Source organism: Prionailurus bengalensis, chromosome D3, assembly GCF_016509475.1.
Source record: "Prionailurus bengalensis isolate Pbe53 chromosome D3, Fcat_Pben_1.1_paternal_pri, whole genome shotgun sequence".
Classification (NCBI taxonomy): domain Eukaryota; kingdom Metazoa; phylum Chordata; class Mammalia; order Carnivora; family Felidae; genus Prionailurus; species Prionailurus bengalensis.
In genome coordinates, this window is record NC_057356.1 from 77,151,026 (window position 1) to 77,272,058 (window position 121,033).

At 45.3% G+C, this 121,033-nt stretch overlaps 1 protein-coding gene, 1 non-coding gene and 1 pseudogene across 2 annotated transcripts; 1 reads left to right on the forward strand and 2 right to left on the reverse strand.

The window, feature by feature from the left end:
- Positions 1-18,618: 18,618 nt before the first annotated feature.
- LOC122471054 lies at positions 18,619-18,725 on the reverse strand. The gene has a single exon (XR_006294079.1). It is a non-coding gene; the product is annotated as a U6 spliceosomal RNA (small nuclear RNA).
- A 4,267-nt stretch (positions 18,726-22,992) lies between these two features.
- Positions 22,993-87,887, forward strand: MALT1 (MALT1 paracaspase). Its single transcript, XM_043558989.1, is given in 18 exon segments — positions 22,993-23,411; positions 23,413-23,429; positions 33,191-33,357; positions 44,152-44,273; positions 51,633-51,792; positions 54,078-54,256; positions 55,161-55,257; positions 55,779-55,808; positions 58,814-58,840; positions 60,686-60,718; positions 65,913-66,116; positions 74,539-74,716; positions 76,228-76,302; positions 76,642-76,769; positions 79,074-79,223; positions 81,549-81,706; positions 82,789-82,914; positions 83,974-87,887. Coding segments are annotated over 18 exon segments (2,547 nt in total). The 5' UTR covers positions 22,993-23,156; the 3' UTR covers positions 84,415-87,887.
- Positions 46,909-47,381, reverse strand: LOC122470806 (annotated as a pseudogene).
- Positions 87,888-121,033: the final 33,146 nt, after the last annotated feature.

The window sequence follows — 121,033 nt, forward strand, 5'->3', positions numbered from 1 at the left end:
CATTAACAATGAAATAATTTTATTTTCTGTAAATTATACTTCAGTAAAGCTGCTTAAAAAAATGGAACAAAACAGGGGCGTTTGGGTGGCATTTGGGTGGCACAGTCGGTTAAATGTCCGACTTCGGCTTAGGTCATGATCTCTTGGTTCCTGAGTTCGAGCCCCATGTCAGGCTCTGTGCTGACAGCTCGGAGCCTGGAGCCTGTTTCAGATTCTGTGTCTCCTTCTCTCTGCTCCTCTTCCACTCGTTCTCTCTCTTTCTCTCTCAAAATAAATAAACTTTTCAAAATCTTTTAAAAATAGAATAAAACTGTTAATGGATCCCTTACTTATCCTTTTGAAACAATTTTTATTTGTACTTTATTATTTTTATTTTTTCTCCAGCTTTATTGTGGTATAATTTACATATAGCTTGCAAATATTTTCTTTTCTACATAGTACCAGCTGTCTTTTCTCTCTGTTGATTATCTCCCTGGTTGAACAGAAGCTTATTTTGATGTAGTCTCACTAGTGTCTTTTTGCTTTGGTTGCCTGTGCTTTTGGTGTCACATCCACAAAATCATTGCCAAGGTCAATGTCAAGAAGTTTTTCCTCTATGTTTTCCTCTAGGAGTTCGGTTTCATATCTTACATTCAAATCTTTAATCCATTTTTTGCTACTTTTTGTGTATGGTGAAAGATAAGCAGCCAATTTCATTCGTTTGCATGTAGAGATCGTTTTCCCAACACTGTCCTTTCTCCATTGTATGTTCTGGTCAAATATTAGTTGGCTATACATGCATGGGTTTCTTTCTGGGCTTTCTATTCTGTTCCATCGGTCTGTGTGTCTGTTTTCATGCCAATACCATACTGTTTTGATTACTATAGCTTTGTAATATAGTTTGAAATCAAGACATGTGATGCCTCCAGCTTTATTCTTCTTTCTCAAAATTGCTTTGGCTATGTAGGGTCTTTTGTGGTTCCATGTGAGTTTTAGAATTATTTTATGTTTCTGTAAAAAAAAAAAAGTATCCTTGCGACTGTTATAAAGATTGCATTGAGAGGTGCCTGGCTGGCTCAGTCAGAAGGGCATGTGACTCTGTGGGGCACCTGGGTGGCTCAGTCAGTTGAGTGCCAAACTCTTGATCTTAGCTCAGGTCATGATCCCAGCCAGGGTTGTGGGATCAAGCCTGGGATATATTCCCTCTCTCTCTCTCTCTCTCTCTCTCTCTCTCTCTCTCTCTCTCAACTAAAAAAAAAGGAGAAGAAGAGCATATGACTCTTGATCTCAGAGTCGTGAGTTTGAGCCCCACATTGGATGCAGAGGTAACTTAAAAATAAAATCTTTATTAAAAAAGATTGCATTGAACCTATTCAATGCATTTTGACATTTTGACAATACTCATTCTTCTAATCTGTGAACACGAAGTGTCTTTCCATTTGTTTATGTCTGCTTTAGTTGCTTCCTCAGTGTTTCATAGTTTTAAGTGCAGAAGTCTTTCACCTCCTTGATGAAATTTACTCATTAAGTGTTTTATTCTCTTCGGTGCTATTGTAAATGGAGTTGTTTCTTAATTTCCTTTTCAGATAGTTTGTTATTGGCATATAGACATTCACTGATATTTGTCTGTTGATTTTGAATCCTGCAGCTTTACAGAATTCGTTTATTAGTTCTAACAGTTGTGGTGGTTTTTTTTTTTTTTTTGAGGTATCTAGGGTTTTCTACACGTAAGATTACATTATCTGCAAACAGAGATAATTTTACTTCCTCTTTTCCAGTTTGGATGCCTTTTACCTGACCTTTATTCTTGAGTCATGTCAAAAAGCATAGGACCTACTGGATAAACCTGTGACTTTGAACGATTATTTCAGATCTCAATTCCTATGAGCCCAAGAAACAGATACCTCGTGAATAAATCCTCCTGAACATGATAGCCCTCGTGACAGATACCCAGAGAGCCAGAAGTCTAACACAAGAATTATCACCAGCCACCTCGTGTGACACTTGCTCCTTTGACAGTGTCGTTATGCTACCCTCTTATGTAACAAGGCAGCACATGAGCCTGCCCTCCTGCAACGTCAAGGTAGCCAGGGAAATGCTGGGCTCTAAGGAGCTCAGCAAAGCTCAGGAGAAAGAGCTCCTGTGCTAGGCAGGTAGCTTGAAGACCTCAACGCCCAAGATTCTGCATTAGTAACAATAATTTTAAAAGCACAGTGAAAGTCATGTGATCTTAAACCTGGGTTTTTGGCAAACTATTATGTTTCCTGTTCCTACCGATAGTTTTGTGGTCAGTGAAGGGACCAATCAATTCTACCGAATTGATAAATGAGCAGGAAAAGTGGAAGTTCCTTACCTGGAGCAAATTTCACAAAGGCGGTTCCCTCCAAATCATGGCTTTCTGAAGCGTTGTCCTCTCTCCCTTTCTTGAACTCCGGAGTCCTGTCCAAGCTTCACGCACTGAGGTCCTGTCCTTTGTGTGAAAGATTCACGTGGCTCTGTTCGGGGCTCAGTTTTGCCAGACCAGCAAAGTCCTGCCTTTGCTGCCCCCATCAGAGGGATTGTGACCACAGCCCTGAAAACATGGCCCTTCTTTTCCGTTTCACAGATACTTTTCTCCTAAGTTGCCCAAACGTGTCTTCCCAAGGACAGAAAGAGAAGCTTATTCTGGGGTGAAAAACTGGCACCTCTGTCCTGCAAATTGCGACTGCCTGTGACAGTAATGAGGTACCAGCCGGTTACCATCTGGGTGTGTTACACAAGCACTTCTCCATATGCATTTATTTATAAGGGTTAGTTTGAGACCATCTTTTTCCCCTAACTCCCACCCCCACCCCTAAGTGATGGGACCATAGCAGTAGCCCACCAACCTCCTCTATCCAACTCTACTGCTGTCACCACCACAGACAGCCATCAGACCAGTCTTCTAGAAACGCTCTGGTTGTTTCTCATATTTTTCCCTTGCTGATTAATCTTCAATGATTCCCCATTGTTAATGGAGTGAGGCCAAATATCTCGACCCAACACTCCCAAGTCCTCCATTGTCCTGGGATGAGAGCTGACCCGGAAGTAAACTCTGAGGGAACTTCAGGTCATGCTTCTGGAGGACTCTGCTCTTCTACAGGGAGGGTGCAGGCCTTGTCTTCAAACATTCACCCTTCCCTGGGTTCCTCGGCTTTCTTCTCCATGTCAGCCATACCCTCACCCCAGTCGATGGGGAACGATCAGAGCCTCATCAGTGACACAGACTATCAGCGGCACATGTCACTGGCACCTCAGAGACTTCTCAAAGAGGATTTTATCTCACGCTAGCATTAAGCTGGACTATCGCGGACCGTAATACCTTGACCAGTGGGTAGAAATGCTTTCACTGAACTCTGCTGCCCCCGGTAGGTGCTCTGCCCCCACCAGGCCCTTCTCTTCATCCCCCCACCCCAGCCCTGAACACCCCATGTAAATCTCACCTGTGGTATCTTTGCTGACCGGTCCCTCCACCTCCTTCATGGCTCAACCTAAGGGGCACCCTCCCGCCGGCAAGCCCCTAATCCAACATTCCTGCACCTCCCTTCTCTGAGCTGATGTGTTGCGGCACTTTGAGTTCCTTGGATTCTTCAAAACCAGTGTGGTGATGGCAGGCGGGAAGACTGTGCGTGGGTGTGCTCACCTCCTCCCTGGAGATTTTCTCTGGCCAAGAGGCGGAGGAGGAAGCAGCCTCTGACTACTTGCTCTGTGCAATTTTCTCAATGACCTTGTAAAGTCCTGGAGGCCCGAGGCCGTGGTTTCCTGTCTTTGGGATTCCTGTCCAGGATAGCATGACAGATACCATGCCTGTAATGGGCTGTGCCGTGGCTGTGTCTGACGTAGGTGCATCTGTCCAGACTTAGCTGCGACACGTCTGATACTTATTTCCTGGTCCATTTCCATTTCCAGTCTAAAGAAGGTGGAGGATCCCGCTTTTCTAGAAGAGCAAAAGCAACTGCAAAGGCCTTCATGATGACCTAATCCAGCTTCCTCATTTGACCCCAATTACAGATTCTGACAAGGAAAGATTCAGACATAGTCAAAGACTGGGGAGGGGCGTGGAGTGGAGAATAACTCTGCTATCTTCTGACAACGGTGCCATTAAGATAAATCAATTCCAGGGGCGCCTGGGCAGCTCAGTCAGTTAAGCGTCCAACTTCAGCTCAGGTCATGATCTCACAGTCCGTGGGTTCAAGCCCCACATCAGGCTCTGAGCTGTCAGCTCAGCCTGCTTCAGATGCTGTGCCTCCCTCTCTCTCTGCCCCTCTCCCACTCACACTCTGTCTCTCTCTCTCAAAAATAAATAAAAACATTAGAAAAAGTTTTTTAAACAAATCAGTTCCTGATGACGAGCAAATCATTTGTATTGCTGATGAAATAATCCTTACTTGTGCCACAATGCCGGACTGCCCATTGTTCGGCCAGCCCTTTCACTGCAAATAAAATGTCTCAAACCCTAAAAGCGTTAGGGATTCCCTCATTTTAATGTTCCCCCAGACGGGAAAGCTGAAACATTATAACAAAACAAAACAGCTCTACATTTTTTGCATTAACGTAACAACTTACTCCTTTACTTCACTCAAGTTTTGAAAACAAATATCAGTATCAACCCCTTAGTTTCCTCATGGGCTAACTCGCTCTCCAACCAGTCTGTAAGGTGTATGAGAAACACACGCTCACCCGACGCCTCCAGTAGGGAGCACGGCGCCCAGCTGGCAATGGCTCAAACCAATGTCTTTGAACGAATGGGCGAGTGGTAGATGTTACCGTCTTCTCATGTGTGTTGCTCATGCTCTTTCAAAGGACTAACTTACCCAAAGGCGTGTAAAATACACTGCAGTCTATTCTGAGAAGGCGTAGCAGGTGCAACACCAGCCCCAGGAAAGATTGAAAGTTTTGAGATGTCATTCCCTAGAGCTGTTCTTTCAATTCCATTTTCTCCCCCATTTGGGTATTCCCTCTGCCCTTACCACACAGTGTTGTGGGATTTTTCCCCATAATTTTCATACCAATATAGAAGTAGTGATGAGAACAAAACATACAGTGCAGGAGAGTTTCAGCTCATTCTATCCGGAGTTTACACTGACCTTTTTTTTAAAAAAAATTTTTTTTTCAACGTTTATTTATTTTTGGGACAGAGAGAGACAGAGCATGAACGGGGGAGGGGCAGAGAGAGAGGGAGACACAGAATCGGAAACAGGCTCCAGGCTCTGAGCCGTCAGCCCAGAGCCCGACGCGGGGCTCGAACTCACGGACCGCGAGATCGTGACCTGGCTGAAGTCGGACGCTTAACCGACTGTGCCACCCAGGTGCCCCTACACTGACCTTTAAAGCAGTTGGTTTCGTTTTGTTTTTCTTTCTTTTCTTTTTCTTTCTTTCTTTCTTTCTTTCTTTCTTTCTTTCTTTCTCTTTCTTTCTTTCTTTTTCTTTCTTTTTTTTTTTTTTTTGATTCTTTATTTATTTGGAGAGAGAGAGAGGAGAGACAGAATCCCAAGCAGGCTCTGCACTAATGGCATAGAGCACGGCTTGGGGCTCGAACTCATGAACTGTGAGATCGTGACCTGAGCCGAGATCAAGAATTGGATGCTTAACCAACTGAGCCATGCAGGTGCCCCTAAAGCAGTTAGTTTTGAATTTCACCATGCATCTGAATCTCCTGGGGCTCTGTTCAAATGCAGGATTTAGGGACCCATTCCCAGAGATTCGGACTAAGTGGGTCTGAGTTCAAGGCCATATAACTTCATTTTTAACGACAACCCCCTACCCTCACCCCATGCAAGTAGCCAGTGAACCACATGACAAAAATCACGAAGACACCGAAGGACAATCAGCCACCTGTTCACCATGTCATGTAATTAGATTTAGCCCCATATTTCTCTATTCTAGTTCAGACTGGAGTAGAAAAGTCTGTGATAAATATACTCATTATAGTTAGGAACTGCATGACTTAACTTTGGAGAATATTTGCATTTTAAAGAGAATGCAAAGAGCGGCAAGTGCTTACATAAAAGGCATGAAACTCCATTTTGAGACATCACCATCGTTGACGAAAATTAGCAGTAAGAGGACATCCCCTTTAATATTCAAGGTGCTCTTGTACTTTGTAAGTAAGGGATGACTGGTTACCTGATTAGAGAGTCTCTATTTCCTTAGGTTTGTTTATTCAGAGCTATTTCAAGTGTGGGCTTCCCAATCTATTGTGATGGCTTAGGCCACTGGTAAGAATTACTTATGCACTAACTTGTGAAACTCCACCCACTTTCATTAGCATATCCGCCCTAAATGTATGGCCCTGGACACATTTTATCTCTCTGAAACTCCTTGGGTAAATGAGAATAATTATAGCTCCTTTCTTGGGTTGATGTGGGGGTGAGTTACTCATGGACAAGGAAATATGGGTAATTTTTGGAGGGTAATTCGTGTAAAAATTAACGTTGGTCCCAGAAGAAATCTTGAGTATATCTCTCTCCAGCCTTAGAACTCAGCAAGCAATAGTTTTTGCTGTAGATAAATCTTTTCAACCATCCATATGTACACACATGTACCGTATCAGACATTGGCTGATGGTGGAGAATTTCTTCTATCTTGGCTAAGAAAGTGTCAGATGTTTTACTCTTCCACTGATGACTCCTTCCTGAAAGTCTTTTGTGTACCCTCCCCTGTCAGAAGAAATAACTTGTTCTAGAATGTTCTCATGGCATCCGTGTGAGTCTCGTATTTTTCAGATAAATTTCTAGAAATGGAATTGTTAGATCAAACAGTAAGTGCGTTTTTCATTTTGGTAGATACTGTAAAATTGTCCTTCAAATAATTATGCAAATTTATATTCTTCCCAGCAATATATGAGATACCAGATTTTTTTTTTATTATATGAAATTTATTGTCAAATTAGTTTCCATTCAACCCCCAGTGCTCATCCCAAAAGATGCCCTCTTCAATGCCCATCACCTACCCTCCCCTCCCTCCCACCCCCCATCAACCCTCAGTTTGTTCTCAGTTTTTAAGAGTCTCTTATGCTTTGGCTCTCTCTCCCACTCTAACTTCTTTTTTTTTTTTTCTTTTTTTTCCTTCCCCTCCCCCATGGGTTTCTGTTAAGTTTCTCAGGATCCACATAAGAGTGAAAACATATGGCCAGATTTGAAACACAATATAGTAGCAGAATTTTTTATTTGCTAATCTAATAGTTGGATTAGTATTAATCTATTATTTAAGTGCATTTCTGTCATTTAAAAAGAAGTGTCCCATTTCAATGATTTTTGTCTGTGAATTATCCATATTCTTTGCCCATCTTTCTGTTGATAATTCATCTTTTTAAATTATGAGTACTTTATATGTGAATAGTACCCCTTGTCCTAATATACTTACCAGTTTGTCACTTGCATCTTGCACCATGCTATTTCTCCGCGAACAAAATCTTCATTTGTGTGTACATAAATTCACCAATCTTTTCTTTCAAATCTTCTGAGATTTTTCATATTCAGAAGGCCCTTTCTACTCTCAATGTAAAGACATTCTCCTGAATTCTTTTCCTATATTTTTATGGTTTCACTTTTTAAAATATTCTCAGGGCTCTGGGGTGGCTCAGTCGGTTGAGCATCATCTCTTGATTTCAGCTCAGGCCGGGCTCGCAGGGTTGGTGGGATCAGGTCCCGCATTGCCGGGCTCTGTGCTACCAGCACGGAGCCTATTTGGAATTCCCTCTCTGCCCCTCCCCCGCTCACGCACACGCTCACACATACACACGTGAGCACACTCTCTCCTCAAAATAAAAATAAGCTTTAAAACAATACATAAAAATAAAATAAAATAGTATCTAAAATTTTGATACAGTTGGAACTTCCTTTAGTGTGATGCACGACTTAAGGAAATAATTTTTTTTTTCCCATTTGTCTCAACACCCAACTAGTCAAAATCAAATTTCTCCCACTGATTCAAAATGCCATCTTCATTATAATTTAAGTTCTCGTCTATTTTGGGTTTCTCTTACAGTCCTGTATTCTGTTCCATTGACCTGCTTACCCATGTGTGATGTGAAACCACATGAGTACTTACGGCTTCTTAAATCTGTTTTGATATTTGAAAAGGGCTGGTCTCTTCTCATTACTCTTGTTTTTCAAAAACGTCCTGGTTGTTTCCTATTTACTTCTCCACATGAACTTTATAATCATCCTGTCTCGTCCCCTCTGCCAAAACCCTGCTGGTGATATGATCAGATCAGAACTTCAGCAAGATCATTCTGGCTACAGTGCAAAGAAGCATGCACGGGGGACGACCAGCATGATGCTGTCATAGGAGTTCACGAGAGAGATGAGGGTACCTTGGCCCGGGATGGTGGCAGCAGAGACAGAAACGAAAGAGGATCGAGTGCCATGGAGGAATAAAAAGTGGTTGGTGATGAATATGTTTAGGAAGAGGGGCGTGGTTTCCCAGCCTTGCCTGAAGCAACCCTGAGATTTGGTCCGGTTCTATGTAGGCCCCAATCTGGATCAATCCAAGGATGCAGGGTTAGTTTGAGAGTTGTCCTGAAAATCAGGGTTCTCTCGGGAAAAGACACAGATAGAGCTCCTCATAAGGAGATATCGTGGGTTCAGACAGGACACCCCAAAGTGAACTGCCTCCCCCTATCGTCAGGAATTAGGCACCAGGAATACCAGACCGGCTTCTAGAGCATCCCACAGGCCGTGGGGTGCACCCAAGTGGCATTAGTGTAATCTTAGACATTCTGTCATATCACATTTGAGGCCTGCAGATCCAACTTGTGGTTAGTGAAGAAAAAAAAGATGATGGTTCAAAAGTTTTCCTTTCTTCAGCTCTCAAAAAGTTAAACATAATTACTCCTAGGTAAATACCCACAAGAGTCGGAAGTTGGGACTCAACGAGATCCTTGTACAATAAGGTTCACAGCAAAACTGCTCCCCATATCCAAAAGATGGAAACAGCCCAAGTATCCACCATCAGATGCATAAACAAAATGTGGCATATACATACAATGGAGTATCGTTCAGCTTTCAAAAAGTAGAACGTTCTGAAAATGCTACAACATGGATGAACCTAGAAAGTGTCATGTTAAGTTACACAAGCCAGAAATAAACAGACAGATATTGTATGATTCAACTTACATCAGGAATCTAGAATAGGCAAATTCATAGAAACAGGAAGCTGCAAGGAGGTCACCAGGGATAGGGGGAAAGGGAGAAATGGGAAGTTACTCTGTAGCAGATACAGAGCTTCTGTTTGGGATGATGCGAAAGTTCTGGGAATAGATTGTGGCTACGGTCGCCCAAAACCGAGAACTTAATGCCACCGAATTGTACACTTACAAATGGTCACAATGGTAAATTTTTGTATTATGTATATTTTACCAAATTTGAAAAGAATGTGTTTTTTTAAAGCTTTCTTTTCTGATGAAAGAACGTGTCACCACCAAGGCACATTACACTCATATAATTATGGTTATATATATATTTTTTAATTTTTTTTGTTTATTTTTTTAAACGTTTATTTATTTTTGAGACAGAGAGAGACAGAGCATGAACGGGGGAGGGGCAGAGAGAGAGGGAGACACAGAATCAGAAGCAGGCTCCAGGCTCTGGGCCATCAGCCCAGAGCCCCACGTGGGGCTCGAACCCACGGACCGCGAGATCATGACCCGAGCCGAAGTCGGACGCTCAACCGACTGAGCCACCCAGGCGCCCCTAATGTTTATTTATTTTTGAGACAGAGACAGAGCGTGAGCAGGGGAGGGGCAGAGAGAGAGGGAGACACAGAATCCGAAGCAGGATCCAGGCTCTGAGCCATCAGCACAGAGCCCGACGCAGGGCTCAAACCCACGAACTGTGAGATCGTGACCTGAGCTGAAGTCGGATGCCCAACCGACGGAGCCACCCAGGCGCCCCTATGGTTATATATTGTATTAGCTGTCTGAGATCTAGGTACTATAGTGTAGGCCATACACCTTCTCACCCCAAACAATGCAAAATATTTTGGGAAACAAACTACATAGCCCACATCTCCGGAAATCCCCTCCCAAGCAGCTAACCACAAAGGGAGGAAACATAACAGGGTGAAACCAAAAGTTTGCAGTCAAAACTCAGAGTCCATGTTATTTCATTCGCTGCTAGATAGACGCAATGCAACTGGGCACTCAGGAATGATACGATTCGAGCCTTTAAGCTTTCTCTGCCTCGATCTTTCTTTACTCCATATTTTAGGGATACGCCTGTTCCCAAATATCTTGTGAAGCAAGTAGGTCTAAAGCATTCAATTAAACAGAAGATGTTTAAAACTCACTTGACCAATGACCTAAACATTAAGTCACCAGAGTTAGGAGCATCCACTGCTGAGTTCTGAAGACCACTGCGGATGAAGCTGAGTTACGGTTGGTCCAACTGATGTTACAAATGACCTCGGGCTCAAGGCTGTAGAGCTGCCAATACTATTTCCAGGCAGAAACAAAAAACAAAACAATTTCTTCCAGAGACACCCTTAATGGAATATGTCATAAAACGGCAGAACATCTAAATGGAATAATGAGCAACCCATAGAGTGAATAGTAACATGCTATCCAGAAAAAGAACACTGGTTAATATTGGTTAATATTGTACAAATAAGTGGATATGAGTTACTTACAGTGATAAAATCCTCTGGCAAAAAATTTCTAGAAGCAAAGTCCATCGTTGTCAAAACTTAGAAGCAACCAAGCTGTCCTTCCATAGGTGGGTGGAAAAATAAACTGTGGTACATCCAGACAGTGGAATATTATTCAGCACTAAAACGAAATCAGCTATCAAACCATGAAAAGGCATGGAAGGGCCTTAAATTCATATTATCAAGTGAAAGCCAACGTGAAAAGGCTACATACTGTATGATTCCAATGATATGACATTCTGGAAAGGGCAAAACCATGGAGACAATAAAAAAAAAAAAATCAGTAGTGGGGCACCTGGGTGACTCAGTCGGCTGAGCGTCCAACTTCGGCTCAGGTCATGATCTCGCGGTCCGTGAGTTCGAGCCCCGCGTCGGGCTCTGGGCTGACAGCTCAGAGCCTGGAGCCTCCTTCAGATTCTGTGTCTCCCTCTCTCTCTTACCCTCCCCTGTTCATGCTCTGTCTCTCTCTGTCTCAAAAATAAATAAACGTTAAAAAATTTTTTTTTAAAAATCAGTAGTTGCCAAAGATGAATAGGAACACGGATTTTTTAGGGCAGTGAAAATACTCTGTATTATAATGCTGGGTATATGTCATTATACATTTGTCTAAACCCATGGAATATACAACACCAAGCGTGAATTTTAAAGTAAACTATGGAATTTTTTTAATGCTTATTTATTTATTTTGAGAGAGAGAGCAAAGGAGGGAAAGAGAGAGAGTTAGAAAGAGAATCCCAAGCAGGCTCCTTGCTGCCAGCTCAGAGCCTGAGGCAGGGCTCGATCTCACCAACCATGAGATCATGACCTGATCTGAGCTGAAATCAAGAGTAGGACGCTCAACCGACTGAGCCACTCAAGCACCCCTAAACTATGCACTTTTGGTGCTTATGATACAACACAGTAGATTCATCAGTTCTAACAAATGCATCATTCTGGTGAGTGATGTTGATAATGGGGAAGCTATATAGGTGTGGGGACAAGGGGTATGCAGGAAATCTCTGTATCTGCCTCTGTTTTGTTGTAAACCTAAAACTGCTCTTTAACAAATGAAGTTAAGGGGCACCTGGATGGCTTAGTCGGTTACGCATCTGACTTCGGCCCAGGTCATGAACTCATGGTTCATGAGTTCGAGCCCCACATCAGGCCCTCTGCTGTCAGCTTGAAGCCTACTTTAGGTCTTCTGTTTCCCTCTCTCTGCCCTTCCCCCGCTTGTGCTCTCTATCTCTCTCTCAAATAAATAAACTTAAAAAAAAAAAAATACACCACACCAAAATACGCCACTTGGGCATAATGATTATTTTAAGCTGAAGACATTTGAGACTCAGCAGATGCTCTAAGAACTTCCCCTATCAGACTAAAAGCAGGAACTTCTGGGAAGTAAGGATGCCATAAATTCCTCTTCAGGGCCCATCTACTCCCAGAAGGGAGAACATGAATTAAACTTCCTCCAAATCCCTTCTCCAGGACAGTTCTATGACCCTGAAGATGGAAAGACCACTCATACCTATACAGACACACTTTATCACACACTTCTTTTCCTCATCTTGTTTCCTAAAACCCGTCTGCCTTTCCTAAAGAAACCTATTTGCAAAGTTACAAATCTTTTCTAAGAGTGACTTACTTACCATTTTTGACGCTACCTTTTTCTCCCATTTTCATAATGTTTCTACTGTAAATTTCAAAAGGGATCTTAAGGGTGGGTGGCTTAGTTGGCTAAGCACCAGACTCGATCTAGGCTCAGGTCACGATCTCACGGTTTGTGAGATCGAGTCCCAAGACAGGTTCTGCACTGATTAACTCAGAACCTGCTTGGGATACTCTGTCTCTCCCTCTCTCCCTGCCCCTTCCTCCCTCACATACTCTCCTCTCCCTCTCTTTCTCTCTTTCTCAAAATAGATAAATACTTAAAAAAAAAAAAAAAGGATCCTAAAAAAAAAAGAAAACCTATTTGTTCTTCCCATAAGAAGCCTTTTCTCCCCCCCTCCCTTTCTTCTACTAAGTTCAGTATATGAATCCTTTAACCATTTAATAAACCAGCTCCTTTCTTTGATGGTTCTCCTGTGCATGCAAAATAAACCTTTTCTACTGTTCATTTGTCTTTCGTCGGTGTCGTTTGCTGGCCCCAAGTACTGAACCTAGGAGGGTAGAAGACAGTTTCCTCCCTCCCCTACTGCAAAAAAGGGAATTTGTTGGCTCAGCCGACTGAGCTGCAGGAAAGGCAGATGTGAGCCGGGCTCAGGCACCACAGTCAGAGACTGGGGCACCAGTGATCCTTTCTTCTCAGTGTACCAGTCACTTTTTTCCACCTGCCACATTACTGCCTGCTTCCACGCAGCTGTTGGGGACACGGCCACCAAACAGCTCAGATTTACACCTCACAGCATTGCCACATGACACAGCCTGGAACCCTCTTCATCTGGTCGAAGGTCAGAAACTCCAGGGACTGGCCAAGTTTGGGGAAGATGCCTTTCCAGACAATCACTGAGTTAAAGAAACAGATGGGTAAGAGTCTGGGGGGCTCCCACTGAACCACACATTGAGAAGCAGTATTTCTGAGACAGGAGTTCTATTCCAGGCAGACGGAACAATGGCCTTCCAGACAGCGTTGCGAAGACCTCAGAAACAGTGGCCTCACGTGGCTCCCTTGGCATAGGAATCCCCCATTTCTTGGGCATCTTGAATCCCTGGATTTCTCTGCTAACTGAGTTGGCAGGCGTGGGTGGGGAGCAGCGGAATCAAGCCATGAATCACAGCCAGTCCACATGGAGTCTTTTTTTTTTTTAGCTTGTCAACAACGCTCAACTCCCAGAGGGTTGGACCCTTCTCGATTCTGTCTTGCTTTTACTCAATTTCTGGAGCAACGTCGGCTGGTATTCTAGGCTCCCATCTTCTCTACTATGTATGTCCTAAGTTTCCGCCCCCCGCCTCCGTACTCCCTCGGTTCCGTGTTATTTGTCTTAGAAACTCAGACCCCAAACTAAACTGTGCTGTGCTCCTCCTCTCCGGAGTGGCTCTTGGATTACCAAATTATCAAATTAACGGGAACGAGGACGGAGGGAAGATCAGTCCTCATTCCCCCACACCGTGCCCACTGCCAGCTGCCTTCATCTCGTCTCTCGGCTGGCTCGCTTCCCCTTCTGCTGAGACCCATCCTGCACTGTTACCCATAAAAGAACGTAAGAGAAGTGTCTCTACGTTGTGAAGACTGTGTGACACGCCCTTCAAAGCTTTAGGGAGATAAATTTAGACATAAAACAGGAAGTAATTCTCTGTGTGGCTGAGAGTGATCTAAGGGAAGTTATTGCCCCAAGATATTTTAAAGCCAAGGTGTGGGGGAGTAGTTCTTAAAGACTCAGGTGGATCGGAATCACCTGGGAGGCTGTTAAACTGCACATTGTTGGTCCCATCCCAGAGTTTCTAGTCTGTAGGTTTGGAGTGGGGCCTGAGAATTTGCATTTCTAAAAAACCGACGCTGTTGGTCCAAGGACCACAGACCGAGAACTACTATGTAGAGGTTCAAGAGGGGCAGGAAACCTCTCTAGGCCACAGGGCTCTCCTCTGAAACTGAAGGTGTTGGGCTAGGTCACCCAAAGTTCTCTTTAGCGCTGACATTCCACGCGTACAGCGTTAAGCGGGAGACGACGTGTGTACTTGCGTGAAGCTATTCTCATTAGCACGAAATAACCATTGATTACCTATATCATAAAGATATCATAAAAATTTCCAGGAGAGGGGAGCCTGGGTGGCTCAGTCAGTTAAGCGGCCGACTCTTGGTTTCGGCTCAGGTGACGATCTTCCGATTTCATGAGTTCGAGCCCCGAGTCTAGCGCTGTGCTGGCAGCGTGGAACCAGCTTGGGATTCCCTTTCTCTCCCTCTCTCTCTCTGCCCCTCCCCGAGCCGTGCTGTCTCTGTCTCTCTTAAAATAAATAAATAAATAAATAAATAAATAAATAAATAAATAAACTTTACACAATTTCCAGGAGCTTAAGAGTTCTGCTCTACATACAGCAAAACCCCACGAAATAAAATTCATTACGGTCACCGGTGACAAATTTAAATTATAGAGTATTTTAAATAAATGCCCTTATTCATATCCATATTCATAATTCACTGTGAATTATTCATAGTGCCAACTAGCCTCCTACAAAAATGTTTCAAAGAAAAGTTTTCACCGACAAGGCTTTACAGAACAAATGAATAATGAGCATACAAGGCTTAGCATGTAACTAATGTTTTAAAGGCCTTAAATATGATTTAAGCTATTGGTCAACTAAACAGGTACTTCTTCTCACCTTTCCTCTAACAAATAAATATTACTCGCATTTTAATTTAATACTATGTCCATTCAGCTGAAATAGCCATGCTTGTTCCCAAAATCTAATTTTAGCAAATAACAAATATGGTACAACTTGCTCTGTCAGTCATTTAAACCTTGCTCCTCTGCCTCACACTAATGAATTGCATTTACATGTTAATTGGCTTAACTTGATCCTGGAGCAGCTGCAGTTACCCTCCCTGGCTGGTCTTTGATCACATGTTCTTCTCCCTCTAGCACCTAGTGCCTTTCTACTCAAAACCTCAGGATGGAAGGGGACTTAGCGTCTAGTCCCCTCCCCCAGTCCGACCCACCAAATATGTGTTCAGGATACTATCCCAAGGAATTCCCAAACTCAAAGCCATCAGGAACTTTGAATCCATCACTCATCTTTGGGAAAGTCTGCTAAGGTCCTCCATCAGTCACCCCAGAAGACAGAACAGGTCACCTCTGGAGGCAAATGCAGTTAACCTCCTTTCTACCTAAGTGGGTTCACATGCAGGGGTTAATGTCATTAACTAGGTAGGTGTGGTCGTGGCTGCCACATTTTTTTTTTTAATTTTTTTTTTTCAACGTTTATTTATTTTTGGGACAGAGAGAGACAGAGCATGAACGGGGGAGGGGCAGAGAGAGAGGGAGACACAGAATCGGAAACAGGCTCCAGGCTCTGAGCCATCAGTCCAGAGCCTGACGCGGGGCTCGAACTCCCGGACCGCGAGATCGTGACCTGGCTGAAGTCGGACGCTTAACCGACTGCGCCACCCAGGCGCCCCTGCTGCCACATTTTTTAAAATGTATCAATTATACCATTGGTATCCAGGAAATAATCATGCCTCCATTGCTCAGATTCGTTTAACTTTCTGGGCCCACCATTCCTAATCCTAGTTTATTTCTCTTTCTTCCTGGCCCATCTCTAGGTCTTTGATAAGTCCCTGGAAAACTATTTAGCTGTAATACGCTGACAATAGAGAAATCCTAAGATCCAAAACCTTTCTTTGAGGACACCTGGGTGGCTCAGTCAGTTGAGCGTCCAACACTTGACTTCAGCTCAGGTCATGATCCCAGGGTCATGGGAACAAGCCCTGCATTGGGCTCTGCACTGAGCCTGGAGCTTGCTTGGGATTCTCTTTCTCCTTTTCTCTCTCTGCCCCTCTCCCCCACTCATGCCCGCTCTCTCTCTCTCTCTCTCTCTCTCTCTCTCTCTCTCTCTCTCCCTCTCTCAGAAACAAAAACTTTGCCTTGCTACTTTCTCGTGTTTATATAATTTATCTTTCCAACAAGACCGTAAGTTCCTAGGAAACACAGATTCTGTTTTATATTTTGTTTCCCTTGACAGCTGTGTCTGAAGGGATAGCCAGGATCTGAAACTCCAGGTCCCCTTGCCAGTCAATGTCTGGTTGGTTCCCAAGGGCCACATAAATGGAAGAGGGGAATGTTATACATGGGACATTAAAGGCCCTTACCACCACTGAGTGAGGGACGCCAAAATCCTTATGGCGGGAATCTATGTTGATGAAATGACACAGACTAATAGGGAACCACTACTTTGCAGTGAGGCCTAGAGCAGATTGGCCCCGTCTGTTCTCTCCATACTTCCTGTCTTTAGATGCCCCCCTCATCCCACATTGCCTTTCAGCTTCATGACTAAATCCCCATCCCCCCCCCTGGTCTAGTTGGCCTTGGTTCCAAGGACCAAGGGTCGGAGTCAGGCATTCGCAAACAAAATAGCAGGATACAACAGGACCTAATAAGCAGAGTGAGCCAGCATTTGTATAGAACAGAAATACAAATAGTAAGGAAGAGAAAAGTGACAAAAGATTGGCTGAGGGTTAAGTCAGGATCACTCAGAGGATAGTGTGTGCCTACCATCTCGATGTTCTTTTAAGGTAAGCTGGCCAATTTTTCCTGCACCAGCAGTATGGTCCCTTGATTGAGGTACTCTCAACGGCCCTGGTTCTTTGGGACCCTGGCTGAGCAGGTCAGCTCTGAGCCCCTCCTGGGGAGGAAGGGGAACTCAAAGGCGGACTGGGGACAGGGCAGGGAGCACTGTCCATGGTAGGAGCCAGACGCCTACAGGAAGAATAAAGAGCCTTTCTCTTGTAAGAGTGAGCCTACTGGATGGACCCCTTTCTCCTGGGCCCTCTACTGGTCTTTGCTTCTCCCACTTTTAATATTCTGACTCTGTGGAAGTAGAGAGAAGGAATCCAAGTGGCCTTTGGCCCCTTGTCTGTCATCAGAAGTCCATCTTGCACTATGCCCTTGATTGCATCATTCTCATACAGAAATACTTGTTCTCTAAAGGTGGAATGAAAGGCAGAGATTGTGGGGTGTGCCCAGAGCAAAGATTCTCACCTTAGCTTGCATATTAGAATCAGAAGCAGAATTCAGAAAGAATCTCAGGGACCAGGCAGCATCCCCAAGCCAATTAAATAAGAATCCTGGGTGTTAACACCCAGACATCAGAGTACTGTAAAACTCCCCAAATAGTTCTAATGTGTAGTCAAGGCTGAGCCTCACTGCCCTGGAGATTAAGCCTCCCTTCTTAAGCCTGACTGTACATTAAAATAACTTGAGGGAGGGGCGCCTGGGTGGCGCAGTCGGTTAAGCGTCCGACTTCAGCCAGGTCACGATCTCGCGGTCCGGGAGTTCGAGCCCCGCGTCGGGCTCTGGGCTGATGGCTCAGAGCCTGGAGCCTGTTTCCGATTCTGTGTCTCCCTCTCTCTCTGCCCCTCCCCCGTTCATGTTCTGTCTCTCTCTCTGTCCCAAAAATGAATAAACTTTGAAAAAAAAAATTTAAAAAAAAAATAAAATAATAAAATAAAATAAAAAATAAAATAACTTGAGGGATATGAAAACCTACTGCTGCCCCACCTGAGACCAATTAAAATTAGAGTCTCTGAGGACTATAGCCGGGTGTCAGCATGTCTCTAAGGTTCCTCGGGTGACTCTTTTTGTGTGTACGTAGTAAACCATGTACAACGTAAGATTTACCATTTTCGCCATTTTTTAAGCATACAACTCAGCGGCATTAAGTCCTTTGACAATGTTGCGCAACTGTTGTCATTGTCTATTTCCAGAACTTTCTCATTGCCCCAAACAAAAAAGTGTATCCATCAAACAATGACTCCCCATTCCCTTCTCCCCCGCAAGCCCTAGTAACCTCTATTCTACCCTCTGTCTCTGTGAATTTGTCTCTTTTAGGTACCTCGTATAGTTAGAATCATGCAGTATTTATCCTTTTGTGACTGGTTTATTTCGCTTACGCGTCATGCTTTCTAACTTCATCCGTGTTGTAACATGTGTCAGTATTTCCTACCTTTTCAAGGCTGAATAATATTGTACTGCCTGTATATACCACATTTTGTTTATCAATGCATTTGTTAATGGACATTTGGACCGTCCGCCTCTTGGCTACTGTGAATAATGAGGCTATGAATCTGTTTGAGTCCTGCTTTCCATTTTTTTGGCTAGAGACCCAGAAGTGGGTGTGCTGGATCATGAGGTAACGGTAGGTCTAACTTTTTTCCGATTTCATTTTGATATAATTGATGCACCGCACTGTAGAAGTTTAGGGTGTACAGCATGATGATCTGACATATATCGAATGATTAGCACAAGAAGTTTAGTCAACATCCATCATCACACACAGATGCAAAAGAAAAATACAAAACGCTTCACAAATCTGCGGCAATCCTTGCTCAGGGGCCATGTTCATTTTCTCTGTATTGGCCCAATTTTAGTGTAGGTTTATGCTTTTTGATGAACTGCCATGCCCTCGTGTGATTCTTAAGTCTAGCCAAAGCTGAGAAACACCAGTGTTCCTCCCACATCCTAGGAGAGCACTGATTGGCAGTTGGTAAATATTATTGAATGACTTCCTTCATAAATTGCATTGTAGCCCCATGCAGTTGTTTTTGTCACAAAGTCAAAAGACTATTGGGTGGATTAATGGTACTCTTTTTGAAAACCCCAACCCCGACAGTCTCATGGCCATGAGACCTAGCACCTCAACTGCTGTTCCCACCTTCAGCTGAACTGCGTCCCCCACAATTTGTTGGTAATGACCATTTGAATACAAGAGTTTCTGAATGATTGCTTTGAAGGTCATGAATTAGAACTGCTTCAAGACTTTTCATATCACAATGCCACATCTATTATGACACGTGAAATTATTTCTATCATAATACCAGTGCTCAGATACGTTTTCTCGAATAGAAAGGAAAGGTGGTGATATCAGCATGACATGTATTCATAAAGCACTGCTAAACTATCTGTTGATAGCTGAACTCATCGGAGTCCAAGAGCAGCGGGATGAATGAATGGGGCACAGAGGATTTTTAGGGCAGTGAGAACACTCTGTATGACACCATAATGGCGGATACATGTTACTATACGTTTGTCTAAACCCACAGAATGTACCACACCAAGAGTGAACTCTGATTTAAACTATGGACTAAGGGTGATTATGTGTCAGTGAAGGTCCGTCAGTTGTAACAAATGTACCACTCTGCTGCAGGATGATGACAAGGGGGGAGGTTGTGCATGTGTGGGAGCAGAGCGTATATGGGAAATCTCTTTTCCTTCCCCTCAGTTTTGCTGTGAATCTGAAACTGCCCCCTTCCCCTCCCCCCCAAAACAAGCCTTAATAAATACTACCCTTTAACAGTATTTGGCACAGAGCCTGGCACAAGGTAGGCATCCAGTAAATATTCGTTAATGATTGAACGAATGAATGGATGAATCAAACAATCAATCAATCAATTCAGGCAAGTAAATGTTGTCTTTACCGTGGATGATTCATCATGATGGAAAGGTACGGAATACTATTACAACCACCTAGTCACTATTTCAAAGTTGACATCAGAACGGGAAAATTCCCCTAACCCTTTGGGAGATGGCAACAAGAAGGGTCTGCGGTGGATGTAGAGAGCCTTATGTCTGACGGTGCACCGGGTGGGCTCAACGCAGAGCTGAGTCGGAGGTCATGAGGGTTGCTGGTATGGAATAAGGGCGAAAGAGAAGGGATGCCATTTAAGTCACAAGACTCCTGTTTCCTTCCCCTCTGCTGTATACCGATCCCAACACCTGCAGGGCTTCTCCCACCCTGGGCCCTTGAAAACCTGTCCAGGTATGAAATAATGTGTTGTTCCGGCATTTTTTTAAAGTACCATCTAGACTCAAATTGTGTAAAGGAAAGGAAACCTGTGAGTCAGTTTCCAGATTTGTATTTGCAAGATTACATCAATGAATTTCCATAGAAAGAAACCACAAGTTTCTTGCAGATTGTCTGGATTCACAAAGATGTACGTCACTTTCAACAAATGAGGAAGAACTCTTAAGTAGATCCTCTGAAGATGTGCATGAACTTTTAAGGTGCGTCTAAAAGCCAGATCTCCACTCTCAATTTTTCTCTTAACCTGTGTAAGATTGTGATGGCTGGTCTAGGAAAAGAAGCTAAATTGCTCTTCGTTATTTTGTTCCCAAAATTAATGTGGCAATTTTGAGAGTACTGATACACCCTGCATCTACTTCTCCCAGACACTCCTTGTATGTATACATCAGCATCTCTAATTTAATTCTCGTAACATCATTTGAAGCAGGTGCTATTATCTGCCGCTCCTTACAGAGGTAGAAACTGAAGCTGAAAGGTTAAGGAACTTGCCTAAAGTCACGTCACCAAGTGGCAGCATCAAGATTCAAATTCGGGGTTAATTCTGGGGCGCCTGGGTGGCTCAGTCGGTTGCGCGTCCGACTTCGGCTCAGGTCACGATCTCACGGTCCGTGAGTTCGAGCCCCGCGTCGGGCTCTGGGCTGACGGCTCAGAGCCTGGAGCCTGCTTCCGATTCTGTGTCTCCCTCTCTCTCTGCCCCTCCCCCGTTCATGCTCTGTCTCTCTCTGTCCCAAAAATAAATAAACGTTGAAAAAAAAATTAAAAAAAAAATTGGGGTTAATTCTAAAGGCTCTGTTTTTCCTATTAGACCACTATGTTCCTTAAGAGAACCCCAGGGGGTGAAATTACACAATAAAAATATTAATGTTTGATCAGGAGGAGAAAAAGACCAATCATAAAATGTAACGTCAGTTCAAAGTAGAGGCTGAAGGGTGGCGGCTGGAATGACTGAATAGGTTATACAACTGCAAGGCAGGAGGCCCCCTGGCTGGCTTAGTCCATACAGCACACAATTCCTGATCTCAGGATCAAGAGTTCAAGCCCCACATTGGGGGTGGGGCCTACTTTTTTTTTTTTTTATTTTTTTTTTTCAACGTTTATTTATTTTTGGGACAGAGAGAGACAGAGCATGAACGGGGGAGCGGCAGAGAGAGAGGGAGACACAGAATCGGAAACAGGCTCCAAGCTCCGAGCCATCAGCCCAGAGCCTGACGCGGGGCTCGAACTCCCGGACCGCGAGATCGTGACCTGGCTGAAGTCGGACGCTTAACCGACTGCGCCACCCAGGCGCCCCTAAGAAAATAAAGTTTCCACATGTGAAACAGGACCCAGTCTGGAGTGACATGAGGTAGGCAGTCCTCCTGGCGGGAGACGAGAAACTGAGGAAGAGACGGGAGGGACTGACACCAGTCAGTATCTAGCTGAGCTGTATTGGATGAAGAAGCACCTGACCAAACTGGGAAGGAGCCTCACTGGGTAAATAAGATAGATGTGCGTTTCACCCCTACGCACCTATGAGAAGCTGCATAAGCCACATCTTGCACACAGCAGACTTAGAAACAAGAAGTCTGTTGAGTCTCAACTAATAAAGGCTAGACAGATAAAACCTCAAAGACTTGATTTCCCTAATTGGCACATGCAGCTAGTAGACGCTCATAAGATACACGTTCAGTGTCTAAAAACAAAACAGGACAGCACTAGAAGTGATTGGGAAGGATTGACCAAGTCAAACTGAATGTGAAACAAGCTTTTGCATTTGTAAGGATAATAGCTAGCATTTATGATCTACTCTGTGACAAGCCGAGTTAAATGCTTTACATAATCAACTCCTTGACTCTGGTAACAACTCCATATATACCACGACATTTTCAGTCCCATTTTAACAGATGAGGCAGAGAATTATTAAGATGACGCAGAGAATTAAGTAACTTGTTCACGGTCATAGAAACTAGAATCGAGCAGATCTTTCTGGATCTAAAAAGGTCGTGCACTTAGCCATTATACTGCATTCTGAACTCCGAATTTACATCGGATGAAAAAGTATAGTGACTGCTTGTGCTCAAATGTGATGGAGACTGTATGGAACAACTACGTAGCCAGAAGAAAGGGAGAATTTGGGTGCCCAAATTGCTATAAAACATCCTGGTGTCCTGTGTGATGAAAACATTAATGGCACCAGAAATCGGGCCAGGAAGCCTTGTGTACCTGGCGGGTTTCATAAGTAGTTTGCCTGTTTTTGCCCCAAACTATCCCGTAGTTGTCTGTGGGTGGCAGTCCGACTCGGAGGAAACCAGGCAATTCCTGCTAAAAACAATCAATCATCTCCAAGATCTGCAGCCCAGTTTACAAAAAAAAAAAAGTCTGGGCACAGATTTCGAGCAAATTTCCTTTAGGTATCTGGACGTCTAGGAACCACTGCCCTTAGCCACGCCGTACACATCAAAGCCTAAAACGAGGTCGCCAAGCGCGGGTGCCGGTAGCGCCGCCGGACACAACGCAAGTCACCGAGTCAGCTGAGCGCGACCGGGGGTGGGGGGATGGGGGGCCGGCGATGGAGAGCCGCGTGCTTCCCTCTCCGGCGTGAGGCAATCCTCCTCCCACGGTCTCGGGAAGCCCCGACGTAGCACGCTTCCTCGCCGGAGCGCAGCCGCCCGAGCGTAGCTCCTCCACCGCTTCCTCCCCCGGCTGCAACCACCCGACCCTCCCGGCTCAGCCCCGACTCCACCTCTCCGGCCTCGGTGCGCGCGCCGCCGCGAGCGGGCGGAGGCGGCCAAGGCAAAGGAGACGCGCGGGCGCGCGTACGCGCGCAGGGGGGCGGCCCCGCCCGAAGCCCCGCCCCCTCGGCACGGCCGGCGCGCCCCGCCGGCCCGGCTCCCCGAGGCAAACCTGTCTCGGCCGGGCGGGGAGCAGAGCTTCCTCCTCTGAGCGCGGTGCGTCGTCGCCCGATTAGTCCTTCCGCCCCTGCCTCCGCGGCGCCGGGGCCGGCGAGGGAGCGAGCGGAAGGTGCGCTGGAGCCGAGGCCCGCGATGCGGCCGGCGGGAGCCGCGGCCGTCGCGGGGTCGTCGGCGCGGGACGCGTCGCTGTGCGGGGAGCTGCTGCAGGCCCCGCCGCCCCCGGCCTCGCAGCCGCCTCCGGCCGCGCCCTCGGGCCCGCCGCTCCCCGCTCCGAGCGCGACCCTCAACCGTCTTCCGGAGCCGCTGCTGCGGAGGCTCAGCGGGAGCCTGGACCGAGCGCCCGAGGGCCGGGGCTGGAGGAGGCTGGCCGAGGTGGCGGGGAGTCGGGGGGCGCCTCCGGCTCAGGTGAGGGACGAGGGCGCGGGGGGCGTGGGGGCAGGGGCGGGGTCACGCGGGGCGGGCTGGGGCCGGGGGCGCGCGGGGGAGCGAGCGGGCACGCGAGTTGGGGGGGTGGGGACCGCCGCTCCGGGCGCTGGGGTGCGGCAGGGGTCGCCCGCGTGGAGGGGGCGCAGAGGGGAGATCTCTCGTCGGGAAAGTCGTGGGAATGCCAGAGACTGGAGGTTGGACCCTCCTCCCCTTGAGCTGAAAGGGAGAAGTGGAGATCGACCCGGGGGGGGGGGGGGAGGGTTGGAGAGGAGGAAATCTGTCTGGAAACCACTAGGATAGGGCAGTCATTCCAGAGGACTTAACAGACAAAAGAACGGGATACGTACGGGCACAGACCTGGAAGACCTAAGGAAGGTTAGGAAGGAGAAGTGCAGGTCAAGAGATAATGAGAGCGAAGGGCTCGGGTGCAGGATTTGGAAGTTTTTATAATAGGGAGAGAATGATGGTGGGGAAGACTGAAACTAAACTCCCCACCTTCCTCCAAACCAACTTAACCGGGTTCTCTTCTTCACTTCGCCGTGAACACTGAGCTAGAAGTAAAACTATTTTCCTCTCACCAGGCTTGAAACTGCGAACTCTTGGTCTCAGGACTTCTTTGCACGCTCAAGAATGATTGAGGACCCCAGGGAGTTTTTAATGTGGGTTCTATGCATTATGTACATGTACTGTGCACTGATATTTACCGTATCAAAAAGTAAAAGTAAGAAACGTTAAAGATATTTGAACTTACTTGAAAAGGATAGCCCATTCTACATGTTAGCAGAAATTACACGTTTCTGGGGGCGCCTGGGTGGCTCTTAATATCGGCTCAGGTCGTGATCTCACCTGGGATCGAGCCCCCCACCCCCGCCCCGTTGGGCACTGTGCTGATAGTGCAGAGCCTGCTTGGGCTTCTCTCTCTCTCTCCCTCTCTATCTCCAAAATTAATAAATAAGCATTTTTTTAATTACATGTTTTTGTGAAAAAACAGTTTTCAAAACCAAAAAAAATTAGAAAAGTGGCATTGTTTTACATTTTGAAGATCTGTGCCTTTACTGCAGAGAACTGGCTTTTCTGGGCTTCTGCATTGGGTCTGTTGCACTGTCGCAGGTCACGTTTACACCGGGTACTCCAATGTACGTTTTCTCAGAGAGTGAGCGAAAATGCTAAGTCTCATCTTGGTGTCACTGCGAAAAACCGTTTTGATCCTGTGGACCCTGTGACTGCACTAGGAACTACACTAGGGATGCCCAGACCACACTTAAAACCACCCCTCTCTACCTTCGTTAGGATTTTGGTCTCCCTTTGAGCCCCTTAGAAGTTTTGTTTTGTTTTGTTTTTACCTTCTCGTATAACTGAACTTTGTCTGGTATGGTTATTTGCACAATTTCTTATGAACTCCTTGAGAACAGGAGGCATCACTTAAGATTCTGTGTGTTATGCATAGAACCTGTCTTAGACACGACAAATGCTTTTGCATTGAGAGGGGAATCATTCATTCAGAATTATGCTTATCGAGTGCCTATTATTTGCTGGAAGTTCCAGAAGATAAAAAGATGGCAAATATTTAGTTCCTATTCACAAAGACGTTTATAGCAGTGGACTGTTATCCTGGGACATTCACAAATAACACGTTAAGTGCTGTGTTGGGTGTGGATAATAATAACACTGGGCTTTTACCATTTATTGATCACTTAGTGTGTACCAATGCACGAAGTATTTACATACATTATCTACTTTAACTCTCACAACGACCTCGATTTTCAGAGTTTGGGGTTAAACCAGAGTCATGGGGGTTTAGGATTCTTTGGCCACAGAGTGGAGTAATGATGTGAGGTTGGAATTAAGAAGTGGTAAACTTGTGGGGCACCTGGTGGCTCAGTCAGTTAAGCATCCAGCTTCAGGTCAGGTCACGATCTCGCAGTTCACGAGTTCGAGCCCCGCATCAGGCTCTGTGTTGAAAGTTCAGAGCCTGGAGCCTGCTTCGGGTTCTGTGTCTCCCTCTCTCTCTCTCTGCCCCTCCCCTGCTCATTCTCCCTCTCTCTCCCTCTCCCTCTCTCTCTTCTCTCTCTCTCTCTCTCTCTCAAAAATAAACATTGAAAATTAAAAAAAAAAAAAGTGGTCAACTTGCAAAATTGAGACAGAGGGCACAATTTTTTTTCTGTTCTAGGGAGAAAGCAAACATGCTTCTTTTAGGGAGAGGGGACTGTGCAAAGAAAATCCAAAATACTGTTATGCTAGGTCCATAGGTTTCTGAATTTCTAGACTTAACAATGCAAAAAGTTGTCTTCCTTGGGGGTCAGATCATCAGATCTGTGATTGGTTAGTTTGTGATTAGTACTCTTGTTAGGGAAGGCTCTGGGTTTTCTTGAGGACCTGGGAGTGAGGACTCCTAATTTGGCAGTGGAGGAAAGAAAAGGAAGGAAGAAGGCCCTGCCACCACCGAGGAAGTGTGGATGCCCGACTTCAGGTGCCCAGTGTACCCCCCCCCCCCACCCAGAGCCCCAAGCCTTCAGTCAGGTTTTGCTTTGCTGATGACTCCAGAGTGGTTTGCTTGACAAAGTAACAGGAAAGTTTGAGGCCACATCTCTGGTGAGGGTGGTGTAGACAGAAGGGCCGTAGCCTCACAAGATGTGACAAGCAACAAAGGGCGTGCGTTCGTGGAATCTGACGGTTCTGGGGTGCGAAGTCTGAAACGAAATTGGTGGGGTTTCACCAGCCTTCCTGGAGGGTAAAGATTAGCTCAGAGTAGGTGAGTGGTGGTCGGAAGTGGGGGTGGCCCTGCAGGTTAGAAAACTGGGGAACATTGGGGCCCCCTGGGTGGCTCAGTTGGGTAAGCATCCGACTGCCGCTCAGGTCATGATGTCACAGCTCGTGAGCTCGAGCCCTGCCCCAGGCTGGCTGAGGTCAGCGCAGGGCCCGCTTCAGATTCTCTGCCCCCCTCTCTCTCTGCCCCTTCCCTGCTCATGCTCTCTCTATCAAAAATAAATGAATATTAAAAAAAAGAAAGAGGGGCGCCTGGGTGGCGCAGTCGGTTGAGCGTCCGACTTCAGCCAGGTCACGATCTCGCGGTCCGTGAGTTCGAGCCCTGCGTCAGGCTCTGGGCTGATGGCTCGGAGCCTGGAGCTTGTTTCCGATTCTGTGTCTCCCTCTCTCTCTGCCCCTCCCCCGTTCATGCTCTGTCTCTCTCTGTCTCAAAAATACATTAAAAAAAAAACATTGAAAAAAAAAGAAAGAAAGAAAGAAAACTGGGGAACATTAACATCATATACCTACTAAAATTTGAACCACATTGACATAACAGAAAGTTAGCACTGGGAGCTTCGGGGGCTGGAGAGGGGCAGAGGAGGGGGCCAGGTAAGCTGGTAATGTTTACTCTGTGTAAGACAAGTTATTTCAGAGTAATTTCATACTGTTGATCGAAGAGCACCTCGATCGCACAAAGTCCCCGAGGTATTTTCCTCCAGTGTCAGAGGGAGGAATTGAAGTGTGAGGGTGCAAGTGGCCAACAGTTCCCGTGAGGATGTGGGCCTTTCCCTAGAATCTTCAAAGGCCGCCTGTTGTTTGTTTTCACTTTTTTCTCACTCTATACGTGTCTCCTCAAACCAGATGAGAATTTAATAAGTAAACCACAAGAGTGCATTCTGAACTGTCCATCAGGGATCAGGAATCATTGTAAGTGTTTTCATTTGATTGTGGGTGACCCAGAATCAGTCTTGGCCTATAATTCAGTTCCCCACAACCGTGTGCGTATGGGAATCCCCTAAACACAAACCCGGCCCTAATTCCCTTCCAAACCCACCCGATACTGGACAGCCTTTGCTGTCGGCGGAGACAGGTGCAGGTTCTGAGTGTCTAGCCCAGGCTACATAAATTCTGTGGTGGCCTGGAACATCGAGGCGCCAGAGGTGACACAGCTCCCAGGAGGCTCCAACGCTGCCCGCGTGCTGTGCAGGAGGGAGCTTAGGACGGGGGTGGTGGGACGGGGACCAAGGAAAACCAACACAGAAGGCGCTCCTTAGCCCCAGACCTCTGTCCTCACTCAGTTCACGAGAGGCCTGAGAACACGTGTGAGAAGCCGAAACCAGAGATCTCCTCCCGTTTCTGTCTCTTCGGCCTGTCTCTTCGGTGTCTGAAATTCGGAGTGCTTTAGGAGTCAGGCTTCGTATCTCTTTACCTACAGCCAGTCCCCTTCTTGGTTTGTCCTTAAGTCTCATGACGATACAGATATAAGTGGATGACTCTTCGTTCGTATCTTCAGTCCATGTCTTTGCTTTGAACCCCCCGGATTCCTACGTGTAGGTGCCTATTTTCCATCTCCTCTTGAATGCCTAACAGATATCTTATCTGAAACGTAACATGTCCAGAACTCAGCGTGTCTTCCCCAGCAAAACTCTCTCTCGTGCAGGTTTCTTCATCTCAGTAAATGGCAGCCACAGCCCTCCCATTACTCAGGCCCCATACTTCACAGGTATTCTTTTTTTTTTTTTTTTTAGATGTCTATTTTTAAGAGCGAGAGAGAGCGTATGTAAGGGAGGGGCAGAGAGAGAGGGAGACACAGAATCTGAAGCAGGCTCCAGGCTCTGAGCTGTCAGCACAGAGTCCAACGTGGGGCTTGAACCCACAGACCGTGAGATCATGACCTGAGCCGAAGTCAGCTCACCCGATGGAGCCACCCAGGCACCCCACATCACGGTTATTCTTGACTCCACTTTCACACCACATCCATTTTAGCAGCAGCCCTCAGCCAGTGCACCTTCAGTGTGCATCTAGAATCCAGCCTCCGCGGCTCCGGCGCTGGGCCAAGCCACCGTCATCTCTCCGCCGGTTCATTCCAATAGCTGCCTAACTTCCACTCTGCCCCCACCCCCGGGTGATTCTCAGCATAGCAGTAAGAATTATTCTTTTAAGACATTCGGTCGGGTCTTACCCTTCCTCTGCTCAAAACCCTTCCATTGCTTTTCTGGTTCAGTGTAAAAACACCATTAGTTTACCAGTTAGCTCTTAGACCTTGTTATCTTCCTCCCTTTCTCCACTGTCGGTGCACCTGCTTTCTTGCTTTTTGCTTGAACGCAGTAGGATCTTTGCACTTGCTCTTTACTCAGCATGAGATGGTCTCCACGGGTGAAATGTATGACTTGCTCTTTACCTCTTCACGTGTTTGCTTACGAGTTACCTCCTTCAGTGAGGTCTTCTCTGATCACGTTATTTAAAATTACCCTGTGCATCTGCTCCAGCATTACTGGTCCCCCTGCTTTGCTTTGTTTTTCTCCAGAGCACCTATGACCTTTGGATGGACACACACACACACACACACACACACACACACACACACCGTTTGTCTGCCTGTGCGGGTATACATATATATCTCCTCCTGTAGAAAAACCCAAGACGTTAAGGGAATTTTGTCTTGTTTGCCAGCATATCCTCAATACCTAGGAAAAATGGTTGGCCTATTTTAGGTGATTAGTGAGTAGTTGTTGAATTAATGAATAAAGATTCCAAACAGTAAATGTTCCAAGAAGAGAAGCAAAAGAACATAAAAGCAATGCACGGTTCGTACCCTAAGGGATGTAAAATGTGTTTTGTTTGACTATACATTTTTTGAAGTGAAGGTAAATATAAATACTTTTAAAAGCAAAACCCATTTGTTTCAGTAATAGTCTTTTTTAAAAAAATATTTATTTATTTTGCAAGGGAGAGTGCGAGCCCGCTGTCGATGCGGAGCCTAACATGGGCTCGAACTCATGAACTGAAATGAACTGAGCCGAAATCAAGAGTCACCACGCTTAACTGACTGAACCACCCAGGCGCCCCTAAAAACAGCCTATTTGTTTCAGTAATAGTCTTTTAACTTAAATGAAAAATTCCAAATTAGGGTTGGTAGAAACCACTACAAAGCACAGTCTTTACGGGAATGTAACTAAAAAAGGAAAGACATAAAGGCTGGATATGTGTAAGCATCCTCTCTGCTGAAAGCCAGTGCCCATGCAGAAAATCAGTAAAAAAGGAAAGGAGATACAGAATCTTGTTTTTCTCCTGTGCCTCTTGTATTGGAAATTTTTGTCTACTTCAGTTTTACCTTTCTTCATTTGGAAGGAAGAAGTCAAACTGTTTCTCATTTTTTTCTATATCAGCATAAATATTAAAGCATCACTTGGTTACATTTGGTGAGATATACCAGATTCTGATAACCTCTCTGTATCATAAAAAAAAAAAAAATTATGTTTAGCTTGCAGCATTCTTGTTTTTATAAATCTCATATTCTAATTATCTCAAAAAAAATTGGTGATCCTTAAGCTATCTCTAATACTGGTTCCCCGACTTGGACATTACAGGGACTAACAAAAGAAAATTTCATAAAATGGAGGACCAGTGGGTATCTGCAGCTTTTGTTGTTTCTATTGTTATAGTCACCATTCTTCCATAAAAGAAAAGACACTTGAACACTGAAAAATAGGAAAGACCATCGTAAAGACAAAAAGACAGTCTTAGTGTCCTTTTTTCTTTTAATTTTTTTTTGATTTTTTTTTTTAACGTTTATTTATTTTTGAGACAGAGCAAGACAGAGCATGAACGGGGGAGGCTCAGAGAGAGGGAGACACAGAATCCAAAACAGGCTCCAGGCTCCGAGCTGTCAGCACAGAGCCCGACGCGGGGCTTGAACTCACGGACCGCGAGAGCATGACCTGAGCCGAAGTCGGCCGCTTAACCGACTGAGCCACCCAGGCGCCCCTTAGCGTCCTTATTTTTATCATTTTACCATGGACTTCAGATTGTGCTGCCACTGGTCTACGGTCCCGAATTTGGGAACAGTTAACTTATATTATGATGAGTCACATTTAACAAAAATCGATATTGAATATATTCATTTAACTGAGACACTTGGAAAGAATGGTAAGTATAGAGACAGGAGGCCTTGAAGGACATGATCAGGTTACCAAACTAGGAACTACTCAAAAACATTTTTTTTTAATTTCTCTTAATGTTTATTTCTTTTTGAGACAGAGACAGAGCATGAACGAGGGAGGGTCAGAGAGAGGGGGAGACACAGAATCCGAAGGAGGCTCCAGGCTCTGAGCTGTCAGCACAGAGTCTGACATGGCCTCGAACTCACAAACCGTGAGATCGTGACCTGAGCCGAAGTCGAACACTTAACTGACTGAGCCACCCAGGCACCCCTCGAAAACATTTTTAAGGAAAAGCTAAAACAGTTTCAGAAATTAGCATGATTAGGAAATTGATATTCTTTTAATATCCCCATATTTTTATTGCATAAGAAAAGCTCACTTTTATTGCGTTATTATTTGCCACACACTAAGCTCTTGGGGCATGGATTATCTAATTCTAACAATCCTATGAGGTGGATGATACTGCCAGTGAAATTATTTTGGTTGGATACATTTTTTTTTCTAAATTTGTGAGATTACCAACTTCACTACAGAATTATAAATCTTGAGTGACCATTGTATAAATGCTCTGGTGACCTTTTAATAAAAGTGATCAAAATGAATATGGAATAAGGTTATTCCAAGTCATATGAAAACTTGCGGACCTTGCACCTGCCACAGCTTTAATACTGTTACCCCTTCCGTCCCTCTAGCTTCCAGCCTTTTTAGCTACGATTCAAATTCACTCAGTAATCATTCAGTTATGAGTGACTAATACGGGCACGACAGATTTTAGGTATCGAGGGGTTAAAAATATAGGGTTTCTGTTTTCAAGGAGTTCGGTGACCCAATTAGGTACAGAAGACATGGATATGAAAGAAAAGCTCGTGGTTTTAAGGCAAAATGGTGCCAACTGAGACGTACAGAATTGGGGTCTGCATACAATGACCCGAGAGCCAGATTTGCACCACTACCGGCTTATGAGCTAAGAATGGTTTTTATATTTGAAAAATCGCAAAGCAAAAGACAAGGAAGAAGAACACGCAGTGGACCGTATGGCCCATAAAGCCTAAAATATTTACTCTGTGCCACGTGACACAAGTTTGCGAACCTTTGGTATACGAGAAGAGTACCCACAGGAGACCGTGTCTAAAGTGTATTTGGAGGACTTGTGTGGTCTGGGCAAACCTCACAGAGAAGTGAGAGGTATTAGACTTTCATTTAAACTGGTAGGGAAGGGAAAGGTCTCTCTGAAGGTGTGTGAAGCACGAATTCTACAGACTATCGTGGAGATGACCCAAAGGCTCTGGTTGGCCTTTGTTGTCGGTCACGTCTCTTTGGGAAGATTATTGGGGTTTTTTTGTTGTTTTTGTTTGGTTTTACTTTATTGTTTTTCTTCTCTTGCATGTTTCATACTTGTGCTTTCCCTTCCTATGAAATGGTTGAAGTCCGTACTCCTTGTCCCATTATTTCTGGCCTTGTACAGTCTGGTCTTAACCTTTCTAACCTTGTATACACCTACTGAATACAATGACATTGAAAAAGAAATGGTGTGTGTACGTTAAATGGTGATACTAAAAAGAAATCGTTTTAACAAAAGGACGAGACCTAAAGATTCTTTAGAGTAGAGGTCAGCAAACTTTTTGTATAAGGAGCTAAATATAAATAGCACATGTGTTCAGCTTTGCAGACCAACTACTTACGTCTGCTGTTGTAACAGGAAAGCAGCCATCCACGTTTGTAAAGGTACGTGTGAGGGAGCCTAACTGTATTCCAACAAAACTGTTTACAAAATCAAGTGGCTGGGTGGGTTTGGCCCTTAGACCAGAGTTTGTCTTCCTCCTGTGATAGGGTATTTCTAGGTGCTTAGAAGTACTGTACCTTGAACGTCAGTAGCACTGATAGTCTTTTAAAAATTGTTGATAAAATGAGCACACATAGTAAAAATTCGACAATACAAAAGGTTTACAGTGAAAAGTGAATCGTCCAGCTTTGAGCTCTGCTGCACTGGCTCCCCTCTGTAGGACAGTCCCAACTACTAGTTTCTTGCCCATCTTTTCAAAGTTAACTCTACACATAAGAAAAACACATATTAATAAAAATGGTATCATGCAGAACATACATTGTTCTGTATCTTTATTCGCATGATCACACACACAAGGACACTACTTTGCTAATATAAAATACCATATGTTAAGTTTTTTCCATTTTTCAAGATGTCTCAAGATCTGTGCCTCTTTCTTGGGTCATATTACACTTTATAAAAAGTGCAAGAAAGAGTAGAGAAATGCATCTGATCTTTTTATTCCCTGTTCCCAAATTAAAGTTTTCGTCAGTATCAAAGCTAATTTCTCTCGCTTCCTGTTTAAAGAGTTCTCTCATCTTTTTTTTTTTGTTTTTTTAAATTTTGTTTGAATGTTTATTTATTTTTGAGAGAGAGAGAGAGACAGAGCATGAGCAGGGGAGGGGCAGAGAGAGAGGGAGACACAGAATCCGAAGCAGGCTCCAGGCTCCAAGCTGTCAGCACAGAGCCTGACGCGGGGCTCAAACCCACAGATCGTGAGATCATGACGTGAGCCAAAGTCGGACGCTCAACCGACTGAGCCACCCAGGCGCCCCTGATCTTCTGATTTAGTAGTCTGGGAGCTGATCTGGAGAAGAGCATAAAGAGGAATCCCCTATGAAGGCAGAAGGAGGAGGAAAGGACAGTAGCATTCATAATGTAAATAACTTTTCACTACTCAGCGACTCACAGCTTATTCCCTATAACACCTGCAATCATGCCAAACATATAGCAGGCATATCACGTTGGAGAAAGTTGTTGACTTGAATTAAATCTGTCGTTTGCAGCTGTCTGGACTTGGAGCAGTGTTCTCTTAAGGTCTTGGAGCCTGAAGGAAGCCCAAGCCTATGTTTACTGAAGCTAATGGGTGAGAAAGGTTGTACGGTCACAGAACTGAGTGACTTCCTGCAGGCTATGGAGCACACCGAAGTTCTTCTGCTTCTCAGCCCCCCAGGTAGGTTCTTCTCCTAGCGTATTCTCCAGGAGTTTGTGGAGGCAGACTTAGAGGAAAATATCTCATTTGACAATGAATTGTGTTAAATGATTTTGGAAAATGTAAACGTTTGGAGCCTCGTTTTCTCCCCCACGTTGAGACTAAAGAGCACACAAAAAGCAAATATAACACAGAAACATCGATTTGATTGTGGTTCAAAAACATCAACTAGATAGAAGACATTTTGGGGACAAGTAAAACAATTTGGATTTAACATGCATGTTAGATATTAGGGAATCATGTGATAATGGTGGTGTAGTTCTGTAGAAGAATGTCTCTATTCCAAGGAGATGCATGCTAACGTATTTAGAGGATGGGGCGCCTGGCTGGCTTAGTTGGTAGAGATGAGACTCTTGATCTCAGGGTTCAAGCCCCACATTGGGCGTGGAGCCTACTTAAAAAAAATTGTGACGTATTTAGGGGTAAGATTTCTGTAATTTGTGTTGAAATAGTGCAGCCAAGGCTTAGTCCGTAGAGGCCGTGACTCTTGATTTTGGAATCACGAGTTCAAGCCCCACATTGGAGGTAGAGATTATTTAAAAACAAACAAACAAAAAAAAAAAAACAAGAAAGAGATAATGCAGCCAAAAAAATAAATAAATACGTATTTATTGATATGTGTGTATGTATATGAGGGAGATAAAGCAAATATGACAGATGTTTAGTGTTTAAGTATTTTGCTAACATGATGCGTTTGAATTGTTGATTGACTCATCCGTGTTTTTTTTTTTCTGAATATACCAATATTGAGTGAGACTTCTTCCTTCCAGGGTCAGGTGTGAGGAACAGGAAAAGCCGCCCCCCCGCCAACCACCACCACCACCACAACTACACATGCAGTCAGTCCTGGGCAGGCAAGTCAGGCAGGAAAGACCACGTGATCTAAGTCACCTGATGGCAGCGGCCCCGCAGACCTTCCTTCCCAGGGGTCCAGTTTGCCATTACGGGTCCCACTAGAAGCAGAGAAACCGGTAGAAGATTAGGAGGGCCATGGGTTAAGGACTTGTGCTCTCTGTTTACGTGGTCTTGATGTATGCAGTTTTTACTACGTAGCCAGGTTACTTGTGAAAATATTTTTAACTTAACACGAGAAACCCAAAATTACAATTCGGATCTTACTGTTTACTTAGTTCTGAGGTTCGGGAATTAGGGACACACAGTAGTGGTAGTTCTGTTTACCAGAAACCCCAACTCAGCTCGGCGTAATAAAGGGAATAAATTCTCACTGAAAAGTCTTGAAGCAGGTTGGGCTTCAAGAGAGGCCAGAGACAGTGTTTTCAAGGAATCAGTTTTTCATCTTTGCCCTTCCTTTTTTGTTATTGGCTTCCTTCCAAGAGTGACTTTCTGCATAGTTGCAGGGTACCTACTGATTGTTCCTTGCACTCATCTGTGTCCCGGCAGCAATCACAAGGTTGATTCTAGTTAACTCCTTTTGATGACATGCCTGTTCCTCCCAGGAGGGACGGGGCGGAAATAACCCCTGCTAATGCATTGTCTGTCACCAGTTGGTGAACTTCTTCGTGGGGTGACATTTGTTAACTTTTATATCCCCTGTGCCTTGACTAGGACTCAGAAGTTGTGACGATTGAAATCCGCCAGTCTGGGGCACTCAGTTAGCTTCTAAGTTCTCGTACTTGATAGAATACCATAGCGGGGCCTCCGAAAACGCAAGAAACCTCTCCAGGAAGTAAATACAACTTTTAGATCTCGTTATCTTTTTCAATAATCACACTTAATTTCTGTGACTCTTGGTTGCCAAGTCTATAAAATGCGAGTAAGTGTTCTCTCCGTGGCGGACCTGCAAGAGTGGTGTGGAATAATGCTGCCTCGAGCTGCCTCCCCACCACCGCAGAGGCCTCCCATCTCGTGACTTCTGCTGGATCACTGGCCTGAGATCTCAGGTTTCCGAGTTTTTGAAGTTTCCCATGTGTGAAGCTGGGCTTTACTGAACTTCAGTCACATATTTATTTATGTGTAATGATCTGCCCGAAATTTTTGACAATATTTTAGATTTTGACTTTTGACAACCCAGCAGGGAATGCAGAGCCGACCTAACAAGCATCAGTTGTCTCCCCTGCTTTTGACAGGTCCGTTTCTGCTCTCTGTGTTTTTCTCCAAATGGTAGGATTAGCACATTACTGGGAGTGTTCCTCTGTGCAGATCATTCTGATATTTGGCCTGCAAGCTTTTTTTTTTTTTTTAATTTTTTTTCAACGTTTATTTATTTTTGGGACAGAGAGAGACAGACCATGAACGGGGGAGGGGCAAAGAGAGAGGGAGACACAGAATCGGAAACAGGCTCCAGGCTCCGAGCCATCAGCCCAGAGCCTGACGCGGGGCTCGAACTCCCGGACCGCGAGATCGTGACCTGGCTGAAGTCGGACGCTTAACCGACTGCGCCACCCAGGCGCCCCGGCCTGCAAGCTTTTTGAGAGTTATCCCCTGGGACTTTCTTGCATTTGAGGGGAGAACAGGCAAAGGAAAGCAGTTTCTATGTTAACATTTTTATGTTAACACTTATGCACTGTTTCTGTGAAGTTTTATGTCATATTAGCTGTATAGTATCCTTTGGGAATCAGCTGTTACTTGAATATTAAGTATTGATTTAAGAGGACATATTTTAGGATCTGAATAATGCTCAGTAATTTCAGGAATAAATAATTTATTGTTAGCTTTCTATGTACATTTTACGTGAATAATCTAAAACTATATTTGCAGGGGTGCCTGGGTGGCTCAGTCGGTTGAGTGTCGGACTTCGGCGCAGGTCATGATCTCACAGCTCGTGAGTTCGAGCCCCGTGTCGGGCTGTGCTGACAGCTCGGAGCCTGTAGCCTGCTTCCGATTCTGTGCCTCCCTGTCTCTCTGCCCCAATGCACTCGCATTCTGTCTTTGTCTCTCTCAAAAATAAATAAACGTTAAAAAAAAATTTTTTTTTAATAAATAAATAAAAAATAAAACTATATTTGCAGACACCAGAATAAAGAAATGTAAGAATTACAGAGAGGGGCGCCTGGGTGGTTCAGTTAGTTGAGCGTCCAGCTCTTGGTTTTAGCTCAGGTCATGATCTCACAGCTTGTGAGATCGAGCTCCGCATCAGGCTCCACGCTGACAGCACGGAGCCTGCTTGGGATTCTCTCTCTCCCTCTCTCTCTCTCCCTCTTCTCCCCACCCCCAAATAAATAAATTTAAAAAAAAATAATTATAGAGACAGTTTTAATATTTTAATAAGGATATTGAGAATAAAAAATACTGTAATTAAGAAGGAAAGCTTTGATACAATCCACTTAATTGGGGATTTTACTCATTCGTTCAGTAAACAGTGTATCGTATAATACTGTGCACCAGTACCTTTACCATTCCAGGCATTGTACTTGGTGCTGTGATTCACAGATAATTAAAACCAAAGTTCTTGCCTAGGAAAGGTTCATAGTCTAACAGGAAAAACAAAGCTGTCAATGATCACGTCCTCCACAGTTGTAAAAACAAGTGCGTATAGAGCAAGTCTTACCTGATCTTCAGTTTTTCCTTTTCAGTGTATTCCTGTATCTTGGTGAAAAAACAAAATAAATAGGTCCTCGTGTTTTCTCTCTTTTCTGTGGTAAGGTAGTTTCTTACTACCACAGAAAGTCCAATGACTTTTCTCTGATTGTCTCCATAGAGAAGTCTGCTTTTGGTGAGTAGGGTGACTTCTGTCCAAGATGCTTTGAACCTCTGAACAGATCTTTCAGACCTAAATGCAGAAATAAGAGGAAACTTTAGGTTCATTTTAGTCTTATTTTGCCACATTCCATTCCAGTTTGTGAGCTGACAGCCAGAGATAGCCATAGGAGAGGGCTGTAATAAGGAGTTTCTCTCATTTTCTGAGAAGCTGGGTTTCTTTTACGTATTTGTTTTGGTAGCCAAGAAGTAGCTGGGGCAGACGTCCCCCTGCCTCTAACTGGAACGATCCCTTGACTAGGAGCCAAGCTCAATGGCCCCTCACTGAGCATGGGGTCAAAGCCAAGGGTAACTCACCCCTAACTTCATGCTCTCCATGGGCTCTGACACCTAGTATATTTTCTGAAGGAGCCCCGTAGGATTGAGGTTTACCCTCTTCTGCTTTGTTTCTAATTGGGCTTTTTTTTTTTTTTTTCCCTAACTGGGCTTTTTCACAGCACGTGGATTGCCTAGCTGCTCCCCACTCCCAGTTTATCTGGCCTGTCCCTTATGTTAGAAAAATTGCATACGGTTTTTATGTGTGGATGGTGCCCGTCCCCATTTCCCAGCACTCATTGCTTCCCTATTTTATTCCCTTGCTCATCTCACTGGGAACTGGAGGGGAGTGGGAGCGTTGAGTGGGTGCTGACATTGTTTGAACCATAGCTCCCATAATGGTTTTTTAGACCATTTTTTTAGACCTTTATTTTCTCATTAAAGGACCCAAAACCCTGACTCCAAGGGACCAGTATTGGCATCTGTATCCTTTGCAAATAATGAACCTAGATGTGCAGTTGAAGATGTTTGTGTCTTCTGTTGTAAGCGAAAACATGTTGAGTAGATTTATAGGCTCCATCAGTTACATAGTTCTGTAGATCACAAAATGGCTGCCAAGGAAGTGATGCCCTGACCCAGAATTTGTTAAGCAGAGCCTAGACGATGGGGGATGGTTAGAGAGAACGAACGTCGTATACATGGGTTTCATCAGATGAATCCCAGATTTCACTCTCTGTACGTATCAGACAGCTCTGGCTGAGATCTCTTCAGTGGTGTCTTTTCCATTTGGCCCACACCTTTTTTATTTCACATCACTTCACTTTTTTTTTTTTAATGCCTTTTAGCACACTCACTGTTACGTTTCTGATGTCAAAATTTTATTTTTTATTATTTTTACTGTCTTTAAGACAGGAGCCAAGGTGGTTGACTATTATTCACTCATTTGCAAAATACCTTTAGTTCAGAATCATCTTATCTTTATAGTTCTGTGAAGGAACAGAACTGTGCTGTTACGAACATTTAAATTTTAAATGTGAGCACGTATTTATGTGGAAAGTAAGATTTCCAGTGGTTATCACTTAGCCAGAGTCACAGTTATTGACAAAAGTAGATGAAAGCCCAGGTCTGCTGACCTCAACCTGGACTCAGTGTCATTTCTCTCATGGCTAGGAAATTTCTGGGCTATTTGAGAAACTTGGTGATGAGTTATTACCCCAATTGCCACTTTGACCCATGGACGGCAATTTTCTGTCCTTGCCAAAGTAAAAAACACTGCCACTACATCTCATAAGGGACTTTCCGTGTTTCGGGAGTGACAGAAATTTCTGAAAGGAAAATATCAAGAAGCGAAAAGAGGCAACAGTGGTATGGATGGGAATAAAGATAAGGGAGAAGGGTAAAAAGGTAGAAAGGCAGTGGTGAGGTCTGAACGAATGTGTGTCTGTGCCAAGGTTTCCAGGGTCAGTGGCCGATGTGGGGAGAAGAAGGGGTATGATGAGGGGACGAGGTTTAGCCAGCGTAGGTGCAAATGTACCCTGACTTGTAAGGGGGACATATATGGACTTGCTGTGGTTGTGTTGGGGGGAGGTCGGTGGAGGAAGAGAAATGGGATTTATTCTGGGATAATATGAGGAGGCACTTTTCAATGATAGCTTAGAAATTCTTAGAATAACTTGGAGGAAGAGTTTTGGATAGAAGCTGATGGAAGGAAATTTTTGGTTCATGGTCTCTGAAAACAGATGGATTGTAGCGTATACAGTACTTGTAGAAGTTCCCGGAGCAGCTGTTTGTAAATTGCATCAGTATTTAAATGCATCTCAAGAGGGGCGCCTGGGTGGCTCAGTCGGCTAAGCGTCCGACTTCAGCTCAGGTCACGATCTTGCGGTCCGTGAGTTCGAGCCCCGCGTCGGGCTCTGGGCTGATGGCTCAGAGCCTGGAGCCTGCTTCCGATTCTGTGTCTCCCTCTCTCTTTGCCCCTCCCCCGTTCGTGCTCTCTCTCTGTCTCAAAAATAAATAAACGTTAAAAAAATTTCTTAAATGCCTCTCAAGAGACACTAGCCTAAAGGGAAGCTATCGTGAATCTTCCTGTCACCATAGGGAATCACCCTAATTTATGTTTTGGAATTCCAGCAGGGTTTTGAGTTTTATTGGTCAGTGTCACGAATCTGTGATCTACACAGGTTTGTGTTGAACGCACGATCCCCGTGTTCCATCGTACCTGGTTCAGACTCTTCCCGGCTTACAGGAAATCAAGTAACCTCTTTGACTTCTTTGCAGATGTTATCTGAAAATAGACTTGTTTGCCAGGAAGCTGTGTATTCACGCTGTCAAATAGAACTTTCATTTGTTTGCCGTGGTACACCCTGCGTCGCACTATGCCATCTTCCCTCCTTACCTTTGTTCAGCACCTTCTGACTAGTGGGCGCTGCGCGAGGGTGGTTACAGGTTGACCATGGTTCCCTGCCACACAACACTACGTGGGAGGAAGGAAATTTGTGTGGTTAAGGCATGGGAGGTATTGTGACTTCTTGTCTTTACTACTCACCAAGGGCAGTTTCCAGATCACGTGGTGCCTTTCAGTTCTCAGCCTTTGAAGCGTGAAGTAATAAATACATGTATTTATTTGCTTTGCTTGTTGAACACTAGACTACTGAAATTGGTGTTACAGGACAGATGTATAAGCTGAGTTTGAGTGTACATTAAAAATCATGTAGTCTTATCTCCCACACGAAGGAAGGATACCCTTTTAGGACATCCTGACCCTATGGGCCCTTTGTCCGTTCAGAGTCATTCATTTCTTTGTAAGACACTATAGGGAGAAAGCCCTTTAATTGACATCAGTCTTCTCTCTTTGTATAATAGGAGAGAATATTTGCCGTGGTAAATTTATGAGCACTGCCTGGCGCTCTCACCGTGGCAGACGACTAACACGGGAGGTGCGCTAAGGAGGGGCGCCTGGCTGGCTCGGCCGGTGCAGCATGTGACTCGATCCCAGGGTCGTGAGTTCAAGCCCCACTTTGGGTGTGGAGATGACCTAAAAATAAAATCTTAAAAAAAAAAACAAAGTTGGGGGGATACCTGGGTGGCTCCGTCAGTTAAGCGTCCGGCTCTTGATTTCAGCTCAGGCATGATCTCACAGTTCATGGGATTGGACCTGTGTTGGGCTCTGCGTGACAGCACAGGGCCTGCTTGGGATTCTCTCTCCCCCTCGCTCTCTGCTCCTCCCCTGCTTTGGCACATGCTCGCCCTCTCTCGCGCGCGCTCTCTCTCTCTCTCTCTCTCTCTCAAAATAAACAAAGTGTTAAAAAAAGAATCACTGGAAAATAACTATGGATGTGTTAATTAAGCCAGTTGTAATCACTTCACAATGTGTATGTGTATTAAATTATCACATCGTACACCCTAAATTTATACACATTTCATTCGTCAGGTGTACCTTCAAAAGGCGAAGAAAAAAAAAAATCACTGGGTTAACAAAAGCATGGGGATTTTAAAGCCCAAGAAAACCTAGGTTGCATTCTGGTTCTGCCATTTTACAATGGAAAAACAATTAGTCTCAGAGATTAAATACTATACTCAAGGTAATTTGGATGACTTTTTGCAAATAACTTCATTTTCTTCATTATAACATAGGTGTAATCAATATCTAACTCATATGGTTCTTTTGAAGGTTAGAGATCAAAACGCCTGGCACATACAAAGCAGTCAGTAGTTTTTATTGTGATGGTGATACGTGTTCATTCAACAAATACGTGTTGAACACTCAACTGTTTCACCATATGCCAGGCACTATTCCAGATGTTGGGTAAACTGGTGACGAAGACAAACGAGATCCTTATTGTCCTGAAGCTTCTGTTGCAGTAGGTGAGACAACGAAACAGGGATTTCAGTTGGTTCGGGCAGTGAAGCCCACAAAGTGGGGTGAATATAATAGAGAAGGTGGGGGTGGGGGATAGCTAGTTTAGAGACATTTCCCAGCGAAGCCAGAGACCCAGCAGGTGATGAGAAAGAAAGCGCCGGCCAGCCGGCCGTGAAGCAACAGGGGGCTGGAGGGGAAATCCAGCAGAGGACTAGTAAGTGGAAAGGTAGCAAATAGCTGGCTTCTGAAAAGAGGGGCTGGTGTGGCTGGAACAAGGAGAGTAGGAGGGGACGAGGTTAGAGGCATCGGTCTATGTAGGACCTTGAGACCATGATGAGGAGTTTGAATTTTATTCTAAGTACAGTATGAGGTCAGTTGAGGGTTTTAATCAGAGGAATGATATGGATTGATTTATGTTTTTAAAAGGCATTTTGGGGGCGCCTGGGTGGCTTAGTTGCCTGAGCGTCCGACTCTTGATTTTGGCTCGGGTCATGACCTTGTCATTTGTGGGTTCAAACCCTGCACCGGGCTCTGCGCTGATGGCACAGAACCTGCTTGGGATTCTGTGTCTCCCTCTCTCTGCTCCTCCCCTGCTCGTGCTCGCTCGCTCTCTCTCAAAATAAATAAAAATTAAAAAAAAAATAATAAAATTAAAAAAAAGACATTTGGGCTGCTGGTTAGAAGCAAGAAAACCAGTCTACAGGCTCTAATAGGATTCCATCAGCATCTGATGGTGGCTTGGGTTACGATCATGGCGTTGAAGATGAGGAGACGTGGAAAAGTACGACCGACAGGACTTGCAGAGAAATTACTTGCGAAGAATGAGGGGTTCGGGAGGACTGCTCTCAGTTTTCGCCCTGAGGAACCGGATGGAAGGGTCGGCTGGGATGGAAGACGGCAGGGCCTCACGCAGGAGTAGACCTTGTTCAAAGAGGATTTGGGACTCGTCAAGTTGGAGATGGCTGGAAGACCCACATTTTAAAGCCCGTTTGGCCACAAGCCCTGTGTTTTTCCGATTTATATTTGTTCCCTTCTTTTGTTGTTACAACTTTTTTTTCTTTCTTATCACACATAAACCTTGAAAATCAGAATCTTTGTATCTTGAAGTTGTGACATAAGCCTTTCCTGGCCAAACACTCGCATTGGGAGTGTTAAATGCAGTGCTGTGAATTGGCCGGCCGAAGTGAGTGCATTCATCCCATTTTCTGTCTTCAACGTGTATTTTCCAACCAACACAGAAGACCGATTTCAGAAGAACTCTGTTCCTTCTTCCATACGGTGCTAACATAAAGAATTAACGAATGGGAAAGTTCTCCCTTGGCAAAGGTTTCAAATTCTTTTTTGAGAGGATGTGCTCTCTTTACTAAAGATTTTCCAGGGTTTCTCCAGACCCTCAAATGTAATAATTGTGCGATAAATATTTATTTTGGATTTTGGTTTTATTTGGTATCTTTCTGAAATGCTTTTCACTTACCCATTTCACCTTATTTACTATTTTTGTTCTGGAAAGTTTAGTATCTTTGATGTATTAGGACTGCTTTTATTTGGACTCACTCCTCTTCAGTTGTAATCTTGTTTTGTTCCTTTGGATTGGTGGGTTACAGAGGAAAAACCTACTGTTATCAGATCATATGCAGGATAGATGAGGAAAGAAAATAAAACTAGGTACAGAGAATTACATTTTACCAGTTTTTTTTTTTTTAAGTTAAATCCAAATTAGTTAACATATTTACACATTTTAATGACCTTTCCTTCTTCCTTCCTAAAAGCCAGCTAACCCACTTTTCTGTATTACAACCTTGGCAAATGTAAAATTTCCTAACTTTGGTTTCTTTTGTATCGGTTATGTGTTGCTGCATAACAAATTACCCCCAAGTCCCAAGCTTAATACAAGCAGCATTTATTACTTCACACAGTTTCTGAGAATAGGAACCTGGAAATGGCTTGGCTGGGTGGCCTTGGCTCCAGCTTCGGCCTCTGCTGAGGTGGGAGTCCAGCTGTTAGGCAGGGCTGCAGCCGTCTGGTTTGACCGGGGTTGGATAGTTCTCAGGTAGTTCACTTACAGGGCCTTCGGCAGGAGTCCCAGCTGTCTTTCCTTATCACTCGGGCCTCCCACCGGGCTGCCTGAGCATCCCCATGTCAGGGCAGCTGGCTTTCCCAGAAAGAGTAACTGAGAGGGAGGCGCGATGGAGGCCATAACATGATTGACTTCGGATCGTCTTTAAAGCTTTCCAAGTGTCGATGCTGAAAGTCCTTCCTCAGATAAGAAATGCTCGTATCCCATATTTCAGATTTATATCCTGCTGTTCTGTTTCCGTGCCTTTGTGTGTGCAGAATAGTTTCATTTTAATGCCAAGTCATAACATTAAATTCAGATGTCTTTTGGAGACGTTCTCAATGGCCAACACTCGTCTTATTGTAACAGTGCCCCTGACTCAGTTGAAGTGCCAGCCGTATGAGCGTTTCTGACCACGTGTTTGACAAGCCAGCACTGAGAACTGCATCATGAGTGCTGTCTAGCAGACATCTGTTTAGAAGGTGCATCCTGATTCCAGAGGTGTTAGAATGCAGAAAAAAGTTTTCTAAGACTTGAAGAAACAGGGCAAACAGTTTTCTCCTCCAGTCATGGGAAGTACAGTAGATCAAAGTCTTCTGGGGATGAGTTTCTTTCCTCTTGGTTTTACAAAGCCTGGAGCTCACAGATGCCTAGTCTGATGGGGAAGGACACACGAACGGGCAGTTTGCAACTGGAATGAATGTGCAAGTTATTTCCACGATACTTTTTTCTTTTAATTTGGTTTCAGAAACATAAACAAGGAAAACCTCTCTACCGTAACTTAGTTAACTTTTTTTTCTTTCCGTCTTCCTTTTCTTTCTTCCTTCCTTCCTTCCTTTCTTTTTTTTTTTTTTTTTTTTTTTTTAAGGAATAAAGATCACCGTAAACCCAGAATCAAAGGCAGTCTTGGCTGGACAGTTTGTGAAACTGTGTTGCCGGGCAACTGGACATCCCTTTGTACAATATCAGTGGTTCAAAATGAATAAAGAGGTAACTTTTTATTTTTTATTTTTTTATTTTTTCAATATATGAAATTTATTGTCAAATTGGTTTCTGTACAATACCCAGTGCTCATCCCAAAAGGTGCCCTCCTCAATACCCATCACCCACCCTCCCCTCCCTCCCACCCCCCATCAACCCTCAGTTTGTTCTCAGTTTTTAACAGTCTCTTATGCTTTGGCTCTCTCCCACTTTAACCTCTTTTTTTTTTTTTTCCTTCCCCTCCTCCATGGGTTTCTGTTAAGTTTCTCAGGATCCACATAAGAGTGAAAACATATGGTATCTGTCTTTCTCTGTATGGCTTATTTCACTTAGCATCACACTCTCCAGTTCCATCCACGTTGCTACAAAGGGCCATATTTCATTCTTTCTCATTGCCATGTAGTACTCCATTGTGTATATAAACCACAATTTCTTTATCCATTCATCAGTTGATGGACATTTAGGCTCTTTCCACAATTTGGCTATTGTTGAGAGTGCTGCTATAAACATTGGGGTACAAGTGCCCCTATGCATCAGTACTCCTGTATCCCTTGGGTAAATTCCTAGCAGTGCTATTGCTGGGTCATAGGGTAGGTCTATTTTTATTTTTCTGAGGAACCTCCACACTGCTTTCCAGAGCGGCTGCACCAATTTGCATTCCCACCAACAGTGCAAGAGGGTTCCCGTTTCTCCACATCCTCGCCAGCATCTATAGTCTCCTGATTTGTTCATTTTGGCCACTCTGACTGGCGTGAGGTGATACCTGAGTGTGGTTTTGATTTGTATTTCCCTGATGAGGAGCAACATTGAGCATCTTTTCATGTGCCTGTTGGCCATCCGGATGTCTTCTTTAGAGAAGTGTCTATTCATGTTTTCTGCCCATTTCTTCACTGGGTTATTTGTTTTTCGGGTGTGGAGTTTGGTGAGCTCTTTATAGATTTTGGATACTAGCCCTTTGTCCGATATGTCATTTGCAAATATCTTTTCCCATTCCATTGGTTGCCTTTTAGTTTTGTTGGTTGTTTCCTTTGCTGTGCAGAAGCTTTTTTTTTTTTAATTTTTTTTTTAACATTTACTTATTTTTGAGACAGAGAGAGACAGAGCATGAACAGGGGAGGGGCAGAGAGAGAGGGAGACACAGAATCCGAAACAGGCTCCAGGCTCTGAGCTGTCAGCACAGAGCCTGACGTGGGGCTCGAACCCACGGACCGTGAGATCATGACCTGAGCCGAAGTCGGACGCTTAACTGACCAAGCCACCCAGGCGCCCCTGTGCAGAAGCTTTTTATCTTCATAAGGTCCCAGTAGTTCATTTTTGCTTTTAATTCCCTTGCCTTTGGGGATGTGTCGAGTAAGAGATTGCTACGGCTGAGGTCAGAGAGGTCTTTTCCTGCTTTCTCCTCTAGGGTTTTGATGGTTTCCTGTCTCACATTCAGGTCCTTTATCCACTTTGAGTTTATTTTTGTGAATGGTGTGAGAAAGTGGTCTAGTTTCAACCTTCTGCATGTTGCTGTCCAGTTCTCCCAGCACCATTTGTTAAAGAGACTGTCTTTTTTCCATTGGATGTTCTTTCCTGCTTTGTCAAAGATGAGTTGGCCATACGTTTGTGGGTCTAGTTCTGGGGTTTCTATTCTATTCCATGGGTCTATGTGTCTGTTTTTGTGGCAATACCATGCTGTCTTGATGATTACAGCTTTGTAGTAGAGGCTAAAGTCTGGGATTGTGATGCCTCCTGCTTTGGTCTTCTTCAAAATTACTTTGGCTATTCGGGGCCTTTTGTGGTTCCATATGAATTTTAGAATTACTTGTTCTAGTTTTGAGAAGAATGCTGGTGCAATTTTGATTGGGATTGCATTGAATGTGTAGATAGCTTTGGGTAGTATTGACATTTTGACAATATTTATTCTTCCAATCCATGAGCAGGGAATGTCTTTCCATTTCTTTATATCTTCTTCAATTTCAAGAGGTAACTTTTTAAATGTACTTTACTTTCTCAGTCATAAGAGAGAATGATAGTAAATTAATTAGCATCATTATCCTCAGCGTATGTTTTAGAATTTTGATCTGATAGACATGGCTGTGTTACTACTGAAGTAGTGAAAAATCATCATTTTGCTAAGACAGTCCCTTGTCATGTTAAAAAAAGGTAAGCAATAGGGGCGCCTGGGTGGCGCAGTCAGTTAAGCGTCCGACTTCAGCCAGGTCACCATCTCACGGTCCGGGAATTCGAGCCCCGCGTCAGGCTCTGGGCTGATGGCTCGGAGCCTGGAGCCTGTTTCCGATTCTGTGTCTCCCTCTCTCTCTGCCCCTCCCCCGTTCATGCTCTGTCTCTCTCTGTCCCAAAAATAAATAAAAATGTGGGGAAAAAAAAATTAAAAAAAAAAAAAGGTAAGCAATAATAAAATCAATTCTTTAGTCACTAAAAATTGTGGAAATTAGGAATCACTCGGAGCAACAACGTTAACAGAGGGTAAATATTGCCAGTACATTCTAACATATCCATACAGAATTCCTTACAACAAATTATATTCCAACCAAAGTCTCGCTTTTTTTTCTTTTTCTTTCTTTCTTTTTTTTTTTTTTTTTTGGAAAATAACTGTATTTTCCAAATACAGTTTCCAATATTGAGGGTGTGGACAGATGTCTCAGAACTTCTGGAATCGCTTCTTGCTGCCAGCAGCCTTCGCGACTTTGAGCACATTGAAGCACGGTCTTGCTCGAGGGCCGGCGCTGGCCCACTGTGACCGTGTTGCCCATCTGGATCCCCGAAGCAGGGGGACAGGTGCACGGGCGTGTTCTTGTGGCGTTTCTCGAAGCGCTCGCCCTTTCCCCTGCAGTGGAGGAGGTCTCGGTGGATGACAGCGGTCTTCGGCGTCTTCGTCCCGGTCACCACACCAGGCAGAATCCACCCTCAGATGGAGACATCAGCACTCAAGGGGCATTTCTTGTCAATACAGGGGCCCTCGGTGGCCTCCTTGGGCATCTTGAAACCCAGACCAATGTTTTTATAGTTTCGTGGGAGCTTCTCCTTGCCAGTGTCTCCCATCGAGACCCCCTTCTTCTCTTGAAAGATGGTTGGGTGCTTCAGGTGGGCACACTCAGCCTGAGGGTCCACCATCTTCCCAACTGCCCGAAGAAAGGCAACCGAAATCTTTAATTAAGATCTTTCCAAGGTGACATGGAAGGTTAATGGAATGTTATTTTAAACATTCCATGTAACTATTATATCAAAAGATTTAGGCTATTGTGGTAGATTCTGAAGTAAAATTCAGGCTGGTGGAGGGGAGCGTTTATTCCTCTTGTGGAAATATGGTATCCCTGCACCACCCAGTAAGGAATCTAAAATCACATATTGGAATCCTTTTTTTCTTAAAAGTTCTTTGAGCTCTCTGCCACTGGGCTTTTCCCACCCGTCTGTCCGGCCCATGTTGTGTCTCACTTTAGTGGGCCTCTCTCCTCTCTTTCCACCTCCCCTCACTCCCTTTCCTCCTAGATTGTACCTTGAAACTCCATATTCTTTTCACCCTGCTAGTCAAATAACCAAGCTTTCTTCCGAATTCAGTGCAAAGTCTACATTTGCAAACCTGAAACTAAGTTAAAGAGCCATTCTGAGATTGTCATCTTTCCTTTAATGGGATCATTCTGTGCCTTAGAAGAAATCTGTGGTTTTGTACAATTTTGAATTTCCATCCCTTACGCACAAGTAAGGTAGAGCAGCCAAACTGTAGTGAGAGATTGCGTGTAGCCTCTGGTGTTAGGCCTCTGTTGGAACCCTGACTAGCGTAATTAGTCATGTGAATTCCTGTCATCCGGGGTTATGAGGATTTAATGGACAGGATGTTTCATACACTAGACTTTCAAGAAATGGTAACTAAAGTTATTTTTAACAGGGCACCTGGTTGGCTCAGTCAGTTGAGCATCCAGCTTCGACCCTGGTCACGATCTCACTGTTTCTGGGTTTGAGCCCCAAGTCAGGCTCTGTGCTGACAGTTCAGAGCCTGGAGCCTGCTTCAGATTCTATGTCTCCCTCTCTCTCTGCCCCTCCCCTGCTCACGCTCTGTTTCTCTCTCTCTCTGAAAAATAAATATTTTTTAAAAATTTTTTAATAAAAAATAAAAATAAAGTGATTTTTAACATTTTCTCAATTGCAGAGTTGCTTTTATTTTAATAAATGCCTTCTGAAAGAGAAACAACATAAAACTTACAACATTAAGAATATCATTTGTAGGGGCGCCTGGGTAGCTCAGTCGGTTAAGCGTCTGACTTCGGCTCAGGTCATGATCTCACGATTCGTGAGTTCGAACCCCTCACTGGGCTCTCTGCTGTCGGCGCAAAGCCTGCTTGAGATCCTCTCCCTCTCTCTCTCTCTCTGTCCCTTCCCTGTTCTCTCTAAAATAAATAAACATTAAAAAAAATATATATATATATCATTTGTAAAATATGCCCTGGTTTGAGAAAGGTAAAAATGTAGGGGGTGGGGAGTACTTCTTAGATTTGAAGAGTTATAATAGACTCTAAAGCCCTCACAAGTCGAGTTGTATTGAACCATTATTTTTTAAATATCTTTTTTTAAAAAAAGTTTATTCATTTTTGAGAGACAGAGCATGAGCGGGAGAGGGGCACAGAGAAAGAGGGAGACACAGACTCTGAAGCAGGCTCCAGGCTCCGAGCTGTCAGCACAGAGCCAGACAGACGCGGGGCCCGAACCCAGGAACCGTGAACCGTGAGATCGTGACCTGAGCCGAAGTCAGCCGCTTAACCAACCGAGCCTCCCAGGCACCCCTTGTTGAACCATTCTTATGTTCATGAGGCTATTTTAAGAGCTATTCCTTTTTATTTTTATTCTTTTGAGCTTTTTTATTCTGAGAGAGAAAGAGAGCGTGCTCACACAAGCAGGGAGAGCGGGAGAGAGAGAATCCCAAGCAGGCTCCATCCACCCTGTCAGCGCAGAGACCGATGCAGGGCTTGAACCCACAAACAGCGAGATCATGACCTGAGCCAAAATTAAGAGACACTTAACTGACCCAGCCACCCAGGAGCCCCTTAAGAGCTGTTCATTTAACAGATACCTGATGAGCACCTGTTTCGTGCCAGGCCAGGATCTCAGGCCATGAGGATGAAGCACTGACACGCAGGGTCCTGCCCCCCCCCACCCCCCGCCCCGGGGAGAGACAGTAAACAAATAAGAGAGTTCTTTGAGCTCAGAACCATGAGGAAAATAAACAGGGTGATATAAAGTGAGATGCACTGAAGTCTTAAGCAGGAGAAATAACATGATGGGATTTACGTTTTTAAAACACAAGGCCCCTGCTTGGAGAGAAGCAAGAGAGGAGCAAGAGGCCCAGTTAGCCGGTGCCCGAGCTGGCCTGGGCATGGTGGCAGCGTGGCTAGAGTGAGGCCGTGCAGCGGGAGCAAAGCGCCCAGGCCAGGTTACTTTACAGGCAGAGTTTCACCAGCCCCGATGGAAGAAAAAGGAAGGGAGATCAAGGATCACCCCTGGATTGGTGACTGAAGCATCTGGGGACGTGTTCTATACTGAGGTATTGAAGGTTGGGAGAGAACTAGACTTAGGGAGAAAAAGCAAGGAAGTGGCTTTAGATGTGTTAAGTTCAAAATGCCTGTTGGACATCTGCATGAATCAGCTGGGCAGTTTGGATATCTGGAGACACATTGGAAGTTTATGTTACGGAAGAGGACCCAGTAAAGGGACTAAGAAGAAATCTGCAAGAGGGAAGGGAGGACATCCAGCAGAGAGAGATACGAAGCCTCAAGGGGAAAGTATTGTAGGAAGGAAGGGGCAGTTCGCATTCTCGGTGCTGCTGAGAGGAGGGGATGTGGGTCGAGGGAGGTTTGTTCGGGGTGTTTTTATTTAAGATACAAAGTACTAGAGTAGTTTTTTGAGAGTGATGCGATAAAAGAAACAGATGCTAAAGCAGGGAGAAAATCGCCAGGAGCAAGGGAAGAGGCTGGGATTGGCAGAGGAGGAAGAGGTTTTCCTCTACCCTCTTAGGTTCAGCCTCTGGGTGCCTGTGAATTAACTGATGAAGTACAGATTAACAAGAGAAAAAGGTTTTTTTTCCTATGGGAACTTACAAAGGAAGTAGCTCTGTGAATAAGCCAGCAGCTTACATACTTACTTAACAGGGAAAAGGGAGGAGGGAGAAAGACGTGTATGGGAAGAATGAGTGGGTTTCTCTAGGAAATGCGAAGAGGTTTCTAGAAGAAGAAACAGATAAGAAAGTTTGTGATAATATTTCTTCGTGCAGGTGCAAGTGGTCTTTCATCATCACGGCCATAAAACTCTTCCTGGAGAGGGGATTTATGGTAGGTTTACTCTTAGTCTCCCTCCCGGATAAAGTCACCCCGAAGGGGGAATTTCCGGTAGCCTCATTGCCCAGAAGTTTTTGCTTTTAGTCAGATAGGGGAGTCGCTGGGAAAGCCGCTTTCTGCAGTCTGTTCATCCCAGACGTCTTCAGCTTGAGCCAGTCTGCCTACCAAGCCTCGCCATGGTGCCAAGTGCAGCCCGCCATCCTAGCTGTCAAATCTTCAGCAAAATGCCCTGGGCCTGGTGCAGGTTCTGAGGGGGTGAGAGTTGAATTCAGTTGGTTGGGGTTTGGAGAGAGAGAGAGAGATGAACTTACTAAACCGCGCTTGCAAGGAATCTAACGGAATGGAATGAGGTACATGACTCAGCTCCTTGGCAACGTGCCGGAGGTGGGTGGCCCTTACAGATTAATGAGTAAAGGGGAAAGAAACCTTAATGTGGTGACCAAAGCCCTGAGGGGAGAGCTTGGGAGACCCTTGGACGGCCATCCTTCTCATCACCGACATGCTTTCCATAGCCCTTCTCCGCCCAGACCCTGAAAGAAGTGTAGTAGTTAAGGAGTCTGTCCTCTTACGGAATTTTGCAGATGAAAAATTAGGGTCTCAAGGTAAAAAAAAAAAAAAAAAAAAAAACTTGCTTATGTGTATTCGCAGCTAATTTGGCCATAACTGAAATTAATAGCCAGGCCTAACTTTCTGTGTTACTTATACATTTGCCATTGTAGATTTCTTTGAATACTGATGATTTGAACAGTTTTAAATGACAAAATAGACGATTTTCTGTTTGGGGGAGAACTATGGGAGAGAGCTTAACTCTCTGGTTAGTGCATTTGTAAAAGAGTGTGAATTTCTAAGACTTTAATCTTAAATTACTCAAAATGTTGCTTGGTTGTTTTGTTTTTTTAAGTAAAAAATATTTCAGGACTTGAGAAAAGATACGCTTTTCAAAGCTCCGAGGAAATCAACACATTTTTTACACAGCACACTTTATAAGGCGTGTTTTGATGAGTCATTCATTTACATTCTCTTACTGATTCTTTCACAGATTCCAAACGGAAATGCATCAGAACTAATTTTTAACACCGTGCACGTAAAAGATGCAGGCTTTTACGTCTGTCGAGTTAATAACAATTTCACCTTTGAATTCAGCCAGTGGTCACAGCTGGATGTTTGTGATGTCACAGAAGTAACAGGAAACCTCCAGGGTAAGTGATAAAGTGAATACTGGAATGGGAATCGCCTTACTTTATTTCAGATGTTTAATTTCATAGCATCAAAAATAGTACCGGAAGCTCACATGTGTACTTACCACCAATAGAAGATCACCAGTTGCTAAGATTTTTATCTCCTGTGCTTTGATTCCTTCTCGGTGAAGGTTGATATGTATACGCATATATACGTATACGTAGATGCCTTAAGATGACCTGGAACCTCAGACTGGCCCTGGTGCTGACCTCTGGGAACTTCCTTCTCTTTCTTTCTCCACTGTATATTTTTCTCCCAAACACTCGTATTACTCTGAACATACTGTGTTGTGGAATAAAACCTCTAGAGTCGATGTTGACATGAAAGGGCGCGTATCGTTCACGGCGGTAAAGTGTTTCAATCAGACTGTTTTTCTAGTCCTTGTCATCTGTCTACTTAGTCCAGTAACTGGTATTGATTTAAAAACTCAGTCTGTTCTAAAGAGTCGCCCTCAGATGTTATTTTTCTTATTCACACTCACAGTCAAGAACCATATTCTTTGTCATTTTGCCAGACAAAAAGAATAGGTGGGAAACAGACTTTGTTACCAGTCTGTCTTCCATTCTTCTGTCTCAATGTAGCTTTTCCTATACCTGAATAAACAATCTCTAAAAATATCATGATGAAGAGAACTATTTTTGTCTTTCTTGAATATTTCTGTGCATGTAATGAACTTTAATATGTTTATAAGTGAAATCCTCTGCATGCAGAGGGCATTTGAGTCTAGCATGAAGCATGTACGTATGATTTACATGGTGGGATTTTACATTCTTACGTAAGCATGAGACAAAGGCAGTGTGATGGAAAGCCAGACGCTGGCCATGCTGTCTGTTACACTGTGTGTGTTGTATAGAACAAAAAGCATTGAACAGAGTAAAAGGTGATGTGTGTATATGAGAAAGTCAATTATATGATATCATCCCAGTACATTCTTTTGTACATTTTAGTCCTGTTTACTTTCTCTTTGTTGATAAGAGGATGTGAACTGTAGAGTTGCCAGCCAGTTCCCCATATTAGAGAAGAACTAAAAAGAGAGTATAAAAGAAAATAAGAGAAAGAACACTGGTGAATTAAGGTGTCAAAAAAAATAAAATAGCCTCGCTGGCCTTATTTGTGAAGCCTAATTGCTTTTAGCATATAGAGGTATTTTTTCCCATTTTCTTTGTATCAAATTTGTATTAAACCTAAATATCTTTCTCGATGGCGCTGTTTGTGACCCAGCCAGTAGACTCCCACGGTGTGCTTTTTTGGGTTCCGCCCCTCCCCCTGATTTTGTCAGAGTCTTCACCTTTTTTGAATTGAACTGTGTTAGAAAAATGAAAAAAAATAAAGTTAAGCACATGAAATCCTATTCGTTCAGCAAAGACTGATCACCTGCCGTGTGTGAGACACCAACTTTCAGGACAGAGACTTGGGGCTGTGTTAACACTGGTAAGACCTCCTTCCTCGAGGACCTTAGAGCAACACGAGCGTTCAATAAATAACGCTCTGTGGTGTCTACCTCAGGAAGAAATGCTAGTGATAGTCCATTCATATTTATTCCATGCTGATAACAAAACCCCTCCTTTTAATAAGCTAAACAGTAGAATGTAGCACTTTCTGTTTGAAATATGAATATCACTCAAGGTGTTAATAAGTCATTTGCCCCCACCAAAAAGATTCTGTGGCCAAACACATGTGAAAACCGCTTGAACGATTTTCCCTTCTTGAATACACAAAGCATACTAATGATTAAAGCTCTGAGAAGTCCTGCAATAAAAAATCTGCGTAACTGTATTTAACCCAGAATTTTCCAAACTTACTTGTCTACAGCATCCTGTTTTTTCTAGTTTTTTCAAAAGTTTTTATTCATTTTTGAGAGGGAGACCGAGAGAGAGCAGGGGAGGGGCAGAGAGAGAGGAACAGAGAGAGAATCCCAAGCAGGCTTCGCAGTGTCAGTACAGAGCCCGATGCGGGACTCAAACTCACAAACTGTGAGGTCATGACCTGAGCCAAAACCAAGAGTTGGGCGCTCAACCCACTGAGCCACCCCGGCGCCCCTCTACAGCATCCTTTTATCCACAGAACATCTCTTAGTATTTCTAGAAGTGCCACAGTTTTATGAAACAGAGTTTGGGGAGAGGCTAGTAAGGGTTACAAAAAAATTAACTTGAAAACACTTTTTCTTTTTTCAGTTAAAAGGAAAAAAGTATTGTTAACCTAGAGATTTTATTTATGTTCAGTGATATTTTTCTTTTAATTTCAGGGAGTTTGGATGGCATCTCTGAATCCAAGTTGCAAATCTGCGTTGAGCCAAAGTCCCAAAAGCTGATGCCTGGCAGCACGTTGCTTTTACAGTGTGTGGCTGTTGGAAGCCCTATTCCTCACTACCAGTGGTTCAAAAATGAGTCACCATTAATACATGAGACAAAAAAGCTATACATGGTAGGAAGTTGGTTATTTGCGTATTTTGTGTGTTGATATAGAAAGTAAATAGTATAATTAAAAATTAAGACAGACATTAAAATTCATATCCTTTGGGGAGTTTTCACGTTTTCCTTGTTTTCTTTTCAAGTCCCTTGTTGTTCAATATTAACTGATTCTTATATTTTTTTTTTATTAAAAAAAGTTTTTTGGGGGGCGCCTGGGTGGCGCAGTCGGTTAAGCGTCCGACTTCAGCCAGGTCACGATCTCGCGGCCCGTGAGTTCGAGCCCCGCGTCAGGCTCTGGGCTGATGGCTCAGAGCCTGGAGCCTGTTTCCGATTCTGTGTCTCCCTCTCTCTCTGCCCCTCCCCCGTTCATGCTCTGTCTCTCTCTGTCCCAAAAATAAATAAATGTTGAAAAAAAAAAAAATTTAAAAAAAAAAATTTTTTTAATGTTTATTTATTTTTGAGATAGAGACAGAGCATGAACGGGGGAGGGTCAGAGAGAGGGAGACACAGAATCTGAAACAGGCTTCAGGCTCTGAGCTGTCAGCACAGAGCCCGATGTGGGGCTCGAACTCACGGACCGCGAGATCATGACCTGAGCCGAAGTCAGCCGCTTAACTGACTGAGCCACCCAGGCGCCCCCTGATTCTTATATTTTTAAAAGTACCGGAACATAACACTAGCCCACATCTAAGGGCTTATACTAAAATGTCAGATAGTATTGCGCCTAACTTACCATTATTAGAGTCACTAATATTTGCCTGCTAATATTTAACCTAATAAATGGAAATGATGTAAGAATATCTAAAGTCCTCTGAGATCTTATAGGTTTTTTCCTGACTTCAAAATAACTTTTTCTCCAAGCCAATTTAGATTAAAATTGAGAAGGAAATGTGTGTGTGCTCTGATATTGATAATAGGTGCCTTATGTGGATCTGGAACACCAAGGGACCTACTGGTGTCACGTATATAACGATCGAGACAGTCAAGATAGCAAGAAGGTAGAAATCATCATAGGTAAGCAGTCTTACTCAGTGTTCTCACGAATGGAGTACAATACAAATTATTTAAAATGAAACATGTAAGCCCCGGAAATTCTACTTTTTACCTCATTGTATTTAATGGTGTGTTAAGTCTCGGGAGTTACGTTGTTTATATAGAAATGCGAGAGAATACTTACTTCACAATCATAAACGTTTGTGGGGAAAAAAGTATTCTTTAAAAACTTTAGTTATCAAAATCTTGATTTAAGTGGGCAAAGAGTTTCAACAGCACATCTTTTTAAAACGGAGCGCTACAGACCTAGAAAGGAAAGAATGATTACCAACCAACAATCCACATTATGAAGTTCGTAATTTGGGAGTTGTTCTGTTCAGGCTTACTGCATTTATAGTGAGGTCGTCCACAGTAGGAGACGTCGATGCACATGTTGGTTTGCCAACATATTTGTATGATATTTATTTCTCTGTTTACCTGATGGCTGCCCTTCCTGAGAGCATGAATTACACTGTATTCACATTTGTTTTCTCTGGAACAAGGAAGAACAGATGCAGTGGAGTGCACTGAAGGTAGCGTAATCCTTTGGTTTGAACCCGAATACCCTGCATGCTAGTTCCTCTGGGGAGCGGTGGAGTGCTCTGTCTAGCCTGCTGAGTGCAGCGATGGAAAAAATACTAGCTATAAGAAAGAGATTTCGCTGAACGATACTGTATCTCAGTGTTAAGGTTCGTAAATTGCCAGCGACACTGTCAAATGGACACACGTAACTAATTTCCACGTGACTAATTTCCAGTTGACCTTCTGTCGCATACCGTGGCGTTACTGCACATCTTCTGAATAGGAAATACTTGCAGTTAATTCTTAATGTTAATTTTTACCTGGAGAGTCTGTTAAAGAGACGGATGGCTGTACTATCATGGATAGCCATTTGGATGATCGCAGCCATCCTTTTAGCCACGGTTGCGTGCTGCTCTGATGCGAACGTCTTTCCGCGAGAGTTTCCCGCGAGAGTTTCAGGACAGGCAGTTTCTTGTGGAGCACATGTTTTGTCCGGTTTCTGATATTTGTTGCAACGTAAACAATTTTACGAATGAAGATCCATTTTTGAAGCTACGAGTCTATAGATGAATCCACTGTGGCATCTTTGTCATAGTGTATAAAGAGAACCGGGCAAGAATTCAACATAAGCTTTTAAGTTGTTTTAATTCTGTGAAGCATTGCGTATAAGTTCTAATGAGTAAATTGGAATACTTAAGTTACCTCCTTCCCTTAGCATATCACGTTTTTCACGAAATTCGATTTGTAGATAGCAAAGTATTTTTTCAATTCCTGCTTTACACTTTTACTTAATCTTGGGCTCCACGCGGGTAAAGTAAAAAAAAAAAAAAAAAAATGATGTTAAATCTTCTGGTTTCTAGACTTTCCTGTCTTTCATTTCTCTCTGGTGTCCCATTGACGTGCTGTAATTACTGGTCTTGTCCCAAAGCATACTTTTGATCAAGAACTCTCTAGCATAAAGGGATCCCAGTCCTGTTGTCCACAGGGGCCTTACATGAGAGAAGTTCTGTGAAGAAATCCTAACAAACTCGGCCTCCTCCTCTTACTCCTTTTTTGCCTCTGGTTGCATGATTTTCTCCACCCTCCTAATGTTGGATATCTCTAAGAACTAACATACACACGAGCACTGCTGTTTGGCTCTAGGGCAATGCATGGAAATCACCGTCCTGCTGGGGTGCTGCTATGGGGTACCTGTATGCTTCTCTGTGGTTTTCACAATGGCAAACATTATTAAATTCTGATTTTCACACAAATCCTCTCGGCACGCTTAGAGACGAAGATCCAACTATGCAACTACTTCAGGAATTTCCAATGGAAAAATTAGATCCAACTTTTCTTTCTCAAAGAGCGTAAAAGTTGAGATGTTTTCTAATTGGCAGATTGACACATACCATTAACAGTGTCCCACTTTGTATCTTTTTTGGTTTTTTTAGCCTGCAGAATATGATGTTACTTACTTCATTTTATGAATTTTGTTAAAGATACTTAATCAGGACAAAAGTGGGGATTGGATAGGTGAAGCTTGAGATTTTTTTTTTTTTTTCAACATTTATTTTTGAGAGACAGAGAGAGACAGAGCATGAGTCCGGGGCAGAGAAAGAGGGAGACGCAGAATCCAAAGCAGGCTCCAGGCTCCGAGCTGTCAGCACAGAGCCCGACCCGGGGCTCGGACTCACGAAACATGAGATCCTGATCTGAGCCAAAGTCGGACACTTAATCGACTGAGCCACCCAGGCGCCCCAAAGCTCAGGATTTTCTTTAGGGCAGTGAAACTATTCTGTATGCTCATCGTAAGGGTGAATACTTGCATGCAAGTTTTTAAAACCATTTAGTAGGAGGCCAGAGGAGAGGGAATCCCTGGATGGAATGCAGAATGTAACCAAAGAATCTAAATGTATTACAAATGTAAAGTGAAGAGGGGGTGGAAGAACAAGGTGCTGACCCAAGTAACTGGAAATGAATGACGTCTGTAAGAGAAGCAAGAGAAATTGTAGAGAGCTCTGTACAATTGATGTAGTGATTATTGATGATACTCAGTTGATTTTACACCACAGAGAAGAGTAAGTTCCTTCATGACATCTTATGAACAATGTAACATTTATAGTCTATTGTTCGTGTTAATTGGCATCTTCATAAGATTTACAAAGGAGAAACAGATGGCTATAATGTCATGGGTATTTGCTTAGATGATTTTATCTGTCCTTTAGGCAGAGAGTGCAGGTTAATAATTCTGAAAGTACTGTACCTCCAAAACACATTACATTGGTCTAACCATGAGAAAAGCATCAACTAATTCAAACTGAGAGAGATGCTACAAAGCACCTCACCAGTAATCTTCACAACTGTCAAGGCCATCGAATCAAGGAAAGGCTCAGGAACTGCCACAACAAAGAACCCAGAGGGGCACCAGAAAATGTAATGTGGTGTCCTGAATGGGGTCCTGGAAAAAAAAAGAGAGAGAGGGAGGGAGAGAGAGAGAGAGAGAGAGAGAGAGAGAGAGAATATTAGTGGTTCATTAGTTGTGACAGATACACCTTACTAAACACAAGACGTTAAAATAGGGAAACTGGTGTTTACAGGAACTCTCTTTACTCTCTTCACATTAGTTCTGTAAACCTCAAACTGTTGGACAAGTAAGAGTTTTTTAAAAAAGAAAAAATCATTTGAGATTGTTTCTTAGTTTCAGGAAGTTTACAGTTGAGGCCACAGACCTATCCCTTGACTCTTTTTTGTCCCAAAGGCCAGAATAGCTAAAACTCTGAACACATCATGAAGGAGTCTGTTCAGCTTTTTGCCATTCAGGGAGCACAGTCATGACTTTGAAGTCCTCGCTGACCCCAGCAGCCTTTCTCCGTGTTCACTGCTTGCGCGCCTCCTCTTGGAAGGTGTTTGGAAAGTTCTAAACTGAACATGCCTGAATAGCTTGAAACCTACCTCTTTGATTGGTCTGACTGTTTGTGCCACGTGGGCAGTGTGATTATTTAAAACTAATCTATTTTCTCTTACTTCATTTTAGATGAATTAAATAATCTCGGATGCCCTGGTGAGTAATATAAATGTAAAATATTAACTTGAATGTAACAACTTAAAAGTACTGTAGATATTCTTTGGCCACAGTGGTACTACTAAACTTTTTTCTTTACTAAAGTAATACAGTGGAGGATTGAAATTGGTACTTCTATGAAGTATAATTTCATGCAAGCAAAAGTATTGAAAATATTCTAGATTACAAGACTGTAGAGACAGAAGCATGCTGCAGCCACAGAAAATATCAATGTATATTTTTATCATTGTGTACATGACTCTGTGGCCTAAAAAGGCAGTTACAGGGGGGAAGTGCGTGATCTTTAATTTGAAAGGCAAGAAACGGTCTTTGAAAGAATGACGGGGTAACGTTTCCGAACTTGCCAGACTCCTGGGACCTAGTTCAGAGTCGCTCAATCATAGAACACACCTGAGCTAGTCGGGTGGCTTGTCTTTCTCTGAAGCAAGAGAGGATCACTGGTGCTGTACAGAGATACAGCCGGTCGTTGACCATGAAGAGACGGACAGCAGAAGTTTCCGTCACCCTGGCCACTTCTGACCAGATCAGATGTCTGAACAAGCGAAGCTGACGGGAAAGCCTTAGCTGTGGTGACACACATAGTAATGCTGAGGACCACGTCAAGACAGGGGACGTCAGCATGGGCCTGAAATCCTGAAAGGCAGTGATGGAGCCTGTGAAAGTATCTGGAAATGAAACCTTACACAAACAGTTGAAGGAGACAACTACATCATTGAATATTTACAGCGATCCCTCTTACTTCCCGGCAGGTCATTTCTCATTATTTTAGCACCATAACTAGCCTGCTTAGTTTCGTGCCCATATTTGACTAGTCAGCGTCTGCCATTGTGAGCAGTGACGGGGCTGTGCCCCCTACGCAGATGCAAATTAGACAGACCGGGTCGCCTCCCTTACGGGGGTGCTGTCCTGCTGAGGAGTCTCGTGGGACTGTGCTTCAGACTCCAGACCCACACAGAATTAGGCCTTTTCCTAAATTGGCCTCTTATTTCTTGCCGTTCACTGAACATTGTGAAAAGTTACCTCGGGAAAACTTTTATGAGAAACCGCCGCTAAGCCTCGGAGATTTTCTTGGCCCCCCTCTTTCATTGTATCCTGATTCCTCAAGAATCAAAAGATGCCCCCCAAAGTGAGGCTTTGAAAAAGAGAACGTTTAAAAACTTGTAACAGGCTCCGGCGTTTTACATGTGCTGTTAAAAACGCAGAGTTACCCTGTGTTGTGGTGGACACATCGCTGACTCCACTCCATCTTTCCCTGTGGCTTCTCCCGCGTGGTCCTGGGCGTGGGAGGTATTCGGCTCTAGGTATACAGATGGCGGAAAGCACGGACTATGGAACGAGGCTGACTGGCTCAGTTGCTTTGAGCCAGCTGCTTCATCTCTCTGTGCTCGGATTCCTCATTTATGTGATGGTGGAAAGATACACCTCGGAGACGAGTTGAGGTTTATTTGAATCCGTTACATTTAAAGCACGCAGAACAGGACCCGGCAGACGTTCAGAAACCGTTCGGCGCTTCTGCCGGTGCCTGGTGCCACCACCCGCCGTCTTCAGACTGGTTTCTACGCGGCCTGTTAAAGATCACTACCCCCAGCCGTGGTGCTGAATTTCCGAAAATAGTCCCCTGTCCCGAGTCTAACTCTGCCCATCCAGGTATGTTTATCAAGAGTCTGAAAATCTTAAAATTATTGGTTAGCCGTTAGGAACCACATTCTGTCCTTTGCTGCTGCCGATCCTGCTGCTCATTGGTTCCGTGTATCTTTAACCCTGCAGATATTTGTATCACCGACAATAACATCCTATCTTTCTTGCATTTTTATCTTTTTGTAGACCATGAAGAGCAAACGGGTGATCAGCCTTTGGGTGAGTAGAGCTTTAAAATGCTTGGCCAAAATACAACTTTGCGGCGTTTTTATGGTGATCACGAAGGGATTCGAGACATTTTAATTTGGCAGCTGTTCCAAATTCTTAAATGACGTCGAGACCAGATGTTTTATTTTGGATATTGCTAAAAGAAATTACAGCACATGGGGCTTAAAGAGATTATGAATTCAGTTTCTGGGGCCTAGCCAGCTTCTCTGGGGGGATTTCTTTGTTTTGGCAACACGCAGACAAACAAGTAGGTAAACAAGAAACTTGTACGTGTTACAGAGAAGTGATCAATGCTAACACGATCGCTTGGTGGGGTTGGAGGTTGGAGAAGCAGCGGAGAGGTTGCGATAGCAGCTTTACGTTTTAAAGGAGAGAAAGACCTGCCAGACGGAACAGAGTTTCGTAAGCACACAGTTGTAGACAGTGAGCCAGTGTGTTGTATTCTGGGGACAGCCAACAACACACAGTCCCCTAGAGCACAAAGAGAAAGCGGGGGAGAGGTCGGAAGACACCAGACCTTGAGGAGCCCCGTTTGTCTCGCGAGCCATTGGAAGGAGACTTGTTGGTAGGGGGCTGAGAGTTGTCTCTCTTAAAGGCCAGTCTTGTACGGGCATAGAAAGTAAACTGGAGGGCAGTGATGTTCTTGGGGGTTTTTTTCTTTTCTTTTTTTTTTTTTTTCTTTTTTTGGTTAGGAGGAAAGTTAAGAGACCGTTGCAGTAGTCAGTAGTCTAGATAAGAAATCACCAGAATCTGAACTAAGATAGTACCAGTGAGAACACAGGAGACGAAGCAGACTCAAGAGATCTTGAGGCGATAGAATCAGTAAGCTGTTCTTATCACCTTCTGTAGGGCATAAAAAGTAGACAGGCGTCCCCATGCTTGCTCGGATTCCTGCTTGGCCCACTAGGTGGGCAGCGATACAACCCACTGAGTTAGAGGACACAGAATGAAAAGCAAGATTCTGGGGATAGGTGACTATCCGTTGGAGACCTAACCCGTCTGAGGTATTTGCATCACATTAGGTGAAGACACAAGGCAGCCGGCGGCAGCCCGTTGTATGTGTGGATCTGGAGCTGTAAGGGAAGGCCAGGATTAGAGACACAGGAGCATCATCAGCGTAGAGGTGGAAATTCAAACCGAGGGGTAGCCCGCAAGAGATTGCCAAAGGCCACAGAGAAAACGGCACAAACTGGGTAACCTTTGGAGGGAGCAGGGGGCCCATAGAGTATTTTTTAACCATTAGAATCATTTGTCACTAATCAGATACTATATAAAAATCTAGATTTCTAGGTTCTTTTGAAAAGTGGTGGCTTTTGACCGATAGCTATGGCTGAATAGTGGCCGCCCCTTGGCAGAGCGCTTGTGCCCCCCGTTTTCCTGTTGTACAGCCTCGGGCCTGCTTCGCTGTCTCCCCCTTTCTCTGTCCTCCTCCCCTCCTTCCCCATTTGGTCTTGCCATGTTGCTAAATTTCTTTTTTTTTAATTTTTTTTTTCAACGTTTATTTATTTTTGGGACAGAGAGAGACAGAGCATGAACGGGGGAGGGGCAGAGAGAGAGGGAGACACAGAATCGGAAGCAGGCTCCAGGCTCTGAGCCGTCAGCCCAGAGCCTGACACGGGGCTCGAACTCCCGGACCGCGAGATCGTGACCTGGCTGAAGTCGGACGCTCAACCGACTGAGCCACCCAGGCGCCCCTAGCTAAATTTCTTTACATTGTGGCTGGGTCTCAAAAGCGGGAGTCGTCAGGACTCCCTAAGGCTTAGACCCAGAACTGGCGATCGTCTCGCCAAATTATGTTGTTCAAAGAGAATCACAGGGCAGCCCAGATTCGGGGGTCGGAGCCTTGCTGAGGGCAAGGATGGGGTGGCTGCTCGGAGGTTCTCTTCTACCACATCTGTAAAGGTAGGCATGGACTAAGGAACTTGGACTTTATTTTGAGGGACATAGAGATGAAAAGATTCAGTCAGATTTGGGGCTAGTACTCCATTTTTGGTAGCCAAAGGTTTGTGTTTTGTGGGGTTTTTTTTGTTTTTTTTTTTAATAGCACTTAATCTATGTCAAGTTTTTTTCCAGGGGCTCCTGAATATTATTTATTTTGGATGAGATGAGTAACACACTATTAGAATAATTAGATGTGGAACAAATGCCCTAACATTGTGTCGCTTTTTAAAGAATATATTGCATTAAGCTTTGGAAGATGCCTGGGATCACGTAGTCAAAATACCTTTCTGAAGTGGTTTTATTATTCTGTTGTTTAATCAACTGGCATCTATGTTTCCTTTTTCCAATAAATGGTTTGTGTTCAAGAAATTGTGGGTGGCTCTTACAGTAAATGTTTTTCTTCAGAAGATTTCTTCCATTTATTTTTATCACTTGAAAACCATCATGAATTGCTTAGGTAGTTGCTATTTTGAAATTGTCTTTGATTCCTCACTCTTCTCTCCCCAGCTTTGCATTTTACCGCTTCTTGCTCTGTCATATCTCTGAAGTCTGGCTTTTCCTTTTCCTTCCTACGACCAATTCCCGGAACGGGTCTTTGTCATCTCTCTGTTGACCACTGCGGTCTGCTTCTCATCCCAAATACACCCCAGTTCACCTGTCATTCACGAGCAGATTGGGCAAGGTAAGATTTACTTACCCTTCCTCTTCATTACCATTAAACTCGAGAAAATGCCCTCCGACATTTTAGGAATTGGCTATTAAAAACTTATCGTTGGGGAAAATTGTTTAAAGAGCTGTGGTCAACTATTGATACATAGATTTTAAGCCACAGAGTTCTCAAGTTGTTGAACCCTGGCCTTCTGAAAACTGTAGCAGGTGTTCTTTCTAAGTAACAAAACCAATGAATAAGGAATTGACATTGGCAAACACGTGCTCAGTTTGACAACTGGTCTTTTTTTCCCCCAGACTCTAGTGATTTTTTCTGTTACATCCCTTATACCTGTGTTTTGCCAATAAAACGTAGTCTAAAACATGTATTAGAATTAAATTATCATAATATTCCATCAGAATCAGCTCTGTGATTTACAAACACTTTACTACCTGAATAACTTTGGGAACCCATGATTTGGGCTGGAGCATGTAAGTCAGACATTCTCTGACTTCCCCTCACTTAGAGGTAGATTGCACTGAGTCTGTCACTGTATCGATGGGTCCGAATTCTGATAGGGTTGCTGGGCTCCCGGAAAAAGCACCGAAAATTTTCTTTCTGTGGATTAGTCAGGTAACAGCCTTGCTCTAGAGTGGGTACTTTGGTGTAAGGGTACATACCTAGTTTATTTAAGAAGAAATCTAAAAAAAAAAAAAAAAAAAGATCCAAGAAAGGTTAAGTTTTATACTGCCTCCTGTTGGAATCTATCCTGAGTGTCCCCTGCTTTTTCAATGATTTTTAGAACTTAAGGCAGTTCAATAGAAACTTTATGTCTGAAGTCTTTGTATATGAAGTAGTCTTGATAATTGGCCTTTTTCTTTTGAATAAAAGAAGAGATTATCATTTGTATAGGACTTGAAGTGACTTTTTACTGAATTAGAAATGTTTAAGGGGCGTCTGGATGGCTCAGTCGGTTAAGCGGTTAAGCGTCCGACTCTTGATTTTGGCTCAGGTCACAGTCTCGGGTCCGTGAGACGGAGCACCGCGTCGGGCTCCATGCTGACCGTGCCGAGCCTGCTTAGGATTCTCTCTCTCTGCCCTTCCCCCGCTTTCTCTCTGTCTCAAAATAAATAAAAAAGCATTAAAATGTTTTTTTAATGTTTATCATTTCATTTTTTTTCTAAAATATGTGTATTCATGAGAATAAGCAATTTGCAAGAAATCTCTAAGAATGTAAATACAGAATACAGATACCATGACCTAAAAGTATTGGGGCTTTTCACAAAGTAGGGTTTTCTTTCACTTTAAGAGAGTCCCATTCTTGGAGTTGGTGCTAGTTTTCCTCCAGACCTCACTTAACATTAGATTGAAATGTTCTGTGGAAAGAAAAGAAATTTCACCAGAGTTTTGATCAATTTAATGATTTGAAACATCTGAAATTCTATTCCGTATGGCAGACATCACGTCAGCAATGTGATTATTTGTGCCTGTTTCAGTTTCATCGAAGTCGTATTCGTAATTTATAAATAAACTACTTAGTAGCACTTAGTGACAGAGGTTGGTCACCTAAGTCCTGGCCTGTGTCGGGAGGTGGCTCAAGGTCCTACCCAGTGTGGCTCTTCAGCCAAGTGCTCTTGTTACACCTTCCTCACTGCCCCCTGGTATCTCCGTCACATTTCTGCCATGACCTGTGCTGCACATACGAGCCCTCCAGAAAAACATTGTAATAGGTTACTGCTGTCATGGCGCAGCCTCAACTCTTTAACCGCTGACCCCGCCCCCGACTAGCAAACGTATCGTTTTGAAGACCAGCCTTCAACAGCCGTTTTTGGACAAGCAACACACGTGATAAAGCTAGGTGGTACTTTTTAAGGCATCGGTGTGGATCATTTTGCCCCTTGAAAATAGGAAAATTCTTTGTCTAAGAGTACACCTTTGAGCAGAGTCTCTGCACTGAGGTCAGAAAAGAAACTGTTAAGATATTCATACGAAAAGTTTTCACATATCCCTAAGGTCCCCCAAATGATCTTTTTAAGAAACCAAAAGGAAACAATACATCAGCTGAGAAAATTCAGATACAGTTCTTGTTAAGTCCCTGCCTTTCTCTCCTCTTTGGTTTTCCCCTTGCTTGCTCTGATGAGAATTTGTCCTGTTCCTCTTTTTGGTGTTTCTTTTTGCTTTTTTTTTTTAAGCCTTTTCCGCTGTCAGCAAAACAGAACCTAATTTGATGGGAACCCAGTTACTAACATTGCTTGTTTAAATTTGCTCTAAAAGCTAGTTGAATATTATACTCTTTTTTGTTGTTGTTGTAACTCAGTACAAGTATGTGGCTTCCTCTGCAGTTCATCAATAGCCTTGGCCCGAGTGAGCACGAATGAGTCTCACAAGTGAGTGAGCACAACAACTCTCTGTTGTCTGTCAGCCTGTGCTCCTCACTGGAGTTTTCCACATAAAGTAGTACCTCTAAAATGAAATTAAATTAGAACGAGATCTTAATTATTTGTTATAATTCTACCATTTCCATAGGTCTTACTTTAGTCTTCATCTTTACATCCTCCCTTTAAATCCCCTCTCTCTCTCTCTTTTTTTTAACAGCAAAGGACAAGGTTGCTCTTTTGATAGGAAATATGAATTACTGGGAACACCCCAAGCTCAAAGCTCCTTTGGTGGATGTGTACGAGTTGACCAACTTGTTAAGACAACTAGATTTCAAAGTTGTTTCGCTGTTGGATCTCACGGAGTATGAGATGCGAAATGCCGTGGATGAATTTTTACTCCTTTTAGACAAAGGAGTTTATGGTAAGATACTTACAGGCCTGTCTTTATAATTAGCCACTCTTCGTTGCACAAGTTAGGTTAAGCGGCAAAAATCAGAAGATGGTCCGATTTGATCATTGTTGAAGTGACCATGTTGTTGAAGTGAAGGAGGAGTTTTGTTCTTGTAAAGACAATGGAGTTGATCTTCGTTCTGTAGCTCCATGTGAATAACTAATTAACTCAGTGTCTTTACTTTAATGTCTCTTGTGAAAACATTTTTGTTCTTATTAGAATAGTTCTTTCCTGTCTTTGGTGATTTTGGTTTTTATTGATAAGAGCTGAAGTACAGTAAAGGTTAATGACCAAATGGCAAATTGTATACTCATATATGTACAGTATTGCTGTGTGTGTGTGTGTGTGTGTGTGTGTGTGTGTGTGTAGTACGAAAGGTAACCGAATGTACGTTCTTTATGTCTGTTTCCTTTTTCTAACTATTTCATGGCATTTTCTAATCCTTTAATGGGAACTGGAATTTAGCAAGGATTTGTTAGTGAATGAAACATATGAAAACAGTTTGTAAACTAAAGCTCTGTACAAACATAGTTAAAGGTGGACCTCCACAAAAATTCTAACAGTAAATTTTTAATCATTTTATTCATTCCCTCATGGAAATATGTTAAGAACACCACATATATGGTAAAGATTTTTTAAAGAGACAGAGTATGTTGTCAGGAGTAAGTAATCTCTTTGGTAACTTACTTTTTTAAATGAGGATAGCCACAAAAGGCAGGCCAGCCGGCGGGCTCATTTGGGCTGTATTTCACGGGGGGTGGGACGGTGATGCAGTGCGATCACATTTGATTGCCAGGGAAGTGGCATTTCCAGGCCTGTTATTAGGCATGCTGGTGATAAATAAAAAGTATCCGTTTGAAAGCTTTTATATCTTTCAAGTTATTTTACTTCAGTAATTTCCTAATAGATTAATTTCTAAATTCAGCCTTTTATTTGTAATGAGACTGATATGATGAGGTAAGCTTGGTGGAATTGCTAATGAGGCTCAAAGGATTTTTTAATTTTGTTTTTAGTGTTCATTTATTTTTGAGAGAGAGACAGAGTGCAACTGGGGGAGGGGCAGAGAGAGAGGGAGACACAGAATCCGAAGCAGGCTCCGGGCTCCAAGGTGTCAGCACAGAGCCCAACGCGGGGCTCGAACTCACGAACCATGAGATCGTGACCTGAGCTGAAGTCGGACGCTCAACCGACTGAGCCACCCAGGCACCCCTCATTCTCATTTCTTACTGAAATTGTCACCTTAGCTTTAAGTCCTTTGTCTAGCTTAAACCAAAACTTTTAATTGCGCCTGTAAAGTAGAAAACCAGAAATATTAAAAAGTTGTGGCAAGAAGAGCTCAGCTTGTGCTGAGGCTTTGCCCCGATACAAAAACACCATCGGGGCGTGTGGGCGGCTCCATCGGTTGAGTGGCCCACTCTCGATTTCAGCCCAGGTCATGGTCTCACGGTTCGTGAGTTCATGCCCCACATCAGTCTCTGCACTGACAGCACAGAGCCTGCTTGGAATTCCCTCTCTGCTCTCCGCCCCTCCCCTGCTCGCTTGCTCTCGGCTCTCTAAATAAATAAATAAATGAATGTTAAAGTTTTCTGTTTTGAAGCGTTGTGCGTACCCCAGGCATCAGGCACCAGGCACATCTGATGCAGACGTAAGTGTGGCAGAGGCTTCGCGTCACAGGGCCTTCCTCCTGCACTGCGCCTTCACCTCCAGTTGACGGCCTGTGGGGTAGGGGAGGCCAAGGCAGAGCCGTGGGAGAATTTCGGTGTGAACGACTTCAGATGCGGAAAGCATACGCATCCAGGCTTATGCCCTTTTATATCATGTTGCCCATGGGTTTGTAAAAGAAGCAAAAGTTGCCCCAAAACAGAAAGTAGGTAACTCACTTTGGAAACATATATAAACCTAAAAAACACCCTCTGAGAACAGAAATAACTGATCTCTACTACAGGTCCTTAAAGACAGGTGAAGGTAAAGATTTCTAGTTGTCACACGTAGATGGCTATGAGAGAGAGTAACTGAAATCCCCCCCCCCCCCCCCACTGTGCCTTCCTGCATTCTCCACCTGCTGGGGTTCAGCTGTGCTTTGGTGGAGAAGGATATTGGGGTCTGGTCAGAATATGGCCAAGTCTCGTTTACCCTGGAGGAGTCGTTCAGTTCAGAGCTGCGTGGTGAGGCGGGGGCCTTAAGTCAGCTCGCTCGTGCTCAGCGCTGCGGCTTTTCTGCTGACTAGTGTGGAACCGTAACTAAGCTATTTAACTTTTATAAGCAAAAAAGGATTTATGAAATGGATAGACTAACTTAACGAAGTGATTGCAGAATAAATAAAGGTAAAATAACTATCCCCGTGCCTGGTACAGTAAAAGTATTATCGGTATAATTTCCTGAATTCCAGTTTGTCTGCATCTTTAGAGGCGAGGTTTGAACCAGATAGCATTCCACTCGAGGCCTCAATTAGAGAACCCCAGCTTTCATATGTTTTTATATATTAAGGTTCAGCCTAAGGTTTCATTTGGAAGAAAAAAAAAGGAGTTTTTTAAATGATAGTGTAGCGAAGCCATGGAAAACCAGCTCACTGACATTTTATATTTTCTGAGAGTAAAGTTGAACTAGAAAGCCAGCAGCAGCTTATAAAGAGGCCGTGGAGTATAGCACAGTGGTTGGCCTGGCCAGCATCCAGACTCTGGTTCCGTCACTTATTAGTCATGTGGATTTACATGAACCATTAAACCTCTCAGTGTGTCAGTATTTCCATCTGTAAAAGGTGGGTGATAATATAATCGCCTGGTTACGAGAAATACGAGGATTATAGGAGGTGATAACTATACAACTAAAGCACTTTATTCAGACTGTGTCTGGCACACAGGAAGAGCTATGTAGGCTGACGGTGACGGTGGTGGCAGTGACTGTCCTCGTCAGAGCACCGTGCTAGGTGCACTGCAGCTCAACTCCGGCGGGACCGTCTTCCGTCTCGGCAATTCTCTTCTCTGTAGGCCAGAATAAATATCTGTAATAAACTATGTCCTTGGAGATCATGTTCCCAAGAAACAGGATTCCCTAAAGGTCTAATGGACAGGATTATATTTCTAACCACATTAAATTTCCTGTCGTTTGGGGCGCCTCGGCTGGCGACTCTTGGTCGCAGGGTCGTGAGTTCAAGCCGCATGTTGAGTGTAGAGATTACTTAAATAAGTAAATAAACTTAAAAAAAATACTTTTGTCATTTGATAAAGATGCCTATTTTGTACCTCTACCCTTTGAGTAATGCAATAATTGATGAAATTAATTGGCAGTAATAGAGATGGGATTCTTAAAATACAAGGATTTGGCCTAGTTTGTTGTACATAAAAATGTTTAATCTCCTGCCATACTATTTGGATGTAGACTTTGATACAAAATGCTTCCACTTTCCATAAGTCATGTTGGGGCGGAGAAAGGTTTTTTGTTCTTGTGCCTTAATTAAGTGCCTTAATTTCAATGATTGCCGAGTGGGACGTATGGCATTGAAGTAACGGGCCATGCTTAGGTCTCCCTGGTTGACGGAGCTTAAACCTTCCCTTGAACTTGCTGCTTCTCCCAAGTTACGTCTCGCTAGAGGCAGATGTGTCAAATGATAACAGTGGGGACAATACTCAAGCTGCCTGGTTGGCTGTCTTAAGTAACATCAGTTGTAGAAATGGTACCGTTTCTACTGAAAATCAGACCCTTTATAGAAAGTTCTCTGGATCCAGCTCTCTCCTGATTGGTTTGCATTGTTAATTAATGCATTCAAAAGTATTTACTGAATTCCTTAATATATCCATAGCACAGATAAAGGAGTATGCTAGGTGTCGATGGAGATACGGAAAATAAAGAGCATGATTTATACTCTCAAAACTCTAAGTCCCTTAATATAATGAGGAAGTTGGAGTTGGAACACCTATCAGCTGTATGATTGTAAGCAAATCACTTATCTTTTTCATTTTCTCACCTATAAAATATGGATATAAATCATTTAAAGATTGTTACGTGGATTAAAATCAGTTCATGTATATGAACGTGTTTTCAGAACCGTGAGAAAGCTATACAAACGTATAAGATTAATGTCTCTTATGAGCATTTTTACCAAAGAAATTAAATACGCATAGAACTGTAAGGTGTCCCTAAAAGCCAGCGTGTGATTATGTGTCAGAGAGTGCTGCCACACGGCTTCCCAGCAGGGAGAGACCGAAGTGTCAGAAAGCTGGAAACCAGGTGATAACCTGCTGAGGGTCCTGAGCGTGAGATAACCCTTGAGGAATTGCCATGATGTGGGTAGATGGGAAGGAGGGAGAGTAACTGAGGCAGAGTCGTGAAGGTTACAAATGAGCATACCTTGCTTTGGGAAGCGGTGAACAGACTGATGGGAAAGAGAGTCCCATTTTGGACACAGGTTTCCTGCTGTGTGAGCGTTCCCAGGCCCAGACAGCCTTTTCTGGTACCTCCGGACACATCTTGCTGACGGATGCACAAGATACGTTGAGATACAACCCAGATGCTCACAGACACAGCTCAGAGGTCTGGCGGTTTGCTGCCGGGATGCTGAGTGTGGATCCCGGGGAAGGAGCCGGCGGTGCCTCTCTCTCTGCTTGGCTGTGTTCTGCCTCCAAATGACTCGCTGCAAACAAACGCTAAATGCCATTTCTGCTTTTTGCCTTTTTGTCATAAAAGCAAAACGTCTCAGGGCTCCTGGGTGGCTCAGTTAAGCGTCCGACTTTGGCTCAGGTCATGATCTCATGGTCCGTGGGTTCGAGACCTGCATCTGGCTCTGTGCTGACAGCTCAGGGCCGGGAGCCTGCTTTGGATTCTGTCTCCCTCTCTCTCTGCCCCTCCCCCGCTCATTCTCTCCTTCCCTCTCTCCCTTCCTCTGTCTCTCTCAAAAATAAATAATCATTAAAAAGAAGTCCTCTTTAGATTCCTTTGGTTAGCAAAACCAGACACTGTAATGTGGGTCTCGCTTAAAGGCAGAGTGGCGTGGCACAAACTTTAAAAAAGGGAGGGGTGGGGCGCCTGGGTGGCTCAGGTCATGATCTCACGGTCCGTGAGTCCCAGCCCCGTGTCGGGCTCTGGGCTGACAGCTCAGAGCCTGGAGCCTGTTTTGGATTCTGTGTCTCCCTCTTTCTCTGACCGCCCCCTGCTCATGCGCTCGCTCTCTCTCTCTCTCTCTCTCTCTGTCTCAAAAATAAATGTTAAAAAAAAAAAAAGTGAGGGGTGCCTGTACTTGATAAAGAAGTGTATAAATTCTCCTGTTTTGAAACGTACAGTTCGGTGGCTTTAGCGTATTCACAGTTTTGCATCAGTCACCTAATTCCAGAACATTTTCATCACCCCAGAAAGAATCTCCACGTCCGTTAGCCGTCACTCGTCATTCCTCTTTGTCCCAAACCCCTGGTAACAGCAGCTTTTCTTTCTATCTTTATGGATTCACCTTTTGGAGCCATTTTGTAGGATGGAATCTTTCCGTGCCTGGCTTTTTTCTCTCAGCATAATGTTTTCAAGGTTCGTCCGTGTCATTGCGTTACTTTTATGGCTGGATAATCATGGTATGGATGTACCACATTTCCATCCATCAGCCGGTGGACACGTAGGTTGTTGCCTCTGGGTGATATTCTGAATCACACCGCTGTGAACACTCGTGTGCACATTCTTGCGTGGACCTAGGTTTTCAGTTCTCTTGGCTGTATACACCTTGGACTGCAGTTGCTTAATCATGTGGGAATTCTGCGTTTAACTTTTTGAGGAACCGCTTAAACTCTTTCCTGACTACATGTTCCCACCAGAAGTAAATGAGGCTTCCAGTTTCTCTCCATCCTTGCCCACACGTGTTCACGCCTGTGTGTTTATTGTAGCTGTCCTAGTAAGCGTGATGTGGGATCTCATTGTTCCGTTTTGCGTTTCGTGTGTTTATTTGTTTGCTATCCTCTTTGGAGAAATGTTTGTTCAGATCCTTTGCCCATTTTTTACTTGGCTATTTGTCTTTTTATGGTCGAATTGAAGAGTTCTTTATGTATTCTAGATACAAGTTGTCCTTATAGATCTACTATTCGCAAGTATTTTCTCTCGTTCTTCGGGCTGGCTTTTCACTCACTCAGTCTTCATTGCTTAGTGAATTACATCCACTCCCTGTGTCACGATTTTCAAGATGCTCGTGTCAGTGCCCCTCTTCTTTCCGGGGATAATTTAACTCCTTGCCAGGCTGGTCTCCTTTCTCTTGGCTGCCATTCCAGGCCCACGCCTGGTTTGTTTCCGTTCCAGAACGTCCCTTGCTCTTTCTCTGGTTTTCCGAATTGTACCCAGTCTCCCAAGACCACCTGTGGTTGCTTCCCTTGACACCGATTCCTCCGTGCACCTTACTCAGATCATACAAGGTTTCCTTGATCACATGATTTATGATATTTCATTGTATGCTGACTTTCTGTGTTCTTTAACAACACGAGCAGGTCTGAATGAGTTGCAAGATCCTTGGGGCAGGAACCTTGTCTTCCTTTTCTTTTTCATTTCTTTCATTCAGGACACAGATGAGATAGAATAAACCCACCCTGAATACATGAGTGTGCCCATTTTGTCATTAGTTTAAATGTTTATTTGAGAGAGAGAGAGAGAGAGAGAGAGAGAGAGAGAGAGATTGAGAATTCAAAGCAGGCTCTGTGGATGCGGGGCTGGAACTCAGTGAATCACAAGATCATGACCCGAGGCGAAGTTGGACGCTTAACTCTCGGAGCCCCCCAGGTGCCCCCCATCTTGTCATTTTTTTTTTACCTGAAATGTTACATATGAAGGAACCGTTTTTCTCATTTTAGTCAGAGTTCAAGAAAAATAGACCTGGGTTCTGCCCTGGAGGACCAAATGGAGCAAGTTGTTCGAAGCTACATTCTTTGCTCGGAATTGGAGCTGTAGGTGCAGGGAGCAGCTTCTCGGTTGTTCCCCAGCTTGGCGCCTTTTTACTATTAATGTCAGAAAGCCATAGAAAGAAGTCGTCATATCCAGGACGCTGACAGAGCAAAGTCAGTGGGCCTTAGAGATTGCGTGCCTAGGGAGATGTATCTTCACAAATATTTCTATCAAATATTTTTATAAGGAAGCCCATACTGATATTTGGGTGCTTTTTTGTTTTTTGTTTTTTGTTTTTTACAGCCAAAACAAACATCTTTTCAAGAAAATGTTCAGAGTCGTTTGGTGCAGTTTTTATAGTATCGTTTCTCAGTAAAGAAATGACTCATCTGTGGACTACTAAAATGAATGTAAATTTTAGATCATTAATTCAAGAGACTCTAGATGGAAAATTAATGATATTTATATCTCGTAACGAAAAGAAAAAGTAGTAATGGGGCTCCTGGGTGGCTCAGTCAGTTAAGCATCTGACTCTTGATTTCAGCGCAGGTCATGATCTCACAGTTCATGGGCTTGAGCCCCACGTTGGGCTCTGCGCTGACAGCTCAGAGCCTGCTTGGGATTCCCTCCCTCCCTCTCTCTCTGCCTCTCCTCTGCTCTCTCTTACTCTCTCTTAAAATAAACTTAGATCTTTAAAAAAAAAAAAAAAGTAGTAATCCATGAAATCAGATTTTCCTTCCCTTCTTAGAAAAAGCTACATTTAGGGGCACCTGGGTGGCTCAGTCAGTCGAGTGTCCAACTCTTGATTTCAGCTCAGGTCACGATCTCGAGGTTTATTAGATCAAGCGTCACGTGGAGCTTTGTGCTGACAGCGTGTGGAGCCTGCTTAGGATTCTCCCTCCCTCCCTCTCTGCCCTACCCCCCCCCTTCAAAATAAATAAATAATCATTTTTTTTTTAAAGACTACGTTTTTATTTTTATAGCCCTTACTAATTATGTATATAAATGCCTGTGGGATTTGTTTTTCCTTTTTTTGCCTATAGAATTTCCTATACTGGATTTAGTAGTTACTAGTCATCTAAATATGTTTATTTGTTCATCCATTAAAAACTTACTAAGCTCCTGCTGTGTGCCAGGAATCCACAGATAGAGATAATACTGTCCCTGCCCTGGGGGAGCTCCTGGTCTCATGGAGAAGACAAACGAGTCAACAAAGAAGTCCTTAGCCTTTTTCTTTTTTATATAACATAAGATAAATCTGCATTCCATATTATACCACTGGTTACAAATATACCATTTTTATGAACTAAAACATACTTCAGGACAGCATCTTGATGTCAGTTTAAAATACGGTATTTGAAGACTGTTGTCGAAATAATTTTCGGTGCAAACTTAGTTAACATTGACTGTGTTTATAGTTGGGTATCTCTTAAATAAGCTTGCATTAACTTGAAGAAAATAAAAGACTGGGTTTTTTCCACAAGAGGGCTGCATGCGTATTCAGAGTGCAATTTAGAGTTAATTTTTACCCCTTTTTTCTCTTTTCCAGGATTATTATATTATGCAGGACATGGTTACGAAAACTTTGGGAACAGCTTTATGGTCCCTGTTGATGCTCCAAATCCATATAGGTCCGAAAACTGTCTCTGTGTACAAAATATACTGAAACTGATGCAAGAAAAGGAAACCGGACTCAACGTGTTCTTGTTGGACATGTGTAGGAAAAGGTAAGCTGTCTGTGTTAAATGAAGCTCATTGGATTGAGGTAAATATCAGCCTTGACAAGTAAATCTAAGGCAAACCTGGGAATTCTAAGAACAATCTAAGCTTGCGACTTGTTTTTTTTTTTTTTTTAATGTTAATTTTTTAGAGAGAGAGAGACAGAGCATGAGCTGGGGAGGGGCAGAGAGAGAGGGAGACACAGAATCAAAGCAGGCTCCAGGCTCCGAGCTGTCAGCACAGAGCCCGACGTGGGGCTCGAACTCAGGAACCACAAGATCATGACCTGAGCCGACGTTGGAAGCTTAACCGGCTGAGCCACCCAGGCGCCCCAAACTTGTGAATTTGTAATTACAGATTGAAACTGACCAAGAAGGACACTAGAGGAAAATATATTTTCTCCATGTGTATTTAATGATTTTAACTTTTTTCTTATTTGCTATAGAACAAAAGTGAGGAACTAAAGGGCGTGGGTATTTTTTCTTAATTTTTCTTAATGGTTATTTTTTTAAAAACTCTTTTTTTAATGTTTGTTTATTTTTTGAGAGAGAGACAGACAGACAGACAGACAGTGTGAATGGGGGAGGGGCAGAGAGAGAGGGAGACGCAGAATCTGAAGCAGGCTCCAGCCTCTGAGCTGTCAGCCCAGGGCCCGCCCGGCTCGGGGCTCGAACTCATAAACCGTGAAATCATGACCTGAGTCGAAGTCGGACATTTAACTCTGAGCCACCCAGGCGCCCCAAGGGCATGGGTATTTATTCACACTCCAGAAGGTTCAGCTCTTCAGAATAGTCTCTCAGTTATTCCTCCAGGAACTGACAGAAAGAACACCCGTGGTCTGGTGGGGGCTTCTGTCAGTCCTGGTCTCGCAGATACAGAAAGTGTAGCCGAACCACATGTTTGAAGCTTCAGATCCCAGTTGTTGACCACTGTGTTACTAAGGAATAGAACCAGTGATTATTCCTCTCAGAAATAGAGTTTGTGCTTGCTCAGCGTTTACCAATCAAAAACCAATGCCAGGGGCGCCTGGGTGGCGCAGTCGGTTGAGTGTCCGACTTCAGCCAGGTCACGATCTCGCGGTCCGTGAGTTCGAGCCCCGCGTCGGGCTCTGGGCTGATGGCTCAGAGCCTGGAGCCCGTTTCCGATTCTGTGTCTCCCTCTCTCTCTGCCCCTCCCCCGTTCATGCTCCTGTCTCTCTCTGTCCCAAAAATAAATAAACGTTGGAAAAAAAAAAAAATTAAAAAAAAAAAAAAAACCAATGCCAGAGTTCAGATGTTGGTCCTGTTTAAAGCTAAGCAGAGAAAGGATGTGGCCATCTGCCCTCTCAGCAGCATAGGAGCCCTGGATTATTTTGGGTAAATATGTGGCTGCTTCGATAAAGGAATTTTGAATCTATAATTTTAAGTCATATGTAATACAACAGTGTTATATTTTCCATTATATGATTAAGGCTCTCCAAAATGCTGTTTAACTTTTTTCACATTTGTATCTGTCCTTCTCCCTCCTCCCTTTTATGTAGAAATGACTATGATGACACCATCCCGATCTTGGATGCACTAAAAGTCACCGCCAACATTGTGTTTGGATACGCCACGTAAGGAAATTTTATATTTATGTTCAAGATGCCTTCATTTTTCATGACTTCTTTTTGATTATAGATTAGAAGCCTAGACAGATCCATAGAAATGTAGGCATAAATTTTCCTCTTTGGTATCCTCGATACGAAGTTTTAAATAATTGACTTTGGCACCTCCTATCCTGACATCTTCTTTTCACTAAGCACCAGAGCATTTAGTTCCTGCTTAAAGATTAACTGTTTAATTAAGATGTCATGCAGGAGGCCGAGAAGCAAATGAAGCTCATCCGTATTTATGCAAGCCCACGTGGCAAGTGTTTCTTTTTGTTTTAATTTGTCTTTTTGCTGTTTTTTAAGGTGTCAAGGGGCAGAAGCTTTTGAAATCCAGCATTCTGGGTTGGCAAATGGAATTTTCATGAAATTCTTAAAGGATAGATTATTAGAAGACAAGAAAATTACTGTGTTACTGGATGAAGTTGCAGAAGGTAAAATAAATAAAGAGAAAGCTACTCAGGGTCCTCTGGTACTTATTTTCTTCCTACTATTACTGTGCAGGTTTGGAATTAGTATTTATTTTATAAAAAACAAAAATTTAGGCAGTGTTCAGCAACACTCCATTTAATTTCCACCCCCCCCCCCCCCGCCTCATTCCCTGTTGACTTGGCTTTATGCCCTCTGCTCAGCATGACTTGAGCCGCGGCGCTGATCGCAGGCAAGACTGTGGAATCGGTGAAGTTTCATTCTCCGAGTTGTGTGCCTCGTTTCTGTGCCTCGTGCCTGGTGCTGCCCCGTCTGCTTGTTTGCAGGAACCTGGGCCAGAGAGCATCCTCTCCGAGGATTAGAGATACAGCCTTACAGAAATTTTGAGGCCTGGTGGAAAAGGCTGGGTTCGTTTTTTTCTTGATGCACTTAATGGTTTTTAAATTCTGCTTTCGGGGCGCTGGGTGGCTCCGTCAGTTAAGCATCTGACCTTGGCTCAGGTCACGATCTTGCGGTTCCTGAGTTCAAGCCCAGCGTCGGACTCTGCGCTGACTACTCAGAGCCTGGAGCCTGCTTCGGATTCTGTGTCTCCCTCTCTCCCTCCCTCCATCCCTCTCTGTCTCTCTCTCTCTCTGTCTCTCTCTCTCTCAGAAATAAAGAAAAAAAAATTTTTAATAAAATAATAAAAGTCATACCAAAAAACAGTTCTTTTGCAAACCAGCCCATGAGAAATGGAGTTTCTTGGGTGTTCCAAAGATGGCAGCTTGAGTATCAGATATGTGAAAGTTACCCTAAGAGCCATGAGTCACCTCTGTTTTCATGTTGTTATCAGTGCAGATCTTGTAGCTGGGTCACCTGACTTCACCATTTTCCCATGTAACATAGACAGCCAGAGCTTTGGACCTCCTCCTGCCATCCTGCTTCAGCCAGAAAAGTCTGCTTTTATCTGCTTTATATATGAGGCTTCTATTTCAGAATAGATTCTTCTATTTAAGAATCTTAGTTTTGGGGCACCTGGGTGGTTAAGCGTCGCGCTTCAGCTCAGGTCATCATCTCACTCTACGTTCGAGCCCTGCATTGGGCTCTGTGCAGACAGCTCAGAGCCTGGAGCCTGCTTCAGATTCTGTGTCTCCCTCTCTCTCTGCCCCCCCCCCCAAAAAAACAAACATTTAAAAAAATTTATTTTAAGAATCTTAGTTTTACCTCTTTTTTTCCAGATAAGTAACTACTTTCCCAAGACCAGATACTATTAGTTTATAACTTTATTAATAATAATATATAGAGATGTAGGAGAAATAATTTGTTCATATTAAATAATATATAGCTTTGTAAGTTTAAATTGAGATTTATCAATAATCGTTAAGTCTTTGTCTAAAATAGGTTGGATGAAAACACATTGTGGCATAACTTTTTTGTTAAGTTCAAAACCTAAAACATTGGCATATACTACTTACCAATGCCTGTGTTTGAGTGAAAATTAAAATATGCATGGTAGGGGCTCCTGGGCGGCTCAGTCAGTGAAGTGTCTGACTTGATTTGGGCTCAGATCATGATCTCATGGTTCTTGGGATCGAGCCCCGTGTCGGGTGTGGAGCCTGCTTGGAATTCATTCTCTCTCTCTCACTCTCTCTGTCTCTCTCTCAAAATAAAGATATCTGAGGTGTAGATGGCACGGGACCTTAACTTTCTCGTAGATAAATAGTCATTTGTTTACTAACTGCGTGTATTTCCCAACGGAGTGCAGACATAAAATAAGGACTACTCTTTCAGTAAACAAATACACTTTCAGTTCTTTGTGAATTTTAAGGTTTAAAGTATTAGGGATTTGGTAATAGAATTATAGAAGATAAAAGTTAAAAGGGCCTTTAGAAGTGGGCTGGTCCAACATTTAAAAAAAATTTTTGAGGGGGGTGCCTGGGTGGCTCATTCGGTTAAGTGTCTGACTTCGGCTCAGGTCGTGATCTCACGGTTCGTGGGTTTGAGCCCCACGTCCAGCTCTATGCTGACAGCTCAGAGCCTGGACCCCACTTCGGATTCTGTGTCTCCCTCTCGCTCTCTGCCCTTCCCCCACTCATGTTCTCTTTCTGAAAGTCTCCCTCTCGCTCTCTCTCTCCCTCTCTCTCTCACACACATCTGTTTGCTCATTACTTTGACCCGTTCCTGGCACATAGTAGGTTCAGTAAATACTTGTTGAGTGAATAAGTGATAGATACTAAGAATATAACCTGATTTTCAGGGGAATTCTTGGCCCAAGTATTTAAAACATAATGAAAAGATTGTGGTCTTAATTTTTATTTCTTATCTTTTAGACATGGGTAAGTGTCACCTTACCAAAGGCAAACAGGCTCTGGAGATTCGGAGCAGCTTGTCTGAAAAGAGAGCACTTACTGACCCAATACAGGGAACAGCATATTCTGCGGAATCTCTGGTGCGGAATCTGCAGTGGGCCAAGGCACACGGTACGGTGATGGCTGCTTTTTGTGACGTTGTTCTATAATGTGCTTGTATTAAATCATGAAGGAGGTTTTTTCCTCCTGGATAAATCGTTTTCTTCTCAACTTTGTAGTGAAAACATTTTAGCGTGGTGGGCAAACCCAAGACTAAACAATCTACTTAATATACAGTCCCTTAGACTTGATCATATTCTGAGCTGCTGGAAGTGTGCTGTTTGAAAAATCAGACAGGCCTGGGTTCTGATTCTGTCTCTGCCCCTTGGTAAGCATGTTGTCTATCAATGGGGACAAGAAATAACACTTGCTACGGTTGTTGATGTTGAAGGAGGTCGCACGTGTAAAGAGACAAGCATACTAGTCAGCAAATACTATGTGCTCATAAATATTACTGGGCATTCGCTCTCTCTGACTCTTGAAGCAGCGAGTTGGTGGAAATCCTATCTACAACATAATGAATTACTACTGGTAATTCTGTGTGTTTAGTGAAAAAGTGAGTTTAAATCATTGACAAGTGAAGATTTTGGATTTGCTACGAGTCTTTTCCTCTAAAAAAGACCTAGGAGCATCTGGATGACTCAGTCAGTTAAGTGTCCGACTTCGGCTCGGGTCATGATCTCACAGTTTGTGAGTTCGAGCCCTGCATCGGGCTTTGTGCTGACAGCTTGGAGCCTGTTTGGGATCCTCTGTCCCCCTCCCCTCTCTACTCACACTTGCTCACTTTCTCAAAAAAATAAACAAACATTAAAAAGTAATAATAAAGATTAAAAACTCTGAACAACAGCAATAGCAAAATCACGGTGGTAAAGATCAACAGTGAAAAGAGAAAAGAAAAAACAAAACAAAAAACCCTTTTATAAAATGAAACTAAGGAAGTATCTCTTTACTTGGTGGATGAGATGCTGCCCAATTCATAAATCGCCTAATGAGGCCAATTAGATTTTCAAATTAAAAAAAAAAAAAAGTGTAGAAGTGTCTGGTCCAGTATTTTCCTGTTTGCTCATTACCTGTACCACACCTGGCACATAGTAGGTGTTCAGTAAAATAGTTATTGAGTGAGTCTGTGTTACTGAGACTATAACCTGATTTGCAGGAAGTTTTTGGCCCAAATATTTTAAAACATCGTGAGAAGATTGTGGTCTCAAAATAATACTTATTTCTTATCTTTTACACATGGATATATGTCATCTTACCAAAGGCAAACAGGCTCTAGAGGGTCAGAGTAGCTTGTGTGAGAAGAGAGCACTGTTTTTGGTAACAGGTTTGGTATTTTTTACGTTAAAGAGTTCATGCAAGGGGCGCCTGGGTGGCTCAGTTGGTTAAGTGTCCGACTCCAGCTCAGGTCATGATCTCACGGTTCATGAGTTCGAGTCCCGCATCAGGCTCCATGCTGACAGCTCAGAGCCTGGAACCTGCTTCGGATTCTGTGTCTCCCCCTCTCTCTCTGCCCCTCCCCTGCTTGCACTCTGTCTCTCTGTCTCTCTCTCTTTCAAAAATAAAATAAAACATTTAAAAATAATTTAAAAAGTTCTTACAAAATGGTAAAAGGAAAAAGATGAAGACTCCCTTAATCACTCACCGAAGGATGCAAATTCAACAATATACACAGTTGAGAATATATTAATAATTAAGAAACAAATATAAAAATGATAAACTTAAGTAGTAATGAGAGAAAACAAAATTAAAACTATGATAGTGGAGTTTTTCCTTTTTTATCTCATCAACTAGGTAAACGTTTTGAAAATTAATATTCATTTTGGAAATTGTATGGTCAAACCTATTTATAGTCTACGTGAGTGGAGAATGTCACATGTGTGAGGAACCGTCCAGCAGCTGTATCTAAAGCATTAAGTACATGTATATAAGAAATATTAACTATGGTAGAAAAACAATAAAATCCAGAAATACTATAGATATTCAAGAATAGTGGAGTTGTTCAAAGTAGCAAACTATTCAGCAACATTATGCTTATTGAAAACTATTTTCATGAAGATTGAGGCAGCAGTGAAAATTTACAAGTTGTATGGATACTTTTGGTTACCACTGTCAAAATTATATATGCAGAGGGACAAGAACTGTCAGGAAATAGTAAATGCAAGGCTTTTATTTGCCTGACCAACCAGCAGAATATGGGGCTTTTTTTCCTCTTTCTGTAAGTGTATGCATGTGTGTTTATGTGTCTTTGAACAATGTGTTAGTTACAGAACCTTTCTGAGTGAAAACAAAAGCCCTGTTTTGCCCTCAAAGAATATTTATCTGTCGCTCATCATCAGAAAACTTACCGAGCACTCCTCAAATGATTATTTACAAGTTGTTCTTTTTGTTCTTTTTCAGAACTCCCAGAAAGTATGTGCCTTAAATTTCAGTGCGGCGTCCAGATTCAGTTAGGGTTTGCCGCAGAGTTCTCCAACGTCATGATAATCTACACAAGCATAGTCCACAAGCCGCCCGACGTAGTAATGTGCGATGCCTATGTCACAGATTTTCCTCTCGTAAGTCCCCCCTTTCTTCTTTGGTTCGAAATACACCGATTACAGCCTCACTTACTAATAACTAAACATTTGGAAACTTCATGGTAAAGTTAAAGGAAATATAAATACCTATATATTCCATTTATGTAAATACTTATTTGTGTTTTAGTGACAGTAGTCACAATATTTAAAAACTAATCACCAAAAATATCCTAAATGTCAAATTTCACCCAGGAAAGAAGCCTTTAATTTCCCTTACCCTAAGTAGAATATCAAATATGAAGGAATAAAATTTGTTATTCTTATGTCAAAAATAATTTCCTTTTAAAAACTACTGTTGTTAATTAAAGTCTTATGGTAGTATATTGGAAGCACAGAAATTTGTTTTTCCATAAATTAAGATACAGTATGTATTTTGTGTCAGCCTAAAGAACCCAATAAATAGTATCCCTCTTTCCTACACGAGTTTAGTAAATTGAGAAGTAAGCAAGGTGCAAGACAAATCCAGAGCATCACCTTTGGTATTGATAAAAGCTTCATGGAGGACATTGCTTAGTGTGAGAGCAGATGTCCCAGAATTAGATAGGTCTCTCTACCAGCCCCGGCAGCTTTCTGGGCATTGGTCAGGGCAGAACCTGAGGCCTTCTCCCTGGAGTTCCAGAACAGATCTCCCGCCCTCGGCCAGGATTTGTCTCTTAGAGAAGAAAAGGGAAGGGCTGTCTGTGTCTTGTCCGTTTATTGTTTCTAGGTAACCCCCTGCACCTGCCCAAAAGTGATGAATAGGAGGACGAGAATCCAGGAGTCACACACTAATGGGGCTTGGATGTGAAAGGAAGCTTGGAGTGGGTGAAGAAGTGTCTCTGGGGATAGTTTGGAAGTAATTGTCCTTGCACAGCTAACTTTTTAAGCATATGTGTGCAGAATTTAGAATTCCTATTGTACTCTAGAGTGTTGTCTTTGTTGTTTGTTTAGTCCTGAATGAGAGTTTACCTACTCAGACCAAAATTTGTAAGAGAGAAATACCTGTTCAGATATTTTTTATTGTCATGCACAGTGTTGTGAGTCTCATTGATTTCATTAATAACGCCTGCTACTTTTCACAGGACTTAGACATTGATCCAAAAGCTGCAAACAAAGGGACGCCTGAGGAAACTGGCAGCTATTTGGTATCAAAGGATCTCCCCAAGCAGTGCCTCTATACTCGGCTCAGTTCACTGCAAAAATTAAAGGTTATTACTTTTCCTGTTTGTAACTGCTAATCTTACGAAAGTGAAAACTCATTTTGGCGTGTGACAGTTGTATCGCTTTATAGATTGCTGCTTCATTGAGTGTTAAATTGAAGTAGAGATACGTGATACACAGTCTTATCAGTGACCCCCCTTCCGCGTGGTGTTCTGTCCCTGCTAATGGCCTGAAGATGTTCACGTGAGAGTGTATGTGATGGGAAAGAGGGGTGCCTGGGTCTCAGTTGGTTAAGCATCCAACTCTTGATTTTGGCTCAGGTCGTGATCTCACAGTTTGTGAGATCTGTTCAAGTCCCGGTGCTGACAGCATGGAACCTGCTTGGGATTCTTCCTCTCTCTTTGTCTGTCTGTCTGTCTCTCTGTCTCTCTCTCTGCCCCTCTTCTGCATGTGTGCGCTCTCTCTCTCTCAAACATTTAAAACAAAAAAGTTAGAGATACAGAGCATAGTCTGCTTTTAAATATCTTTGCATCTTTGAATAATCATTTTCTGGTTGGAACAACAGATACAAACTATCGTCACCCTGTTCATAGCTAATCTTCTTCAGTCTCCTTTGTCTGTGAAATAAGCCTGTGATCTGACGCAGTTATACTTTTCCACCTGTGACCATGGATTATTATCTCATAATACTTTTTAAAACAGCTAAACTTTTGGCCTGGGTGTAAAGTCAGGTTTTCTCCTTAAAGGACCGTTCTCCCATCTCCACCAGTTGGGTAAGTTTCCCAAGCCCCCCTGCTTGGAAAACACCTTTAAACTATTCCTCCAGAATATAGTACAAGGTCTCTGTGATTCTGACTACCGTCAGGAGTAAGTACTAGAATTCTACCAATTCAAAGTATCGAATGCAGGAAAGGGAACATGATTATAGCCGGCGTTGCTTAGTATAGGGAAGGTGTAAACGGGCCTTGAGGATTGGAAGCTGGGAAAGGGGAGTGACAGTGGATTTTGTTGTGTGGTCCTGTGCGTATTTGTAGATGTCAGTGATACTCTGAGACTGATGTGCCCTCACAGTTGATAAAAATAACTTTATTCCTGTTCCTTTTCAGGAACATCTAATCTTCACAGTGTGTGTGTCGTATCAGTACTCAGGACTGGAAGATACTGTAGAGGAGAAGCAGGAAGTGAACGTTGGGAAACCCCTCATTGCTAAACTGGACATTCACCGGGGTTTGGGAAGGAAGACTTGCTTCCAGACGTGTGTCATGTGTAACGGCCCTTACCAGAGCCCTGCGTCCACCTCGACGGGGGCTGGACAGTATCACTCGTCTCAAGACTCCTTCCACGCCCTTTACCATTCGCATCTTGGTAACTCAAGCAGCGTTTTGCCATCAGATAGTTGTCATTGCAGCCGGACCGCGGATGCATTTATCTCAAGTCCCCATTCCCACCGCGACTCGTGTCGCTTTGGGAGAAGTAATGTGCCAGTAGAGACAACGGATGAGATGCCGTTCAGTCTCTCTGACGGGCTCCGAATTTCAGACAAGTGACCTCCTTGTGTTTGAAAGCTGCCATAATGACTACACGCCTCCCGTGCTATGGGACCGACAGGAAGTGAGGTGTGACGGAAAAACAAATACATTTTTGTAGAGAGAGAGGATTAATAGTGGCTATTTCGTGGCAAACCCAGGACCTTGAGATGTTGGAATTATATTATTTAGCCACAGACTTCCTCTTCCTCTTCTTGTAAGATTTGGTGAATTGGTTGGCTTGTTCCGTAAGAATGCAGCGTGGATGTGCTTAGAACAAAAGTATTTTCATTTCGAGCACTCGGAAGTGACAACAGTGGGAATGACATTATTGTTGAAGAAGTCCTTGTATTTTTAGAATGAGGGAAAAAAACCTTGGTGATCATCAGGCTTAACCTCGTTTTATCGGTGGGAGAAACAGATTGTGGCATCTTGTTGAAGTGAGAGCTGACACCAGAACTGAGATCTCCAGATTTCTATTCCAGTGTTTATTCCACTACATACTGCCTTCCTGACAGGTTCTGAGACAGGTTATTATTTTTGTAGATAGATTTAAAGATAATATGTAAATACGCATGTCTGTATATAACCTAGTAATGTGCAAACTTTAATTTGTGATCATATGACTTTACTACAAATGTCTGTTAACAGGTTTGGATCTAAATCTTCTGTAAACAGGCTGAAAGTTCTTGTTCCTAAGGTCGTGAAAGCACAAGAGGTGATGGAATGTTTGTCTCTGTTAGAGCAAGACAGCAGGACAGTTCTGCCACTGGAGAATCCTGGCCAGCTGCTTATCTGAATCCTACAGACACTGGATATGTCTTCCTCGATAACATTAATTTTCTTAGTGAATTGTACTGGCCTTGAGAGATCATCTTACCACTGTTGGTTCTACCGAAAGCAAGTGAAAGAGACAACTGCCGATAACAAAGATACTGAATTAGTAACTTTAAAACGTGCCACAAAGAAAATACCAAGCCCAGATGGCTCCACTGCTGTATTCTATCAAACATTTAAAGAATTAGCACCAATCCTTTGCAGATTCTCCCCAAAAAATGGAAGCGAGAACACTTCCCAAGTCATCTTATGAGGCCAGTATTCCCCTGATACAAAACCAGTGAAGACATCGCAAGAAAACTACAGATCAGTATCTGTTCTGAATATAGACTCAAAAGTCATCAACAAAATACTAGCAAAGTGAATCTAGCAACATATAAAAAGGATTTTACACCATGACTAAGTAAGATTTATCCCAGGAATACAAGGTTGGTTTAACATCCAAAATTCAATGTCATATGCAGATGCTTCTCGTTAGTCACAGCCTTCACCTTATTCAGATTATTTACGTTCCATAAAGTCACTGTGGATACTGAATTAGTGAATACAGAGCCATTGCTCCTAGGGGAAGTGTGTGTGTGTATACATACCTCAAATAGATTACAATCTTAAATCCTGAAGACAATTTATCCTGGTATATATTGTTTTATTTTCAAAAGAGAAAACGAAGTTTAGAAATATTAAGTGACTTGCCTGAAGCCACCCCACTAATAATTGCCAGAGTTGGGATTCATACTAGCCCCAGAACCAGAACTTTTTTGCACTGCACTGCGCTCCCCCTGCCCCCTCATCTTCTGGTCACGTCTGGGGGGACCTGGAACAGGAAGGCAAAGCATTGCCTTGTTCAGCTCCACGGAGAACACGCACATCAGGAAGCTCTAAATTTCGTGTTTCTGCAGATGCCTGTGAATGATCATAGAAGTGCTAACAGTTTTGAGGTGGGGATTACAAACAAGTTTAGATATAAATTGGTAAATTCATAAATATAGAATCGAAAATAATGAGGATCAATGCCACCATGTTCATAAAGGACTAAATTACCACATTGACTTAATTGTCTTCATAGTTGCAGGAAGAGTTTTGAAAAACTCAGCACCCTTTCATGATAAAAATAGTCAACAAACTAGGAATAAGAGGGAAACTTCTCAACATGATATAAAGAACATCTACAAAAAACCCACACCTAACATCATTAATGGCAACAGACTAAATGCTGAATGTTCTCTCCCCAAAATCAGGACTAAGACAAGGATGTTTTTTCTCACCCCTTCTATTCAACAGTGTACTTGAGTTTCTAGCCAGGGAAATCAGTCAAGAAAAAGAAATAAAAGTCAACCATATTGGAGAAGAAGTAAAACTATGTATTCACAGATTATGTAAACTTGTTTTGTAGAAAATTCTAAGAAATTCATTTAAAAACTGAGCTCAATAAAATTTTAAAAATTAAAAAAAAATACACAACTTATGCTCAATAAAAAAACATCATTGTAAAAAAATAAAATAAAATAAAATAAAAACTACATGAGCTCACCAGACCACAGGATAGATACAAGATCAATATACAAAGATCAGTTTTGTTTCCATATCAGCAGTGAATGTTCTGAAATTGAGATTTTTTTTTTTAATTCTATCTACAATAGCGTCAAGGTGAACAAAAACTACACAACATTGTTGAAATTGAGACCTAAATAAATGGAAATTCATTTTTGTTCATGGATTGGAAGACTTTACATTGTTAAGATAAAAATGCTCCCAGAATGCTCCAGAGTCCATGCAATTCCCATTAAAACCCCTGCTGGCTTATTTGCAGAAACTGACAAACTGATAAAATTCATATGGAAAATTGCAGACGCCAAAACAATCATGAAGAAGAGCAAGGTTGGAAGACTGACACTTAACCAATTTCAAAACTTACTACAAAGCTACAGTAACCAAGGCAATGTGGTACTGGCATAAGGATAAACATGGGTTTCGGGAACATAAAATATAACTGAGGATCCAGAAATCAACAACGTTTATGAACAATTGATTTTCCACAAGTGTGCCAATAGCATTCAATAAGGAAGAGTAATCTTTTCAACAAAAAGTCCCAGGACAACTGTATCACAAAGCGCTAAAGGACCATCATCTTATACAAATTTCAGCCCCAGATGGATCGTATACCTAAATCGAAATGGACCATATACCTAAACTATAAAATTGACAAGAAAACATACCAGTAAATCTTCCATTTCTTATACACAGCACCAAATGCACAAGCAACAAGGGGAGAAAATCGGGACTTCCTCAAAATGAACTTCAATGTTTTAAGGGACACCATCAAGTGGAAAGACAACCCACAGAATGGCAGCAAATTTTTGAAATTATGTCTGATAAGGTACTTATATCCAGAATACATAAAGGACTTTTGTAATAATAATGTACTAGTGCTTAATTATGGTTACTGTAGAGCAGAAACCAATGAATTGCCCAATGGGCTTTCTGTGATGATGGAAGCGGTCTATGTATAAGCTCCTGACATCATAGCTTCTCGGCCCGTGTGGTAATTGAGCAAATGAAATACAGCTGGGGGCTCCTGTATTCAGCTGTGCAGGTGTTCTGTATATTTGAATTTTTGAAAGCATGTATTTATACTTTTAAAACATTTTTTAAAGTAACAGAGCTGTGTAGTTTTTGTCTTTTCTATCGGCCATACTTTTATTTTCCTTGACCTCTTATACGCCAGTCGCTCTGTAACCTTAGCGTAGGATTTTATACATCAGTAGCATTTAGGAGGGGTAACCCATTGATGCCATTGCAACGTGAGCGAGAGATTAGGAAGGCAAGGCTCACCTAAATCCAAAGCTAATATTTGATTCTGGGGAAGGGGAGATTTTCTGGAAAGTAACTTAAAAATTACAAAGTAGCAATTATAAGTTACATGTTAAAAAAAAATTTTTTTTTAATGTTTATTTTTTGAGAGAGAGAGGGAGCACGAACGGGGAAGGGGCAGAGAGAGAGGGAGACACAGTATCCCAAGCAGGCTCCAGGCTCTGAGTTGTCAGCACAGAGCCAGATGTGGGACTCGAACCCACAAACTGCGAGATCATGACCTGAGTCGAAGTCGGCCACTTAACCGACTGATCCACCCAGGCGCCCCTAAGTTACATATGTTTTCTAGTAAAAAAAAAAAAAAAAAAAAACTGGATCATTGAATATAAAACATTAAAGTATTATTCATCTAAAGGTGGACAGACCAAATAGGCAGAGCCTCGAGAAAGAAAATCTTTAAAGCATACTGACAGAGAAAAGGGAGTAGACCTTTCCTTTTCCCCCACTGTTGCTACTTTGCAGACCTCTTACTTGCACACAAAGCAACGATGAGGTGGTCTCTTCGGTTGTCACAATTGTTGAGGACTTGTCAGACTCCGGAGATTCGATCACGTAGCCACAGCTGAGATAATTGATAGATTGACACATAGATCGGCACAAGTTTATTATCAGAAGGAGATCTGATTTTTTTTTTTAATTTTTTTTTTCCAACGTTTATTTATTTTTTGGGACAGAGAGAGACAGAGCATGAATGGGGGAGGGGCAGAGAGAGAGGGAGACACAGAATCGGAAACAGGCTCCAGGCTCTGGGCCATCAGCTCAGAGCCTGACGCGGGGCTCGAACTCACGGACCCGCGAGATCGTGACCTGAGCTGAAGTCGGACGCTTAACCGACTGCGCCACCCAGGCGCCCCGGAGATCTGATTTTTTATACTTTTATTTTTGTATTTTTTAGAGTGAGAAAGAAAGCACAAGCAGAGGAGAGGGGCAGAGGGAGAGAGACTCTTAAGCAGGCCCCACACCAAGCACGGAGCCCCACGCAAGGCTCATGACCTGAGTCAAAATCAAGGGTCAGACGTTCGACTGACTGAGTCACCCAGGCGCTCCAAGATCTGATTTTTTTTAAACAAAATGCCTAATAAATTTTAAATTGTTTCCTGTTACTTGAATGCTCGCCTACTAATAGAGGCTATATCATCACTGCTTTTAACTGTTAACTAATGCCAAACACGCAAAACTTACAAATTACTCTTGTGCAATTTCAACCTGTTTTTCTGTTTTGACATTGTGAGTTTGATCCAGGCCTGACCAAAATCTGTATATTTTTAGCATTTTCCCTTAGCTCCTATGACCTATGTCTTATACTGATAAAATATTAATTAGCAAAGAAAAATATACCCAGGATATGAGACTGCATAAATGCATTTAATTTTTTTGCAATTTGACAGCGTTAAAAAATATTTTTGCATCACTGACACCAAGTCACTTTATATCACCACCCAATAGTAGTTTGGTTTGAAGTGCGCCCTTGCAGCTTGTCTGTGCTTTTGTTTCCTTGCAGCTTGTCTGTGCTTTTGTGTATGGGGACAAGGATATAACATGCGAGGGCTTCTAATACTTTCCAGGGCTGGCAGTAGTGAGACAAGGGTCATCATTCTTCAAATCTGGCTTACCCAAAACCATACCGGTCAGTATGCTCACGGTTCGGCATGTATTATTTGTTTTCAGGATGCTTCCTACACAGCACTCTAATATTGGCAATGTAGTATTGCCTTCTAAAATAAGTTGCAATGGGGGCGGCTGACTGGTTCAGTTGGTAGACCGTGCGACTCTTGATCTTGGGGTCGTGAGCTCGAGCCTCACTTTGGGTGTAGAGCTTACCTTTTAAACAACTAGAAGTTAAAACATTTTTAAAAATAAGTGCCAACCGGGGCTCCTGGGTGGCTCATTTGGTTGAGCGTACAACTCTTGGTTCCGACTCAGGTCATGATCTCATGGTTCACGTTTCAAGCCCCGCATCGGACTCCGTGCTGACAGTGTGGAGCCTGCTTGGAATTCTATCTTTCCCACTCTCTCTGCCCCTCCCCTGCTCACTTTCTCTGTCTCTCAAAAAAACAAAAAAAAAAAAAAAAAAAAAAAAAAAACTGAATTTTGTTCACTCCAAAATCACCTTTCAAAAAAGCATGGAAATTGAACATCACCAGCTATTTAGAATAAAGTACAGTGTGTCTGCACCTGAAAACAGTTGATTAGCAGTGTTTCTCTGCTGGCATTATTTGTCTTCGCTTACCTGGATTTTTCAGTTTTTATAAAGGAACAGATATTATATAATTTTCAAATATAGACATACACATTGACTAATATAAATATGCTAAGACTCAATAAATTTGTATTTAGAACACAATTTTCATAAATGCTATCAAGTTTAAAAATGCACAGGACTTCATGCATTTTTTTAAAGAGATTTTTTTTTTTACGTTTATATATTTTGAGAGAGCAAGCCGGGGCAGGGGTGGGGGTGTGTAGAGCGAGAGAATCCCAAGCAGGCTCTGCACTGTCAGTGTGGAGCCTGATGCGGGGCTCCAACTCACAAACCGTGAGATCATGACCTTAGCTGAAACCAAGAGTCAGATGCTTAACCAGTTGAGCCACCCAGGTGCCCCATGCATTTTTTAATGTCATGAGTGATGCATACATAGGTACTTTAAATTTATTCTACCTGTTATAAAATAGCTAAGCCTAAAGTAATCACCACAAATCTAAAGTAATTCCCAATTCTTGCATCATGTTGGAGATTTGTTGAACAGCATTTTTAATTTTTTAATGTTTATTTTTTTAATTTACATCCAAGTTAGTTAGCATATAGTGCAACAATGATCAGGAGTAGATTCCTTAATGCCCCTTACCCATTTAGCCCATCCCCCCTCCCACAACCCCTCCAGTAACCCCTCTGTTTGTTCTCCATATTTAAGAGTGTTTGTCCCCCTCCCTGTTTTTGTTATTTTTGCTTCCCTTCCCTTATGTTCATCTGTTTTGTACCTTAAAGTCCTCATATGAGTGAAGTCATATGATATTTGTCTTTTTCTGACTAATTTCGCTTAGCATAATACCCTCTAGTTCCATCCACGTAGTTGCAAATGGCAAGCTTTCATTCTTTTTGATTGCCGAGTAATAACTCCATTGTGTGTGTGTGTGTGTGTGTGTGTGTGTGTACACCACATCTTTATCCATTCATCCATCAATGGACATTTGGGCTCTTTCCATACTTTGGCTATTGTTGATAGTCCTGCTGTAAACATCAGGGTGCATGTGCCCCTTCGAAACAGCACACCTGTACCCCTTGGATAAATACCTAGTGTTGTTGCTGGGTCGTAGGGTAGTTCTATTTTTAATTTTTTGAGGAACCTCCATACTCTTTTCCAGAGTGGCTGCACCAGCTTGCATTCCCACCAACAATGCCAAAGAGATCCTCTTTCTCCGCATCTTCACCAACATCTGTTGTTGCCTGAGTTGTTAATGTGAGCCATTCTAACAAGTGTGAGGTGGTATCTCATTGTGGTGTTGATTTCTATTTCCCTGATGATGAGTGATGGTGAGCATTTTTCATGTGTCGGTTGGCCACCTGGATGTCTTCTTTGGAGAAGTGTCTATTCATGTCTTTTGCCCATTTCTTCACTGGATTGTTTTTTTGGGTGTTGAGTTTGATCAGTTCTTTATAGATTTTGGACACTAACCCTTTATCTGATATGTCATTTGCAAATATCTTCTCCTGTTCCGTTGGTTGCTTTTTAATTTTGCTGATTGTTTCCTTCGCCGTGCAGAAGCTTTTTATTTTGATGAGGTCCCAATAGTTCATTTTTGCTTTTGTTTCCCTTGCCTCTGAACACATGTTGAGTAAGAAGTTGCTGTGGGCAAGGTCAAAGAGGTTTTTGCCTGCTTTCTCCTCGAGGATTTTGATGGCTTCCTGTGTTACATTTAGGTCTTTCATCCATTTTGAGTTTATTTTTGTGTATGGTGTAAGAAAGTGGTCCAGGTTCATTCTTCTGCATGTCACTGTCCAGTTTTCCCAGCACCACTTGCTGAAGAGACTGTCTTTATTCCATTGGCTATTCTTTCCTGCTTTGTCGAAGATTAGTTGGCCATATGTTTGTGGGTCCACTTCTGGGTTCTCTATTCTATTCCATTGATCTGAGTGTCTGTTCTTGTGCCAGTACCATACTGTCTTGATGATTACAGCTTTGTAATACAGCTTGAAGTCCACCGTTGAACAGCATTTTAAGTAAATGGTTGGCTGATTATTCCTACATTAATAAGTCGCTAGCACCAGGCTTTGACTATCTGTCTACCTTCATCTGAGAGAGAATCCCAAGCAGGCTCCACACTGTGGAGCGCAGAGCCCAGCATGGGGCTTGAACCCACAGTCTCTAAAGATGAAAGTCACAGGTCACATTCCAAGCATTTCTAAAGGTGTTGACCTAAAACTCAGTAATGTTGCTATATTAGGCTCAACAGAGTTCTGACAGGGAGAGGTGTTAAAATATATTTAAGTCTTTTCATTACTCCGTTACGAAGATTTCTTGTCTTCCCTGAAGACTGATGATACACTATGTATCTGATTTATACTCTGTAGACATGTATGTATATACATGCGTCCCCCTTGCTGCCAGACTTGGGTTTTGACACTTTTATCTGACCACGCCGTCCTCTGTCCCGTGCCCCAGCTTGGGTAAGTGGCCCTCTCCCCCTCCCAATTTCCCATCCTCACACCTGAGTCTGGTGGTTTCCAAACTGTTCAGAATAGCTTGTCCCTGGTAGGTGGGACGGGGGTCCCCCCCCTTTCTGTTTCATCCAGAGCATCTGTACTCTTATCCGTTTACACCCCACCTTTCCAAGTTACCTTTGGCTTGTGTAAAAAGTTTCTCAGTAGGGGCGCCTGGGTGGCTCAGCGGTTAAGTGTCCGACTCCTGGTTTCGGCTCAGGTCATGATCTCACAGTAGTTGGGATCGAGCCCCACGTCGGGCTCTGCACTGAGCACAGAGCCTGCTTGGGATTCTCTCTCTGTCCCTCCTCTGCTGGCACACGCACTCTCTCTCTCTCTCTCAAAGTAAATAGACATGCCTATTTTTCTTGGTAAAAATCAATGGATCTCATCTCCTCTCACTAGACCCCACCATTGCTTGGGGACCTTCTCACACACAGCTGGTTCACATACCAGCTGGGTGACAAGGCTGAGAAAGTAGGGAAAGAAAAAAAGTCCCACTGAGCTGCGAGGGTGTCTCACCTCCCCGTTCAAGGAAGGCGTTCAGGAGGCCACGGAGCAGATACAGGCAGACTTGTTTCACTGTGCTTCACACATACTGGGTTTTGTTGGTTTTGTGTTTTTTTTTTTTTTTTTTTTACAAATTAAAGGTTTGTGGAGCAAGTCTGTAGGGATCATTTTTCTAACGGCATTTGCTCATTTCGTGTCTCTGTCATATTTTGGTAACTTTTGCTCTTTCAAACTTCTTCCTTCTTGTATTTGTCACGGTGATCCGTGGCTGATCACAGATTACTGATTATGATCTGCTGGAAGCTCAAGTGACGTTTAACATTTTTTAACAAACTATTTTTTAGTAAAGGCATGCACATGAATTTAGACATCATGCTATCGCATGCTTAATAGACCACAGTTAAACATAACTTTCATCTGCACTGGGAAACCAAAATGTTCATTTGACTCACGTTATTGCAATGTTCGCCTGGTGGCAGTCATCTGGAGCCAAACCACACTATCGCTGAGGTATGCCGATACTGACTAGGAGTTTTGGCAAATAGCACAAAACCTGGCCCTCAGGCCGACTTCGTCATTCAAGATGTGGCTTCCTGGTAGTTGTTATGAACAAGGCAAGATGCCATCCGACCCGTCCCTGTTTGCATCAGTTACTGCTAAATACGGATTGAGTTTCTTAAAACCTGAGGCGACACGTTGGTGTCACCTGACCTCCTTGCGGCCCAGGGACATATATGACTTTGAAGGGCACAGTGACATTCCCATCCGCTCGGCAAAGTGCGCTTGTTGCGGGAGACCACGTGGTGGCCCTCGGGGGTCGGCATGCTGATACCCGCCCTCCCTCGCGGCACACGCAGGCAGAAGGAATCTAGTCCTGAAATCCTTGTTGCGCTATATGCTAACTTGGATGCGAATTTAAAAAATAAATAAAAATAAAAATAAAGGGAGAAAAAGGCCAAATCACCATGGAAGGCATTCAGGTCAGTACGATAGGAACATGGGGAGGCAGTCCCACGAATCCGGTAAGGACACCAGGCCAAGATGCCCCAAACATCCATGTCATCGGCCACCCCTGCCAGTGACCCGGGGGTTCTCCAGGGCGAGGCCACCTCTGCCCCCGACAGCACCGCAGGGCACCGCGGCCGGCTGCTGCCCGTGCCTCTTCTGACAGGTTTCTCTTTAGCAGCAGAGATACAGTTGGTCGGCGTGCAGACTCGCCCTCATTTGAGGTCTGACCCGTGACATCTCGATGTCAACGTGTGACTCTCCGGGCTGCGTTTCCCCTCTGGCGCGCAGGTTCTGGCCCGTGGCTGGCAGCATGTGAGCAACGTGGGCCAGCGGAGAGGGCTGAGGGCCGCAGACCCCGCGGCGGTTCCTAGATAGCATTGACTTTGTCCAGAGACTGACAAGTATGTCCCCAAACGATGTAGTAAGGAAGATTATTCGTGAGATCCTGCCCGGTGACATGGCATAGCCAGCTCCCTGCAGGTGAGGGATGGGAGAAAGGGATGTCCGCTTGGGGGGGGGGGGGGGGGGGGGGGAGGCGGGGGCATGGGCAGCTGGCTTCTGAAGCGCCTCTTGGGGGCCCCTGGGTGGCTCAGTTGGTTGAGCACGGATTTGATCACGATCCTGTGATTTGTGAGTTTCAAGTCCGCATGGGGCTTGCTGCTCTCAGCACAAAGCCTGCTTCAGATCCTCTGTCCCCTGCTCTCTCTGCCCCTCCCCCGCTCATGCACGCGCTCTCTCTCTCTCAAAAAAAAAAAAATTTTGTTTTTAATTAAAAAAAAATAAAACACCTCTTGGCCCACACTGCATGAACGCTCTCTGATCTGGTGCTATAGGCCCTGGGGTCCCCGACCCCGACCCCCACCCCGGACTCCAAGCCGCCTGGGCCTCTCCAAAAATACCCTCTGAGTGGGGACAGCCCGGCAGTTGCAGGACCGACCCCTCCAGGTTTCACATCCGGTCCAGAGGACGCAGTACATGCCCTGGTCATGCTGCTCGCCGGGCTTTGATGCCCTCAGATGCGGGAGGGCGGGTCTCCACAGTCTCAGGGGTTGGTCCCGCATCCCCTGGAGGGAAAGCGCTTCGGAGAAACCCTTTGTTTGCATAGACACCAGCAGACTTGTGGAACAGGCCTCCGAGTCCTCTGCATCTGGGTCCGGCGCCACCGCAGGCCGCTCCTTGCCGTGGAAGAGGACCAGCAGAGAGCCGGACCCCTGGCACTCCAACACCCGAGGAGCCCGGAGCCCCGGTGCAGGCGCCGCCCGCGGTGGAGAGACTGGAAACGCGCTTCCGGAAAGCTCCGCACCCAGGGTACTTCTTCATAAGCCTGAGCTGCCGGCCACCCCCCACCCCCAACCCCTGCCCTCCCCACCCCACCCCTGCGTGGTACACCTGGGGGCCGCAGGCGCGCCCACCGTGCACATGCGCTCGCCGGCACCTGCAGGTCTGCTGGGCGGCCTTCTCCTCGCAAGCGTCGTCCCCCTGCGGGCACCCCCCCAACCTGAGGTCCGGGACCCCCCCGGCGCCCCGTAGCAGGCAGTTGGGTTCGCCACTAAGATAAGCTGGTTCCGACGCTGGCCTTCCCCTCCGTTCTCCGTAACCTGCTGGTGACGCTTCGTGCTCCCAGGGTCACAGTGTTTACGCTTCGCATTTCCAGCCCCCTCTTTCCCCCTCTGCACGAGACTTTGGACGTCTCGAGCTACTCGAATCCTTCTAACTGCGAGAATCTTCTTGGTAGAAAGGAGATCCCACCCAGAGAGAGGAGGCAGCGTGGGAGGGACTGAGAGGGCAGCGTCCCGGGGTTGGACGCCTGGTCTGCAGCTCACCCACTGAAGCCTCCACTTTCTCGAGGGCGGACAGCACTGTGTGCCCCGGGGGTACCTGTGAGCAGTAAACAAGGGGCCCCGGTAAAGACCTTAGCTCGGGCAGGATATAGTAAAAACTCGGTAACTGTTACCAACATGTTCACCCAAATAAAGTGGGTCACCCATTGGGTTATTTAACTAGAGAGAAAAGAAAGGTGTGGTGGGTTGAATGGTGGCCCCCCAAAAGATAGCTTTACCGTCTAACCCCCGGACCCTGTGACCCATGACCCTGTTTGCAAACAGGGTCTTAGCAGATGTATTTAAGTTAAGGATCTGGCCAGATCATCCTCGATTAGGGTGGGTAGGATGAGATCTCTAGGAGAGATGGCAGAGGGGAAGACGGGGTGCGGCTCGGGGTGCGGCTCGAGGCGGGGGTGGGGTGCGGCAACCACAAGCCAGGGATCCCTGCAGCTCTCAGGTGAACCAACCCTCAGGTGGCCCCAGCCCCTACCTGCCTTCGGAGGGACACAGATGGAGAGGAGGCCCAGCGGTTCCTGAGCTCCATCCGCTTTGTGGTCCAGAGCCTTCCCTCCAGTCACTCTTTGGCTGCAATCTCTTGCGCCCCCTCCTGGCCCACGGAGAGAAGTGCGGCTCCTCCTGCACCCGCCCCCTCCCCTCCCCGCCCCCACCCCGAGCTATTGGAGATAATCGGGTGAAATGAGAGAACCAGGGAACCTCAAAACTGAAGACAGAAAGATGTTTGTAAGAAAAAAAATTTTTTTAATGTTTATTTTTGAGAGAGAAAGAGAGAGAGAGAGCGCGCGCGCGAGTAGGGTAGGGGCAGGGAGAGAGGGAGCCACAGAATTTGAAGCAGGCTCCAGGTTCTGTCAGCACAGAGCAGGATACAGGGCTCAAACCCACGAGCCGTGAGATCATGACCCCAGCCGAAGTCCCACACTCAGCCAACTGAGCCACCCAGGCGCCCCTGTAAGAGAACATTTTCAAATAGTCCATCTTGAAAAACAGTGTGAAACCTTCAGCACTTGTCCCAAAGCCTCCTGCTCTGCCCTGTGCCCTGTCATCGTTCTTGGTAAATTCAGCTGGGTGTTGCTGGCCTTCCCAGCCTTCCTCATCAACAGAGACTATTTCCTGCAACCGAACCCACACCTCCCTGGAGCTATCCTGGGTCTTGTCACCCCAGAAATTCGTTTAAACCTTCTGCTGTCTGATCCAAACTTCTGTGCTCAACTCACCTCCTGGGGTGTCCCTTCAACAGTAATTTTTCAACCTAATCCAGATTGCTCATGCTGGGGGTGTCTCTAACTTCATTCCCAGCCTCTCTTGACTTAACCTTCTTCCTTCCTTCCTTCCTTCCTTCCTTCCTTCCTTCCCTTTCCTGTCTTACTCTGACTCTTGACAACCCCCTCTATTTGCTCGCCCTCCATTTTTTTAACTGGCAACACTCAACCCCAACCATCTTCCACACGAACTCGCTTTCTATGAAGACCCTTGTTCCTCCTGCCACCCTCTCCCTCTTGGCTGGGAGCTTGGCTTCAGCCATCACTGAGACAATGGAAGCCACCCCGGCCATCACTAGCATACTTCCATATACCCCCACATTTGTCTTTCTCGCTGTTATGACAGAGGGCCTGGCCCCCTCCTGTCTAATCCCTCCACACAGACTCAGGGTCCTGCCATCTTGTTTTCTCCCCCAGATGTCATGCCTCAAGGTATTTCTTCTTTCCTACATTATCAGCATCTTTCTTTTACGCAAATTATTCTCAAAAACAAAAATAAATAAATAAATAAATAAATAAATAAATAAACAGATTATTCTCGTTGGCATACAAACTCGCCATCAGAGCCAGCTTCGTGGGCATAGACTTCCCGAACACTCGGGGCCCCACGCTTGATTCAGTGGTTTACTGTCTGCTGTCTCCATCTTGAGATCATTAAAAACTTTTGAAGGAGATGCCAAGGCTGTCTGTGGTTCTGTCTCCAATTTCCCTTCCCGTCCCCTCCCTACATAGAAAGAATAGCATGGGGAACTGTCTCTCCTTCACTCTCCTGAACTCCTCAAGTGTCCAAATCCCACCACTTTTCTCCTGAAACTGCCCTTGTCGGAGTCACCATTTGGTCAAATTCACTGACAGCTTTTCTGTTGTCATCCCTGAAGACCATTTCCAATGGGTCTTCCTCTTTATTCTCCATTCTACTACTCTATTAATTCTTTTCCTGGCACTTTCCTCCATTCGTAAGTGCAGCATTTGTAAGGATGGAATTTATGTATTTCTTTCGTCTCTTTCCACTAGACCCTAAGCTTTGAGGGCAAGGATGGTGTGAGCCTGATGCCTGATGTAATGCCTAACACACAGAGGGCTTTCACAGATGTTCACCAACTCAACGAATGAGTGAATGAATGAATGAGCAAGAGAATTAAAGATCTTGATAAGAAAATTCAAGTGATCAGTAATACATAAACTCAGGAGGGAAACGTTTAAAAGCTGAGAAGATCTGGGGCGCCTGAGTGGCTCAGACGATTAAGCGTCCGCCTTCGGTTCAGGTCATGATCTCACGGTGTGTGAGTTCAAGCCCCGCATAGGCACGGAGCCTGCTTTGGATCCTCTGTCCCCCCTCTCTCTCTGGTGATCCCCCTCTTGCGCTCTCTCTCTGTCTCTCTCAAAATAAATAAATAAACTTTAAAAAGCTGGGAAGATCTGACGGGGTGACAGAAGAAGAGAGGCCACATACCTGGGTCACCTGGGAAGGAAGCCAGCCGGCTTAAAAGCAGTGCTCACTGAGAGAGCTGGAAGGAGGGTGGGCGCTCCCAGAAGGTGAATGCTGGCAGGTAAGATTTCAGAGGCAGTTCTGAGTCCAGACTAGTTGGGGGGTGGGGGGGGGCAGGGGCGTGGGTGGTTTAGCTAAGCTGGCAGTGAAAGTCACCGGAGTCAGGACATCGGAGGCTGCTGGGTAAGTGGCTTGCATGAATATTCAAGCAACCAGATTGCTAACAGAGGTTGGGGTCAAAGGAACGACTTTGCCAAGATTTTCGACAAATAACGGCCGGCACTTATAAGGTGCCTACTATGTGCCGTGTGCTCTTCCAAGTGCTTTCCATATGTCCTGTCGTTTTTATGTTAACAACAACCCTACACAGCATGCTATTCCTATTACCCCTGTTTTGTATTTATTATCCCCAGTGTATCATTGAGACAAGAAAGGTAACAACCAGATCAAACCGCTAGCCAATGGAGCTGACCCGGGAATCCAAGCTGCCTGGCTTGTTTGAAGGACAAGAAGATGCCAGACACAAGAGGAGGTGATGTCGATGGCGAGCACGGAAAGGACAGGAAGGCAGAACCAGATGGTGAAGTGCTTTGTATTTCGTGCCCTCTGTACTCGCCCTCTAGACAGCTGGCGGACTTTGCGGGAGGTCAGACGGGCGGCCCGGCAGGATCACATATTAATTCAGACTGGCTGCGGGGTCGGGCGGGAACGGCCTGAAGGCCATCTTGCCAGATGGGGTCCGACAGCACTTAGAACTCAGTTTGGGAAGGAGAATAGGAGCGTGTGGCAATGGTGGAAGGACAAGCAGGTGACAGGGCACATCCTGAAGGAACAAGCAGAGTAAGGCGCACCCCCCCCCCGGGGGAAGCTGGGAGCCACAGCCCACCCCAGGGGGACAGCTGAAGCTCCCCGAGCCCGAAGGGGAGAGACCTCAAGGCTGGAAATGGCTTGCGATGAATAATGCCGGTCTGCATCCCCACCGGGTGAGTCGGACCAGTGAGGGATGCTGGGCCCCAAGCCGAGGAGGGAAGGACCAGCGAAGAACCAGCATGAGGGACCCACGGGGTCCCTTTTGGGTCTGCAGCTCCCCACAGGCCTCCTGGCCCTGGTCCTGTCTCCTTCCCGCTGAGTCCTCGGAAGGCCGTGGGCCGGGACGCCCAGCAGAGGGCAGCACAGGCCTGAGTTTGTCCTGGGCGCTCCCACCTGGAAGGCGATTTGGACCTTCCCAGTGGGGATGTGGGAAGACGCGGGAGGAAGCAGTTTTGCATTTTTACTTGAATGACGGGAACCAGGGGGGCGGCTAGAGGCCAGAGAGCCCGAGGAATGCAGGGGGAGAGGCTGCCAGTCCAGAGATATTTGGCAGCCGGGCTCAGCAAGTGGTGGGTCCTTCTCCCGTCCCGTCCCGTTGCTCCCACGACCCTTGAGCCAAAAAGGGCAAAGATGCTCAAAGGTTTCCCTTCTGGGCGCGGGCCACCTGCCTCTGGACGCCCTCCTGCCTTGAGGAACAGTCAACATATGCCCACGGGCAACCCCTGTCCAGAGGGGTCAGGACCCAGAAGCCGCAGTCCCAGCCGGGCTCCGAACCCCTGCCCCGCCCCGCCCCCGCAGCGAGGAAAACACAGAAATGCTCCTGGAAGGTGCCCTGGAACACGTGACTCTGGACTTGCATAAACCTCCTAAAATTGGATGTCAAATCACCAGTGAAGGCCCTTACGTCCCTCCCACTCCACTTTTTGGGGATGTGTGTGTGTGTGTGTGTGTGTGATCGTGTATATTTTTTTAATTGTAGTAAAATATACCTAACATAAAATTTACCATCGTAACCATTTTAAATGCGAACAGTTCGGGAGTGTCAATGCACTCACGTTGTCCCCACTCTCTGTTTTTATTGGGACTTTTCATATACAGAGCCTGAGGCACAGAGAGCGATCCTCAAAGAAAAAAGGCAGAGATCTGGAGAAAGATTTTGCTGAGAAAAATATGGAAGGAATCCAAGGTGGGTATGAGAGGCCTCTCAGGCTCTTACGCCTGCCTGTACGAACTTTCTGGGACACATCGGCCCTGGGGCTGGGGGTGCCACATCTGATACATCTCCGTGTAAGCTCTCCCCACCCCACGCCTTCCCGGAGGGATCCCTGCCCACGTCCAGAAACGGGACCAAAGGCCATTCAAAACCCTCTCAAAAATCACTTTGAAAATAATCTGTGCCGTACATGAGACGCCATTATGACAAAAACAATTCTAAGCAGTAAAATGCCTTGGATATTTGGCCTTCCGTGAGCTACAAAGCTGAACACGACAGAACCTAAACCCCTAATGCTAACGGCTAATATTTAGGCCGCGTCTACGGTGAGCCTGGCACCAGGCTGTTTCTCAGTCAGGCCTTTGCCATTAGCATTCCCATTTTATGGACAAGAAAACTGAAGCCCGAGGGCTGCCTTGCTCAAAGTCACAGAGGAAGTAAATGGATCCTGGATTTGGACCCCACACCCTGGCTCCAACGACACAGCCTAAGGACCCCGCCTTTGACCAACGCTGGGGGCTGGAAGACAGCCAGGAGGGGGGCTGGGGGTGTTCCTGTCCTGGGGGAGCTCAGTAATGGGAGGAAGGGTGAGTCCCCTGTCTTGGAACGACATCAGAGTCGCCAGTCCTGATGAGCCAGCATCGTCCTAAATCTGTCCATTTTTCCATTTTGATTGGTAGGGATCCACATAAAAACTTTCACAAGAGGAATCAGTGCCACCACAGGGCTCACCAGTCACCTCTTTCCATTACATGCCTTAGTGAGAGGAAAAGAAAAAAAAAAAAAAATGTCGCCAAAGGACCAGACAAAATCCAGAATGTTTCAACACTCCACCATGCCTTGAAAAGTGCTGCCCGGGGAAGACCTTCCTCAGCCCGTCCCTTCTTCTTCATTCTTTTTTATTTTATTTTTTTTAAGTTTATTTATTTTGAGAGAGAGAGAGAGAGAGGCAGAGAGAAAAGGAGACAGAGCATCCCAAACAGGTTCCACGCTGTCGGCTCAGAGCCCAACGTGGGGCTCTGTCCTATGAACCGTGAGATCGTGACCTGAGCCCAGGTCAAAAGCCAGATGCCTGACGGACCGAGCCACCCAGGCGCCCCCCTTCTGCTTCCTTCTTGACTTTTCTGCCCGCTCTTTAAGAACTTGAAGCTGAGAGCACCTGGCAGGGGGCCAGTCCAGGGAGGTTGTGTTATCCCTCGATCCAAAAAGGGCAGAGAGAGCAGAACAGGAAATAGGGACGTGGTGACGGTCTATTTTCCTGTGCTTGGTTTTTTTAAATGCATCTTGGCTCCTCTATTTCAAGCTAATGATGGGTGGAAAAGAAAGCGGTTGGAAAACAGTGTTATTTCAGGTGCACCAGGCAGCTGAGCCCACTGTGATTTTAATTAACCTCCCCTTTCTTTGGCTCCGCGAGTAGCTGACCTTCTCCCCCGTCAACCTGCACCCACAGCATTGTCACTGGGGTGGGGGTCTTGGGGAGGGACCCAGCAGCTACTCGAGCTGTGACAACCCACGTCTGTTGGTTTCTCATCACCCGGCTGTACTTACAGAACAAAAACTGCAGCCTTCAGTGGCCCCGGGGTGGACGGATTCGTAGCTGACGCACGCACTTCCCTTTTCCCCTTTGTTACCGATCTGTTCGCTGTTTTTTATAGATGGGGCCTGATGTCATTTGTGTGTACGAGATTTGAATGTACTTTGAGATAGAAGTATTTCAACAGATATGGGGTGCGAAAAAGACAAAAAACAAACCCAAATCGACGAAACGTACCGAGAGCGTGAAGACAGCCATGCCTGCTGTTCGGATGGCCGGGCTGTGCACCGACCTTTCCAGTACTGGTTTTTCAGGGTGTCGCCTGGGCTCAGATTGCCACAGGCAGCAGGTGCTAACTCTCTCCCGTGCCTCCCCAGCCACCCCTAAAAAGAAGTATGTGTTGGAGCACCTGGCTGGCTCAGAGCACGTGACTCTTGATCTCGGGTTGTGAGTTCGAGCCCCACGTTGGGTGTAGAAGAATTTTAAAAATTTCTTTTAAAAAAGGGTGTGCATGGGGCGCCTGGGTGGCGCAGTAGGTTAAGCGTCCGACTTCAGCCAGGTCACGATCTCGCGGTCCGTGAGTTCGAGCCCCGCGTCAGGCTCTGGGCTGATGGCTCAGAGCCTGGAGCCTGTTTCCGATTCTGTGTCTCCCTCTCTCTCTGCCCCTCCCCCGTTCATGCTCTGTCTCTCTCTGTCCCAAAAATAAATAAACGTTGAAAAAAAAAATTAAAAAAAAAAAAAAGAGTGTGCCCTCTCTCCTGCACATGCCCCCCCTGAGCCTCCCTCCAGGAAGTGTCTCTAGCGAGGATCCTTGTCCCAATAATTATCAGCTAAACTGAACAGATGTCGTCCGGGGGCAAAATTGCCCCCTGTCAGGAATAGCTGATCTAGTGGTCGGAAGCCGAGCATGTCGCAAAATACTCTACCGTGTACAGACCAGCCTCTACAACGAAGTTATCTGTCCCCAAATGTCACTAATGTCGCTAGTGCTGAGAGCCCTGCCCGGTCTCACCCGGCATAGAAACTCAAGTTTCTATGTTTTGCGTCTTAACGAATCCCTATTTGACACACCCCTCAGTAAGATTTTTCTTCCCGATCAAGGGATTGAAAGAGCTGTATGGAAGGTAAGAGCTTTGAAGAGGGAACGTGTGTTTATCTCTTCAGGGGGGGAAGGGTGGCAGGGAATCAAGCCTGTGGGCGACCTGACCAACGGGTCCAAGGAAGTGTTGGCCGTTGTAACCTCAATGCTGATCCACGGACCATGGTTTGTAAAGAGTGTCCCGCTAGGGTGCCGCCTGGGTGGCTCCATCGGTTAAGCGTCCAACTCTTGGCTTCGGCTCAGGTCTTGAGACGGAAGGGACAGCGCGGAGTCGGCTTGGGATTCTCTCTCTCTGCCCCTTCCCCACTCGTGCGCGGGTGCGTGCGTGCACGCTCTCTCTCTCAAAATAAATAAATAAACGTTAAGAAGACAAAAGAGTGTCCTGGTGGGGACTTCCAAGCCACAGGACCAGGAGACAAGGACAGCAGGAAGTCATCAGCGCTCACGGCCAGTGTGGCTGCTACAACGCAGGGGAGTCCGAGGCGTCCGTGTGCTCAGATCAGATCTTAGAATCCACTACAAGATCTGCCAACGGGACAGGTTTGTGGCCAGGACCATCTTGGAGGTTCTAGGATACGTGAACCAGCTTTCTCTGCTGCAAACTCTTACTTTGAACGTGGTTCTCTGGCAGAGCAGAAGGAAATGCTCACACTTGGCGTATGGGGTTCCCATCAGGGTTCCTCTTACTAACTCAAAGCCAGAAACGGTCTCATCAGAGATGGTCCAAAAGAACTTGATGTGCTCTGGTTGTTACAAAACCTGTTTTCCATTCCCCAAGACTGCGCTGGCCAAGGGCAACACCTCGTCAACCCAAGTGGCCGGGCCAGTGGGTAGCTGAGCTTCCGAGGGCTTTCTCTGCTTTCTGGAGGAAGAAGCTTCTGCTGTGCCAAGGTCTCACCTCCCTTGGCTCGGGAGGGTCCCAGGAGTGACCTCTCGCAGCCAAGGTGGCGGACAGGTTAAGAAGCACAGATCACACTGGCACACTTCAGAGCTCCAAAGGGCGACTCATGGGTGAAAAATTCTGGAGCCCTGGGACTTAAGAAATTGATGTTATGGAAAGATGTCCATATTACAGGAATCCTTCCTTGCAATGTCATTCGGTCTCTCCTCCCTGACTTCCCAGTGCGGGAGGCAGAACAGCAGCCCAAGAATTGTCCACGGCCTAATCCCCGGAACCTGGGAATGTGCTCGTACATGGCCAAAGGGATTTGGCAGATGTGACTAACAATGGAGAGATTGTTCTGCGTTATCTGGGCGGGCCAGTATCATCACAAGGACTCTTACAAGGGGAGCACTAGACATGAAAGGAGAAGGCAATGTGTGATGGAGCAGAGATTGGGAAGGATGCTTTTTAAAGATGGCGGAAGGAACACAGGCAGCCAGTAGGAGCTCAAAAGGCAAGGAAGGGGGTTCTCGTCCCACCGCCCCCTGCAGGTGCTGGCGTCCCTATCATCACTCCTATCTGTGTCCCCCCCTTGACGTTCTCTTGACACTCATTATAGCTTGATTCCACCTGTCTTCACTCGTTGGGACGGAGAAGGGATGAGGTGAGCCCTCCAGGTCTCCTCTCTGTTGTCCTGCTTACAGACTAACCCAGAATTATTTTTCAGAGCTTGATTCCTTCCCTGCGTTCGGGGCGAATGAGGAGTCTCCCCTACCTAGCACTCACAGTGCAAAGCCAGGTTGTGTCCCAGGGAGTTTCACTGCTCCAGACTTTGGAGGGAGGGCACTTGAAGAACTTTCCAGCCTTTGGAGGTGGGGGGTGGGCATTTGACTCCACTGCCGCGGTGCTCAGATTAATGATAAGCCTGTGTTCCGTTCCCTGGCCAGTCACTTCCAGGGGATTTTGCAAGGATCCACGAGCTAGGATTTGGAAAGAGCTCCGTGGACTCCTACATAAATAAAAAGGCTCACAGGTAGTGATCGTGATGCCCTGTAGGGAGTCCTCTTAAAATCCCAAAGCACTGAAAAAACCTGCATTGCTCCCGAGTCATCGATACCTGATGCACGCATGCATGTGGCTCTGTTTCTACCTGGTACGTTCATAGCTGCAGTTACAGGACACTCACGATGTACCAGGCAGTGAGTTCCGCTCGTGGTGTTCACTGTCTCGTGGACGTAGGGAGATAACGATCAGCTGTGACCTGTGTGTCGCATTCCTGGGAGGAAAACAAAGCCGCCCCCCCCCACGTGCTTACATCTACCCCGACGTCGCCAGCAGCGGTAAGAGCCCCCCCTGGCTGTGCAGTGCCGGGCACAGGGTGGGAACACGGGGCGTTGCACGCGGATGGCGTTTCGTACAAGTGTAGCAAAGTGAGAGGAGCCATTAGTGGAGAGACGAGGCTCGAGTCAGAGAAGCAGAAAGGGAGGATATTGACAATAAAGGGCCGGTGGCTCTTCTGGTAATTTACAGATTTTTTTTTTTAACGCACAGTAGCGGACAGTGGCTGGAATCAATTCCTGCCGTCGAGCCTTTGCTTCGCATATCTCTGCTCCTTGAGGCTGTTGCCTCCTTCCCCCAATAAGCACCACGCCAGGGTCTTAAGACGCCGGGAACTCGGAGTTCTGTTGGGAGGCTGTTTTCCTGACTGTGGTCTCCCTGGCCTACAGCCCCTCCCGGAACGCTCTAAAGCACTTCTCAGAAGCACATTCGTGGTTTGGCTCACTTTCTGAGAAACAGGAGGGTGAAGAGGGACTTTCAACTGTGGAAAACCAGAGCGAATAGGCACAGAATGGTACAACTTGTGTTATGTGTTCTCCCGCTAAGGTTTCGAGGAGGCTTTGCACGTAAACAGCCACCAGGTGGCACTGTTATTCTCTAAAAATGCTACAGAGGGGGTGTGTGTGTGTGTGTGTGTGTGTGTACACGCACGTGTGTTGGGTGAGAGACAACCCCCCTCCCTGCCACCCTTCACCCCCACCCCCTCCTCTGTCATCCGTCTTTTCCATTCTTGGTCAAAAAGTAGCCGAGAGGAGCCAGGAAACCCAGCACAGACCACAAAACAGATATCACATCAAAGACACTTCCCCGGATGCCTTGGGAAGAACACTGAGGCCCTTGTGCCCCTCCTTTGTGCCCCTGGCCCTCCCCGGGGGCCCAGACAGGATGATGGGCCTGCACTCCCGTGGGGTCCTTCTAGCTCCAAGAGCACTCTAAACAGAATGAGGGCCTCAGAAGAATAATTCCATGTCGGCTCTCCAGGCACATTTCCTTCCTATCAGACAATCTGGATCTAAACGACACATCTGTAGGGAACGGTCCCCTTCCCCTAAAATCCCACCAGCCTGGGAAAACCCACCTCCTCTGTCTTTGTGTGAAGCAGTCCTCCCGAGAGGCCTTAGCACTGCGGCCTTGCCCGAGAACCTGGGGGAGCAGGCAGGGCCACGGGCCCCGCACGGGAGCCTCAGGAGCATCACATTCACCGCATTGATCTTGTCCTTTCTCCATCTGCTTAATAGGCACTAAAAGCCGCCACCGAAGGACTACCTAGCAGACCGCCAGTGCATCGACACAATGGACTTGTCTCCGTGGAACAAACCGCTAAGGACTCAGGTAAGGCAAACCATTTATAAAACTGTCACGATGCAGGGGAGGCGGTGGCTGCTTTGGAAAGGGCTCACGGGTTGCTGAGCGGTTTGGTGTTTTGTTTTTTTTTTTAAGTGTATTTATTTATTGGGATGCCTGCCTGGGTGGCTCAGTGGTTCGGCATCTGACTTCGGCTCAGGTCATGATCTCACGGTTCATGGGTTCAAGCCCCGCATCGGACTCTATGCTGACAGTGTGGAGCCCGCTTTGGATCCTCTGTTCCTCCCCCTCTCTCTGCGCCTCCCCCTTTCTTGCTCTCTGAGAGCAAGCAAGAAAGGGGGAGGCGCAGAGAGAGGGGGAGGAACAGAGAATCCCAAGCAGACTTCATATTGTCAGTGCAGAGCCCGATGCAGGGCTCAATCTCACGAACTGTGAGATCATGACCGGAGCCAAAATTAACAGCCAGACGCTTAACCGACTGAGCCACCCTGGTGCCCTGGGTTGCCGAGTGTTTGAGTTCAAATCCACACTGCACCATCTAACTGGCTGGGTGACCCTGGGTGACCAAGTTACAGAACCTGCCTGAGCTTCTAGCCTTATGTCTGTGAGCTGTCATAATAACAATCTCTGTGCACTGTTGTATGGTGAGCTGTGGTGATGACCGGGCACATTCCCAAGGCCAAAACATCAACGACCGTATTCCTGTGTCCCAGGCATGGTGCTCCCTGTTCCACACAGGCGAGTTTTCTTCATCGTGCAAACAGCCGCCCGTGCAGAAGTCGAAAGCGGAGCCCAAGCGTGTCGCTGCTGTGCGGGCTGGTGAACTGTCTGAGCAGAGCCAGTCACAGGCAAGACACTGGCCCAGGGCTCCGGGTCCCCCTGGGAGAAATGAACTGGGTTCGGTTCATTTGCTCCAGGTCGAAACAGTGGTCCCTGAGGAAACAGCATCAGGGGAATTACTGAAAACAGCAAGGTATCCCTCTGAAAAACACATTTCTTTTTTTTTTTCTTCAATGTGTTTTAAATTTATTTTTGAGAGAGAAAGAGAGAGAGTGAGATCAGGGCAGAGGCAGAGAGAGAGGGAGACACAGAATCTGAAGCAGGCTCCAGGCTCCGAGCTGTCCGCACAGAGCCCGACGCGGGGCTCGAACTCACAGGCTGTGAGATCACGACCTGAGTCGAAGTCAGACGCCCAACCGACTGAGCCACCCGGGCGCCCCAAAAGATACTTATTTCTACAGGACTTAATTAAATCACATTGTCACATTTTTATTCCTTGGGTACGGTCTGGAAGCTTTTAGAAGGGTTGTGTTGTGTTTTTTTTTAATGTTGATTTTTGAGAGGGAGAGAGAGAGAGAGAGAGAGAGCACAAGAGATTGGGGGGGGGGGGACGGCAGAGAGAGAGAAGGGGACAGGGGACCCGAAGCAGTCTCTGCACTGAGAGCGGTGACCCAGACGCCAGGCTCGAACTCATAAACCCTGAGATCATGATCTGAGCCGAAGTCAGACGCTTAACCAACTGAGCCACCCAGGCGCCCCTGGAGCGGCTGTGTTTTTAGATCTGGAAGCTCACGTGTTTAAGTGCCGAGACATCTAAAAATCACTAGTGACAGAACCCGGCCAACGTCTGTCTCCTGTCTCGTGCCTAGTTCCCGAAGTGTGCTAATGTCTTTAGGCCTGGATGGCTTTCCTGACCCCCTCGAGGCCAGCAGAGCCTTTATTGTCCTGGCGGAAGATGGCACCTGGAAAGAGAAGGGGAGATTTTCATTTGTTCTTGCAGCGTGTGTGGTGTGCGTGTGAAGGAAATTAAAGCCAAATGGGAAGAAGGAATGTGGGAGAGGTGGACGCACCGTGGCAGAGTTGGAAAAGGCTTGAGGAGAGGGGGACACGATCACAACACAACAGAGGCGAAGGGCCGCTTGGGTGGCTCAGTCGGTTGAGCCTCCGACTATTGGTTTCCGCTCAGGTCACGATCTCACGGTTCGTGGGTTCGAGCCCCGCATCTCGCTCTGAGCTGACAGGGCGGATGGAGCCTGCTTGGGATTCTCCGTGTCCCCCTCTCTCTCTGCCCCTCCCCTGCTCTCTCTCAAAATAAATAAACAGACTTAAAAAGAAATGCTAAGAAGAATGCTTCGCCTGGTCAGGAAATGCCGGGTGTGGGGACTGGGGGCTGAAGGCCAGGCCCCGCCACCAGGCAGGGTTGTCAGGGACTGGCCTGCCCCTCCTCGTCATCGTCATCGAAGGGCAAGATGTGCACCCTAGAACTCTTTCTTTTTTTTTTTTTAATTTTTTTTTAATGTTTATTTTTGGCAGAGAGAGAGAGGGAGACACAGAATGTGAAGCAGACTCCAGGCTCCGAGCTGTCAGCACAGAGCCCGACGCGGGGCTCAAACCCACGAACCATGAGATCCTGACCTGAGTGGAAGACAGATGCTTAACCAACTGAGCCACCCAGGCACCCCCCTAGAACTCTTTCTAACTAACGCCTCTTCTCCTAGCTTGCAGCCCAGCCTGACTCTGCCCTGGTTTTCAGCACCCAAACAATGAGCTCTGTTATGCCCACAGGCTCCCCTCTGGCCTTCTCCGCCCTGGGAGGCGCTGGGGACCCTGAAGAGTTGCCCTCCCCTTCTGGAACCGCAGGCTCTAAGGTGTCTACAGCTTCCACGAGCTCTGAGAAGGGAAGGCCCTAGAAAGACCCGGCGCCTCCCTTCCTTCCCCCACGGCTTGCTTTTCCCAGCCGAGGCCCTCCTCACAATGGAGCCCGGCCAGGCCCTGTTGCTGAGGGAACCGGCGGCAGGCCCAGCCCCCTTCCCCACAGAAATAACCAGAGGAGAGGAGCACGGGATTGAATTGCCCTAATCTCCAGGCTTCAGAGGAGGCTGGGAGCCTGGCCAGCCTGGGGCGGCAGCTCCCCATTGGCCTTGAGGAAGCCGGAGTGCAGGGGCCTGGCCCTTAGCTCTCCCTCCTACCCCACCTTCACTTCTCTCTCCCCAACACAACCCCAGCCCCCCCCCCCCCCAAGGGAGAGACCACCAGTTTTGCTTCCCTGACACAGGAAGGGAGGGCCAAAGCCAGCCACTGCCCGGCTTTCCCCCCCACCCCGTCTGATCTCCCCGGCGCTAGGAATGAGGGAGGCGCCAGCGGCCCTAATGAGAGATGCAATTTTGTTTGGTTCTGACTCATTGTCTGCAGACGTTGGTGGATAAGAATCAGACCACCCTCTACGGGCAGCCGAGACGTTGCAGACACAGGTAAAGGTGTGTTCCATCACACCCGGCCGGGATGACGCCTTCGGCGTGGCCTTCGAGGCCTCCCTTCGATCCTTTGGTTCAGGGGCGTTCGCCCCGAAGTCAATGTAGGGTACATGGGTCACTTAAAAAAAAAAAAAACCCACACCTCGGCCCCCTCCCACCCGAAAATGCAGACTTGGTGAGTCTGAGGTGGAACTCAGGAGGAGGGTTTGTTTGTTTGTTTTTCCTAAATTTTTTTTAAGTTTATTTATTCATTTCAAGAGAGACAGAGAGACAGAGACAAAGAGAGAGAGAGGGGGGAGGGGCAGAGAGAGAGAAAATCCTAAGCGGGCTCCACACGGTCAGCGCGGAGCCTGATGCAGGGCTCGAGCCCAAGAAACGCGAGATCATGACCTGAGCTGAAACCAAGAGTCGGTCACTCGACCAACTGAGCCACCCAGAGGAAGGGCTTTTAAGTGCCCAGATGACTGAAGGACACCCTCCGAGGCCCCCTGCCAGCTGTTTCAGACATGCTATTGTCAGCAGGAGTCCTGGGACAGCACGGTTCTCCTGACATATCACTTATACTGCTTTACAAAAAAAATGTTTTAAGGAATACACAAGCTACTTAGGACATTTATATAATACAGAAAAGTTTAAAGAAGAAAATTCATCTCTAAACCCCCAACATCCAGAGTCAGACATGGGTAACATTTGGGGTTATCTTTTTTTTTTTTTTTAATTTTTTTAATGTTTATTCATTTTTTGAGAGACAGAGCGTGAGTGGGGGAGGGGCAGAGAGAGAGGGAGACACAGAATCCGAAGCGGGCTCCAGGCTCCGAGCTGTCAGCACAGAGCCCGACGCGGGGCTCGAACCCCCGAACTGTGAGATCACGACCTGAGCTGAAGTCAGACGCTTAACCGACTGAGCACCCGGGCCCCCCTCGGGTTATCTTTAAACAAGCGTCATTTTAAGACAATGTCGTTACAGCGGATGCCGCTGTGTGCCCTCCTTTCATTCCCTGGCAAGCTGACTGGCGGGAAGGGCCTTTTACACGCCGCTGGACAACGTGTTGATTGGCAATGCTTTCAGCAGGCTATTTGGCATGAGTATCAAGAATATTTTCAAATCATCACCCTTCAGCCCACTAACTCCGTTTCTAGGAATCTGTCTTCAAAGAAAAACCAGATGCATGCAAACATGTATTTACAGAGACTTTCGTCCCGGTGTCGTTTACCAGAGCCAAAATTATCAACCTCGTAAATGTACAAAATGTATGGGGCGTGTTGTTTAATAAACCGTGGTTATTTGTGAGACGGAATACCCCGTGAGCGTCAAAAATCACGTTTTCGAAGAATGTGTGCTGGCGGTGAAAATGTTCCTTTGGACAGTCCCTCCGCGCCCCGGGACGCTTGTCTTATAGCAACATCCTTCTTCTGATTCTACTGTAAGCCTTCGGGATGCTGTGGGACCAGTGGTCTTTCCTCTCTACATCCCCCGCAGCATTCATTCTCTGTACCGAATGTTTTGGTAGTTTGCTTTTTTTTTTTTAATGTTTATTTATTTTTGAGAGACAGAGAGAGACAGAGCACGAGCAGGGGAGGGACAGAGACAGAGGGAGACACAATCCAAAGCAGGCTCCAGGCTCTGAGCTGTCAGCACAGAGCCCGACACGGGGCTCGAACCCACAGACCGCGAGATCGTGACCGGAGCCGAAGTCGGAGGCTCAACCGACTGAGCCACCCAGGCGCCCCGACAGTTTGCTCTTTTTATGACTATCTATTACGTATTACTTCCACTTGCTGTCTTTCGTGGGTGTGTATTAGGAACGCACGTCACGGGTCCATGTGTGCATGGATGTGCACGTACACGGATGTGTAAGACGGACAGAGAACTCAGGACAGTAAACCCACTGAGGGCATGGGCCACGAGCTCCACATCTCTGTCAGTTCTTCAGTTTCGGCTTGTCTAAATCCCTCTAAACTCCTCTTCGTCGATTCTGTTCCAATTCCACAAATCGGTGTTTGAGGATATACAGTAAAGCGCGGGATTGCGAGGAACTCGTTCTGGGAGTCTTCTGCAAGACGAGCAAACATTTCCAATGACTCGATAAACGAGCGATGTCTTCCAACACGAGTAGTATGTGGGGCCGAGGGTCACATGATCACAACTGAGCCAATGATTCTTGAAATTCACTTTGATATACAAGTGCTTAGGATTACCAGCGTGTTTCTGGAATGGATTATGCTCGCAAACCAAGATTTTCCTTGTACTTCCCTCCCCAAATAGGCTCTCCTTCCTGCGTTCCCAATTGCTATGGTGGTATCTCCTTTGGGCAGTCAGATTCAAATTTCCGGAGCCACTGGCCATCTCATCCTAACACCGTTGGGTTTTTTGTTTTGTTTTTTTTTTAAGTCTTTGCATGTGGCTTTCCATTCCCAAGGTTGGCATGCCAGACAGTGAACCTATCACTTCCCTCCAGAACAGCTAACTCTCTTCGCTGGGCCATCCACTTACAGCCTCTCGTCCCTTCAAACTACCCTGTGCCCAACCCCTCATCTAAGTTATTTTTATCCTGTCACCTCCACCCAGAAGCTTTCAGTGGCCACTTTCAAATGGCCATTATTAAAGTAAGTGTTAATTTATCCTGGCACATAGGTCCCTCTTTAATTCAATCCCAACCCATCCACCTTGTTTTTTAAATATGAAACAACTTCTTACTTGATATCCCTGCCTCCTGTCAAAGGAGGCACCAATCCCCGGATGCATCCTATATTCTCACAACTTCTCCTCTTGCCAGCTGGGCCATTTTGGGTAATTTGCACAACCTCTTCAATCTCGGCCCCTCATCTACAAAGTGGGGATAATACTAACAATATCTTCTCTAAAGGACTGTGGTGAGAACAAAGCAGATGACTGAATGCGACAACGGCCATTGATGGCCGGCAGGACAGCCCCCAGCTGCATCAGGGAGCATCAGCTGAGGTGGTCCCTAAGGCTGGAGGATCTGTTTCCAAGATGGCTCCCTCACGGGGCTGGCCAGGTGGTGTTATTGGCAGAAACCCGACCGGGGCTATAGTCCCGGAGCCCAGATGATCCTCCACTTGGACTTTCCATGTGGTTTCTTGTCAACTGGGTTCTAAGAGAGAGGCGGAAATTGGCAGTCTTCTTAAACGGTAGGCATGGAACTAACTAGCACGGCGTAGCCTCCATCATACGTATCTGTTAAAGCAGTCACGGGCCAGCCCAGACCCACGGTGGTGAAGGCATAGACGCCACCTCTCCAGGAGGGTGAGGTGCGTGCCTACTGGGGAGGCAAGAAGCCGTGGAAGCTGTCTCTTGAGACGAGATACCGCCGTCCGGTCTTTGCGATCCCGTCTCGTCTAGTAGAGACACTCAACAGATATTAAACAATTCCTCAACTCTTATTTTTTTTTTATAAATTTTTTTTAACGTTTATTTATTTTTGAGACAGAGAGAGACAGAGCATGAACGGGGGAGGGTCAGAGAGAGGGAGACACAGAATCCGAAACAGGCTCCAGGCTCTGAGCGGTCAGCACAGAGCCCGACGCGGGGCTCGAACTCACGGAACGCGAGATCATGACCTGAGCCGAAGTCGGCCGCTTAACCGACTGAGCCACCCAGGCGCCCCCCTCAACTCTTGTTTTAATTCCAGTGCTCTTACCATAGGTTATATTAATTTCAGGTGTATAATATAGCCGTCCACCAATTCCGTGTCTCACTCAGTGCTCATCACGACAGGTGCACTCTCGATCGCTTTCACCTGTTTCACCCATTCCCCGCCCCCGCCCGCCCTCTGGTGACCAGCTGTTTGTTCTCTAGAGTTAAGAGTCTGTTTTTTGGGTCATCTCTCTCTCTTTTTTCTCTTCCTGCGCTCATTTGTTTTGCGTCTTAAATTCCACGTGGGAGTGAGATCACGGGGCTTGTCTTCACGATTACCGAACCCTGAAGGCCTGTACCTTGCGTCTGTCTGTCAAACAATCACTTGGATTGCTGTCTGGAATTGTGAGTTGACTTTTCCCCTGGGTTCCGGTTAGTGAGGACATTCCAGCTACACAGTAAGCCCTTTGAGGGCCAGGCTCCCGGCTACAAGATACATTTTTGCATTCCGCCCACCAGAGATGTCCGCGGAGTTAAGTGCCATAAACGTGCAATACTTGATTTATTTTCTTCTGACAGCCCCAGCGCTGAGAAGGGAACCTAAGAGCCGCTTTTACTGAATTTTTGTACAGCACCAGACTCCCTAGGCTCCAGGGAAAATTCAGAGAAACAGTCCCTTTGTTCTCCAGCCCAGTGCAGAGCCCGGCCCAGAACCTTCCACAGGGGGAAGTTCAGGGAGGAGGCTGCAGACTGGAGGGCGTGTGGAGGAAATTCCATTCTAGACCCTCATTTCCGAAACTGCTCTGTGATTAGCCCGGCTTTGTGCTGGCCCAGTCCAGAGGCCGGGCCCCTAGGTCATAAAAGCACCAGGAAAATACAAATGCAGCCTCTTTACAGCCTCAAACAGGAGGTTAAAGGATTTGCTTTGTTGTTTGTTTATCTCTCAGACTGAAGCCAATTATTCCTATTACTTTTTTTTTGTAACTTCACTACAGAAACTTAAGTTCATTTTAAGTATTTTTAAGTTCATTTCTTCTCAAAAAAAGGGCCTCTGCCACACATTTTTTTTCCTTTGGTTCCAAGGCCTCAAGCCAGGTCTCGGTGACAGGGAGGGCAGGCCTGGGGTCACATGTCAGAGGTCAGGGGCCCCCTGATTGTTCCCAAATGTGCTTCCGAGTAACCATAGATTTGAACTTTGCATTGTTGTGGGGGCCCTGGGGAGAGAGAGGCCCTGGGGGAGGAGAGAGACCCTGGGGGAGGCCATCTCGGCAGTTCAAAGGCGGCCTGCTCCGGTTTCACTTGGCCCACTGTTTCCATCCCTGAACCCTCCCGAACCCAATCCCGGTGGGGCTGCCGTGGGTGGGGGTGGGGTGGCACTCGGGACGGACATTCCGCGTAACCCAAAGCCGCACATCTCACAGACTGATGGTGCCTTCAGAGCCGGAAACACTCAGGATTAGCGTCAGAGGCTGAAAATTCCCCTGACTGCTTCCTAAAGTCCCAGAACGCTTGCCCCAAAGCCGGTGAAGGTTGCTCCTCCGCCCAGAACCAACCCCTCGGTCCCCACTTCCCAGCCCAGGCAGGGTTCTTTGTAAAGTGTAGCTAAACGCAGGGCACTGAGGTTCAGAAAATGAACCCCGATGCTGGCTTTACCCAAGGGTAGCGGGTGTTTGCTAGATCACACAAGCTGAAAGGAGGTAAAAGATCCCAGACCATCCCCCCCCAAAACAAGTGTCTCCACTGATACCTGAAAATCTACCATAACCAGGACGTAAATTTATATCTGTTGATACGGAAGAGTGTATAAGAGATATTAAGTGCCAAATACAAGCTACAGCGTAATATAGCTACTGTATGGCCCCAACTATGTAGGAGATACACACGGGAGCAAAGTCAAAGACGACACGTCAAAATGTTGGTAGTCGTACCCCTGACGGGTGGGACTTCGAGTGATTTTTTTTTCCTTCTATTTTTCTGCATTTTAGAATTACGCCACCCGTGTATAGACGAGGAAACCGAATGTTCATGAATCATTTCTTTAGTTCAGTGTTTTTTCAAATTGTGGTTGGAAGGAACCAGCGTCCGACTCGGGAAGCTCGCTGAACAGGAAGGTCCCTACGTGTCAGTCAGACCTACTGAGCCCGAATCTGGAGAGGCGGCCTGACCGACAGCATTGGAAGCACCCTCCTCCAGGCCATTGTCAGGGAACGTGGTCCACCCGGGCGGATGTTTGCTTTGCCCAAAGGGTTCTGGCTCCGGCTGGTGAAGCATTCCAGGTGTGACCACTCAACCCCACGGCCCGGCCTGCTTTCCTTGCCCCCTTTCCCCCTCTCCGCCTCCTTTCTCTCCGACCTCAGGAGCCAGAAAGAGCCTATCAGCCCAAAAGGAGCTAGACCAAACCCTGGCTCCTCCCCTTGCCCAACAAGAGCCCACAGACCGAGCCTCTCTCGGTGTCATCCTCCCCTCCTTCCCTTGATGTGGTCTTCTCTTGGCCTCACTTCCCTTTTTTTTTTTGACCTCAAGGACTGACGGCACAAGCTGATTTGCATAAGTGCCAAAGTCAAGTAAAACTGAAGCTGTAAACCGACCGAAGTAATTACGCCAGCGGGCCGCGTGGAGCACGGGAGCACCTCGGTGAGCCTGACCCTCCTCCCTGATAGACACGTGATCGCAGCTTCGTTACTGACCCTCTCTAGGCTTAGTTTCCTCCACTGTAACATGGGGAGAGTCAAACCTACCTCACAGAGGCGTCGTTCCAGGGTTTAAGGAATAAGGTCATGTGTATATGCAGAGGGCCCGGTGCATGGCAACAGGTACCCAACAAAAGTTGCCATTACGGGGCGCCTGGGTGGCTCAGTCGGTTAAGCGTCCGACTTCGGCTCAGGTCATGATCTCACAGTTGGCAGGTTCGAGCCCTGGGTCGGGCTCCGTGCTCACAGCTCAGAGCCTGGAGCCTGCTTCGGATTCTGTGTCTCCCTCTCTCTCTCTGCCCCTCCCCAACTCATGCTCTCGCGCTCTCTCTCTCAAAAATAAATAAACATGTAAAAAAAAATTAAAAAAAAAAAGTTGCTATTGCCAACCTACCCTAAAGAACTCTCGTAGAAAGTCTGAGACAGGCTTCCCAAACTCCCCGGGGAATTGAGAAATAAAGCACAGTATTATAGTCTTCCCTCCCGGATATTTCAAATTCATCCCTCTAAGTGAGGCCCCAAACTGACACTTAGCAATTACACCCGGTGATTCTGATCACACCTTGCATGCAGGTGGTCTCCGATCACATGTGGAGGAACACGAGTCTAGGGTTTTCATCAGCAAAACACAGACAACGGCCGTTACCAGCTCCCTTGCTTAGGCAGTTCACGCTTAAGTAGTCAACCATCCACACTGCACAGCACACGGGTTGGCTGAGCTTTGGCGGATCGAAGCTGGGCCCAGCCGGCCATGGTTCCAGGCTGGGGTCTGGGTCCAGGTCTGATCCACACATCTTTCATTTTTCTTGGACCAGCAGGTGCCCCAGGCATGTTCTCCCGATGCCACACTTCTAACATTCCACCAGCCAGACAAGCACATGGCTCCCAACGTCAGTGGGGAGAGGGGCAGGTATTATTTTCTGCCTCAGAGATGTGAATGAAAAATAAAGCCCTGTTTCTCTAAGCCAGGAATCCACAAATCGGCCCCCAGTCTGTTTTCGTTTGCTCCACAAGCTAACACTGACTCTTACATTTTTTAGGAGTTGTAAAGAACAACAAAGTGCTTAGGAACAGAAACCGTATGTGGTCCACACAGTCTGTTTACTATCTGGCCCTTTAAGGAAAAAGTTGGTTGAGTTGCACTGTAAGCCATCAAAACGTCAAGTGTTCTTTTGTTACCCAGCGTTACTGCATAAATATAGGGGAACAATGTCATATTTTTGTTTGCTTTTAAATTAAGAGGGATTTCGTCTGACTCTTGACCTCAGGGTTGTGAGTTCGAGCCCCATGTTGGATGTAGAGATTACGTAAAAACAAACAAAAACAAAAAACACTACAGCTATAAATTGAGAGGTGTTTAAAATGTTTCTAAGCCATGGGGGCAGGAGGGATGGAGAAGAAGGAGGGGAATCATTGAAAATACAGAAGAGGAGAGCCTGGATTCCTCGGTCAGTTGAGCATCCAACTCTCGATTTCACCTCAGGTCAGGATCTCACAGTTGTGGGATGGAGTCCTGGGATTCTCTCTCTCTCTCTCTCTCTCTCTCTCTCTCTCTCTCTCTCTCTCCCCCTCTCAAAAATAAATAAAGATTTAAAACCAAGAAAGAGAGGCGCCTGGATGGCTCAGTCAGTTAAGCATCCAACTTCGGCTCAGGTCAGGACCTCATACATAATTCGTGGTTCGAGCCCTGTGCTGACAGCTCAGAGCCTGGAGCCTGCCTCGGATTCTGTCTCCCTCTCTCTCTGCCCACCCCCCCCCCCCCATTCGTGCTCTATCTGTGTCAAAAATGAATAAACGTTGAAAAACCAATTTTTTTTAATTAAGAAAAAAATAAAACCGAAAAGAAAACACAGAAGAAAGGAAAATTAAAGAAAGGAGAATGGGTCTTGGAAGAGAAGGTTCCTTAAGGAGGAAGGACAATGGTGAAAATGGGCTGGGATCTGGTCAAGCGGAGAGGGTCGGGTGGGAGGGGTAGTATCGAGGCATGAAGTGATGGTCAAGGAGGAAGAGGACAAGACAGGCTTATCCAGGGGTAGGAACACCCAGCTACTGGGTGTCAGAGCAAATCTGCTGAAGAGAATCCTGGTGTCCTTGTAATAGAGTGCCAAGGGCTTTCCAGTGGACCTTCCAGCAATTATCAGACTGTGGGGATGTGCACCTTGGATTCTTTCTGACTGCCTAAGCTATGTAACAGATCCATACGGAAAGAAGTTAAGTTGTGCAAAACTGACACGACAATTTTCCCGTCCGTAGGGATGCGCGGAATCCCATTCATGGCAGCGCGGAGGAATCGTGTGCCGTGGAGAACAAACATCTCTGTGAGTCAATTCCCCATCCGAATCGGTTTCAACATCTTACTGACGTCCACACTGACAGTGGATGAGTTAAATGGAATCTTTTGACGCACGTCTATTTCATAGCTATGAAAGTCATTATTTTACCATTTAAGACGATTCTCCTTTAGCAGATATCTAACGTATCTCACTTGACGGTCTCTACGGCCCTGTGAGGCCATTACCGCTGTCATTGTCATACCCCCATTTTGAGGATGACACCACTGAGGAACTAAGAGCTCAAGGTCACGCTAGCAGAGAGTGGCAGAGCAAGGCAGGAATTTCGGGGTCTTCTGATTCTGATTTGGAGTCTTCTGATCTCCTATTCTTTCCACTGTTGAGTTAAACCAAAAAAGAAAGTGGCACCCCATCACATTATTCATTTGCTTGTCATCGATGAGCACAGGAGCTGTGACTTAGCAAGCAAACGGTCCTTGCGTTCTGGGTCGTGATGGTTTGCTTGCTGATGCGGGGAAAGAAGTCCCAACCATGTAACTGCTTGCCCTGCCTGAAGGGGGCAGCACTTGAACTCAATGGGACCGCAGGCGAGTGATTACCAGCGCCGAGAGGCAACTGGTCTCTACTGACTCTTTTCGTCCCTAACAGATCATCGAGTCAAAATTCTCAATAGCTCAGTGTCTCACAAGGGCTTTCCAAAGTCTTACTGTTTTATTTCGGCCGCAAATAAATGCTCCCCCGCAGGTATGTTAGCATTTCGGGGGTGACTTCGCTCCGAAGCCTTCTGCGTTTTTCTCAGCAGGATCCCTTGCTTTCCACCATTCCGTGAACACCTAGGGTGGATGGGCTAGTTACAAATGTCACCTGCGTCACAGTCCCTAAGCCCTGTAGTCAGTCCGTGCTTGTTTCCCAGAGAAGGATAATAACGTTAGCGATACAAATATGAAAACAAACAAAACGGGATCTCCCCCTGGGGTAGTTGAGTCTGAGGGAGAGACTTTCAGGCAAACCAGCAATTACGACCCAACACGGCCATCAAGAGTTGGTGAGAGCGTGGAGAAACCAGCCCCAGCGTGTTGGAGAGGATCATGGAAAGTTTAATGGTGCTAGGGTTCACACTGACACTTGGAGGATAAGCAGGAATTTGCCTGGAAGAGGGAGGAGGAGGTGCCCAGAAGCTTCTAGACAGAAGTGCAGGTACAGGGTGTCTAGGAGGCAGAAAACAGTCCGGAGTGGCTTACAGGAGGCAGTACGTAGGGAAGAATTCCAAATATGAAACCAAACAGGTGGTCAGGGACAAGTCATGGCAGACCGCGACGAGGAAACTTGCCTGCAGGCAACAACAGAGAGTCGGGGCAGCAAACAAGGGCTGAGTATAATATACATCCTGCACAAAGTACCCACGGGATACTTTCAAGGGAAGGCAAGGGCTCCTGTAAGGAGATAGTCGTACCCCCCCCCCCCATGACTGAATCAACACCAGGTCTGTCTGAATTTCCCGCCTGTGTCCAAATCCCCAAATAGCTTCTGTGGCACTTGTCTTTTGGGTCTATTATTTGGACTATTAGAGTCGGCTAGTCTATTGGGCTTTGGGGCTACCATAGCAAAATACCCCAAGGGTGGCTCCTGATCGGCAGAAACTCATTTCTCACAGTTTTGGAGGCCGGGAACCCTAAGGTCAAGGCACTGGCCAGCTCGATGTCTGGTGAGAGCCCCTTTGGGCACAGACAGCCATCTCTCTGTGTGTCCTCGTGAGACACACGAGGAGACAGAGGAGAGGAGAGGCAGGGAAACTCGTTCAGGCCCTTCTTTGGAAGACCGCCAATCCCATTCCTGAGGGTTCCGCCCTCGTGACCTAATCGCTCCCAAAGGCCCTACCTCCTAATACCATCACCTTGGGGGTTAGGATTTCAACATATAAATCCGGGGTGGGGGACACAACCATTCAGACCAGAGCAGCACTCAAGGTGGATACTCCAGCGAATGCCAAGACGTTGGTTTGTGCGGTTGCAAGTATTTTGCGTCACTGGATTATTTCTTCGTGGTCCGAGGTCTCCGGTCCTTTACCATGATCTCTTAGATTGGGAAGGAAGAGGGCGGATGTCCTGCGA